At 36.5% G+C, this 114,072-nt stretch overlaps 6 protein-coding genes across 6 annotated transcripts in view; 2 read left to right on the plus strand and 4 right to left on the minus strand.

The window, feature by feature from the left end:
* The window catches only part of LOC131793323 (tyrosine-protein kinase Tec-like), a 28,997-nt gene extending 20,601 nt beyond the window's left edge, over positions 1-8,396 (plus strand). Inside the window, exons 16-21 of the mRNA XM_059110723.2 lie at positions 3,762-3,889; positions 4,279-4,343; positions 5,238-5,356; positions 5,804-5,880; positions 6,554-6,634; positions 7,362-8,396. Coding sequence (XP_058966706.1) covers positions 3,762-3,889; positions 4,279-4,343; positions 5,238-5,356; positions 5,804-5,880; positions 6,554-6,634; positions 7,362-7,448 — 557 coding nt within the window. The 3' untranslated portion in view covers positions 7,449-8,396. The remainder of the gene's footprint in view (positions 1-3,761; positions 3,890-4,278; positions 4,344-5,237; positions 5,357-5,803; positions 5,881-6,553; positions 6,635-7,361) is intronic.
* A 24,613-nt stretch (positions 8,397-33,009) lies between these two features.
* LOC131793361 (arfaptin-2) lies at positions 33,010-38,224 on the minus strand. The gene is made up of 3 exons (XM_059110773.2): positions 37,273-38,224; positions 35,902-36,593; positions 33,010-34,765 (listed from the first exon to the last, which is right to left on the minus strand). Exons 1-3 carry the CDS (start codon positions 37,520-37,522, stop codon positions 34,613-34,615), a joined length of 1,095 nt encoding a protein of 364 aa, XP_058966756.1. The 5' UTR covers positions 37,523-38,224; the 3' UTR covers positions 33,010-34,612.
* Positions 38,225-39,723: 1,499 nt separating this feature from the next.
* LOC131793359 (uncharacterized) lies at positions 39,724-44,383 on the minus strand. Its single transcript, XM_059110771.2, has 2 exons — positions 43,650-44,383; positions 39,724-41,579 (listed from the first exon to the last, which is right to left on the minus strand). Exons 1-2 carry the CDS (start codon positions 44,169-44,171, stop codon positions 40,821-40,823), a joined length of 1,281 nt encoding a protein of 426 aa, XP_058966754.2. The 5' UTR covers positions 44,172-44,383; the 3' UTR covers positions 39,724-40,820.
* A 3,169-nt stretch (positions 44,384-47,552) lies between these two features.
* Positions 47,553-66,142, minus strand: LOC131793358 (heat shock protein 75 kDa, mitochondrial). Its single transcript, XM_059110770.2, has 15 exons — positions 65,954-66,142; positions 64,058-64,146; positions 63,857-63,917; positions 61,479-61,561; positions 59,651-60,042; positions 57,812-57,921; positions 57,504-57,577; positions 55,407-55,454; positions 54,356-54,927; positions 53,467-53,524; positions 52,827-52,983; positions 51,995-52,077; positions 50,895-51,055; positions 48,652-48,724; positions 47,553-48,298 (listed from the first exon to the last, which is right to left on the minus strand). The coding sequence occupies exons 1-15, from the start codon at positions 66,126-66,128 to the stop codon at positions 48,176-48,178; spliced, it is 2,259 nt and encodes a 752-aa protein (XP_058966753.2). The 5' UTR covers positions 66,129-66,142; the 3' UTR covers positions 47,553-48,175.
* Positions 66,143-66,338: 196 nt separating this feature from the next.
* LOC131793360 (phosphoglycerate kinase-like) lies at positions 66,339-76,572 on the plus strand. The gene is made up of 14 exons (XM_066161338.1): positions 66,339-66,522; positions 66,645-66,695; positions 67,163-67,315; positions 68,246-68,313; positions 69,313-69,389; positions 71,374-71,473; positions 71,956-72,079; positions 72,337-72,451; positions 72,862-72,996; positions 73,621-73,665; positions 74,796-74,872; positions 75,541-75,641; positions 75,893-75,991; positions 76,082-76,572. The coding sequence occupies exons 1-14, from the start codon at positions 66,458-66,460 to the stop codon at positions 76,120-76,122; spliced, it is 1,251 nt and encodes a 416-aa protein (XP_066017435.1). The 5' UTR covers positions 66,339-66,457; the 3' UTR covers positions 76,123-76,572.
* Positions 76,573-76,622: 50 nt separating this feature from the next.
* Positions 76,623-112,075, minus strand: LOC131793356 (plexin-A4). The gene is made up of 41 exons (XM_059110769.2): positions 111,888-112,075; positions 105,742-106,909; positions 105,067-105,264; positions 103,904-104,029; positions 103,412-103,512; positions 102,914-103,040; positions 102,069-102,222; positions 101,425-101,521; positions 100,328-100,439; positions 99,805-99,921; positions 98,755-98,856; positions 98,067-98,160; positions 96,494-96,681; positions 96,046-96,197; positions 95,762-95,864; positions 95,235-95,377; positions 94,717-94,905; positions 94,364-94,469; positions 93,820-94,035; positions 92,749-92,832; positions 91,929-92,003; positions 91,057-91,300; positions 90,629-90,771; positions 90,134-90,258; positions 89,823-89,882; positions 89,406-89,480; positions 88,000-88,066; positions 87,029-87,169; positions 86,741-86,851; positions 86,112-86,157; positions 85,574-85,677; positions 85,212-85,278; positions 84,808-84,920; positions 84,338-84,433; positions 82,748-82,917; positions 81,951-82,053; positions 80,918-80,962; positions 80,750-80,814; positions 80,362-80,437; positions 79,507-79,581; positions 76,623-78,730 (listed from the first exon to the last, which is right to left on the minus strand). Exons 2-41 carry the CDS (start codon positions 106,882-106,884, stop codon positions 78,647-78,649), a joined length of 5,637 nt encoding a protein of 1,878 aa, XP_058966752.2. The 5' UTR covers positions 106,885-106,909; positions 111,888-112,075; the 3' UTR covers positions 76,623-78,646.
* Between the last annotated feature and the right edge of the window lie 1,997 nt (positions 112,076-114,072).

Consider the following 114,072-nt stretch of genomic DNA (forward strand, 5'->3'; position numbering starts at 1 on the left):
GAGATTTAATATCAGATCAAGCGCCAATTCTTAACACACCTTCCAGTAATCCCACTAGAGCACCTGTTCCGGGCATCGCTCTTGGCGTTGGATGAAGGATAGGGTCACAAAGATATCGTGCATTCTGGCAGGGTTATCGAGCCATGCTCAAGGAAAATCTCGTAAGGCTGATCGTAGAATAAGCAAGGCATTTTGGACAACAGTTTTCTAGCTTACCCTTTCTTCAGGTTTTTTTAAAATATTATATTGAGGAAGTTTTACGAGATTTTTCAAAGCGCCTGTCTAATTAAACTGCCAAGATGGCACGGCGCATTGTTCCCAGATTTTCTTTTACTTTGTGGCTTACTTGCAGAGACTCTGTGGCAGCTTTCTTACAGAGGCTGTGCTAAGGAAGATAAATAGGCAGTTGCCTCAAAGAATAACGTCTTACTAACCAAGCACGAGGGTCGTACTGAGGATTATTAGCCCGAAATCGAAGCTTTAAGGAGCAAGCTTTGCGAAATTCGTGCAGACACGACCAAGGGCCAATATTCCCTAGTACAGCTCGCGCAAGCGATGTTAGTAAGTATTTTATTACATGGCACTGGGGCAACCTTTATTTTAAATTTGCCGGCTTTCCTGAACAGAAACACATGGCTTATGACCACTTCCGTGTGGGAACGGTACGTATAGCAAAGTCCCGGCCAAGTAAGAACTAATTAGAACGCTCGGATTTACCTCAGGACTCGCCTGCCATACAGCAAGTTGTTTTAATTTTCAAGCTCGAGGTATTATGATTTAAAGTTAATTTTGTCTGTGCGCCTTTTTTGTTTGAAAATATATATCCTTGCAACTTTGTACCTCCTGCTTGCGTTTTTCTGTCAGAAATTAATTTTAAAGAAAGAGTCACTCATAATGGCAAGTTTGCCCTTTTTTTTATATGGTTGTGGATGTTAACTCAATCGAATTAGTTTAGCTTAGCTTACTAATTTTTCAAATTTTGACGTGCAAAAAATGTTAAATCGGTGTCAGTGGCGTTATACACTGATTAATTCGCAGCTTTAACATCCCGGGCAACCCACAGGCTTTTGGCTGTTGTCCGTTGAACCTGGGTAGAGTAGGAAATTTGAACCAAAAGTGTCAAGTCCTTCCAATGGAATACTGGTAGTTTATCTTTTAACATGGAGGTACTTAAAGCAAATGGCTCAGAAGATAGCGTCTACAAGGTCTACGTTTTGAAGCTTTGATAGTTGAATCAATAGTTGGTCAACAATTAGAAAGTCATGGTCACTGATCTTGCCTTTTACAAAAGGTGTGGCAATCAAATGATATTCTCCATGGGAAGATGACTCTACCGGCTGAGAGTTAAAATTTTGGCCATGGTTAACCTCATTCAGATCCACTGAAATCTGACACTTTGGCAGGGAATTTGATCATAATTTTGGCGCAGAGCGATAGGAACCAATCTTCAAAGGTTAAAATACTTGGGGCTGGGGGTGGGCGGATGCTGAAACTTTGAATTGATCAACATTATTGATTTCCTAACTGAACACGGTGCTAACTACTAAACTTTGCCGGGAATTTTGGATTTAAAATGGTGCCTAATTGGATTATGTTGTGACGCAAATGACGATGTTGCGATTTTCACAAAGTTCAGCCTGGCTTTTAGGTGCGGCAATGAAAAACCCTAAACTAATTTTTATATCCTCGAAAACAGAACTATTTCCTCTCATCATATGCTGAGCCTGATCCGATTCTGAGTTATACCTCACAAGGAAAATGTTAATTGAAAATTTTCTACGAAATGCGATTTTTTTTTTGTATTTTTAAATATTCGTGATTTCAGAAGCGTTCCGAGAGCTCCCGTTGTTGACTTAAACCACTTCTAATCCCTCCGATTCATGTTTATCAACTTGATACGGCTTGCTTTACTTTGTGCTTTTCACGAGCAAAGTTCATTTGCGACTACTCGGGGCACTGATTTCTTTATGGTTACTAACACTCGTTTTAGTTTTCGCAAATTCTGGAGTATAAAGAAGCAAGTCTGAGAAAAAAAAACCTTCCCATGTTTGTATGTTCACTTTATGGCATCCTAACTGAAATATGAGGCTAGTCATTTTTCAGTCCATGTGCCACCTCTCACAGTCTTGAAAAAAAGGCGCCCATAACAATTCCCCGCTGTCTAGCTTCGTGCTCTTTTGTGTTACAACTCCCAGCTGTCTAGCTTCGTTCTCTTTTGTGTTACAACTCCCAGCTGTCTCGCTTCGTGCTCCTTTGTGTTACAATTCCCAGCTGTCTAGCTTCGTGTTCCTTTGTGTTACAACTCCCAGCTGTCTCGCTTCGTGCTCCTTTGTGTTACAACTCCCAGCTGTCTAGCTTCGTGCTCCTTTGTGTTACAACTCCCAGCTGTCTCGCTTCGTGCTCCTTTGTGTTACAACAGTAACTGTGATTTCTTGCTAACAGTACTTTGATGATTCTAAAATTACTATAAAAAGTAGTAGAAAGTGATGAAAAGACGATCTATCCAGCCTCAATTAACACTGGCCTCTTCACTTATGTATCTTGACTTGGAAAAAATTGGTGGTTTACGTTTTTTTCAATGATCCTTATGCTGGTAATTTGAAAAAGAAAACATTAAAACAGTTAACGAAAATTTGTGGCTGCATCTCAGTTATGAGATATATAACTCACTTCAATCTTCTTGTAAAAAGTAGGGTCTCAGGGTTAGGGTTTGGGGTTTTGATGATTGTACTTTTTTGCAAGGTTTTGGGAAGTCAATGAGGTTATTTTATGCCATTTTGTCTGGTAAGATGTCCACATAAAAGGGCCTAAATTGCCTCTTTCAACAGTGACTCCTTTGAATTTGATTTAAGCATGAAAATTCAATCTCAAATTCAAAACACGTGTAGATTCAGGGCTCCTGATTGGGATGGTTATTTTGACGTTGTTGTGATTGTTTTACACTTGGGTTGTTCCCCCATTTAGTAATTATACAGTACATGCAGCTGGTGTAACTTCAAGGGTGAATTGTTTTTTTTAAGGGTTTGTCTCCACGTAGTGGGAAAAGGGCTGTCACTAAGGGAAATGGGCTGAACATTTTCCTGGCTATTACGTGTTGGAGTCCAGGCTATTTTGCTTTGGGTTAGTTACAGGACTATAACTTAAGAAAGTAAAAAAACATCAAATATCTAAACTGTAAACAAAAATTTATATTTTACTAACCAAAATTCTTAATCACCTTTCTAAGAGTGATTTTGCAATTCCTGAGGCTTTGACTGGAAATGCACTTTATTAGGGTATCTGATTCAAAGAATTCTAAAACATTTTTCAGCAGAAATCAATTGTATTTTGTTTGTCTGCCTTCAGTGTTCTGTCATAATGAAATAATGACATTGTCAAAAACTTCTCAGTGTCAATGCTGTACAAGAATAGGAATAGTAGTTGCTTAAGACTAAACCCCCAGCCCTGCCTCTTCCCTTCCCTGTCCCAAATTGTTTGGAACTAGAAACATTTTGTACCCAGCTTACTATTTTCATTTCCCTGCCTACTTGAAAAATTAGTGACAGCTCTAGAGGGGCAATACTGCTTTGGCCACCTGCCTTTCACTGCTTTATCAATTTTACAATATGTCATACTCATCCAGAAGAGGTGGAGAACGCTTCTTTCTTTCAAGATCAAAGTGATCTTGAACTCAACATTCAGCAAGTTGCAAAAGCATTGTTTTGATGTTTTGTTGAATCAAGATGTAAGAAAGTCGTCCTTGTTTTCTTTTGTTCCTTCAGGGTGTCTTTTGCACTACTTGCGGCACAAGTATAGTAGCCTTCAGCCTCCTCAAATGACAGAAATGGTACGTCAAGTGGCATCAGCCATGATGTATCTGGAAAGTAGAAACTTCATTCACAGAGATTTAGTAAGTACCTTCTCTGTTAACATTGTGGAAAGTTTTTTTCATTAAATATTAGAAAGTTTCAATTGGCGTTGCAGGACTTTGATTAATTTGATTTAAGGACTCATTTTCATTTGAATGGCCAAATTACTTTTCAAGAATTGTATCACAGGAGCCCTGTACTTTTCTTTTTATTGTTTTTCTCTTTCGATTTTTAAAATCATATCATGTAACAAAAGCTCTTATAGTTGATGTCGGCTGTGAAGAAAATGTAGAATATGGGCTTGTGTCTGCTTATTACCGTTTATGTACACTTACTATCACATCTACTTAATACAGGTTTCAATCCGGTTAAAAATGTATACATATTTGAATTTATTATATGAATACTGAGAAGTATTGTTGTTTATTAGGCAGCAAGGAACTGTCTTATAGGAGATAACGACATCGTGAAAGTTGCTGATTTTGGTTTAGCAAGGTAACTGGCCTTGCCTTTGGTGTTGAAATTCTCAGGGGCCCATAAAGTAAACATTGTTAGAAGTTTTTATCATATCACCCGTGCGGCCCTGCACGCGTTAGTCCATAGAAAATCATAGTGAAAGCTGTCGTGTGTAGGGCCGGACGGGTTGACGTGGTCCGGTCAGGAAAAAGCCGTCCGGCCCTGCACACAACGATCTTTCCGCAAAAAACTTAAATGAACCAAAAAAGGAAACAATAAAAAATCTCGTTTATCGATGAATTATGTGCTTTTATTATTCTGATTCAGAAAGTCAAAGGAAAAAGGTTTTTTTTGTTAATTGTAGAATCTTTTTCGTAGTAGTCCCGCAAACGCCCGTCTGTCGCCTACTATCTTGGTCGAAACCAAATTTTCGAAATTTTCAACATGTAGTTGTCATGTAATAAAAGTAGCCAACTTAAGGTAATCTTGACTTTAAAAGGAACATGTTTTTATTATGTCCTTAAGGATACGTCATCGAATGCAAACACTTATGTAAACATCTTTTAGTTTTATGCCTACCTCCAACCAAAGACGGTTATGTTAACTATTGCAGAAATCTTTTGTTACCGGAAAAATTGTAATTTAGACCCTACAACGTTTACTCAATTATCAGTAATGAACCTCTTGAACCTCATACCATGTGGGACAGAAAAATTATACAGTGGTTAATTGAAAGTAATCATAATAAAATTAACTATGCTAGGTTTAGGATATGTTCTCTAGCCGCCCCATGTTATCCTCTGAAGCTTGATTACTTAGTTGAGTGTAACACCTAAATTTACCCGAGAGTATTCAAGTACGTCAGTCCTTGGTTTTATTTGTCCATGAGCATTGATTTTTTTTATTTAGTGATGTTACGTTGGTAATTCACAGATACGTTATTGATGATGAATACACAGCATCAGAGGGGACAAAATTTCCAATAAAGTGGGCATCACCAGAGGTCATTCTTTACACCAAGTTCAGTAGTAAATCAGACATATGGGCTTTTGGTAAGTGTATATCTCCGAAACTGGTGCTCCATCTGTTTACTCATTATTTCTTCATTCATTAAAATCTATTCATTCATTCGTGAAAAGCTTAGAGTGTGCACTGCTGAAACTACACTGAGAAGCTTCAAAATAAAATAGCTGGTAATTCCACTTAAGTTTGAAAGTTTCCTGTTTGCAAAAATTTTGAAAACAGGTTTTTGCCTTCGCAAATAACGGACGGGTGGGGAAAACTTTGATAAACTTTTTCTGGGAAAGGCTTTCCGGGGGGCACTCGCTGGCTGCGGGAAGGTCGGGATCTATTACGGCTGTCGACTATCCTTAAGACAATGACTAACAGCAACAAAGTTGGCTCCAACGTAGATTTATTCTGTAAGCACCACTAAGCAGACTGGCAGACTGGTTATTGTAAAGTTTGTCCCTAAATGTGCTTGAATAATTTATTGCAAGGCATCCTAACATGGGAAATATATACCGCGGGAAAACAGCCCTACCCTTCCGTCAGTAACACAGATGTAGTTCAAAAGGTTTGTACCTGATTTTCTATGTTATTTCATAATCAGCCTAAGCTGAACGGAACTCCATCTGTTCAAACATATTTGTGTATTTAATGATCAAGTGGGAGGACCGGACGGGAAAACATTAGAGATCATGATGAATGCATTGTGTACAGGTCCTTACGTCATGACAAAGCGGAACTTCTTTCTTTTAGCTCGCATTTCTCAGCTTTTTACGGTTCTGCTTGCGTTATCGTGTACAGCCCTATAAAGTATAGGGATTTTTCAATAGAAGCTTGAAAGGGGAGGGAGGGATGGGGGGACCGCACAAGCGCACAAGTTATTTGATAAAGTTGATAACCAAATTTTTTTAAGGTGCTTTTGGTGTATGACAATGGTGACTCCGCTTGTGAACAAAGCGTGGAAATGTCCCTCCTGTTAGCATGTCAGTATTTTGTGTTGAGTCAGACCCAAATTTACAAGAGAAACAATCTTTCAGGAACCGCCAAATCCATACCCTAATCCATACAAAGAGGACGTTCGTTGCATTTTTTTCTTCAAGTGCTTAAAAAGTGTCCAGATGGTAATCTTTCATTAAATGTGTTTCGTTATATTACTCCCCATTTGGTAAAATGTGTCGTGAATTAGAGAACTTCACCTTCCGATTTGAAGTACTTTAATTTGTGGTTGAATTTCTTTCTAGGTCATTAATGGTTATCGTCTGCAGAAACCCCATAGGTGTCCTGATGAGATGTACAAAATAGTAGAACGATGCTGGAACGCGGTACAGTCTCCTCGTTATTCTTTTTAACCTCTACACCCCACTTTTCATCACTTCAAGAACTGATATACCATCAACGGGATGTTTTATTACATAGTAGTACTTAACAGCAAAGTTTTCTTTATCAACTGTTATTACTCCGCTGTCACTCCATTTTATCATATTAGGGCACTGAAACGCACAAAATATATACGCCTTGTTTGATGGTTTAACATTTAATTCGTCCGGACTTTTTGCATGTTGCGTGGTGTCTTTCCAAGCCACGTAAGCGCCAGGAAAAATCGTAGAAATGAGTAAAATGTCCGCTCGTATCAGATGTTAAATTATCTAATAAAGGATTTGATACTCCACTATTATTTAATTTTCTTTTATTATAACTTTTTGTTTGCGAAATACTTCCTACGGTCTCATCTTTCCGATCGCACAAAGCATGCGCGAAAGACGAAAACAAAACAAACGAAACCGTAAGAGTTGTATTTGTTATCGACTACAAAATCTGATAACCCTACCTTACGATTCCAAGCCTAAAAGACGAAAGAAAAATCACCAAGTTTGGATCGTTTAGTGCGGATTATTTTGTTGCTCAGCTTTCCATCCGTATTTTCGCCCTGTTCTACAGTGTAATACTGTAGCATATTCGCGCGTTCTTATGCCCTAATATGGTAAACTGGCGTAGTAATGGAATTATAATAATGCTGTAGCTTACTTGAAATGTTACTTTATATCATAGGAACCAGAGCAGAGACCTTCCTTTGGAGCAGTATACAAAAACATTGTAGACTTTGTGGGGGAAGATTACGATGAAACTGTTGACTGAGGTAGAACCTTGGCGATTTAAGAAATTAATGGCACTAATGCTAAGTGGAAATTATCAAATTTAAAGGGAGAACAGAGTAGTAGTACGACTCTGTCAAGTGTTCTTGATAAGTGACCTGAGGTGAAATCTAAGAGTCAGGTTTTGTATTGAACTAGTAGGTATCTATGTATCAAATCCCAACAAACTTTCCTTTCGAATATATGATGTTTACTCAGTTTTTTCACTTTGATCGAAGTTATGTTTTACCCCTCAGTTATACTGTTTTGTTGCGATTAAAATAAATTGAAATACATACATATATATATATATTTACATATATATGATATGATACATATGTAGTTTTTAAAAATGGAGAATTTAAACTCGAGTTTCAGTCATTAAGTTATCGTCAGATTGAAGTTTTCTTAGCGAGCAGAATTGTACGTGAAAGTTTCAAATTTCAAATTCAGTTGCGGTTTGAAAACAAGCAGTTACAATAACGCTCATGAGAGAAACAACATTAATTAGTTTGCAGTTCCTAACTTTCCCAGTGTTTCTGTCACGAGTTCCTCATAATGTGAACAAATTCTTTGTAGAAAACGTTTCCAACTGAGATGGGATGATAATTTTAAAAAAGGAGAATAATGCGCAGAAGGTTTTTTATCTTTTTTTTTGTAATGTCAAATGATTTTTATACAGAATAATTTTAGACGAGTCACTAGACGGTAGGATTTTGAGGAATCATTCCCTCTGGGAATTTTTGTATTTTGGAGAAGGAAACTTCCGATGAAATTCTTGAAATTAAACAATTAGTATGTGTTCCGCATAACCTCTTTCAATTCAATAGTTGTGAAGAGACCTACGCCAGTTACTGACGAAGAGAACGTGGCTGAGTTGGGTAACCAAACATAATTATTGTTTAATAATTTAGACCGATTTTGAAATAAAAAAGAATTTTTTAATGCTTTACACTTCTGGAGATTTTGATTATTTAACAATGATGATCAAATGGTTAGTGCCTCATGTGAAACTCACATAAAGATATCCCTAATTACTACAAAGGCACATTTAGGTTACTGTAGGTCTTTAGGGGTGTGTGCCAGAAAATCGTTCGCATTCGCGTTGCTTTTATCAGAACCTCTGATAACCTTGAGTACATATTACCGTAAAGCTGATAAAATTCACGATTAAGTCAGTTCGAGTGAGTAGCTGCAGGTGGAGAGGTCCACATTGAAAACAAAATTTTATTAATAGGAAGCGTGTGTGACCATACATTCAATTTTTTTCCCCTGAGTTTCTCGCATTTTCGCACTATTCAGGAATAATCGTATTCGTATTTTCTAATCAGCCTATCGCTGACCCGGCCAGTCACAAATCCCTTACCCGACTATTCCCTGAAATGAGCTCCACTCCTATTCCATTATCACAAATAATTATTTAGAAAAAGATTTGGGTCGATGTTAAGGACATGCAAAATTAACCAGGGTTGATAACTTGAATTACCTACCTTCGGGTACGCACGCACAACCCGATAAACGGAGCAGTGTCACACTATTAATTCACTCAGAGTTTGCGAATCCATTCAAATATGAAGCTAGAGTTTTTAAGCCCATAACGATTTACAAGCTACCACACCATCAAAGCAGTTTCATGGCGTTTATCCGAAACAGAGGCTTCGGACTCTTAAGGCTCCAAACAAGACTAACCAGTTGAAATTCGTAGAAAATGCCCATGTTTCTATAATTACGTGGTCATATGAGGAAGTGTGGTCCATCCGACCCGAAGGGAAAGAGCAGAGACGTAGGGGAAAGCAGCAGCGAAGCGAGAAACCAGTATCGATCTACCGGTGATCCCAAAAAAAACAAACGTGACTATGACTATGACTATGACTATGACTATGACTATGACTATGACTATGACTATGACTATGACTATGACTATGACTATGACTATGACTATGACTATGACTATGACTATGACTATGACTATGACTATGACTATGACTATGACTATGACTATGACTATGACTATGACTATGACTATGACTATGACTATGACTATGACTATGACTATGACTATGACTATGACTATGACTATACTGTCATGAAGCATATATCATCTGATATGTACCTCTTGTCAGTGTTTGCTGCGAAAGCGACCTTATTTATAATCTGAGTGAACATTTCATTCTTTTTCGAGTTATACAGTTCATCTAACGAAGTTGAACTTCTGTCCAGAAAGTATTCTTGACGTCTTTGAAACGAGGTGAGTCACCTGCATGTGAACTGCCATAAGATTCTCATCGAAGATTTTGGTGACCGATTGCCTGTTCTGTCTGATAAATCTCGTGACCACTTTATTCCGTATATTCTCCATTGTCTTTCCAAATACTGAGATGCCTTTCATAAGCCTGTAGAAGTCTTTTTCAAAATCTGATTTGGCACCAGTTCTGAGTTTTGTGTTCAAGTCGATGTAAGGTTTTAACCGGGCATATGGTTTGAGCTTGAATTCTCGATGAATCATATTAAACTTCATCCCAAAATGTGTGTAATTCTTCAAGTTTCTCGAGTGAAGCACACACTTCTCTTTAAAATGAAAGTTCGGGATGAGCTTTTCAACTCTGTCAGTAATCAATCTCTTAGGAGCTAATAGATAGTCATTGTGAAGACTAGATGAAGATGGTCAGGATATTCAAGATCAACTTCAAGCATAAATCCAACGTCCGAGTCAGGATCTGCAAAGTCTTCCCAATTCTCAAGTTCTGCGGGAGCATCCATCCATTCGAGATAAAGAGGTCGAAAGTTTTTACTCATTCTCTATCAGTGCAGATCCTTTGCATCGAGATACGTGATGAAAGTGCTTTCTTGCTCAGGGTTGAAGTCTTTCATATACTTAGTATTCGCCTTTGCATGTCTCTTTGAAATCATTGAAACTCCTCTTGGATTCTTTTTTCAAACATCACAATCCCCATGTCAGGGTCTGTTAGAAGATAGAGAAATACTCCCGTCTTCTTAAGAGCTATGTCCTAAGCCAAACTGATGCTGTGAAATACCATGCTAAATAGAGCTTTTAGTTTTTCATGCAAACCTTTCTGAAGGTTTGAAAAACATCTGCGAGGGTAAGAACATCAGTCTTGGCGTGCCATCGTTTGCATCCAAATTTCTTCCAAACCTCTTGAGCGTGTTTGTAGTCTTCGTCAGTGATGTGTTCATTATTAAGCTTTGAAAAGAACTCTTCCTTTGGTGGCAAGTGTGTGGCTTCCATCTTCTTGAGTGAATCAAATTAATCATATGGAAACACTCCTTTCCTCGACATCTTATTTATATTATCAATGTACTTGTTGAGGTGACAAATGTCATCTTTGTGGAGATTAGAAACGAGGGTGGCGGAGAGATGGCTGCATGAATCTGAGGCTGTCAAATTTCACATATCAATCGACTTCACTTCTCCATCTTTTCCAATCTTACTAAATCTGTCAACAACTATCTTTGTAAAAGATATGTAGTTTTCTTCAGTTTTCGCTATGCAGAAATATGTCACTTTGTGGTTTTGACGCTTCTTGTCCACTAGTTTTTTAACTATTCCGATATCGAACCCGATGGTTTTCTTGATTTCATCTAAACAACCTTTCAGAAGTTCGTCTTTTCTTTCTTCAACGTCGTCTTTATGTATTACGAGACCATCAAAAACAAGGCTTGCTATCTTACGTTATTTTTCTCAAGACATTTGCACATGATAAGTGATTGATTTTGAAGATCACACATGATGTGATTCACAACTGATCCTCTTATATTATGATAATTCTCTCCCTTTGTTTCCTTCGCCTTTGAAACTAACTAATTTTTCTCATCTCTCTCGTGTATTTGATGAACCAATCGGGATCAGTTTTCTTCTCCACTCTCTGTCTTCCATTTACTAATGCTTATAGTTCTTTCTTTGCATCTCTTTCCTCATTCGAAAATTCTCCATAAATGATTTCAGCATCTCTTCGTGATTCTCTAGGTAATCATTCAACATCGGAGCCAACAATCGTGGATTTCCTTGTTTCTTGTGAAATTGTGTCTCACCTTCCTTCTTACTCCTTGAAGTGATGAACAATCAGAAAAACATCTTCTTTTCCTCTTTTTTGTTTGTGACTGTGTGTTCTCCTTTTTCATTGAGCCCTCCAAGATATAGTTTTGATCTTGTTATTTCTCCTCCATAATCCTAAACTTTTACCTATCAAAGTTTTTTAATTCTCAACGATGTATTGAGCTTTTCTTTGTCTACTTTCTCTGGTAATCTAATTTTTCTCTCCTCAGGTTTTCTCGATCCCAACTCCTGTTCGATATCATAATGTTCGCCAAGTTTCTTGATGTGAGCATTATAACTCAACAGGTTATGAAAGATGACAGGAATTGTTATGGGCCTTGAATTTTTAGATCACAACGGTTGTGGGCCGCAGCTGGCAATCTTTCGACTCGACGGCGACTCTCAAAGCAAATTTCGTAACGGGCGCTTTACGAAGGTCTGCTTCGTTACCGGATGTCTTCACGCAATCTACGTGCGAGTATTTTGCTCATAAAAAACAAGATTAAAGTCTTCGTTTGATAGATGTTATGCCTGAATCATCTTCGTTGCCGGCCAACAACAGTCATGGCAGGAATGACTCCAACTTAAAGCATAGTACTTTCGAGAGAAAGGACGAGATGGTGCCTCTAACTGAGAAAGAAATTAGGAGTCTAACCATTCCCGCACTGAAAGACGAACTTGCTAAAAGGAATTTATCAAAAAAGGGAAACAAACAAACTTTGGTCTCCCGATTGAAGTCATCTTTTCAAAGTACCCGCCAGAAAAAGAGTGCAGTTTCTGATCAAACGGATACTTCGCTACTGTATAAGGCAAGAGACGAAACCAACAACTTAGAGAACTGCCCATGCTTACCACTTCTATTAGATTTACAGAATGAAGTGAAAGAGCTAATTCTTCGCGGCAAATTTTGCCTAACCTGACTTTTAATTGTCAGCTGACAAAGCTTCAAGATGAGAACAACGCCTTAAAACAGAGACTTCACGACGTGGAAGACCCCTACTACTCTTTACAGTGGGGGGGGACAGGGGGGTCAGAGTCTCCCGCTACCCGTACCACGTTCTCCCGCCTCCCGTACTTTTGTGCCCCTTTGCCTCCCGACTCCCGCCCTTCATTGTGTTGCTCCCGTCTTCAGGTTAATCAAGAGGATCAGAGACCTGGGTTTAACTTTCAAACTGTGCCGAAACTTAACATTCTTTTTCATTTCCTGGCCTTTGTTTGGCAGGGGGATCGTTGGTTCCCGATGAAATTTACTACAGGTCAGTTTTCTTAATTAAACTAAGTCTCACTAACCGGGTTATCACAGTTTGACCGTCGCTTCTGACATCTCGTTATAGAGACGAAAGTTTCAGTTCACTGTTTAAAGTAATAGCTATTACTATTTCAAAATCAAATTTTAAAAAAAACAAGAGGCAGACGTAATGTTTAGAGTTTGCTTCTCCTGTATCCGTGCTTGCTTTCCCTTTTTGACGTAAGTAACTAGTCGTAGCGAGTACATCAATTGTTGAACCGTTTGCATTTTGAGCGTTCAGTTTAAGTGCTGGTGAAGCATGATTGAACATTCTTGTTCGACTGATTATCAGATTTGTTCGATAGGTTGAAATCTTCTTTAAACCTCTGCAGAAAGTTTTAAGGTTAGAAGAAGTCTTCCATGCCGCGCCGGGAAGACCACACTGAACTCTTCCAACTCCAAATTTTGATTAGAGCCTCTTCTTCCGCCGAGTCAAGATAACTTCTCGATTTTCTTCAGTTTCATCTGTTTTCAAATCACATTCGCCTTGACAGTCTGAAAGCATCTTGCGAATGTTTCTTCAGAGAGTTCGAAGCGTCAGTTTAATAATCGAGTGAAAATTGGGGCTGACAAGCCTACACGACTTCGTAGTACGTCAAATTTTCTGTATACTTGTTGCAAGTGTTAAAGGCTCACACGGCTCCAAAGGATGTCGGTTTTCTTGCCTTCGTTATAATTTTGCTCTCACGAGTATGTCTTTGAGTGGACGCCCCTTTCTGTATGATACTTTAAGTCGTTCCAGAGCGGGCGCTGTCTGGTATCGAGAGGTTGAAATCTTTTTTAAACTCCTGCAGAGAATTTTAATGTTAGAAGAAGTCTTCTATGCGCCGGGAAGGCTGCCCTGACCTCTTCCGTCCCCCAAATTTTGGTTATATATTTTCGTCCAAAGCAATGCCCAGAAACAAAAAGAGAGAGCGTCAATTGCCAGTTGGGGGAAAGATGTCAGCCCGTAATTCTACTGACATTGCGCCTCAAAGAATAATAACGAGCGGACCACTCTCATCGTTGGTGACTCCATAATAAAGAATGTTCAGGGAATGAAACTAGCCTAGACTGTGGGACATCGGGTTGTTGTCAAGCCGTTCCCTGGAGCCACAATTGGCGACATGCGTTCGCATGTTGTTCCTACAATTGATAAGTCTCTTGACCAAATTTGTCGACATGTGGGCACCAACGATCTGAAATCATCTACACCGAGTGATGTGGTAGATGCTATTATAGACTTGGCCAGAGGGGTTGAGAATGCTTACGAGTCTCAAATAGTTATATCTGAACTAACTGCAAGGAATGATGATTACTGCGACGCCGTCAAAGCGGTAAACAAACGTCTAAAACAATTTTGCCAACAAAATAACTGAAACTCATCAGCCATGCTAACATCAGTTCAAAAGGACTTAACAAAGGTGAACTGCACTTAAACAGGGAAGGTAACAAACTATTGCAAAAGAACTTTGTAAATTTTATGAGATCTGATTGATTTCTAATTCCATGAATGTCGATTATCCTCTAGTTTCTCAAACGTTGCCAGACTTTTCACACAACGAAGCTGACTCAGGTAGTTCGGTTCCTTCCAATATGTCTAAATTTTCTACCAGCTAAACGTGGTTTCAAAATGGCCTTTTTGAACATTAACAGTCTCGTCAAACATGTTGACGAACTTAGGGTCTTTCTTGCTGAGTTTTCATTTGATATTCTGGCAATTAATGAAACCAAACTTGACGAATCCATAAAAAGTTCCAAACTCAATATACCATGCCATGAATTTATCCGTCGTGACAGAAATAGACATGGTGGAGGGGTAGGTTTTTACATTAAGTCTTCTAATTCTTATATAGTGCACTCCGGTCTAAACGTGATTAATCTTGAAAATTTAACTATAAGAAATTCGTACACCAAACTCTAAGCCATTTCTAGTAGCGACATGATACGGACCTCCCTGTTCTCCAACCGATTCAGTTATTTTCGAGTAACGAGTCATTTATGGGCAAATTAGATTCTCTCGACCTAGAGTACTATTTGTTAGGTGGCTTAAATTGTAATTTGGTCTCTCCAACACCTGATGCAAACACTCATCGTTTACTCGAGATTTCGGATTTATATGGCCTCAAACAACTGATAAATGAACCGACGCGTATTACAGAATCCTCATCTACACTAATTGATTTGATCTATACAAATTATGCAGACAGGGTATGCTTTTCTGGTGTCTCCCATATTGCCATCAGCGATCATAGCCTTGTCTATGTTTACCGGAAAATGTCTTCTGATTTGCCATCTAAGGGACACTCTTCCATCTCTTACAGAAACTTTCGAAATTTGAAATCTCTCAACAAGACTGATCGTTCAATGAATCAGAAGATCCAAATTTGGCATAGTCTAACTGGAAAAAAAATTTGTGCGCGTCGTTAACTCTCATGCTCCTTTTCGAACTAGACGTATTAAATTGAACAAAACACCCTAGTTTAATTCAGCCTCGAAGAAACGTATGCGCTGTCGCGATGCTGCTAAAAGGAAAGCGATAAAAACAACTAAAGAATCTTCAAGACTGGGGGAATTACAGAAAGCTCCGAAACCGAATCAAGAATAAAGTGAAAGCCACTCAATCCAAGGGAAGTGCTCGAAGGACTTGGAAGACTATAAACAACCACATGTCTCGTCGTCAGAACAATCAGATTGTAGAAGATGTGAAAGTATATGACATCTCTATCTGTAACTCTAACGAGATTTCCAACGCCTTTAACGAACACTTTTCAACTATTGGGCCCAGGCTAGCCCGTGAAATTCCCTTAACTTCGACCGAGGAGTCTATTTATTTAGAAAATATTACTGAAAATTACAACAAAGTTTGTTTTCGTTCAACAACTACCAGTGATGTCTTTACCCATCTAAAAAGATTGTCAAAAACTAAAGCTACAGGACTAGATAATATCTCTGCTAGGTTGATTCGTGATTGTGCTGATGTTATTTCATGCCCGCTATCTATTTAATAAACCCCAGATGTCTGGCATATTTCCTGACGACTGGAAATGTGCCAGAGTGACTCCGTTGTTTAAACAGGGCGAGTCATCTGACTTAAACAACTACCGACCTATCTCAGTCATTTCCGTAGTCGCCAAAGTGTTCGGGAGGATTGTTTACGATCAGTTATACAACCTCTTAAATAGTGAAGAAATCATCTCTAAACAACAATCTGGTTACCGGTCTCTGCACTCAACTGTTACTGCACTTCTAGAAGCCACTGACAGTTGGGCGTTTAATATCGATCGTGGCTACGTCAATGCCGTAGTGTTTCTAGACTTAAAAAAGGCATTCAACACTGTTGATCATGAGATATTACTAACCAAAATGAATCGGTGTGGAATTCAAGGTAAAACTCTTGATTGGTTTAAATCGTATTTGACAAATCATACACAACAGTGTTCAGTTAACGGTTGTCTCCCTGACTTCACCACTCTTAAATGTGGTGTGCCACAGGGAACGATCCTTTGTCCTCTTTTATTTCTAATTTATGTTAACGATTTGCCTAACTGTCTTTCGTTCAGCATACCCATATTACACCCACATTACTTATGCTGGTTCTGATTTGCATTTGATTCAGTCTAGTCTATCTCACGACCTTGAAAAGCTGAGCAAATGGCTTGTGTCTAACAGACTTACCTTGAACGCTACAAAAACTGAATTTATGTTGACCAGCTCAAGGCAAAGATTAAGTACTCTATCTGATACACTCGAACTCTCCATTAATAATATTCCGATTGAACAAGTTTCCTCTGTGAAATCACTTGGAATATATATCGATGGAGATTTAACACGACAGTCCCATTTTGATAAACTGTATAAAAAGATCGCTTCTGCCATAAAGCGAGTTAAGCCATTTGTGCCTCAATCCACCCTACTCAATATACACAACTCACTAGTTCAATCTCACTTTGATTACTGCAGCCCAGTCTGGGGTAATTGTGGCAAAACATTATCTAACAAGCTACAAAAACTACAAAACCGCGCTGCACGAGTAATATGACATAGATGTCGATTCTTTGTTTCACAAACTCAGCTGGAAAGACTTGAAATCTAAACGTCAAATTCAGAACGCCTGAATGGTTTTCAAGTCTCTAAACGGGCTGGTTCCCGAATATCTCACGTCTAAATTTATAAAGCGAAATGAATCAAACTATTCTCTGAGGGACTCGGTAAGCAAACTTGTTGTCCCCTTTCCAAGAACTAATTACTCGCACTTACTCCAAAGAGGTCGAGGTTTTCTTTCCAAATTTTGAATTCGAACTTCTTTTGCTTCTCAGTGTCGCTCGATGAAGATGTATCTGATCTTGTAGTCAACATCCACGAGCTCGGGTAATTCCTGCAGTTCTCTCCTCGTGAGGACTCGGTAGTTCTTTATATTCCTTTCCACTGCAATCACAAGAAACATATAACGACTTATCTTGCTCTCAACATTGGAGTTTCTCTTCTCTTATTCGACTATTTTTAACAGTAATTTAAAAAAAATTACATATCTTTAAAAATGAAGGAAACATTTTTTGTCAGCGAAGAAAACTGCAGAAAGATATACGAGATGATTTTTGGTGAAAATGTTCGGAAAGGGAGACCGTCGTGGTTGAGGAATCACGATACTGTACTGGTTTTATCGAACTTGATGGCGGATTTTGTAAAAGTTTGGGACTAGCATTTGAATATAACGAAATTTTTAATATACGAATCCATTTAACAAATCAAGATGAGAATTCGAACAACAGAGAAAGAGAGACGAGATGAAGAGTGAGAAGTGTAAGATGTATGGGGTGACTCTGATAAGAATGAATGAGTTGCCAGTAATCGGATTTCTTTGCTATGCGCAAAGGGCTCTGGGATCGGAACGAGACAAACGACGCAAATTGCTACAATGAAACGTACGGCGAAAAGTTGTTTTGGTGTTCAAAAAAACGATTTTTTGATAGAATTCAGCGCTTTTTTGCAGCCGTTTTATCAGAAAAGGATTAAACCAATGGTGATACGTGAGGAGTGTAGGTTTTTGTTAAAACAACCACGAAATATGTGTTAATATCTACCGATAAAGTTCCCTCCTTGCGGTTGGGGTCATTGTGAAATCGACATCTCGTAATGGTCTTGATATATCTGGAAATTAAGTAATAATCGCGGGTATACAACCCATTCAAGCTTTTTCAGCTGTAAACAAGTGTGTAAAGTCTACTTTTGGCTCATTTCTAAGCTCGTTAACACAAATATTATTGGAAATATGCCTCGTGGGGATTGCTGTGCTGTGTGGGCTTATAACAACGATTGTAGGTACCTAGAAAAGCAAAATATTCTTCCTCTTGTTGGAATATTGAGATTGGCCCCACCAAGAGTAAGAGGATCAAGTCGTGTGGCGTCACTAAGAACTCATGCTCAAAGAAACATTTTGAAAGTCAAGCAATTTAGGATTCTTTCAGGAGTTATTTGCTAAAGAGACTAGCCAGAAGGCTCATTTTGATTCAATTGATTATTGATTAGTTTAATAATTTCAGAACGATCCTAGATACGAACATAGTTTGTCTTTATTTTTATTGGTTTTGTAGTGGGACCTTTCAGCGTCACCACGCGCATATAAAAGCAAGTTTAGCGTCTTTGTAATCAGTTCTTCGTAAGTTTTTGAGAAGTCTTAGTGAACTTTCGTCTTTTCGTCTCTTAAACCTTTGGCACAATGTATAAGTAGCTTTGTAACTTTTTTTTTCTTAGTTTAGTTTTCCAGCATTGGGCGAAAGTATACAAACAGATATTTTGTTGTATTGCCGTATTTTCAATTGATTCGAGATTTAAAGGCCGAATTGTATCTGATGCAAGTGAACACCCACCCACCAATTTCTTGTAATTTTTTTCTTGTAATAAGAAAAATGGGCAACCAGCCCCCAAATTCTTGTAATTTTTGTATCGATTAACGTAGTTTGTGTTGGTTCATTTGTATTGTTCATTTTAATCTCGATATCGGCGTTAAGACCCAGCTTTTAACACGCGATTTTGATTATGTATTTCGCAACATCTCATCAGATTAATGAAACTTCGTTGTACTATTGTTTCCTTTTACGATCGATTGCTTGATTGATTGATTGATTGTGGATTGATTGTGATTTTGATCGTTGATTGTGGTGCGTGGTTGATTACTTGCAAGATTAAAGATTGGTGTAAACGGTCAACTTTGGTCTGTCATTCTTTAATCTCGATCTGTAAAATAGCCCCCAAACACCTCGTTAACCTCGTCTTGGAGCGACACTCCTTGGAATCTTGTGAATTAGATTTTCTGTTCGCCGCAAGCGCACATTATTCCTCTTTTGTTGTTTGTGCTTCCTTAACTAATTTTTGTCGAAGAAGCGTACGGTAAGGAACACACTGTAGAAGCAAAAACTTCTATTTACTGAGTTCGGTGATATTTTTGACTTTGGGATAACTGTCCTGTGTGAAAATTGTCCCTAGCTAAGGGTTCAATTAGGAAAGAAGGAACTATTTGCTGACAGTACAAAACTTGTAAACTATTGCTACAACAGTTTCCCCAAATTTATCATTAAAATTAATTGTGATAATAAATATCCCTTTACTTATATATGTAGCAAAATCGCACGTCAAGTTTTTAAACATGAAACTGCCATGCCAGTCTGAACTTGGAAATAATGTGGATAATATGTGTCAAGAAAGAAATTCCCATTATTTTCATCTTTTTTTCCACCAACATTTGGTTGCAGCAAAAGAATGTTAAGGTCAAGGTCCTTCCCTTTAAATGGACATTTTATTTCTGCTACTGTAGGGTCACAACACTGGCATTTTCTAATGCCATCCACACTATCCTATCCAAGAATAACTGCTTACTAATATAACTACTACTAATAATGCTACTAAAATTTTTTCATCATAGTTTGGGGAAAATGGTAAAAAAATCAGGAATACCAGAACAGGGATCAATTTTTCTAAGTTTCTTTGCAAAATCAATTTTTTCTATGTGAGTTGTTTCCTTCCTACCGTTCATGGGATTAGTAGATGTAGCTAAATTTAGCTGTTTCACAGAAGAGTTTGTTTTGTTTGGCACTGGTAGCTTCTGGAGATTGATTTGGCTTTTTCACAGTTGTTTTAGAGCGCGAAGACAATATTTTTTAATTAAAGAAGATCTCTTTCTCTGAACAACACAACAGGCCGAATGGGAGTTTCATCGATTTTAAGAGAAATGCTGATTGGATATTGATAAAAGGAGGTCGCTAAATGGTTGAATTCCTGGTTTTCCCAAGAGCAGTCGATGACTGGGTCGTTATATGGATATTTCTAGTAGGCCGTTTCTTCACCCGAATCATCGATCCAATGTACCCAAAAAAATTGCTGCTGCCTACGCTGATGCTCTGGCAGCAATAAATCCTTCCAGGTTGTAAATGAACGCATCAGTGCGTGAATAGGGTACAAAGTACTTTCCATGCTATTGCTTGTTTATTTTTAATATTTTTTCAGATTTTCACTTTCAAATGCTCTCTGGAGAGGGACCAAAAGACTGTTAGAATAAAGAAAGGAGAGAAAATGGAAAGATATGGAAAAAAGCAGTGGCTCGCAAGAAGAGGCTCGAAGCTCGCAAAAAGCGGCTCCGGCTCGCAGGCTCGCACATTAGTTAAACTCTGAAACAAACGTCACAAACCCATCCTTCTTTCAAACCACCTATGATTATAGCTACAGAATCCAAGCAACCTGGTCAAGAACTGAGAAATCTCGTTCTCAAGTTCCCTCTGAGAATCACAGATCTTCTTCAATCTGAAATTCTCCACTTACATCATTGGAAGAGAAGGCCAAAGTGGTGGAGCATTTTGGAGTACATTTTCAGCGGATAGTTTATTTATTTTCAAATTATTTCGATTTCAAACCTCATTGAGAAATCACTGAAATGGATGATCTCACGGTGTCGTCAGTCACGAAAATTTTTATGTCTGGGATTTGATTCCTGCTTGTTTTTCCGCAACATTGGACATGTTGGAGAATAGTTGGAGAATAAGTTGCTGCTTTTAAAGGTTTTCCTCTAATGCCAAAACATCCCCAAACAATTGTAGGCTAACCATTGAAAAGGTTTTCGTCCTTTTCCAAAAGATGGAAAATTATTTATTATGTACCTGTTGAATGAAGTCAATCGTATGTTTCTTCAAATTACGATTAATCCTCATTAATGAAAAAAGATCTCGATCAGGGTGAATCCTCAGTTTTAAAGGATTCGGCATTCTGATAATTCCAATCGATTAATTTTTTTACCTTTCAATTTTCTTGTATCCAATATATTTTCAAGAGCTTTCGCAAGACTTTCAATATTGTAATTTCCAGCTGGAATTTCTTCAACACTTTCATGTTGTGTATTAGGAAAAGTGATTTGTCCATCTCTCTATAAGTTATACGTAAATTACAGAATGAGTAATTCAGTCACCTGATGAATTGGAAACTTTCGAAGGATTCTTTGCGAGCTGTGAAATGATATGCGTCAACAACCACTGTATGTACAATCATTTTTAATCATTCATAATAAAACGTTTACTTGGCTAAGATAAGATGACGCGAGGAGAATTGCTGACAAAGCGAGAGAGAGAGAGGGAGAGAGAGTCTGGAATAATTTCAAAGCGAGATATCTCAACGGGGATTTGAGCAAATGCGGTGCACAAGTGAATTTCAATGAAAAAGACAAGCACTGGCTGAAGTATATTTCACGCACGATAATGGAGTTCAGTCGAGTTTCGAGATCCGACAGAAGACATTGGGGCAGTGATATAAAGAATGCATTGAGAGTAGGTAGTTTTCCTATTGAAGATACCCAGAACCGGGAGATTAAGCATGGTGAGAATGAGGTATCGGCAGTTTCATTTCATGAGGGTGCCAATTTTTTCCGAAGATCCTTGAATGAAGAGGTAAAAAGTTTCATACTCCAATGCAATACTTCAAAGCAAAGTTCAGAGAGACGTTCACAAAAAAGAAAATTGAGCACGTCCCCGTGCAGAATCAAAGAGATGGCCTTCGGGGCCTGATAGGAGATGCTGGCCTCAAAAGCTCAATTTCGTATTCTGGTGTGTTACGAGTGAATGTGGAATCTCTCGCGAAACATTCGAACTTGTTGATGATTCAAAGATGAAATGTTTTTGATGTTTCACATCTATTTCACAGTTAGAGGGATTGTCTTTGAAATGGGAGGAATACAGAATGAATCGGCTCCTCCATGCGATCCAACGTTCAGTAAGATAGATAATAATTATGACATGCCATCGTTCAAATGAAGCTCTGCAGAACTTGGAATTTCACCGAGCAAGGACTTCCCTTTCAAAGAAGGAAATGATCACACCTTCGGTCAGTTTTCATTTCTGTGACTAATGCGAGACCGATAGCAACTTCAAACTCATATCCTGGAGGCGGAAACAAGTTCAGTGATGAAGGTGGATTACCCAATAAAGGCGATCCGGTGCATGTGCATCCTTTGGGATGAGAGGCTCAACATCTTTGTACCAGCTAGTAACATCGAGAACTGTCCATGCATACTTATAGACTTTCCTTCCTCTTGGAAGTCTGTCACGAGGAAGGAAAAGAAGATCAGCTTGGTGAAATACATTTGGAGATTCAACATCAAAAGTCGGTCTCAGAATTTGCTTCGGAGCTGGCAAGTATATCTGCTAGATGGCTTGCTTCATCAGCAATAGCTTTGTAACATCTTCAAATACTCCAGCCTCTTGAACCAATTCCTTCACACCAGCCAATCCTTTCCAACAGCCTTTCGGATAGTGGCAGATTCTTGAAAGTTTTATTTCCATTTTTATAATGGATTCATAAGAAGCAACCAATGTAAATCCAACGTAAATTATCTCAGCTTGTTTTTGTTGAACACTCGGTTTGCAAAAGTCTGAAAATTGTAGCTCAACTCCCAAATTTAATTCATCTTGGAAAACTCTGCTGTAAAGTTTCAAAGCATAGTAGGTATCAGTGAAACTCTGACCCCATTGCTCAATGCTCCTGTATATCGTCGCCATCCAATTGAGAAGCTTTGTTCACTTATCTTGATACTTCTCTTATGCCGCCTGGTACTTCTCCATAGTGAGATTGTAACACTTCTCCTCTTAATCCGCTTTGCTCCGATCTCCAGTGAGGTTATCCGATCAATCCGCCACCACAACAAACTCGCCACCGCAAAATTCGCCACCGTTGAAAATCAAATTGCCACTGGTGGCAATTTAACTTTTTCTTTATGTGTAGTCGTATGAAACTAAATGAAAGCTAATATTGTATATTATGAAAGAGGAAAGGGTCTCAGAAGTTATATGTGGCCTCTCAATTATCGAACGTTGATCGTTAAGTGAAGTAAAACTTGTTAGCATCATTAAGATTATGATCCGTTTGCGTAAAGCAAAACCAGAGTGACATTCGCCCAGTGATATTCGCTTGGTGATTTTCGCCGACGTCTATTAAATCGTATGAAAGTTACATCAAATAGAGGCAAAGAAGTAGTAGTATATTGCGACAAAGAGCAAGTACAAATAAACATCGCTTTTCGCAAATTGATCGTAATCCTCGTAATATCAACAAGTTTTATTCCGTAATTGAGAGGCTACACATAACTTCTGAGTCCCTTTCCCTTTCGCAATGTACTATTACATCTTAGCTTTCATCTAATGTGAATTTCACACGACACACTATGCTCAACGAGAAAGTCAAATCGCCATCGGTGGCAATTTGACTTTCAGTGATGGTGAGTTTGTTGTAGTGGCGACTTAAACGTAAACCACTGTGATATATTTTTCGAGATTCTACCAACAAATGTAGTTGCATTAATGATCGCTTCACCAACCATGATTGCTAAGCTCGCCGTTTTATTTATTACTATTGTAAATACACTACTGGAGTCTTTTCTTTACTTCCTTATTTCAACTTCGCTTCTCCGATGACGGTAAGAAAGTCTTCTATCGGCCTTTCTTCTTCTCTTTCTCGTTCTCGTTGAATCCTGTCTTCTATATCACCATACCATTTTACGTTTACCATTTTTGATATCATCACAAAATTTTATTGTCGTCAAGATATTGTTTTGTCGCAGGAGAAGCTGCGATAGTCAGTGTGAACCTCACACAGTTCGTGACACTGGAACTCAGATCAGAAGTAATTAACTCTTTGATCACCTTATGATCCATCCATATCCAGTTGCAATCCCTGTTATCATTGCGGCATCGGTCACCGTTTTCGTGAGTTTAATGTCAGACATTTTATTAAAGATAACAATTTTCAATCTATTGGACTTATTCCTGGGCTTGGTCTCCAACTAACAGGGACATGAACTGCATCTTTCACCTGATCGGTCTTCGAATGAGTACAAAGTTTTTGAGGTTCTGCTGGTGAATTATTTTAAAAGACATTTATCACCTCTTCCTTTTTGAAATAAAGTCCAACCAGCGAGTGAGTGTGAATGATGTTTCAACTTTCTTCATGGTTCCTTGCTACATCGAACAGCCACAACTCTGCCGCGTGGGTTTCGCTTCTTCTTTTCTTTTCTCAAGTTTCTTTTGTGTTCGACAAGTTTTCTTCCAGCTGCAACCCTCCCAGGGCCTTTGCTTGATTTCGTCTTCTCATCAGTTGAAGTCAGCTGTTGTGCTGGTGGTACTTCCCCACTCTTGTGTTGTACATCATCCATTTTATGGTTTGATAAATAATTTTAGAGTTCATACTAAAATTCTTATCAAGTTCTTATCAAGTTCTTACCCAAGTTCTTACTGAAGTCCTTTCTCAAGTACTTGTCAAGTTTTTATCAAGTTCGTATCAAGTTCTTTTCCAAGCTCTTCCTCAAGTTCCTACTCAAATACTTGTCAAGTTGTTATCAAGTTCTTCAAGTGGATTAAACTGACCATATTCATTATTCTTGATAGTGAGAAGAACAGCACCTGCGATTGCCATTTACTTTCCATATCTCAGGCTCAATGCACCCGCACAAATACCGTCGAGTGCTCTCTTAACCTTGAAGTTTTCATTCAAATCCTACAGAACTTTTCCTTCATCAACAGGGAGAAAATGAGCCGATGCCTTGCATGAAAGCTGAAGAAATGTATCTTAAGTCTCTCGACTTAATCTTGCGTGCGATCTTGCCCGATCATTTCCCTCGCTTTTCCACTTGAAACGAGAACAGTGAGCTGTTCTCGATGATCTGAATCACTTGAGGGTTCAGCCTCGAGAAAGTTCAGAACATTATTAACAGCGTCTTTTTCAGTGTCAGTTATCTCCGTTTTAGAGAAGAAATAGGAATATTTTCGTTGAATTTCAAGATCAATGTGAATACAGACGTGAATACATCTCACTCTTGAGCAAACTCTTCTTTTCGTTATTCGTCAACTCACCTGCATAACTCTCGAAGATAACCTCATCCTTTGCTGATGGTGTATAGAAGAGAACTAATGAAGCGATTTTTCTCTGAATGCCTTCGCAATTCTCTTTATCTGCTGTGTAAGGACTTAAATGCCGGTTCCTTTGTGTCCTGCGCTGATACTAGATTCACGAGTTCATTCATTTGTCTACTTTTTTACATCTCTCGAAGTAGCGCAGTCATCGAGAATGATCCGTGTACTCGTTACCTCATGCACATAACTAATGGAATTGAGCCAATCATCGATCTGATCTTGGAGTGCAGTCACTCAGAAGAAGTCCTTATCATTTTCTTCGAAACCATCATACGTCTTAAAAGCTAAGTTTCTCGTTTGTCTCACGATGTAGTCACGTGTGATGTAAATCGCGACGTTTCGACTGCATACTGCTAGTCTCCTTCAGGCGATGAAGTCGACTGGTCATGTGTGATCTTATAAAGCATGATTCTCTGCTGTGATTAGTTGTTTTTCAACCGCTCTGATTGGGGCATTTCGATCCTTGCTGTTCACTCAGTGATTTGCTCCCTCGGCGGTGCGCTGTCGCTGTCGTGGGCATCCACGCTTCTGGAATTTCTATTCCACTATCCCTGTTGATGTTGTTAGGGTGAAGCCTTATATGAATTGCCTCTTTGACCCTGCGCGTGTAGTAATAAGGGTCACGGTCGATAAACTTTACTTCGTTCCAGAGTGGCTTGTGTCTGGTGTTGTGGGCATGCTCTGAAACGGCTGAGGTCTCGGTACGGGTGAGTCGAATGTCTTGATCATGCTCCTTAATTCTGTCTAACATAGGTCTTCCAGTCTCTCCGATGTACACCTTGCTGCATTCACATGGAATCCTGTAAAATACGCCATCTTGTTTAGCCGGGTCAACAGCATCTTTTGGTCGTCTCCGACTTGAAAACAGCGCGTAAATCTACTTTTTATCTAGAGATATGGAGCTTTTTTGTCTTCAAAGACTAGATACAATGGTTAATACACTTATTCAGCTCTCATGTCAAGCATTGGCTCATTTTCTCCCTGTTGATGAAGGAAAACTTCTGAATAACTCGAACAATAACTTCATGGTCAAGAGAGAACTCCGAATGATTGCCGGTGGACTGAGTCTGAAGTAAGGAAAGTACATGGAAATCGCAAGTGCTGCTCTTCTCACTATCAAAAATGTTGAAGTACTCTTCAAATCGCCTTCGGTCAATAATTAGGAAATAGATAGTATTTGTGAAAAACTGAATAAAAACTTGAATAAGAACTTAAATGAGAACTTTTGTAAAAACTTGAATGAGAAATAGAAGTAATGTATCAACAAATAAAATGAGCGGTAAAGAATCTTAGACTGAAGAAGCGCCGGCTCAAAAGGCGACTTCAATGGATAAAAATAAGGCAAAACCAAATAAAGACCCAGGGGGTGTCGCAGCTGGCAAAAAACTTACTGAACACAACAGAGGAATGAGAAAGGAAAAAAAATATGAAAGGAGATTTAAAACAATCCAAAGGAATGCAACCAGAACCAGAACCGAAACCAGCACCATCATCATCGTCTCTGTCACTCACTCAAATTCCCTCAGTAGCAAGTGTCGTTCTCTCAGTGGCTGGACTGTACTATAAAAGAAAAGAGTTGATGGCTCTCGTTGAAAAAAAGGACAAATTCAAGAAACTGGTAAAGATATATAAAACAAAAAGATCGTCAATCTTGCCAATCCAATTGACCACCAAGACGCAGTGACCAAGAAGTATGTTGACGAAAAAACAGAAACAATTGATTTATTCTATTTTTTTTTTCAAAATATGCCCCCAGAAGTCTCTTCGTTGAGACATTCGTCTAGGAAAAAGCAACGTGCAGGTATCACACAGACCATAACTCAAACAGTGAAATATATTATCAAAATAATTTTGTGTCCCTGCTTTCGATCAATTAGGATTCAAAATCAAAACAGATGGCTCTCGAAATCGGCAAATGAAAAATTGAGATACTCTTTGATTGGAAGTGGAATCTGGTGGATTTCTCTGCCAAGAAAAACAGATTTTTAACGATTGGTGGAGCAAAAGCAGAGAGACAAGATTTTGGATTTATCACATCGATGGTGAAGGAGGAGGAAGGTTTCCAAACCAATAGACATTGATCTAAAAATGTCGATTGAGCTGTCATTAGGTGAAAGAAAATGAAAACGATTAAAGCGTCAATGCTTCTTCTTTCTGGTTCAATGGTGAAAAACTTTTCAAGTGTTCTGTAACACCTGCAATAGAGGCAGAATTCGTGTGGGAAAGTTACACAAAAATAGTTCGAGATCGTTTTCATGAAGGACTGACCTCAGACTGTCACACTCTTCTCCCTTACAAAGACGTAATTTTGACAGAAGAACAAATCAAGGCACACCACGACTTTTTTGGGAGAAGATACAACACTGACATTTGAAAATCTTCACACAAACAATCAACACCCTTTTAACGACGCCGATTGCGCGACAAGAGGATCGTTCAAGATGATAATATTCACATCCTCTTCAGAACTCATGAGTGAGACGTTGTGAAGATGGTGTTAATATTATTCACCTGTGAAAAATTTAAGTTGCCTTTTAAATCAAGGTTGATTCAACATGCTCAAAAACTGGTTGATTTGAGATTAAATTCACTAGTTGCCTTTCAAATCAAGGTTGACTTGAAATCAACCGTGATTTCCAGGTTAAAATTCACGATTGCCTTTGAAATCAAGGTTGTCTCCAAAATAAGTCAGAAACCCCAATTTCTAACCACAGATTGAAGTAGCTATTTGCACACACCTTTCTATTCAATCACCTCAACTTTATTATAAATATGTATAAACCAGCCTTGTCAGTTGCAGTTTGGTTGCCTGTTACCCCGATCAAGAAGTCACTGTCGAAATTACTTCTTATATTGACAAAGTTCTCTCAAGATCACATGCCTTTACCGCTACCCTCTGACATTACTGCAATATTGCCTGAGTGGGATCCAAAGTAACCAATACGTACTCGCTTTGTTAGAGAATTCAGTTCATATTACAAATCCAGATGTTAAAGAGTGACTGATAAACCAGCAAAAACTAAATGAAATTGAGTTTTGTCATGAGTTTCATGTCCCTGTAGCTACAGGGACATGACAAACTCAATTTCATTTAGTTTTTGCTGGTTTATTAGTCACTCTTTAACATCTGGGTTTGTACTATTAATTGAATTCCCCAACAACGCGAGCACTTATTGGTTACTTTGGGTCCCACTCAGACAACATTGCAGTAATGTCAGAGGGTAGCGGTGAAGTTACCTGCAAATCTTGAACGATCGCTGTTCCACGTGAACAGAGTGTGACTGAGATTTGGCCTTGTCACTCTGCGTTCTTATGCGCTTACATGTTAATTTTCAATAAATGCTCGATTTATTTGACATGGCGTCCTCTTTGTCTTCTTTGCGCTACGTAACAAATCCCTTGGCGATTGATACTTCGGGAAACCGATAATTTTGTTTCCTTTGACTGCTTTGGGACCTGCACAATGTGTCTTGATATGGTTTTGACTTCGCTGAGAGACCTTTCGCACCTTTACTTTTAGAATTTGTGCAATACACTTTGTCTGCTCAGTTGGGATGTGCACAATTTTATTTTTGCTCCTCCGCTAGTTGTTTCTTTCTCTGAGGGAACCATTTACTTTCATTAACTAGCAATGCTCGTCGTAAAATACTTTGCCAACTTGAAAGTAAAGCCTGCAGCAGAACTTTCATAATAATTCCCAGCTTGGAAAGATTTACATCTGACTATGACTTTTTCTTCCGTCCACCCTTCACCACCCTGAAGCCAACATCCCTGCTAACTAGATCTTCGACCTAAAAAATGGAAAAAGCATCAAGAAAATACAAATCAAAACAGCAAAGTTGAGTTGCCCACTATAAGTTTAATTCACTACTATTTCTAACAATACATATTCCTGAAACATACAAATGTTTACATCCTTTTAGTCATTTAATAGAAGTAAATTTTACTAAAGCCAGAAGTCACCGATGCTGCTTTTAAAAAGGCATCTTCAATAAAATATGCCATGGCCAAACCTTACTGTTAGGAAATGGTTGACTCATCTGAAATCCATGATCAGTCTTGAACGGGAAATCAAATTGTATCTGAATAAGCCCAATGTGACCCTTGTTTGAAGCATACGAAGGTGTTTATGAAGGCATTTATTCATCAAAAATGCTATTCAGGCTTCCCCTGTCCGTGGTAGCATGACATGCCATTAAAAAAATAAAATATCCTGGGATGGAAGAAGCAACCTTCTACAAGGACAAAGGAATTCTACAAATAAAACTTTTCCGGGATTCACATAAGAAACCCAGTATAACTAGTAACATGCATGTGAATCATGGATCATGCTTCTACGGTGGTCTACAGGGGACAGCTGCAAACAAATGCATATTGGTGCAAACAAATATATGTGGATGTAAACAAATGTGGGGGTAGAGTCTACCTTGGCATAAAGTGCTCAATGCTGTGGTAGCAGAGCTGAGTATATATAAGTGAAAGAATCTAAGAGGACGCATCGATTCTCTGTTACTCTGAGTTTCGCGCCTAAGCGCTCGTCAGACAGAACTTTTTATATATTGATGCAAAAATAAGCGTTCGTAAGACAGAACTTTTCATATATTGATGCAAAAATAATAAAGCATTAGGTAAAATTAATAAATGTTGCTGCAAATTAGTAAAAGCTCCGTCAAATAAAAGTAAACATTTCGGCAAATTAATAAATGCTGCAAACAAATAAATTTTATTGCTTCAAACAAATAAAAGTTGCTGCAAAGAAGTTGAAGTTGCTGCAAACAGAAACTAAGAATCTCTGCGCGCGCAGCAATCGGGAGAGACTGGCACTGGTAGTTCAATGTCCAGAATGGCTCAGAATGGCTCAAAATGGCGGGAATAGCGATGCTGACTAGCGACTAAATATAGGAATGGCTCTGATCTGTGATTTGATGATAAAAATAGTATAAGTTAATAAGTTATATCTTAACTCCTTGCTCGTGAGTATTGATAACCGCGTGTCTCGAAGCGGAACAATGAAATATCAATGTGAAAACACCGATGTGTCAAACAAGAAATGGCTACTTACATAACGAAGAGAAGGCAGAGTCTATCTTGTTCAGCGAGGTCGTTCAGCGATATTCCGGCGATGAAAAAGTTATCCGCTGCCAAGCTCCGCTGACAAAACTCATTTAGTCAGTTTAGGCGGACGACCAGAGAATGGAGCCATTCCTGTATTTCACTACTGACAGGAATGGCTTCAACTCATGCGTATATTAATTTTTTTTCGTTCTGGCTGATTAATTTATACAATGATAAAAAGTGAAAGAGCGATTCATTAGGTTCTTCTTATGTTGAAGTCAACGGTGCTTGCAAACGAAACCTTCTTTTATTAATACAGGGCCATGTAGCTTCTAAGTTTTAAAATAATGCAGCAACCGAATGTCACGTTTGGAAAATCACGCAATGTTGCGTGACCCTGAGACCGATGTTTTTAATTTACGATATGTCCTGCTGGAGAAATATGGCTTGGCCGCAATCGAGGGAGTTTTTTTCGTGGAGAACTGATTTTCTAGGCAATTGTTCACATGAAGGACAAATCCATTCATCGGGCTCTTCATCTGTTTTTGCACAACACCTAAAGGAAGAAAGTCGCGGATTAATTTTGCTTGGTAATTTCTAACAACTCACTAAACCTAAAAAAGGAAAAAAAAAAAAAAAAAAAACTTACTAGTCAAAACAGTGGCAATAGCTCTCGCACTGAATCATGTCAAAGTACCTTGACTGTTTGCAGGGATAGCACAACCAATCTTCGAACAGTTTTCGCCTATATAACAAGAAAGAGTAAAATGATTTTATAAAACTTGTTCTAAAATTAATGAAGGCTGTTCATCACATGACGCTGTACTGAAACGAGTATATCTCGTTTGCTATTGTATCACACTACTGTTTTAGACAAGGTATTTATACCACTTAAATTTAAGAAAGAATGAGTAGAACATAAATCATATTTTCTGTAAAGTACACGAGCCATCTTAACCTCATTTGCCAACTGCTTTCCAGGCATCATCTGTAAAAAGCCTCTTCAATTTTTCAAATTTGAAAATTTCCAGCTAAAACCGTGGCTCCCAAAATACATCTCTCACCTTGCCTAAAATTCCTTATGGTCATTGACCCCGCAATAGCCGTCAACAATGGCTTATAAATATAGACGTTTAGTGTTAACTTGTAAAACTCTATGAAGAAGTGTACGACACTTAGACGAAATGCGTCAGAGAATAAAGAAATTTTAAAACTACTGTTCGCACAGCGCTGCTCACTAGTTAAGTTTTAAATTTTTTAAAAATTGTTTTAAAAATTGTTTTAAAAATTGTTTTAAAAATTATCAAAAAAAAAAAAAAAAAAACGTTTGAGTCGGAGCTATCCCTGTCAGCTGGACCAGTAAGTGTTAAGATCTACTTCTTAGTGAGTGCATGATACTTACTGTCATCCTAGAGAAGATAGCTAAAGCCAAAAACTTGCAGAATTTTTATTTCTTGATTTACTTATTTGCTCCCTCAGAAACATCCCTAGGATTCCAACCCAAGATTCAAGAACCTAAGGGATCTTTTCCAACGTTTGCCTCTCTCAGACATTGTTGATGTATGGAAAGAAGGAAAGGAATCAATAAATGAATGTGCTAACATTCTCTTGAACAAAGTGAAGTCAACATCTGATGTCCAACAACTGCTTGATATTGTATGGAGAAATTCTCTCTTGGTCACTTGTGGGAGTTAAAGGGTTAAGGTACACCAGTGTTACTGCTGAAAATGGTGGATTAGAAGAAACAATATGGGAGAGGGATGAGGGACTTGAACTCTTAAGAGGTTGTTCACTCTAGAAGTATGAGCACATGCTACAAACACTGATTCAAAAGTACAATGCTCATTTGTTAAATTTGCTTGTCTGTTTGATGGGCATATGAAAAACAAGTTCACCACTAGGAAAAGATATTTTTGTTGGATTATTATCTCTCAAGTAAAGATTCAATTTGATACACTGGTTTTCCTAAACCTGGGAAACAAACTGTTTACAGGTGCCAAATGAAAACTAAGGAATGCAACAGAATCAGGGTGGACAATGTGTACCTCACATCTTTTTCTTGGGTTTTTGAAAATCATTCTGACAGATAACAAATGTACTTTCAGACATTTCCACTTCATTATGTCAAGCATTGGATCAAGGTTGTCCTAGGTGAATAAAATATTGGAACAAATCAAAAGCTTCTTTTACATTGGTTGGATAATTCTTGTTCGCTATAACATATTCAAAATATTCTGCATATTCTTCTGTATGTTGTGGAAGTTCACAATACTGATCCATTTCATCTACTCGAGCTTGTGTTACAGGTATGAGACAATCAGTAGCTGACGAATTATCACTAATCTCAGATTTCGGCTCGTCTACTTTTTCATTAAGCTCTTTACCACAAGAATAACAAAAGTTCGCGGGTATGGAGAGAAGTTCTGCAGTGCAATGGGTACAAAACATCTTTACTTCTGCTTGTGAGTACTGCATCGCCACTCCTTCTTATATTAAACAACTCGTGCCAGTCCCTTCCGATTGCTGCGCGCGCAGAGGTTTTCAGTTTTTGTTTGCAGCAACTTTTACTTGTTTGGAGCAATAACATTTTTTTTTTTGCAGCATTTATTAATTTGCCGTAATGTTTGTTCTTATTTGTTGGAGCTTTTATTAATTTGCAGCAACATTTATTAATTTTACGCAATGTTTTATTATTTTTGCATCAATATATATTTGTTTGCAGCTGTCCCCTGTATGCTTCTTTTAATAATATCTAACAACTGTTAGACAGTATTCAGTCAGCTTGAGAATAATACTTATTTTGGTAGAAGTAATGACGAGTATCAGAGTACCTGCTTTTTCTTTCATTTTACATTTTTCTTCATTAAAAACAACTACTCTCAAAAGTTCCATTTTAAGATTAGTGCTTCAAAATTAATATCACCTTGCACCAGGGTTATCATAAAAAGACATGTGATCCTTGACCAACTGAGTGTGCACATCTTTGTAATCACCTGAGCAAGTACACTAATTTCGTATATACTAAAACAGTGAATAAAATTGCAGGCTTGCTCAGGTTCTACTCAAACTTCAAATATCTTGTTATTCACCTCCAAGCAACATGCCCAGGATTTGCACCTAAATATGTTGTAATAATTACAGAAACATTCTGCAATATTATCCCACTGTTTTGGTATCTACAAAAACAACTCTTCACCTCAGTGTTGGTGGCTAGTGATGGATTTTTACCATGCTGCTATAAAATTAAGTGAATAGTTGTTAAATATCTTATGCATTGTGTAGAGTTGAATACACCCTTCCTATCACTAAAGAAAAGAATATCAGATATAAAAGTAGTAACATACTGTTTAAGAGTGGAAATTGCCATCTCTAGGAGACTTGCTTATCCTTATTATGTATTAACTTTAAAATGAATGTCACAATTGTTGTTAGTCACTTATTACTAAGTCTGAGTGCTTATTGGTCAGCCTGAAAGTGAATTTACTTTTCATGGACAAATATCCTTGTCTCCTGCTTAGGCTAAAGAAACAATTGTGGTCTGAGAGTCAGTAGCTAGTTCAAATGATACTCTGGTCACACCAGTTCTAGATGGCTTTCAAGTCATACTTTTATTTGGTTCCATCTAACACAATACCACAAGTTAAATTTTAATCTACCCTACCACTAATAACACTTTGCTTTATCTTTGGAATTACAATCTCGATTAATCAGCTTGACTTACCATTTGACTGTCATGAAGAAAGGATAAAACAATATTTACCAAGTAGCATAAAATTTCTCAAGAGTCATATTTTGAAGGATTTGCAATTCGTTGCATTTTTCTTACAAACATTTGCCATTCCAGAGAGCTGAAATGTCTTCTGGGAGCTCATTCTTACAGCATTCTGATTGACATGCAGGAGATTGCAAAGCCTAGCTGACAAGACAACTATACAGAAGATTATTCATTCATTGATATTTTGAATCCATATGACCCTCAATATTATGAATCTGAAGTGACAAATTATTTTCTTGAGAACTTTCTTGTTTAACTGAGAAGAGCAAATTGATGCAATTTTTTCCTGCTGGAATTTGATGTATTTTTGTGTACGGAGGACAATCCAAGGAAGTACTGTAAATTTAAATCAAAACATTTTCATACTACATAGTAATCAAAATTCTTCTTTCCATTTCATACTACATAGTAATCAAAATTCTTCTTTCCATTTTATATTGTAGTTTTGTTTCTTTCTACATCAACAAAATTTAGCCAAACAAAAATTCCAAACATCCTTTCAGTTTCAAGTACGCCTGCAGCTTACTGAGTCTTTGATTAACAGTCCCAGATGACAAATGTTTCCACAACAACATCAGTGTTCCAAAAAAGATGGCTGTTTGCCCTCATTGTTTTTTATTTTAATGTGGAATTCCTTTATACAGTTATCCAATGCTTGCTTGTTTCCAGCAAAATAAGCACTAATTGCATTTTGAAAAAGCAACAATTGCTTGTGCATCACCTTCACCTGTGGATGCAGGAAAAGCAAGTAAATCAGTGGTGAATATAAATCCTATTTATAAAAGTAAATACAATACAAATTATTACTACTTAAACCAACTCTTTGATAATCAAAATTACACCTTAAGAACCCTTTCAGTATTGATTACACCATTGCTACAATCACATTGCCAACAAGATATTGGCAAACATTTGTATTTGTAGCAGACAACATCCAAAAATTAACACTTAAAATCAAACAACCTTTCATCTTCACTCCTCAAAGTTGCCTCCAGAATTTACTAGGCTCATTATAATATTGGGAGCGAAATTCATCTACACATAATCAGTCAATAAGTTGATATTACATGTACATACAACTATCAATAAATGATTCTGAGTTTAGTGAAAAAGCAAGTTGTTAGTTCTGATTCTTCAACTTATTAGCTTAAGTAGTATAGTTGTACTGCTCAACTGGTTCAACTAGCCAATAGTCTGTGACTGTTGTAAAAAAAACTAGATACTGGATTACTAAGCTCCCCTCTGACATATCTATTTACTGCATTTTGAGCCCCAGGAATTTACAGAAAGAGAAATTATGCCAGAGTGCAAATGAAGTTTAATTAAAGAAACCCAAACAATAGTGTTTTCACATGACATCATGGCATCCATATTGGTATTCCAACACAATGGAAAATCTGCTATACTTTTGTTCCAAATTAGTCCTGTGGGAGTTGAACTCTTTTTAAAACAAATTCTCTCTCTTCTCTATTAGGCTCTATTAGGTGTATTCAATACAGGTGTGGTGCATGATGTGAACACTCAGATTCAGCTTTTTTTCCAGCCCCATGTGACTTTGTAGTAAAGCTGCTCACCTTCACATGTTAAAATACAGTGTCAAATTTTTCTCCTCATATTTAACACTGTATCACAATTTTCACAATACTCCTATTCCTTTTGCAGTTCAAGAGGAATTTGCTTAATAAGTTCAATAGTCAATAAGCTGAGTAATTGAAGGAAGACCAAAAGTTTACTGGCACTTGGCCCATTTACAAGGATGAACCCCGAACATTTCCTAAATTATAATTGAAATCTTGCATGTAGCTAAAGCAATTGCCTTAACATTGTACATAATAGCTGATGTATTAGATGTATTTTCAGTACCTTGTTTTCCTCCAGAAATCTTAGTTTGATTGCTAAATCCCCACGTAGTCTGTCAAATTTCTCTTTTTGAACATCAAACTGTTGCTTTGCCTCTTCAGCTTTCAGAGCTGTCCCTGCTGTTCTTGGTCCAGCTTGGGTGGATTCTAGGTCTGTCCTGTAAGCATCATATTCTATTCTAGCAGATTCATAAGCTTTCACTGTCATGATGGAGTCTTCCATGGTCTTATGCACCAGAGTTGTCAAATTTGATGTAAAAAAATTTAGTGCTCCAAGAAGAACTTCCCCATTTTTGACAAGTGATCTCTGAGATTCAGCATTATAGTTGAATTCATCTTGGAGCTCAGGTGACTTCATCCCTAAATCTGCAAAGGCATCAGCAAGACTTCTTTGACTTTGCACCATATTTTGGAAATGGTTTGTCATCTGTTTTGCTAGTTTTAGAACATTGACATACTTAACTTGGGTTTCCTTTAACAAAAGAATCTGTCCTTCAAGTTCGGTATCTACAGTCTTTGTGCCTTTACCAAATCTCTCAGAAAGATACTGCCTAGTATACTTGTATGTTGAAATACTCCATTTCTTTAAGTGATCTATTTTCTGAGCAGTGCCTGGTCGAATGACAGCTTGAGACGAAGGATGACCATTTTGATAAGTTTCTGCTGGTGTCTGCCATGGGGGCAATGAAGAAGGCCCTATTGAATTCAAGAAAGATAAGCAATTTGTGATAAACCTATCTTACATATAGATGTCCAAACTCATTATTACAATATAACAGTTTTACAACTAAAAGTACCATGTACAGCAATGATTTATCTATTGCTGCATACAAAATTGAACACAAAGGTGCGTCAAGAAGAGGCGACGTCAAACAAATTCCTGAGGATTGCTGATTTAAGATCCAAACTACTGACTACTACTCTGCTAAATTTTTCACCAATAGGCAATGGAAAAATGTCACTTTTACTATAGTAAGCGACTTGGCAAAATCAGTTCTTTAGTTCTCTCCTCTCGATGCTTCTTCTAGTCAGAGGTTTTCAGAGACTCGAGGCAATTTGAATTTCCTTGACTTATTTAGTCTGCCAACCCGGTATTATGAAGGCAAAGTGTCTCGTTTTGATATTCTGACCTTTTTATCCGCTGGTTTGCGTATAAGATGTTAAATGTCACGGTTCGATGGGCCTTCAACACACTTAAGCTAACATAAGCTTACAGAGGTAGAAAACTTAGTAGACTTCATCTTTCACATTGGGTACATTCAATTGAGGATATTATCATACGCGTGGAAACAAAAAAACTCTGACAAAATTGAAAAGTCGTTGCGTTTTTCCATCAAAATTTATTTTGTTCAGTAAATCGTGGTTATTTTCTTACCGGAACTTTCCATTTCTAATCTGGGTGACTCACTATTATCGTCGACCGTCAGTTGAACCGTACGTTCTGATGTGTCTTGTAAATCGGTAGCTACTTTTAACATTTCGTCCATGCCTGGAAAATGTCGTGGATCATCTTCTTCAAAATCAATCCGTGTGGTTGCACTGGTACCAATAGCGCCAGAAATCATATCTTCGTTCAAGTCAGTTTCACGGATCCCGTCCACAACCGCTTCGTGGTTGTCCGCCATGTTGCTGCGATGATGAGATACTTGCTGACGTGACTTGTCTTATACGGGAACTTCAAATTGTGGTTAGCCCATTGTAAAGATCTGATTGGCTATGGGAGCTGGAGGATGGGCTCCATGTTGCCCGCCTGAGGCCCGCTCGGGATTGTCTGCAGAAAAAATAATCACAATCTACCTTTGACCAGCCTGTGACCGGTTTGACTTCGCCATAGCCTCTAATAACGAAAGAACTTAACATCTTTGTGCTTTCATTTTTCGTCGAACAACCAACTGGGATACACAAAACCATGGCAAGCCTCCTCTCGAGATTCAGCCTATGATGACACTTCGAGGGACACCAACATTGTGAAAAGGAACATTTGAAAAGGACCAAGTCATGTAGGTGAAAACCGAAAATATAACAAAACAGGAGAGAACACTTGGTCCTATTCTTAGCTGCAAGGAAATACTTTTCTAGGAGTTATATGGAACTGACAGAGACAACTTGTTTAACAAAAAAGAGCTTCGTAAGCAAGACAGCTCTATCCTCTCTTGATCCTACGTTAGTTATCAGTTTCATTCAAAAATGGATCAGATCAGGGTGAAACTGTAACGAGAAATCAGACGTTAATCACTATCAAGAATTTAAGGGTTGAAAGAGCAGAGGTACGAGCCTTCGCTCTAACAAAGGGCTGACCCTTGAAATGTCAACCTTGGAAACTTTTTACGGTTGCCAATTTATATTATCAACTCAGCTGATAATTAAAACCACATCATCCAGAGGTACAAGCAGTTTCCAATTGCAAAGTGTTCCTTACAATGTGCACCAGGACATGCAAAGTAATACAAGAAACTATTTGATTATGAATTTTTTATGCCAGTGGGTGGGCTGGTAAGATCCACAAGAAAGCGAAACAAATTTACGACCCCTTTTAAAGCGAAATATAGGAGAGGGAAAAATATAGCTATAAAACTGAAAACAATGGATAAAGGACCGAGTAGCATGGAGTGGAGTCCAATTCGGTCTCTAATTGTGTCAATATCAAAATGCTCAAATTCGAGAGGTTCTGAACAGCTCTTCCTTTGTAATAGTACTAGGACTGAGTGGAGTGCTCTACCTGAGGAGTGATCTCAAATTGGCCGAGTGCATAGCGCGATGCTGATTTGAAATTATGAGCTCGATCTATACTTAACTGTACGACACGAAGTCCGAACGTCTCCTTCAAGAGATCAACTGCTTACAAGGTCTTCAAAGAGTGTGATTCTAGCTTAGCTTTCACCTGGCCTACTTTTTTTCCTTTCATTTTTTTCATGGACTGAAAATCGTGTAAATGTTTCAACAGAGGGGGAAGAGGCACTCTGTATGAAGTACTACCACTCGTATCGCAGACGAGGCCACAAGACGACTATCACCTTTGCACTCGCGAGGTGAAAGGGATTATTGATTTCAAAATTTACTTACTCAATATGCACATAATTTCCACAGGCATAATTGCCTAAGATTACAAAACAATGCAACGAACAAGTCAGCCCTACTACACCTGAGTGTAGTAGGGCTATCTAAAGGGCCATCTTAAGGGTGTGACCATGGATGACACTGACGAAAGATCCCGCTTGCATGTACACATTATCCCGGGAAATAGTGAATGGCTCCGAATCACCACCACCGAACCTCAACGCGTGGGAAGAGAATGGGACCCGATAGCCACTTACACGAAGCTAGGTTGGACTATCACCTTGCCTGGTAAAGAAATTGACACCACCAACATGCTTCTCAATTAAACGTCAAGTGTAGACTACGAAGAACTCTGTACACTAGACTTGCTTGGGTTAGCAGATCCATCTACAGGAGATCAAGCGGTTGTCTAAAAGAGTTCAAGGAAAAACAGCTGCAGAGAAGCGACCAGGGATGATACGAGACAGGACTTTCGTGGAAAGGGAACCACCGACTTGGCCAGAAGATGTAACCACAACCGCGACTGCGTAATCACTGGCTGAGGCAAAGACGGTATGCAAGATTTTAAAGCAAGTCACAAACCAGGAGGCGGACGAATTTGATGCAGTATTTCACAAGTATTTTCTCTAGCCCGTCTCACAAATTGGTGGATGGGTCTAAAGGTTCTTCAAAATTAGACGTCCACCCCGTGAAAGAAAATCAGGACCACCAATCACTGAAGAACTGAACAACCAAAGAAGAGTTTTTAAGAAGATGGCTCCACAGGAAGGAGAAAAGTCAGAAAAATTTTAATAAGATCGAATGCAGCTCAACTTGTAATTAAACGAACACCAACTACGAGGAGTAATTTCACTTCCAATTAAATCGACACGAGAGAATCATGTTGAATCTTATCGGAGACAAATAAAAATTGAGAAGTTTGTGGAAACGGCTTCAGTTGGCATTTGCAACAACACTTTCATTTTGAACATGTCTATTTTTCATCTTGCCCTTCAAAATTTCCTAAGACTAGAAGCTGAAAGCTTACGGTTTAGGTAATCCTTAAACTAAGATAGCCTTTAAGATAACTTTTAACCCATTACTATTCTCTTTTTTGGTGTAATTCTCTCTTGTTTAATGTTGTATGGAACTCATGCACAAATTATTTCAAAGCACCCTCTTAAAGTTGATTGTGTCCAAAATATAGCTGGTTTAACTGATAACTTATTATCACTGTTTTTCTATTTTCCTATGTCAGTCTATGTCAGATATTTCTTCTAAACATTCATCATATCTACTAGGGCTCTGACCCTACATTACAAGCTTAAGAAAGAGGAATAGTCTTAGAAAAGGATTTAAGTTCCCCCTTCTACCAACCTGCCATCATAATCAGCAAAGAATCATAGACATTAACCACTCTCTCCCACTAAACTCCTGGAGTAGTCCCTCCAGTGGCCAAAATTTCTTTTCTCCCTCTAAAATTCGTTTTTGTCCTCCTCCAAAAACATGCGCATGTTCACAGGACTTGTACTAAAGAACCCATGGGGGGTTCTGTACTGTAATGGGTTTTTGACTCATTGATACCCCCTAAGATTGATATCCTTTGCTTCTCTCATAACTTGATATTGCTAGTGACTCATACATAATTGAAAGGACAAATAACATTCTCTAACCCTATAAGTCCCAGAAGTGATTAACATGTTCAGGTAATGAGAACACTCAAACTTATCACGTAGAAATGATCTTGATCTAACACCACATTCTTGTAATTAATTTTCAAGGAAATGTGCTGCAGCTAGATGAGGAGAATTAACAATCTGATCCTGTGAGTTAAGTGGTTTAAGTATAACATTCAAACCTGCTAATGGCAATACATGCAGACTTAAGTTAGCCAGTCCTATCCACAAGGGCTTTCATGAAATAACTGGTAGCACTTCCACCAGCCATTCCAAGTGTCATGCTTAACACACTTAGGTATCCAACAGTTTCCTTAGCTCTTCCTGGTACTTCAGATGAAGAGTAAGAGATTAGGGATGTTGTCAGATGACCAGTTGATAGACCAAGTACTGCAACAAAAGTTGCCATCCAGGCAGGCCTTGTACTCATACTGTGAGGGGGTACACTAAGACAGATGCCAGCAATAATAAAGAAACGAACAAGAGTAGATAGCCATGCCCACCAAATAGAATACATGTAATACAAAGCCAATGGCCCTCGGCCAATAACATCACCAACATTGTATACTAAAATTAACAACACAGGGAACCAACCATTACCAAGGAAGTCTGTTGCCATGGCAGCCACTGATGGTATCACAACATACTGTTGGGCAGTTACTAATGTAAGCAAAAAACAGTGGCAGAAGACATGTTTATAGCGCAACACTCTCAGTGCTTCACCTGTAAAGAATGCAAAACGTTGAAAAGGATGTTTCCAGTCAGTGTCAAGACCACTTCTTGGAGCTTGGGAGTAGTAACGTTGAAATGCATCACCTCCAATGAGATGAAAGTAAACAGCTACCACTACCAAAGTAAATATGGCTGCTGTCCCAAAGTAGTAATAGCTTGACACATGAAGATTTTTGGTAGCAGTCTTTGTCAAAACTCTTAAAGATGTCATAAGGAAGCCACATAAGCCTACACCAAGCTGTGGAGATAATAAAAGAAGAAAATATTATACAACATTTCAGAAAAACTTACATTTATTTAAAAGTTCTCTGTGATATTCATTACAAATATTTAATTTTTGTTTAGAATAATGAGGGCACATCATAACAGTTCCTATTTTAATATCTTAATAATTTAATACCTACCCATTTATAAATCATTACAATTGTGCCACAGAAATTGTGAAATGTACAAACAAAACGATCAGTGTAAAGGTTCCTATGTGAAGAAAGTAGACCAGCCCACACAAAAATAAATTGTATTTTAATCTGAGGGCTCAGTGAGCCAACTTGCATAATTATCAGCAGAATAAAACTGTTTTACATTACAGGGTAAGTAAGTGTTATCAATTGAGTTGCAAACACAAACTGGCCACTGTGAAGAGTTTAAAAGCTGATGTTTCGAGCATTAGCCCTTCATCAGAGCCATTCAATTGCTAAATTACCTTAATTTGGGCTAATTTTCCCCAATTCTGTCATTATGTTTTCAAATGAATGGTGAATAGCTTTGGTGTTTCTTTCCCTTCAAATGAAGTCTAACAGGCTCATCAGAGTGTTAAATTACAAACTCCAGTTTTTTCATATGGTAAATATTTCCCAGTAAGGTTTAACCCCACAACAAACTGGGGTTGATAGGTCTGATAACAGAAACTACCTTGACTGTGTGAAACTAAGGTTGTCAATCTAGGCCAGGTTGTTCAAAGCATTAAGATAACCTAAGGATAGTGTGAAATCTAATTTCAGATCTAAAAGCTTTAAAAGAAAATTCAGTCAAATTCTTCTTGTCTAGAATATGACTATTTGATGCTTTAAAAAGAACGCTGAAAATTAAAATGAAAAGGCTTTTGAGTAAAGGAATAAAGAGACCCAGATTAAAATTTAACCCTGGGTTAGCACTAATCGGCCCTCAAACAACTGGGCCCTTGTTGTGCCAGGTTTATCCTTGATTTGAACATTACTTGATTTGATTTGCCTCTGGTTTGGTGTTGTAACATATTGAAAGGAAACAGTACTCCATGAACAATCAAGCAATCATTACATATAAACCCTCACACCTCTATGCTTGCTGCTCAAAATTTTGAAAAGTGATATTTGTATATCAAGTTGTATTATCTATGTCCAAATTAAATATGTATATCCAAATTGCAGTATGTATATCCAATTGCCTAAATACAGGAATGTCCAGAATATCAAGATGCATATCCACGTCCTTTTTTTTAAAATTTTTTTAAAAATTAATTAATTTTTTATCATAATAAAAAATGGAATCTAACATTTGGAGTTAAATAAGTATTTTATAATGTTATAATATATGGTATGTCTTGCACTACCCCACAATGTCTGTGTCAGTGTGTACTGTCTTTTTTTAATGGTTAGTGACAATTGTTTCATGGATAGTTGTAATTTAAATATTTAAGTAATGCAGCTCCTTGCCTTTGTTGGACACAGCAGGAAATCAAACAATAAAGGAAAAACTATTGATTGCCAGTAAAATGAACCTATTTTAGAGTTACCATGAACAGCTAAATTTTTAAACATATTTCAGGTATCAAGTTTGTTAACGCTACAAAGGTGCCTGTCATACGACTTAGGGTATTCCTATGCCATGCAGTTTAAGGTATTCTGTCATTCCATCATTCTGTGAAATAGGGTTGCGTATGAATGACTTCTCACTTCTCGGATAACTCTCAACAGAGAATCGAAGAAAGAATCAATGTTGGGAACCATTGAGCCGCCCTGAATGCGAGTCAAGTCACGAACAGTTACATGACGTAGTTTCCTCAAACTTTATATCTATATCGTAAAAGTTGCATGTTTACATCGGACCATGTGCAAGTACGCAACAAAGGGTTGGACATATGGAGATATATCTTAATATTCTACACATTCATATATCTAGGGAATTGTATATAAACGTATGTTGCAATTTGGACCCAAATACTTAATTTGAACATAGATACGGCTTCTCAATATAAAATAAAGATATCACTTCAAAATTTTGACCCTATATGACCAGCATACTCCCCTTCACTTTCCACGAGATAACTTACCATTAGTCCGTGGGTGTATATTGGTGGCAGAGCGTGAGTAGTAAGACCAAATAAAGTAGACTGGCACACGGCATCTGCCAAGCCAAGAATACCTGCTAGAAACAGAACGGACCAGTAATGGCTCTTAAGACATGTTGACCCACATAACTCCAGCTGATCAAGAAAAATGAAGCCCAACATGCATATGACTACGACTGAAAATCCACTGACAATCCTCCATTTGAAACTAGCTGCGCGACCCCACACCAAGTTAACGAAACAACCACAGAACAGCAGCGGATTGTAGATCGCGTTCATTGCAAATTCTGGTTGCTTGTGAGGAAAAATGTCATCGAAGTAATCAACAGCGGCGAAAATCACAAATATAGGAAGAACCGAGCCGATTCCAAACAAAATAAACTGTAAATACATGCCAACGTTTTTCCTCGTCAACATATCCACCAAGGGCTTGACTTTGTTCCGACAATGGAGTTCAGAATCGTCGCCTATAAACTGTTCACACTCGGCTTCTTGGTCCGCCATCGTTGGATTCTACGAGAGATTTTCTCCCTTGCCTTAAAAGATTTTAAACAAGGACTTTCAACATCCGAAATCTACACAAAATTCTTTAATTTCGACGCATATAAACATAGAGTTCAGTCAAGAATTTAACCACTGAATTCAACGATGTTAGCCGGTGCTCAGACTGGAAGTAACCCTTCGTCCATCTGGTCGTATCATGACCCTGACGGCTTCTAGGGTTTGGAGGCATATTGCATTTCAAGTGTTCTGATTGGTTCACTCAACTTCGGTTCTCAGCTCATGTTACGAGTCACCTTATATGGACATGCATTGCGACCAGTGTTGGCAGCAGAAAATTGTTGCTGAAAATATTCAAACGTTCAGGATTTCAGGAAATTTATTAAGACATTGTTTCCAAATACTCTTGCTGAATACGAGATTGAACATCCAATGCACGCTCATGGTATAATTGTTAACTAAAACAGTAGATAGCATTGAAGGCGTGCTCTGATTGGCAAGTTCTATACTTAAGATATATACTATATCTAAGTATAAATGTGGGGGTAGAGTCTACCTTGGCATAAAGTGCTCAATGTTGTGGTAGCAGAGCTGAGTATATATAAGTGAAAGAATCAGAGAGGATGCATTGATTCTCTGTTACTCAGAGTTTTGCGCCTAAGTGCTCATCAGACAGAACTCTGACTGTCTGACGAACGCTTAGGCGCGAAACTCTGAGTAACAGAGAATTGATGTGTCCTCTTTGATTCTTTCACCTATATCTAAGTATATATATGTATATATATATATATATATATATATACACACTCACAAAATAGGCTGCTAAGGTTCATTAACTTGAGATGTTACTCTATTGTTGGTGTTCCTCTTATACATCCATTCATCCACTCAATAGAGTAACACCCTAAGTTAACAAACCTTAGCAGTCTGTTGTATAAATTTAACTAGCCTTAGTTTGCATAACTTCGCACTAAGGAAGCCCAAACTAGCAAAACGTTTACTACCAAAGTATATAATATTTGTGCCTTTTGAAGTCTACCAACTTAGGCATGGTACCACACTTCAATTCATATACATATGTCTGAAGATTACGTAAGCATGAAACTCAGAGTCACAGCAAAAAATTAAGTCTTATTGATTAGTTCAACCTTCAGATATACCATGCTCTGCAAACACATTGAGCTCTATACCACAAGGATAGACTATAACCAATTGCTCTGACGAAGGGCTAATGCTCCAAACGTCAGCTTCTTTACCCTTTAAGGTGGTTAATTTACGTTTTCAACGCAGTTGTTAACACTAAATTGAAAGGCTCAGAGCAAGAACGACCCCTTGATTTTTTGGCCATTTTTGAAAGTGTTCAGAAGTAGTTGAATTTTGGCATGTGGACTTAGTTTTACTCGATATACACTGTTTTGATTTTTTTTTCGCTGGTTTGCGCTTCGTTTTCGAGAAATAACGTATGCAAAAAACCTTGAATTTCGTAGCGGCTTTCATTGAATGAAGCCGAAACAAAAGAAGCCTTTTGTTTCATCAAAACAATACAGCCCCCGAGAACTTGCATATTCATAACAAGCTTAAAGAAAGAGCATTTTTTTTGTTTTGAGTTTAAAACACCGTTTAGCAAACGTAAAATATCCTTGAATAAACTCGCGCTACGGCAGAATTGAAGACAAAACCAAAGATACGTTGACATAGCCAAAAGTTTATACGAAAACGCCCCTGTCGAACGCTTACGCGAAGGAGTGCCGCCGGTTTATTTAACGATAAAATTTACAACGTGTAGTCGAATGTTCTCGTAGCACAGTCGGTTAGGCATTGGACTCACAGTCGGACGGTTGGTACAGCTCTCTTTTTAACAAATGTCTTTTTTTTCGCTCACCCTTTTTTTTCCTTCTCTTTTTCAACTCGGGAAGAGGTAGGCCATTTTTGAGAGTTTGATACGTTGACATAGCCAAAAGTTTATACGAAAACACTCCTGTCGAACGCTAACGTGAAGGACTGCCGCAGTTTTATTTAACGATAAAAGTTGAGTCTTGTTATTGAATGTTCATGTAGCAAAGTCGGTTAGGCACTGGACTCGCAGTCAGGCGATCGGCAAGGTTTTTTGAAGAAATGTCTTTTTTTTCCTTCTCTTTTTCAACTCGGGAAAAGGCAAAGCCATTTTGAGAGTTAGATACGTTGACATCGCCAAAAGTTTATACGAAAACGCCCCTGTCGAACGCTAACGTGAAGGACCGCAGTTTTATTTCACGATAAAATTTGAACTGTGTAGCTAACTGTCTAGCTCAGTCGGTTAGGCACCGAACTCGCAGTCAGACGGACGGGTTTAAGTTATTTTTTTAAAAAAATGCCTTTTTTTCGCTCACTCTTTCTTATGAAAATGTTGCAATTTTTTCTTTTTTTTTGAACTCTCAAAATAGCTTTGCCTTTTCCCGAGTTGAAGAAGAAAAGAAAATTATATATGTATGTATATATATATGTATGTATATATATATATATATATATATATATATATATATATATATATGTATATGTATATAAATATTATGAGAGGAAAAAAGGACGCAACTACATTTCCCGACAAGCCTGTTTCGTGAATCGCTTCACTCTTCAGGGAATTAAACCCCTGAAGAGTGAAGCGATTCACGAAACAGGCTTGTCGGGAAATGTAGTTGCGTCCTTTTTTCCTCTCATAATATTTATTCTGCTCTGCTTCAACATATATATGTATATATATATATACATACATATATATATACATATATGGACAAATGTATGTCTCTATAAGTATATATACAAAGACAATCATTCCCCTTAGTGGTGGTGAAAGTGGTTGATATTGATTGGGCCACTTGGCTGATTGGCATGTGCATTTTTCATGTTACATGAGTACAAAGTTGTGACACAAGTGCAAATTACAAATTGCACACCCTGTCAAAAAGTCAGCTGTCTATTTTCTGTAATACTTTTTTGATGTAAATTATTTGTAAATTAGAACAATTTCTCATCCAATTTTGTGTAAATAAGCCAAAAAATCTTATTCATGCTTAAAAATTCTACCTATTGTGACATTGTGCAAATACCTCCAGCAGCTGGAGAATCCAGCAAATTACTACCAAAAAATGGATTGACAAGAAAGTCATTAATTCACTAGTGAAGATTTATTCCAAGTTGCATGCAAAATCGTGTGATTACCTTGCAAATTTGCACCCCACCCCGTTAATTTACCATTATGAGTGCTGTGTTATTTTGGAACATCCTTTGTGACATCAATATTTTTTAGGAAGGAAAATGCCCTAAGTTTTTGAGACAGCTTGGGTTTATAACAGGTAAGGGACTGTTTGCACAATGCCAAAACTGTCTAGAAGTAACCACAGGTAGTTTCATGTAAAGTAAATCACTTTAATCACGAAAATGTATCTTAAGGACCGATTTTGCTACAGTATGCAGCTGTCATTAAAACTTTTAGTTCCACAAAAACTATTGAATTCATTGACATTACACATTTTATTGATGTTAAGTGAGGTACTCATATTTGACATGTATATCAGTCCTCCAATCAACTAAGTAAATGTATGAATGAGCTATTCTTTACAACTCAGTAACAGGTTATCAGTGTTTGCTCTGTATCTATTCTCAATATTTCTCAGAAAAAAAAAGACATTTAACACTAATACTACATTTAATAAAAGATCACGAGGGCAACAACGAAGTTCATAAACTCCTGATGAAATCACCATTGCTCTGATACAAGAACTGAACACATGACTCTTAACTAAGACACACCTATACATAAAAAATCCTGACCTAGATATATTTCATTAGCATTAAATACCATATTTTTGTAATAGGATTTTGCAATTTGTCTGCATCATATCTTCCTGGTTGTTAGGCATACTGCAGGGTAGTTTTTCTCCTGATCAGATCCCATTCTGGATCCTGGCACACTGGAGACAATGTGCCAGCTATGCTGTGATCAGATCAGGTGTAATAAAAGTGGATGGTCACTCAGGTTTTGCAGTTCCATGAGCTGAGTCAAGCACTTGAGCTAATAGAGAGTTCAGTCTGCTCACCATGCTCCTTGGGTCATCAAGTAGTCCTGCAGATATCATTGCATTGTCCAACAGCTGCAAGAAAACATTCAACTGATTACAATACCATAAATAGTAGTGTTACTTTCATCATGCATATGGAGCAAGACTATGTCCTTGCTGGTCACTTCACTTTCCAAATTTTCCGTATCAGTTTTTTGAGTCATCAACAATATCTTTAGACTAGCCTGCAAGCAGGCCCTCAGTATTAGCGCTTTGGCATGAGCAACAAGCAATGCAAGCTGACAAGAAGTCTGTAAGGGGTCTAGCACTCATTATTAGTGCCAGATGCCTGGCAAAACTCTAATAATGAGGGCCTGTTTGCAGGCTAATTTTTTTTACCAACAACAGAAATAAACACCACAATAACAGGATAGAGCCCCACCCACCTGATGAACAACCATAACAGCTAGATCTAAATTCACTGACCGAACTTCTTGCAGTTGTTTGATTAATTCATGGCTGCAGGACAAAATATTTTAGAGAATCACAGCAATGGGTGACACTAGATAAGTTGAGCAATATAACACAATAAAATCATGTTCATACAAAACATCAGTATCTTTACTTTGTTCCTCTGTTTTTAAATTATAAAGGATAGGAAGCCTCACAAGTGCTAGAGACCTTTTGAAACAGTTCTTCCGGTATCCAGTCAACTCGCCGACGGACCAACTCGCCGACGGACCAACTCGCCGACGGACCAACTCGCCGACGGACCAACTCGCCGACGCCAACTCGCCGACGTATAAAATCGAGTAGAGACGTCGGCGAGTTGGTCCTCAATCCAATACAACTTATTAGAAGTTAAACATACAGAAAAGTAAACGATATTTAGTAAAAAAAAAACACTGGTGAACATTTGTGAACATCAAACAGAAGCTTGAACATTGGTGAACATCACCAATGACTATAACAACTTAAGACGCAAACGAGTTATTGTGCGACAACAACACCGTAAAGACTCATCATGTCAATCGCTCAGATTTTTTAAAGAAAACTTGGCTTTCTAGATCTTTAGTAAAAAGCAATTCTTTCTATTTGCAACAAAGTTTATAAAGATATCAAGGCGAATAAAGTGAAGTAAACATCGCCAATGACTATATCCGCTTCAGACGCGAACGAGATAATTATTGTGTGACAACAACACCGTTTGTGCGTTGACTTTTTACCAAGCGACTTGACTTAAATAAATAAGACCGATTGACATGAGATCCTTATAAACTTTGTTGCAAATAAAAAGAACTGCTTTTTACTAAAGATCTTGTCTAGAAAGCCAAGTTTTCTTGAAAAAATCTGAGCGATTGACATGATGAGTCTTTACGGTGTTGTTGTCACACAATAACTTGTTCGCGTCTAAAGCGGATATAGTCATTGGCGATGTTTACTTTACTTTATTCGCCTTCAGATCCCTTTAAACTTTGTTGCAAATAAAAAGAATTGATTTTTACTAAAGATCTTGTCTAGAAAGCCAAGTTTTCTTAAAAAATCTGACCGATTATCATGATGAGTCTTTACAGTGTTGTTGTCACACAATAACTCGTTCGCGTCTGTAGCAGTTAGAGTCATTGGTGATGTTTACTTCGCTTTATTCGCCTTGAGATCCTTATGAACTTTGTTGCAAACAGAAAGAATTGCTTATTACTAAAGATCTTGTCTAGAGAGCCAAGTTTTCTTTAAAAAATCTGAGCGATTGACATGATGAGTCTTTACGGCGTTGTTGTCGCACAATTTATCTCGTTCGCGTCTTAAGCTGTTATAGTCATTGGTGATGTTCACCAATGTTCACCAATGTTTAAGCTTCTGTCTGATGTTCACCAATGTTCACCAGTGTTTTTTACTAAATATCGTTTACTTTTCTGTATGTTTAACTTCTAATAAGTTGTATTGGATTGAGGACCAACTCGCCGACGTCTCTACTCGATTTTATACGTCGGCGAGTTGGCGTCGGCGAGTTGGTCCGTCGGCGAGTTGACCGTAATTCGTTCTTCCAGTAACCCTTTTTTTCGTTAGCTCAATATTGTTTTCCAGAATTGAAAATAACAGTTTTAAATAAGCTAACAAACAGCTTTGTGTGCTAATCAAAATTTTGATCAAAGTAATTAACGAGCACACTATGTAAGGAGGATGCTATAGTAAAAATGGTATGTTGAAGCCAGAGAATGAAACCATGCCTCAATTTAAAAGTATTTCCTCTGCCATGGCTTGTAAGTGGGAGCTAAAATCATCAAAAAAGGTGGCAGCCTAAGTCAAATTTTTAGCCCATTTGAAGACTTTTTTCATAGGGGTAATGGAACTATTAAGGATCTCAAACCACAGTAGGTGGTAACTTTATTAATGTCCTTTCTTGTGGCAGAAGAAAAAAGTTATTTGATTACATATACTGGAGAGCAATTCTCATGGGAAATAGACATGGTCAACATCACTGGCACATTTTGTGGCTTCGTCAAAACGCATTTTATAGTCAACACTTTGAAATCAGTGCCACTATCATAACTTTATCATAACTTTGTATCACCTCATTTGAATAACGATTTGACATATATGATGTGAAGACAACTTTAATCAAGTGTAGGAAGTCACATATATGGGCACACATACAGGTAAAGGTATCAACTTTGGCTTAGTTACACACCTAGGATTTATCTCCAATGTGGGTTGAAAAAAGTGGTACTTGGTATTGTCAATATCCTGGTGTTGCTGTGCTCTCATAACTTTGAGCCAATGTTTAGCTGCCACCATGTCAGGCACGGTGACCATCACAGGATGACTGGTCTTACTAAGATGTTTGGATACCTGTCCGTGCATTAAACACACCTGATTAACACCTTGAATGAAAGTGATAACTTCTTATCAACAAAATAATCAAGGATGAAAGAAAATGGAACTGCATTGTGTTCTCCCATCCATTTACATTATGCTGACACACCCTCATGAAGAAAAGGGTTGGTGAAATTTTGAAACTCACAGTTATTTTTTGGCTCAAGCAACAAAAAGCACAAAATACCTAGCTTTTCATGAAGAGGCAGAATGATTTAAAATGCACAAATGTGTAATTTTAGTTGAGACATGTGTTAAATTATTAATATTAATAACTTATTTAGTGAATCAGTTGTTGAATTCTTACTTCAGCTTCTACATAAGACTGATATAGCGTGAAAGTGCTTGAGTTATGAATCTAAAATGTTGTATAATTTAACCCCTTGCCCTATGTGGCAGTGCCTACACAAATTTACCCTCCATCATCAGGTAAGTAAGTACTTGTTCTTGACAAAAACATCCTTACCCCTCCACAGAAGCGTGTTATAATGCTCATTTAATCCAGTACTGATAATTTCAAATTTTGCACTGAGATGTTTGGCTTAGAGTTGATACTTTAAACTTTTTTTCTCTTAACAAAAGAGCATAATCCCCTAAAACAAACAAAAAGACCATAAAAGATGCCTTCTTAAGCCCTATTATTAGACCAGAATCAAACCCAAAGTTTGGTATGGTTGGTGACAGCAAGTGACCTTTTGACAATTTAAGTAAAGTGCTCTAAACTTCTACTAGCTGGTATTAAGCAATTCAATCTTATTATCGCATAGCATTATAAAAAAAAGCTTATGCAGGGACCTCTTCACTTTTCACAATCTCTTAAGAATGTTGTCATTTTGGTTGATTTAAGGGCTGCTTTACTAAAGCACCTTCTATAATTTCAAAACAATGACTTAGGCCACATTAAAAAATTCAAACCTTAACTACAGGGACTTTTTCCTTTCCCAAGATTATACTGATCCAGTCTGCCAAGTCTTTAGATTGCTCATCTGATAGAGAATCTGGAGAAAAGATTATATCCATGTAACTAGTCAGATAATAACCATTGGCTAATTTTAAAGCAGAGCTCTCCCAACTGACTGTCGGAAGTGTATGCCTCTCTTATGATTAAAGGGGAATAACAAATATTCTTAGTAACCCAAGTTATATCTGAACATCAAAACTTCCATTCAATTTGAAAATCCATGCATCAAATTTATAATCACCACACACTTGTTGAATACAACCACACACAATGTCAGAGTTTGAAAATCTCTACAATCACATTCATTTAGCAATATGTTATTATGGTAACAGTTAACTATTTAATTCAGTCTTCCCATAACAGTGCAACTTTTAAAGACTAAGCTTAGTAAATTGTATTTTTGATACCATTTACATTGAAGCAGTGAACCTTGAAGGTAAAGTTGTTGGCAAAGCTGATAAGTGTGTTTGGTGAAGTCACTTCTCAATTTGACACTTGGCTATGGGAGAACATATTAAAACACAGACAATAAACAATTTTGTGACAATTTTGAATTTTTTAATCCAGTTGTGTCACAAAATCCACTGTCCTGTGTCTACTGTCTATCGTCTGTGTCTTAGCACATGTGGGATGTAGGTCTGAATTGACTTATACATGTGTAAAACTATTGTCTATAGGTGTGATATCCATTCTACTTTATGATATGAAAGAAGCATTTGAAAATTAGCTGAGAGCTTTATGATACCAGAATTGAGCCAGTCACACTAAGTTGGTTGAAATACAAACCAGATGTGTTGTCTGCATCAATTGTGTCAGTTGATATTGACGATTTTACTTCTCTATCAACTGAAAAGTAATTCTCTGCAGCTATGATTTTCTTCCCATGAAATTCACTAAGGTAATGCAAAGTTACATCATCTTGTTCATTATAGGTAAACAATACCTAACAGGAAAACATAATAACAGTCATTGTGTTGTGTTAGCTCACCAAATACTCAAGCCACACCACAAAAATGGATATATGTTAACAAATATTTTGTTAATTATAAGATACAATACCACCTCATACAAAAAACCAACAACAGCAACAACTCAAATTTTTAAAATTTATAATTACATGAGAACAGAGAAGCCACAAAAAAGAAAAATGCAAAGACACTTGCTAGTTACTCATAAAAAGGTGGGAATTTCAAGAGCATTGTTGTATAGAAATATACATAATGGCTTTGCTGCAGAGATACCACATCAGTAAAATTCTACCATGTGCAAGACCTACAGTATTGCCATGAAAACATTGCAAGACAAGGTCACACCTCCTCAGGCATAGTAAAAGGTTGTTACATTATGTAGAAAAAAAGTGGGATACATTGGGAAAAAACATACCTAGTAAAAGTGTATGTGCATGTTAACGCATCATAAAACCCACCTCAACGTCATCCTTTTTAAGCGCTTCATAGTATGGGGATGTCTCTGCAAGCTCACGACTGAAAATTAGGAAAACAATGATGACAACTACTATGATATGAAAAAATTGAATACTTCATCCTTATTACTAAAGTTACATGCAAACTCTTTTAATGGAATGTTAAATGAATTTGACATATTCCAAAAATCACTGAGGTGCAGTCTCACAAACAAAGACAATGCTATCTATATCATGGCCTGGAAATCCAGTAAAGAAATGATGCCGTAAAGTTTGGATCAGGTTTGTTATAATGTTTACAATCAGTCATGGTAAGTTTCCAAAGTGTTTGTGTCCTGTATGATCATGAACTGGTTTCATTCATTAGCAACAGAATCAAAAAATGAATGCTTGAAAACAAAAAAATGCCTATTAACAACTAATAATACAAATAGTGATATGATGTGACTCTACATGAAAAGCTCTCTGCATGACATTCTTTATCGCACTTTGCTATGGTGTCCAATTAAATTAACAATTAAGTGGTTTCAAAATCAAAGTAAGCTAATTGAAGTAAAATTTTGTAAACCCCATACTGCTAATGACCATGCCAAAAGTAACAGTGAGATTACTGTAGCAGAGAACCATAATTACCAAATAAGTTAATCAATAAACTTGTAAAATTATTTCTATAAGACTATGAACAAAAATATACCAGATGAAAGTGTTGATTGAGCTTGGCTTAGCATTAAATTTACAACAGGCACCATTAAGACCACTTTACCATTCCAAAGGGACTCAATACAGGCACCAATATCAATGCAGTTTTATTACAGTCAATTTTTGTTTTGTTTTCAATATACAAAGAGGTAAAAAAAGGTTGCAGTGTTTAGATGGAATTGGATCACCTTACCTTGGGGCACACAAGTAGTATATATATTGCTGGGTTTGTTTCATGCGTGATACATATAGAGAAAGTGAGGTTAACTCTCCAGCCTTTTCCTGTGATGATTCAAATAACAAAAGCTTGGCTATGTCTTGTTTTTCATCTTCATTGTTACTGCTCACTATTCCCTCACGAAAGAAAGTACCACAATCCTTGAAAAAGTTTTCAAACTTCACTCTGTCCTTCTTTTGTTGCTGCTGAAGAAACTTGACAATACGAGATTGTAAAACTTGGCTGAGTTTTGTAATAAGAGCACTATCTTGGAGAAGTTCTCTACTGAGGTTAAGTGGTATATCTTCACTATCAACCACTCCCTTTACAAACCGCAACCAGTTTGGCAAAACCCCCTGTGCCTTGGATTGAATAAGAACCTTTCGACTGTACAGAGATACACCATATTCTGTATTAGCCATTGTGAACAGCTGTGGAACAGTTTCCGGAATGTAAAATATACTACGAATATTCAAAGGAGCATCTGTCTTGTAGTGGAGCGTGTATCTTGGCCTATCGTGACTCTTGGCAATAAACTGATAAAACTCCTGTAAACAGAAATTTTGTGCTTTACACAAACTACTTAACAATATAAAACTATTCATTGCTTGCAATGACTATGTGCAACATCCTTTGCAGAAAGTAATGTAGGAAAAAGGGGTTGTAAGCAAAAGATGTAAAAATGTAAAAATCATAATAAAAAGTTGAAACTTTTGCAAATTTTTGTAGATCTACAATACTCTGATCACAAATCATGAATGGGTGAGATCAAATTGATGTTGTTCTTGATTTATGTACTTATTCTGGGAAGTAAACTGCATATCATGTGATCTGGCTGTAAGAGAGACATATACTACATTCTTTTCACTAAATGAAGATAGAGTGAGTTTTCTAATTTTGCTGACTGCGACAGCTACATAACTAAATTTAATTTAGAAGTTGCAATCAGAATTTGGGAGCCCATTCTATTTGACACATTTAACAATAAATCATCAAGTGAATGTAAAATGTCATTTCTTTTACAAACCTCATGTTCTTGAGAGCTTATAGCATTTGGATCCAACATCCACAAAGGCTGAAGAAGAGAAAACAGAAAAAATATAGCAAATCAACTCAATATACTTTTTTATTACCTCAAGGATGGGATACATAGATGACAGCACTCTTAGGAAGTGATTCAAATGCCATCATGTATGAATAGCCTTTTACTGAAATATGGGTTCATGCTCACACAACCCACCATAAATGGAAGTAAATTTTATTATTAATAAGAAAAAGTGATTACAATTACAACTAAGCGTGCCAGAGACTTGGTGATACCTTTATATTTAATCAAAAGCTTCTTGGAACCACCTCACTGTATCTTAATTACTCAATTATCTGGTGAGAACATCACCTTCCAATAAATTAAAGCTTTAGCTGTGGCACTAAAAGTGAACCATGGGTCTAATAGCAACTGACAGAAAATGAGGTTTCAAGATACATGTACACCTACATGTACCTAACAATACATGTACACATGCACATAAAATTTAAGCACACTCATTGACTGAAAACAAGTCAATCCAAAACAGTGCAGAAAGTTAAATTTGAGTGCAGGAAGTTAAAAATTAAATTGATTGAATTGATTACTAAGTTGCAAAAGCACAACAAAAAAATGGCAGACAGGTGAGTAGAAAGTAGTGACTTTTAATTCAGAGTTCATGGGAGAAAACACCTAACAAAGGAAAAACTGGCAAGAAGTCTGCCTTCTACAGACAGACATGAGGGTATGAGCTGGAGGCCCTGACTTTGATTCCACATTTGGTATGAAAGATGTGGAAGGTTATGAGTGTGATAGCTTTTGTGCGATGGTTACTGCTGTTGACCGACACCCAACAGAGAAAGAATACAAACGCTCAATCATTCTTGAGAAAGGTTTTAAAAGTTGGCAGCAAATTCTTAAGGAAAAAGCTAGACTACTGTATTTACTCGTGTATAAGTCGATCTTTTAGGACCAAAAACTCAGCCCAAAAAAAACCCTCGACTTAAACACGAGTCATACACAAAGACCTGGCCCAAGCAGCCCAAGAAATTAGCGTAGCAATTGCCTGAAGTCCGCAAGGAAAATCGAGATTATAAAACCAGTACGAATTGTGTTCGAGTTTCGTCACTTTTCAGCGCATTCTTCGTCCACAAAAAGAGTTTGAAATAATATATTTTGAGTGGCTTAACACAAAGCTACTAGAACTGATTTATACTGCGTCTTTGGGTTGTAGAACAGACATTTTTTCTCACAGCTTTGCAGTTGTTTGCAGTACTGAACTTTTGATTTCTTCGAATGATTCCAGTAGCTTAGTAACCTGGCAAATGTCGTTGTCTCGCGCGGTCTTGCTTGTTGCGCGCGATCCTTCGAAGCTATTCGGTGTTCCTTCGGTTTACTTAATAATCTCCTTTCAAACTCAACATTAAGATAAAGGTTTGTTAAAATGCAAGAAGATTTCATTTTCAATGTGGTTTACAAAATATGGTAAAATACTTCTCCGATAAATCGAAGTGTTCGTGTGTGCTTAAATCGTGGTGATATAAATAATTGCTGATAAACTTCAAAGAACTTGGTTACATTTTGCTCTGCAGTTTTTTAATTCCCCGTGTTTTCAATACATTCCCAGAAATGAGAGATTAACTTTTGGGAAATTTCTATCTGTCTGAATTTTACTTCTTTGACTAGAAATGATGAAAAACCCGATTTTTTAACTTAAAAATGGGGGTCGACTTATACACGAGTTCGACTTGTACACGAGTAAATACCGTACTCCAGCAACAAGGCAAAGGTAAGCAGTGTAACTGGTGAGCCATGGCATGAAATAGAGACAACTAAAAGGAAAACAGCTCTAGTCATATTTTCCTGGTATATTAATCACTAGGAATTGCATGATTTCGAGTGCAATTTGGGATAAATCAGCATCCCTCACAAGCTCGTGCAATATGGTTAGTCTTTGGAAAATCTACTCATGCTGATTTATCTCAAATTGCATTCTAAATAATGTGATTACCTCTACATATTACATCCCTTACTATCATAAACGAAAAAATAGAGTTACTAAAACAAAATGAAAGAAAAAACCAAATAATTTCAACATACCTGAATTGTATTGATGCATGTGCCATCCAAATATATAGGGAAACCCACAAAGTTGCTATACTTTTTTATAATATCTGTGAGAGGAAATGATAAGCATTGATATATACAATATCCTGTGCATGAATTTTGTGCATGGTCATAGATTTCAAATTTGGCATATCATTTGACTGCTGTGCTGCAACTAACAACAAAAAACACCTTTTTTGTATTATTTTAAAACTATTTTTAACATCATAAGCGCCTCATGCTTTTTTCAAGAATGTCATTAAAAACAAGATTGCTCACCGTGAAGAGTTTAGCACACCAACCTTCAACTGTTGTTTTGATTGAAAACTTTTTAAAATCATCCTTGAGATGCATGACCACTTTTGTGCCTCGAGTTACATTCCCTGCCTCAGCAATCTCAAATGAACCAGACCTGAAAACTCAAATAACGAATTGTTACATATGTTTTCACATAAACTGGACTAATGAATAAGTTGCCAGTAACTGGATCCTAGTGTTTGTGCAAAGATTTTTGGGATTGCCACAGGGGAAAACATTGCAAGTTGTTAGATGGAAGTATGGAGTGAAAGTTGCCTGAAAGTCATCCTGCCCAAAGTCATTTTGCCCCCAAAAAAGGCAAGTTGCCCAAGCAAACAAATACTTAAAAGATCAGATAAGCAAAAATATTTCATTAGCTTAAGAAGATTATGCATTGGATAAAATTTCAACAAGAAGACCACTAAAAGCTTTCTCCCACTTGACACATGGACCTATCCGTACCAATTATTTGGTTAAGTTTATTTTTTGGTTAGGAGTTAGTTCACTGAAGGATCACTTTAGGATTTATCTCACTAGTTTTGCAATTAGTTTGTTAGGGGTAGTTGTCGCTAGTTAAACACTTTTCTACTATGCTATCATAGGTTGAATTACAGAAATACTGTTTATGTTGGTTACATCTGTCTCCCTTAAAATGTTTTTCAATTAGAGTTCTTGGGGACCTTGAACATTTGTGTTTAAAGAGAAATTTAAAGGTTTGATTGAAGGATTAATAACAAAAGTAAATACACCAAAAAGGTTTTTAAATTGATTGGTACCTTCAGCACTTTCTAAAAAGTGCCACTTTGGGTGTTTACAAGTGTTAAAATAAAATTTGGGTAACTTGACTAAAATTTTGGATGACACGACATCAGGTGAAATGACTTCCGGGCGACTTGACCATAAACCATATCATAATAATATTTAATGCTCAAGCACACCATGTATTATCAAGCCAAGAATAAAGATAGAAGTAGACTTCTGTAAATAAAACTGACAGATGTAAACAAAACTGAAAAGGCTTTACTGAGTTATTTCTTGGCCATTTATAGCTAATATTTCTACGCTGTAGATCATTACAAAATGTCAATTTCACCATAACACTTGCTAGATATAGCTAGATTTTATTAAATTTTTCAAGGTTTTGGAAAAAAAAAAACCTTGTGCTTCCCTCCCATCAACATTACCCAAATCCATTTCTGATAAAACAGATATCTCACCAAATTCGTTTTCTTGGATGTCAAAACTACCTTTTACTATCCTTCTTTTAAGCAAGTTGAAATGTTTGCCCCATGGCGATCCCAGAAATCTTTGCAGAAACACAAGGATCTGATTACTGGCAACTCATTCATTAAAAGCTTGGTGTGTTTTATCCTATTTACATGAATATATACAAGGTTTCATGCCACATCCATTCTTAATCTCTTTACAAGAGACTCTTTAACATTTTCCATACATGAAACAATTGGGAATGACTTAAATTTCACAATGATTTTGTTTAATTCCCAAAGAAAGAAATAGTCAAAAGAAAGGTGTATTTAATTAAAAAAATCTGTTTAACTTGACAGCATTATTGTGCAATACACAATAATTATACCTTTTGCATCAACAGAATAAACTTAGTGAAGCAGTAGGTAACTACTTCTGAATCATTGTACATGGTCCAATGGAGACAAACAAAGGGAGAAAAATGATTAATAGGATAAGTGATAAAATGATTAAAAGGGTTGAAGTCCCATGCAATTTTTGACATATCAGTTAAATCTAATGGATGGGAAAATATGACTACAGAAATGGAATTTGATTGAGAGCAAAAATTGGAGTGTCTATCATTAATATTTTGTTACCCATTGGAAGTCCATAAGAATCCTTTACTGTCAGGAGAAAAAGAACGAGTGAACACATCAACTCTGTCAGCCACCATGAATGAAGAATAGAAGCCCACACCAAACTGTCCAATGATGCTTTTTCCCCGTGTATCTCCTTGTCCCAGTTTACCCAGTTCCTCAAGGAAAGCTTTGGATCCAGACCTAGCAATAGTACCCAAATTATCTAACAATTCTTCTTTTGTCATTCCTATGCCATGATCCTGGATTGTCAGAGTTCTTTTATCTTGATCTGTTGCAATGTTTATTTCAAGAGGAAGTTCATTTTCCAATACACCTTTTCCAGTCAAGAACTGGTATTGCAGTTTTTCCAGTGCATCAGATGCATTGGAAATCATTTCACGAATAAAAACCTATGGTGAATAAAAATTGCTATGAATATAGTTTATGATCAATTAAGAGAACATAGGCAAATGATGCTCAGGTAAGGTGTGAGCCTTTTTTTAAGGAGGGTAAAGGTGTTTGTGTAATGGTCACTGTTACATCTTTGTCCTGTGTCAATGACAGAAGGCAGAGCAAGACATGAAAGCACTCCACCAGGTTAAGAAATACAGTAAATGGTTTGAACCCGGGGGTAGCATGTAATAGTGTAGTTTGATGTCGTGTATGAGTCGTTTGTACAACGAAGACTTCATTCAACATAACACTCACAGACCTACTACTACTACCGAAGCTAACGACAACACAACTATGACTACAGCCACTATACCATACATAAAGGGCATATCTGAGAACATCTCACACATCCTACAACCATTCAATATACGCATCACTCACAAACCTATTACCACACTACATCAGTTACTGACTAACATCAAAGACAGAGACGAACCGAGGAACAGACAAGGAGCAGTATATAAGATCAATTGCTCCAACCGCCACGCCTCCTGCATCAGTGAGACTGGCAGAAACCTCACAACTAGACTGACTGAACACAAATGAGTGACGAGGAAAGGCGATGTCAACAATCACATTGCTGAACATCACCGACTTACGAACCACACTATTGACTGGGACTCTGCGCAATGCCTAACCTACAGCACCAACTACCTTCAATGACTGACCCTGGAAAGCTGGTTTACTAACTTGGAACAGACTCCCCTCAACAGGTGTCAACCACTACCAGCACCATACAAACGACTCATCCACAACATTAACATTACAAACGAACCGAACAGAATGACCTAACTTCACTAACGGATCCAAACCGACCAATCACGACTGACCTACGCCACTTGAGTCTTAAAGCCAATAACATCACAGCAAAACTGACCAATCAGTGTACACAAACCGGACTAAGTACATTCGACTGACAACAACCTTTCACTTGACTCTGATGATGACTTCTGCTCAGGTTGTCGAAACGTCAGTCACCACTACTGACAACAGTCCTTCTAAGGACTACACTCACCCGGACAATCAAACTACACTATTACAGGTTAAGAAAGTAAGTTACTTATAATTTATAACCTAACATCATTGCTAGAATTTTAATCCTTGAGTAAACAGTATCCAAATGTGCCTAGGGTAAATTTATCATTTCCTCTATTAAGATTATCAAATTGCAGAGAGCGAACAAAATATATATCATTTTGTAAATTGTGTAAATCTTGTGTCAGGAAGGTTTCAGTGTATTAGTTTAAGTACCATACATGTACATTTGTACATTTGTACAATTATCTCTTCCATAATTTTAATTATGAAGAGCATGATTTGTAAAAGTTGTTAAAAATAAATTTGTAACAGTTGGTAATTTTCATGTAAAAGAGTGTTGTTTCTCTACACACACCTCTTTCTCTGAATAGAGTGTCTTGGCTACAATATCCAATAACTGTCTGGTTTCTGCTTGAAAGTCATGCCTTTGGGTTTCACCTAGACATGAAAACATACAATTTTTTTTTTATTAAATTTAATTTAGTAGTTCCATATGCTAAAAACTTTCCACAAAACTGTATATGTGCCTGCTCTGAGAAGAACCAGTTTTTGTTTTGATTCTGTTTGATCAAGCAATTAACGACTAAACATTTTAGCCTCTGCTACAAAACTTATGAAAGAAAAACTGGCTTACAAGCAATAATAAGTTTATTTAGTTATTTACTTAATCAATATTTAAACATGAACATCACATTTAGCATAGCTAGTTTAAAGAGAGCCCTGCAAAAACAAAATTTGACAATACAAAGTTACGCATAAAATTGACAGACAAAAGTAAAACTCATTAGAGAAAATACATACAAAGTCTACATAACTAATTAAATCTGTTTAAAAAACCGCTTACACTCAGTTTTAAAAGTTTTAAGGCTTTCCAGCAATCTTATTGCTTTGGGCAGATTATTAAAAGTGCACCCACCATTATATCTAAAACTGCCTTGATATTTAGTGCTTTTGGCCAAAGGAAGACGAATCAAATCCCAGTGCCTGGTATTATATTTCTTAGCTTGAGTAAAATCACTCAATAGGTAGGAAGGTGCTAAGCCGTTCATAGATTTGACAACCAGCATGCATTTAAGATAGTCTCTATGAGACTGAAGGCTAGGCCAACCAAGAATACAAACAATATCTGTTTCACTCACAGCCCTATTTAAGATAATACTAGCCGTACACCCATTAAGCTTATCAAGATACCCTTTAGATATAGTCCCAGAACTATCCCATACAACTGAGCAATAGTCAAAAAGGGGGAGTATCATTGTGTTGTACAAAATGATACAGGATGACTGAGGCAAGATCTTTCGTGCTCTACGCAACATTCCTAATATAGACGAAAGTAAAGAAGCGTATCATCAACATATTGCTCAACATTAGAATATCTAACAACATGGGATATGTCATTAATATACATTATAAAGAGAAGGGGCCCTAAAGCCCCAAAGTCCTGGAGGACTCCAAAATCAACTTTTTGAGGATCTGAAACTATCCCATTAACACAAACACTTTGAGAACAATTGGTTAAGTATGAGAAAAACCATTGTCTGGCAAAGGTAGAAAAACCAAAGGACTGCACTAATTTATCTAAAAGAAGGTAGTGGTTGAGTGTCAAAAGCCTTGCTAAGATCTAAAAATACTAGTCCAGTCAACAATCCTTTTTCGATATTCTGTAAAAGGGTGTTAGTTACATGGGTCAAGCAGGTTGAAGTGCTGTGGAGAGGGCAAAAGCCAGACTGTGAAGGAGACAGCAAGTTGTTGAGCTGTAGATGGTCATAAACCATTTTGTGTATCCCTCTTTCAAGGATCTTGGAGAATACAGGCAGAACAGATATGGGTCTATAGTTAGACAGATCACTTTTACTTCCAGCCTTATGTATGGGTGTTACAAGGGTGTGCTTCCATTCATCTGATACATAGCCTTCACGTAAAGATCTGTTCATAAGCAAGGTAAGGGGCTCAGATATTGCATCTGAACCATCCTTTTGAAGTCATGCTGGTAATCCTGGGATGCCTGTTGATTTTTTCACTTTTAGAGACTTTAATTGCTTTTTAACAAACTCTGGTTCCTTCTGAGAGAGCTTGAACGATGGTGGCAAACTTGTTTGAACTGGGATGTTTTGGGATATTTTAAAGTGATTTCATATCTTCAGCCATTTATGGATGGAACAGGTTTTCAAAAAAGGTTTCTCAAATATCACTCTTCATGTTAAATTAATCAGTTCTATAAATAATACTGGACATATGTACAATACCCAGCCAATGCACCAATGACAGAATTTAAAACTGAGTCAAATTTAACTTGAGTTGATTTGTAGGTTGAGATCCAGATCAGCCTATTGGTCCATGTGGGTAACTCAAAATAAAAGTAAGAGCATGCTGAATTTTATTAGCAAGGATCAAGAAATACCACATATATCAACAAGGACCACTGAAATGCAACATTTACATGCTTAGTTTTATTTTCTCTAAAACGAGTCAGATAACAAATCAATACTAAACTATGTCTTCTTATATGGAAGCACCCATACATGTATATTCTTCCAGGCTTGTAACTATTTTTGCACGCTGAGAACCATCTAGTACATAACATGAACATTTCTTGGTCTATGACACTACAAGTAATATATATAATGCATCTGTTTTACAAAGAATTTAACCAAACAATTCAGTTATCTCTGTGAATAAATTATTACTCCTAAATTTTTACTATCCATTATTTATGATATAGTTTCAACTTACCAATAATTCTTTCATTTTCCCTTATAACATGTACAGTATCACCTTCTTCAAAATCTTCTTCCTTAGATTAAAAAAATATGATTTTGTAATGATGATTCATAATTCAGTTCACAATCTATAATACAAAACCTGAATTAAATAATAGTGTTATATAATACCATGAAAAATGCTAAACCATACATTGATATTGTTTTTTAGCACCTTTGAAAAATTATCTTTATCAGTAGGATTTTCTGAAAAAGCTCTGCAGGAAATCTTTGGGTAGAGCCTCACATGGGGACCTCTAAACCCTAGAAAGACAATAAAAATAACAAACACTGAACAATAACAAATTTCCCTTTTCTTAAGGTTCCCTTATGCGAAAAACACTGGGTACATGGAATTATCCTTACAACAGACACTAAATGGCTGCCTGTGTAGATATAGTGTATAAAATTATTCTTCATCATGAAGAGGGCTAAGACAACATGAATGACTTCATATTTACTTGAAGTTTCACTTCCTCTGACTTCTTTTAAAGATATTGTCCGACTCAAAGTAGAATTCTCAGACTTTTCCCTGATTTCGAAGAATTTTATTTTTCCCCGACTTTTTCCTGACCTGTGGTAATTATGGTGATGCTTCTGTCAACAAAGGCAAGTAATTGAAAGTGGCATAACTGTGTTCAAGTTAAAAAATACATACAGTGTTCTACTGTCTTTTGAGCAAATTTGTTCAGGGAATGAAAGTGACACAAATGTTTTTTTGGGAAAGTTTTTCTTGTGTGTGAGGTTGATTGTATACATTTTTAATAGTGTATATGTTAGCTGCAGAAATTTTCTTTAGTATCCAAGACATAAAAATATTAGCATGAGATCATATTGGAACAATTATATGTGTACTAACATGGCTACTTCCCTAAACAAAAAAAAAAGTAGTGGGACCAGAAGAAAAAACAAACACTTTTGACACACCATTGCAGGAAATAACTATTGGCATACAAATGCAAAAACCTTTTCTTTTGAAATATTAAGGGTTCTTAAGTAACATCTAAATTATTAGACATAGGGAAGTATAACATTGGTTTATCCACCAAATACCTGTCTGATAAAAAAAGTCTCTCTGGATTGTTAGCTCTTACTTCCAGAGAAATACAGTTATCTATATTATTTTATATGTTGTTGTTCAAACTTTTCCTTGGCCTACAGGTTTTCAAACAGGTTTTCTTTGATCTTTATTCTCTACATATTTTTCATTATTACCAGATTAGAATAGTTTGAAATTTGCACATAAAAAATATGAAATAAAAGATCAAAGAGTTTAGAGTGATTGACCATATCATAAAAAATCACTAGCCTAAAACCATTAATTAAAAAGCAGAGTTCTTGAGCAACCTTCATCTAAACAAATTTGTTTGACCAGCAGAATTTGCAGAACATCCTAAGGCTCTAGAGGCCTGAGCAATTCATTTCATTGAAAAAATTATTGTGTCAATCACGATTTTCAAGGTCATTGACTCTTGCATTCCTTTTTTGGTTTGGAATATATTACATTACCCCCTTTCATTCTCACATCTCATAAGTAAATCTCCCTTCTGTTTGCCATACAATTTTAATGTTAGCCAAGAGAAATTGTTCTTGAATCAATCATCAATCCCCTATTGACATGTTTCTTTTCTTTCATTACTTATTGCTTAATGTTGGACTGACATTGTTAGGAAAATTCTGTCTTGGTCACTCATAGGAGTTAAAAGGTAAGAAATACTTGAAATGAGTAAAAACGCCAAAATTTCTACTTTTTTATGGTCACTATTCTTAGAGAATTTTTACTAGTTTCCCTCTGATTTAATGATGGCTAAATTGTTATTCTGGAAAAAAAAATTTTGATGATTGCTCTAAATTCAATATCCTGCATCTGAAGTGATACCCATGCCACAATCTCGAAATTGCATGTTTAAAACTTTGTAGTACCTTTGCTATTCTCTTATTCACTAAATGAGGCTCGAATTATACTGTAAGCTTACTCATCTCATCATCAATTTGTCGATTAGTAAACCGATGACGGAAAGGGGGAAGGAAAAACCCCAAACACGTGCAAATGAGTACTCATCCACCTTACCTACACAATTTTGTGATTGAACGAGCTGCAATCTGTGCTTCGGACGTTTGTTGGCAATCAGATTGCTATTTCGCGGACATGTTTTGTGGAGATATCTAAAATTGAGCAAATAGAGCGGTAAATAACGAGCAGAAATGCGATTCACGTTATTTACGAAGCTAAAGGCAGCCTCCATTTCTGCTTTGGATCAAGTCGTGGACAGTTCGTTTAGATCTACATGAAGTATCAAGTGAGAGAGGGAGAGAAAGAGGGAGAGTGGGGGAGGGAGAGACCTTGTGTCATACCACTGGGTAGGTCGTAAACAATCATCATCATTTCTGCTTTGGATCAAGTCGTGGACGTCTACATGAAGTATCAAGTGAGAGAGGGAGAGAAAGAGGGAGAGTGGGGGAGGGAGAGACCTTGTGTCATACCACTGGTAGGTCGTAAACAATCATCATCAGAAGGTGATCACAAGATTTTTTTCAATCTCTTCCCCTTCTGTTTTAAGTTGTCCAAAAAATCATGATGTCTCTTGAAAAATTGAGTATTCGCTCAGTGGATTTCAAGGGAAAGCGTGTTTTGATGAGGTAAGCTATCTGAGTAGTGCCATGTTGCCAGTACCCACTATATTGTATGTTCCTGAGTTCAGTGCAAGAGTGTAATATTGCTGTCCCCGGTTAAAATACTCACAAACTCTTTTATTTTACAGAGTGGACTTCAATGTACCCTTAAAAGACAAGGATATCACGAACAACCAACGGTATGAGAGATCGTGCACTGACTCATGAACTGAATGCAAAGTGTAATTAACGAGCACCCCCCCCCCCCCCCACCCCATCATTACATATTAAGTATACAGTGCGATCAAAGACGCGTAAGAAACCCTGTTAATCTAACATAATTTTTGGAAATCGAGGCTTTGTGATCATTTTTGTAAGTTAAGTTAACGTGATATCTTCCACCTTTCTAGCTCAATCTGTGGAGAGTCGAGTTAGAGGGCGGTGGAAGGGAAGGGTACCGGTAAAGTTTCCGCACAGGTACCGGTAAAGTTTCCGTACAGCCCCATACTATTGTCAAAGCAAATCTGTTCTCCCAATGGAATTATATTGTTTTTTTTTATTGTTTTCTCTAGTCGAGAACTGAATGCATAATGTAGTATGGGGCTGTGCGGAAATTTTACCAGGGTACCTTTCATATGAGTCAACGAGATTTTTGTTATTCTTCAAGTATTGTGGCTGCTTTGCCCTCCATCCAACATTGCTTGGAGCATGAAGCTAAGAGTGTAGTATTGATGAGTCACCTGGGACGTCCTGATGGTAAAAGAGAAGGAAAGTATTCCTTAGCCCCTGTTGCTGATGAACTGAAGAAACTGTTGAACAAGTATGTAAACGCTATATTTAGAGCATGCTAATTTACGATTTTTAGTAATCATTAAATGGAATTTTAGTCTGAGTCATGAACACAGAACAAAAAATTTGGGAATGCAGTGATAAAGGTATCTGTAGGTGATAAACTGAAACAATAGATACTAAAATTAACCAAAACATTACAGCAAAAGGCTGAATTCTGTTTATAGTGACAATAAAATATCTTAATATATATGTAGGCTAATCTCATGATGAAACTCTTCCTGCAACATTCAGTCTTGCAAGGAGTGGGAACAAACTTTTACAAATTCCCAAGCAAATTGTGGCAAATATGTTTCAAGCAAGGAGAAGCTTGTGGAATCTATGCTGTGAATCAGCAGTAACCTTGTCAAACATTCTGAAATTTGTCATCGCTTTTCTCCATTGAAAAAGAGTACATAGAACAGATTGACTAAGGGAGGCTATTGATTATTGACTAAGGATTGAATGTATATGTGTAACATAAAACAGCATTAGCTCATGTGGCTACAGTCTTCACTAACTCCTCTATGTGTACATCCCACTTAAGATCACAACTAAATTGTTGTCACTAATCACAAACCAAAAAGGATTTGAAGTCTATGATAATATTGTCAGTATCACATGATATTAGTGGTATAGTGTGAATGAATATTATGCATTGTGTTTAAATATTTTCTTTGGCTTTAGAGTAATTTTTATTTTTCTTTATCTTGTGATCCTTATCAGCCTCTGGCACCAAGGTGATTAAAGATCAAACTGGCTTGAAAATTTTTTTTATCTCATAAAATTTAAATATAAAAAATACACTTTGTTATATGTGTCTGGTATGTGTAATTCTCCTGAAGAAAACAAGGTAATGCAATAATTAACTGAGAAATTTGATACTGATGATAAATATTATTGAGTGATGTATTTTTTTTAGAGATGTGAAGTTTCTGTCAGACTGTGTGGGACCAGTGGTGGAAAAAGCCTGTGAAAACCCTAGTCCTGGTATTATTTAACTTTCTCTTGACTTTTAGTTATTAGATGATTGTAGTTTTGCCATGTATTATAATCATCTTATATAATAGCATCGTTTTTTGTCTGTTTGTGTATTATTATGATGGTTTAAATGAAGTAAAAAATTTAGGGCTGAATAGCTGGCTGTAGCAAAATAGCGAGGGAGTCATGAAATGGAACTAGTGAATTGATTAATTTACTAACATGACCGTATTTATATGTATTTTGGGTGAATAAACACTTTTCCTTATGCTTGAAGGGTGTAGTGTGCACGAAAATGCTCCTTTATTTGATTTACAAATCTTAAGTAACTGTGGGTCATTGTGTGGTGCCTCTTTTTTTCAGTGCTTTCAATAAGAGCTGGCACTTGCCAGAGCTCCAGTGGGTATTCTGTTGTGAATTCCTTGGTATGCTTTAGAAGCTTTCAAGCAAACTTATGAAGTGAGACCTAAAACACCTCAAGATTTTCTTGAGTTCTTTCAGTCCACTTTTACCTTCACATACAAATTTTAATAAAATTGGTTTACATTGTCTTATACATTCCAGCACAAATTTCTAGTGAAAAGAAATTTTGATTTTCCATAAACATACTGACTCAAATTTCAGTAACCTTGTGTCCTTTCAGAGGACTTTTGTGTGAAACTCAAGGAGCAGATTTGCAAGTCAGCTAATGGAAGATTTTGATTGGAAATAAAATCATCAGCTAAACAATTGTTACAAAGGAGACAAATACTTAATGATCATCTACAGAAGTTTGACATGAAAAACTTAGTTTGAAGCCAGTCTATTGTGAATGGAGGTATTGGGATGACAAAAGGGAAATTTTTTTTTACATTATTATCTGGCGAGTGCTTTATTGAGGTAGCCACCTTCTTCAAATCTTATATAAAGCACTGTTTTTACAGACCAATTTTATATTTTCCAGTCCTTTACTAATCTTACTTGTGTATATTTAGTTTTTGTGATCAGATCTGGTCCTACCTTTATTAGGTTCAGTGATTTTGTTGGAAAACTTACGTTTTCATGTGGAGGAAGAAGGCAAAGGTGTTGATAGTGAGGGAAAGAAGGTATATCAATGTACTACAATTGAAAAAGATAATGACTGAAAATTGTGTTATCTCTGTATTTACATTATTGATATCAAAACCGATGTTATTGTTCATTGTGATGGTAAGTCATGATAAACTGTTTTCTTGTTTGACTCACAGTTTGTGGTCGCTTAAGATGTAGGTTGCGACATTTTGACTGCTTACTGCTAGTCTTCATCAGGTGATGGGGTGGACTGCTCGCAGGTTACCATTTGTATCATGGCGATCTAATGCCATTACCAGATTGTGATCCCCATTGTTCCAGTGAGTTCTGGTTTTCCAGCTTCAGGAATTTCAATTCCACTATCCCTGTTGATATTATCAGGTTGAAGTCTTTTGTGGATAGCTTCCTTGACTCTTCTGGTGTAACAATGTAAGTCTCAATCAGTAACTTTACTTCATTCCAAATCAGGTGGTGGCTGGTCTTGTGGGCTTGCTCAGAAACAGGGGTGGTCTGGGTACATGCTAAACATCTATCCGTCTCCTGTTCTTTCAGCAAAATTCAATCCTTTCTTTGAGGTATTTGAAAAACAAGCAGTAGAATCTGCAACACAGAAACCCAAGATCTAGAACCACTACATTGATGACACCTTCACCATCCTGGATTGCAGTTATGTTGACTGTTTCTTACAGTATCTAAACAGTCAACAACCTACCATCCAAGTCACCTTGAAAACTGAGAAAGACAACAAGATCACCTTTCTCTACATGTCAGTTATGAGGAAACCAGACAGATGCCTGACCACCAGTGTCCACAAAAAATTCACTCACACTTTTCAGCACTTAGCATATGATTCACACCATCCTCAATCAGTAAAGCGCAGTATTGTTAAGTGTTTGTCTGACCAGGGGAAGCATCTCATGACAAAACCATCAATCATCTCTTGGAATCAGTTCTTGTTTCCAATGGTTATCCCTCTTCCTTTGTACAGAAGGTTACGAAGACAAGAAACTCCTCCCCAAGCAGAGACCCTGTGATGCTGTTCAAGTTTACAGTGGTTTTGCCCTTTGTAAAAGGTGTATCAGAGCCTTTTTGCCCTTGCCTGCAGCAACAAGGCATCTGTGCAGTATTCAAATCTGACATGACACTTAGATCACATTTGGTACAGCCAAAGGACACTGTCAATCTAGCTAGACAGGACAGCATGTTTTACAGAATTCCCTGTGAGTGCAGTAAAATCTATGTTGGTGAAACAGGAAGACCTATGCAAGAGAGGATGAAAAAACATGAGAGGGATATACTTTTAGCCTGTACCCAGACCTCTACCATTTGTGAGCATGCCATCAAGAATGGCCACCATCCACTTTGGAACAAAGTGAAATTTATTGATCGAGACTTGCACTGGTACACCACAAGGAAGCTATCCACGCAAGACTTTACCTCAATAACAGTAACAAGGACAACGGAATTGAAATTCCTGAAGCGTGGATACCAACAATCAAGGAACATGGCAGGAGACTGGTACCACAGCAAACCACCAAGAAAACAACTTGGAGTCAGATCTCTCAGAAAACCAGAACTCACTGGAACAATGGGGATCAAAATCCACCAATTGCATCAAATTGTCATGATACAAATGGTAACACATGAGCAGTCAACCCCATTGCCTGATGAAGACTAGCAATAAGCAGTCAAAATGTTATGATCTACATCTCAAGTGACTACATTGTGAGACAAACGATTAAACAGATTATTATCATTGGCATTGTTTTTTAATTGATTTTATGCTATGACATAAATTATATTATGACCAACTTATGACTGATTTTTTCAAGGTCAGCGAGACTACACAATTATGAAGACCATGATATTTTATTACATTATAATGATTATGGTGCAAGTTGGGTGATATAATTGATACACACAGAAAGTGGCTGTTGGTTAAACACTTGCCAAAACAAACGGAATGAAGAGTGGATTTTATAAGTGAAGTAGTAACTGTATCTTTGGCCACAATGTTAGGTTAAAGCAAGCCCAGAGTCAGTGAAAGCATTTCGTGAATCCTTAGCAAAGCTTGGAGACATTTACATTAATGATGCTTTTGGCACAGCTCACAGAGCCCACAGTTAAGTTGTGCTGTATTTGTGTTTACTTTGAAATCCATCTTGTCTATGTCAAACAATTCATAACTTCAGGAAGACTATAATTTTATGAAAAGAAAATATTTAATGCAAAAAATTCTGCCCTTTGACCTGAAATTGCTTGAGATAACATGCAGGTCAACCCTTAAACTCAAATCAGTGACCAATAGAGAATTTTCCTCAAAACAATATCAATATAAAAACAATACCATGCATACAAGTGGTGAGAATAAAGAAAAACATCAATTTGGGGATTGTTAGTGGATCCAAAACCAAATTCTCCGAACTAACATGATTAAAAGAATCGTATGGTAGACAGTTATGAGAATTACCTGTAGTAACAAGATCTTGGGAGTTAATAGGTTAAAGACATTTGTACTAAGGATGTGATTATCAAGTTTATTAATTTAAACTAGATACTCTACGTAGCAAGGTTACTAATCTAAATTCTTTAATTTTATCAACAGTTCTATGGTGGGGGTTGATCATACTGTCAAGGCTGCAGGATTTCTGATGGAAAAAGAGTTATTCTACTTCTCTAAAGCTTTGGAAAAACCTGATAGACCATTTCTGGCCATATTAGGAGGGTGGGTACTCTTGCCATCATTAAACTTAGTTACTCTTTTTCTGAATGGCCTCTTCTTGAAAAAATAACTTTCAGGTTCCCCTCTTTGTCAAGTGTGAAAGTATTATGCTGCCATTATCACCATATAGATTACATCTTTCCTGTATTTGCCATTAATTGCTATATCCAGGGATGATTTGAAGGGCAAGAAGGTGTGAATAATGAGGAAAATTCATTAGATCTCTATTTATGAATTAAACAGTAACAAATTTTTTTCAGAGCAAAAGTTGCTGACAAGATTCAGCTCATTGAAAACTTACTGAAAATAGTAAATGAGATGATCATTGGAGGTGGAATGGCATATACCTTCACTAAAGTACTTAGTAACATGGAGGTATGAAAAATAAAGCTTCCCTAAGCTCTCTCTCTTTCTTCAGTTCCTACAATGGTGTATTCTGGAAAAAAATGTGAACATAATAATTTTGAGTTACAGTATGTAGAAAATGATACTTTGTAACAATGGAGAAATTTTTCACTTTTCACTGATAAAAATACGTAATCATGAAAAAACTCACTCTTTCCACCTGTCCCCATCACTAGGTGAAATTATTTCTAATGCATTGCAAGAAAGGAGGTTGAATTTGAGGTGAATCACACTAATGATACAGTGGTCATAATAACAAGAATTACCTGAATTTCTGTCTGCAGTCAAATTATGAGGTTTGCAAAAATTTGTGAGGGAAATGGTTGGTTTGAAAATGACAATATAAGGCTATGACCTAATGTATGTAACTTTTTTCTTAGATTGGCAAGTCTCTTTTTGATGAAGAAGGTTCAAAAATAGTTCTTGACCTCTTTAGAAAGGCCAACGAACAAGGAGTGACCCTCCATTTGCCTGTTGACTTTGTTACAGCCAGCAAATTTGCAGAGGATGCAGAGGCAAGTTATTTATTTAGAAGTTCTGCCACAACCTTGTCCATTTAGATTTTCAGTTTTGGGTTAAGCCTTTTTTATGTAAGTTATGAATGACTGAGCCACAATGATTTTCCCAGTGATACTCTTTTGTGTTATACACCTGGAGAGTGTTCTTTGTATGTGAGAGTTCTTGGCATTTCTTATGTTTTTACTGAGTTTTTTAGGTTAAAATGTGCATTTCAAATGGGTTGCTCCTGCCAACAGAAAAATTAAAAAGCATGCTCTGAAAAACCTTTATTTTACAATGTGGAAGCAATAGTCCTTTTCACAGTTGTATATTTAGTTGCCAAGCCTTTGACTTAGAGTGAGGCTAAAGGTGACCTTGTTGTGATAGAGACCAGTATCTAGTGAGCTTGATAAGAAAGTAATTTGCATTTCAAAAGCAGCAAGGTTTGTATCATAACAAGGTCAACCTTAGCCTCACTCCTATTCAAAGACTTGGCAACCAAGCACACAACTGTAAAGTGAACTATTTAATGCAATGAATGACTCCATTAAATTAAATAATTCATCTCAAAAGTCTAGCTTTGAATACCCCCAATTTCATAAGAAATTGTCCTCATAAATTTTGTTTCCACTATTACACAGGTTGGGAGTGCCACTCTAGAATCAGGAATCCCAGCAGATTGGATGGTAGTTAAAATGATTGGTTCATACGTCAGCATGCATTTACACCCTGTATGGGGATATGAAGCACACAGGAATTTTTGAGAGCACAAAAGAAGAGTCATAGAACTCTAGCTTCTTGAGTGCTCTCAAAACTTCCCAAATCACAGTGCACATTTGGCAATCAGATTTCAAAGGCAATTTGCACATCTGCCTGGTTTACCAAACAACTGCATACTCAAATGCAAGGCTAAAATGACCCGTGCAAAAGGTTTGAAATGCTTGAATTGCTGTTTACTCAAATTCACAACCAGAAAATTGCAAAGCATTGTGTTGAAATTTCTGAACATTTTCCGATTTTAAGCTAACTCTTTTGTTGCACAATACTTTAGGGCACAACTTATCTTCACTTAAAAATAATATATTTGGTCCCAAAAGATGATCTGAAATTGGCAAAGCTCAACTTTTCTCAGCAAATTCAGTTTTCATTTTCCACCCCTAATTTGTATCATGTCTGGGAATTGTAAAGCTCTCTCTATCACCTCTAAGGCTTACAGCACCATTGCTTTCCATGGCAAGTATCCTTTTTATTAAGTACTTCAAAAATTGTATCTCAATCGGATGGAACAAAAAAACCATTTTGAAATTCCCAAAACTCATGGCCAAACTCAGGTTGGCAAGTCTGCAGTTGAATTTCAGTCTCAAGGCATTTGTTTGCTGAGGCTCAGCTACTGAATTTGGGTTCTTGAAGTTGCTACCTATGATGTAAGTAATTATTTTTAAGGACAATTCAAGTTGACATGTCTTTACACTGACTGGGGTTTGCTGATTAGTTTGTTCCATAATCTCCATTTATATGAAAGATTTGGTACTAATTATTACCTGTGATCATACAAATATACCTCCTTATGCATGGTGGAATGGTATAATTATTAATTTTTCGGGGGGATGTAGACTTTAAGGGCATACATTTTATCTTGTACAATCTTAATTCCATGAAACTGTAAGGGTTGAGCACTGTTTGTAACTACAGTAGTTTAAATAAACATCCTTCCCCTCCAAGATATAAAGGATTGAAAATAATCTTGGAATAGAGGGTGAACATTTTCTGAAATTTGTTGTATTTAATTCTTATTATGAATTATGTGATTCATTAGGGATTAGACATTGGTCCAGAAAGTGTCAAGGCATTTAAAAAAGTTATAGAAGGAGCAAAAACTATTGTGTGGAATGGGTAGGTGCACAATTAATTGATTTTTTCCCTTGGTTATATAGATCTCATCTGTGCTATTGAACAGTTACATGTATATTGATTGTGATAATCCAGCTGACTTGTACCCCTAGGAGGAGTAAGTTTATCTAACTTGTTACTCTCAATCATAACACCCTTTTGTCCCAAACAAGAAAAAATGTTTGCATAGAAATAACTAATGAACACAGCTGGTAACCAAATGCAGTTTGTGTGCAGTAGTCTGATGTCTTTCTGATACTAAGCAGCATACAAAAGAAGGATGCAAACAACTGATTTATTTAAGCTTTCTTTAATTTGGATGTATTTTTCCTAGAGTTATTTTGTCATGTGTGGTTATTAGCTGTTAAAGGCTGTTTAGCCTCATGACGATGTCTTCATTTAATGCTGAAGTTAAAAATTAGAAATTAGGCTGTCAACATGCATTCACACACCATTGATAAAGTCACAAGTGGGGTGGCCACCAATTTTGGTGCATTTTAACCCAGATTTGCTGGATTAATGGCTGCAGCCTTTTGTAAGTTATTTCACAGACAGATAATTCACTAACTGGCTCAAAAAAAATCCCTAGTTTGTATCATTGAACACATCAGTGTGAACTATTTGGCTAATACTCATGTCATTGTATCATTCTTCAACTTTCTGCATTGCAGTCCAATGGGTGTATTTGAAATGGCCAAATTTGAGGCAGGGACAAAAGGTCTTATGGATGCAGTTGTTGAAGCAACAAAGGCTGGAAAGACGACCATAATTGGTAAAAAATCCATCAACATTGTGCAAAAGGATACCAGGAATATGTCAGTGGTGTTCTCTACTTAGCCATGAGACAATGTCTCTAGAATATGTTGCTACCCTAACCAGCAGTTAGCAATAATTACTCAAAAGAAAACTTCTTGGTTCTTGATGGTACCTGTGATAGAGCATGCTGTCTAAGCTCAGGATTAGGTCATTGGAGAAGACAACAGACTGATGATATTTTTTTGTTATCTTCAATTTTGTTGTTAGGTGGAGGGGATACAGCCACTTGCTGTGCCAAATATGGTACTGAGGATCTTGTAAGCCATGTCAGCACTGGGGGAGGTGCATCACTTGAACTCCTAGAAGGTAACACCACCTTGTTTTTTTACTTTTTATTAATATTTTGTAATGTAGCAAGGTGATGTTCTGTTGTTGATGTCTTGTTCCTATTTGAAGGTAAAACCCTCCCAGGAGTTGCTGCTTTGTCAAACGCATGACTAAGGATCAGTCATCTCTGAGATTGTAATATGATTAGTAGCTTGCATTTAGTACATATTTGGGAGTTCAGTTTCACAGCTGGCAAAATTAGTTATTAATAAGAGGATAAATCCCAATTACTCTACATGCATAAGTCAAATAAAAATCTTTTAGGGAATGTTTACAGTGTAGTTGGTGTATATACACATACACTTCATCCAAAATTTGAGTGTTATTGTCAAGTGATACTGCTGATTGTTGTAGCACTATGAGTGATTTGCTGAGAGAAAATAAATACTGACAAACAAACAACAGTGGGTGTTGAGGATTTTGTCTAATAGCAGGTTGTATGTATCCGATTTCATAGCAGTTTGTAATCACCTGAAGCAATAACAATGATATGACCATGTGGTGGATGACCATATACTAGCAACTGTAGTAGTAATAAAAGTTTCATAAGTAACTTCTCAGCAGTCTGGTTTCTAGTTTCTTTTCTTAAAAAATAACCAACTCTCACTTGAAAAAAAACAAAACACTTTATTAACATTTTTATCATATTAGAAACTGCTTGTACAATTTTAAGTTACACTTTGGTGAAAATAAAGTCACTCTATCCTTAACACAAAAGTTTATAAGCCTGACAATAATTAAGTCCCATCGGTGGCCAGTATTTTAGCAAATCTTAACTAGAATATACAAAAATCTTTTAGTTTCTCACTTGAAGGTATTGACATTAATATAAACAATAAGATCAATGTTTATTTCCTCCTTACCATATGGAGTGCTATCTTACTGAAAAGGAGGAAATTCAACACTATGTGCAGATATATCTACAATCTGCATAACTACCAATGGCAACTTATCCTTGACCATTAAGGAAAGAACACTTTGTGTACAGCAAGGAAAGTTCAAATGCTTGCCAAACAAGAAGTAGCTCATGAAAAATACTGACACAATATTTCCCCTCATAATTCTACTTAGGGGATAGTAACAAGACTCTGTTTTACTAGACAACTCTTTCAACAACCTGTGTCAATTTTCTTGCACCCTGTGATACAAGTAACAGAATAAATTTTTAATGCAGCAACTACTGAATTTACCTCCCAATGTATAGAAAATTGTTGTCATATTCTGTCAGTTGTTAAGGGAGCCTGTGCATGTACACTTTCACTTCTTGCTGTTGCACCAGAAGAAGTCCATAAATACTCCTTTGGTTGTTTTCAGTACCTCACTTAATCTAAGTTCCTTTAAACAGGTTCCTTGCCCAATAATAAAACTTCTACAAATTGCAAACAACATAGCTTGGGCTTGAAATATATGGTAATTACTGTATGACCCCATAGAGCTGAAACACCACCAATAGTTTAGTGGTAAATAACTATTCAGTAAATAAATACTACACACAAATTGTGTAATAAATTACTTATTATCCAACTGCCTTATCTTATCATTTCTTATGCATGATTTGCAAAAATGTCCCCTATTTCTCCCTTTAAACAACTCACCCAAGTATAGCTAAACCTGTTAAACAGGTTATTTTTTACACTGCAGAACAACCAACTGTCCAAATGGCCTTGCAATATTGCAAGGTTTTTGAGCTCAATCCGTGCACTATTTGCATGCTACTTAATGCAGTTGGATAGTAAATGGTGTTACATATGTACAAATAGATGAAAGGGTGAACTTAACAAACATGATTTCCTGCCATTAATGTTAACTTCTATTCAGTGATGAAGGTAATTCATCCAGTTAGTATCTACCTGATTACCTATTTTAGAATAGGATCCTCTTGACCCATAGATTGCTTTACATTCAAGGAAAAGTATACTCTGGGAGTCATTTAATCTTCTTCACCATAAAAAAGTTCTCAAACTGCCAGTGTCCTTAGGCAAAATAGCAACCAGTTTGAAAACCTATTCTTTTACTTTTCAGAATCTCAAACCATGCAAAAGAGTAGATTTTCATTAATTCTTTTACTTGTGGAAATACCAATTACAGGGTTTCTGGAGCCTACTTCTTTAGGAAAAGGGGAAAAAAGCTAGAAACAAATTATTTTTAAGTGCAGGTTTATACTGTCATTTGGTTTCATCAGCAGAGTCGATAATCTAAAATGCTTATGTTTTGCTGGGTACCTTCAGTTGGTTTTGAGAGTTGAAATGCTCTAACATCCATTCATTTCTCCTTTTTTTAATGTCTTACTGTATTTGCTGTATGTGGCTAAAAGAATGTCCCTCTTAAGACTGTCAAAAGTATTCATATCAACATTTAAGTGTGATCATTTCAACAAAAAACAACTCCTGTTATGGTGTACACCAGGAATGAAAAAAGGGACTTGTGACCCTCAATCCCTACCATTCTCATTAGTTAAGTTGCTTCGCAATTGCTTTATATTTTTCATTTTCTCTTCCCTTTTTATCCTGCATGTTAGACTTTTCAGTTCATCAAGTACCAGTAACCAATTAATATGTGACTTATTAAAACAATTATACCATGAATTATGTCATATATGACCAGAGCTAACAGCTAATATCATAATTATTTCTGTTAGTCATCTGAGATTGTAGCAATAACATGCTCAAGCTTGGAAGCCAGGGGTGATAACTCAGACTCTTCTAAAGCATCTTGCAGCTACAGAGGAATAAACAGTATTTTTCAAATTTTTACCCAAGTAACCAATATTAAAAAATAAATGATGTAAACTTTGAATTAAAGTTAAGAAGAATGATAACTGCTTATTAAATGGTTCATTTTTAATAGATTGGCATCAAGGCATTGTTGGCTCATGATGACTAAAGCTAGCTTTGAAATAAAAAAAACAGTAAAACTAAATAAATTTGCCACTATTGATTTTCACAGTTTACATTTCAACCTATGCAGTATCAGGAAGCTGTTTCTACAAAATAGGCCATTTTACAGTTATGTACTTAGTTGCCAAGCCTTTGATTTGGAGTGAGGCTGAAGGTGACCTTGTTGTGATAGAGACCTGTATCTAGTTAGCATGATAACAAAGTAATTTGCATTTGAAAAGCAGCAAGGTTTGTATCATCACAAGGTCACCCTTAGCCTCATTCCTGTTCAAAGGCTTGGCAACCACGCACACAACTGTAAAATGGACTATTAAGAGGTAGAGGAGCTGGAAGCAAATCTTTTTGAAACTTATACAGCTCAAAAATGGCAAATTTTCCCATTACCCTGTTTACCTTACAGTTGCACCAACTAAAAACATAATAAGTGATACCCCTCTCCTCTTGCTTTGTTTAAGAGCAAGACCTGTGTGCCACACAAAAGCTATCCCATGATGCTAGTGATAGTTCAGAGCCTGTTTTGACAATCACAACATATTTTGTTCATATAGGGGTCTTCACTCTACAGTTTATACCAAGTTTGGAATGTGTTTGTATTACCTGATCTTGATACTTTCTGACATAATCATACAATTCCTGGAGGGCACTGTCACCATCAAACTCTTGACTATGTTCCTTTGAAAGTAACAGTAACATACTAATTAATATTCAACAAAGCAGCAGTATGAGGGTATTCAACCCAGAAGCCCCCATTTGGTGCAAAACTATTTTTGTATGTTTGAGTATGATGTCCTGATGACATAACCAATTCCTCAAAGCTCAAAATTTACTGAGCTTTGCTCTCAGAAAACTTGTCAAAAGACAAATATCCAATTAAATATAGATATACACACATATATACATGAATATATTGAGATGAAAGTATAGTCAATAGTGAGTAATTTTAATAAAATCCCCTGATGAGTGAGTGATTTTAATATGAAAGTAGAGCAAATAGAGAGTAATTTTAATAAAATCCCCTGATGAGTGAGTAATCACAAAACAGGCTTGTACTAATGAAAGTATAGTCTCTGTTTTTTTCCCCTATCTCAATATATATTGCGCTCTGCTTCTACCTATCAAGCATTGCACAACAGAAAAATCAAAACTGACTTCCTACATATATATATATATTGCAGCTTTAGAGTTAAATTGGGGAAAGCAAATATAAAAATATGAACTTAACATTGAAAGTTTGTGTCAAATTTTGATGGCCATATAATAGTTTTCATGCTTCACAATTGTTTAATCAGATTTGTAGGGTAGTTAATATAATTTGATATAGGCCATACATGGTACAGATGTCTTTGAAATTTGTTCCATCAGGAGTCAATATATAAAGCATGAATCCAAACTCTCAGAGGGTATCTACTAAACAGGGCTACTTGTGAATAGCTTTTATGCCAGCAACCTTACCATGGAGAAATCACTAAAGAACTTTGATAACTCTTGAGGTGTTGGGGCAGGTGATGCTTGTATATCAGAATAAAACCTGTAATATAAGATTAAAACACATTTTTTGAAGTTTCTAGGATAAGACTGGTTGCAAGCTTTGCTGGATACTTAGTCCCCAAAAAAGTAATAAATAACTAATTAATTTAATATGAAAGTCCCCCTTCTTGAGTAAAACCTTCTAATACAATAGATGCCTTCCCTAACCCAAAAATTTCAAAAGCATGGCAAATATAATTTAGTATTATGATTTTGATATTCAAACCAAGACACAGTACTAAGAAAAAATGTTTTTTAAAAGAACTCACTTTAAATGTCAAGAAATTCTTTCTGTGACACATTGGTGACTTACCTCTCAACATCTTGGCGATATCCTGGAATTTCTCTTGCATAGAGCAGTTTATTTGATGGTGAATCCTGCATACAGTAATGACAAACAATATATAATATTGACGTGATATTGATTAATGATCTGGATTTTACATCAAGGCTAAGTTTAACTTAAAAGGTTATAGTTTACCTTTCCCAGGACATGCTCAGACACAGAACAGGAATCCATGAACAACTTAAAAGACAAAAAAATGCATTAAAACATGTATCAGTATCCATTTCTGTACAATTGTCGAGTTATCTATGGTCCTTAATGACATTATGAAAGAATGATAAATTCAAGCTGGGACATTACATGGTTTGCACAATGCTTTTTGGGATGTTTTGCACATTGAGACCCAGGCACGCTAGACAAATTTTTGTTTATTTTGCAAAAAAAATCTGTTATCAGTTCAGGGAGACAAGTGCACCCAGTGATTTTTTATCCTACCAAATTTTGGTGAGCTCTAACAATCTTTAAAGGAGCCATCATCCTGCCTAGAAGCAGGATAAAGTTTTGCCAGGCCTGAAATCTCATAGATTTTCCCATTTATAAGCCACAATTTGAAGGATCAAATCAATCAGGAAAATTTTATCTTGCTTTCTAAATGGCAGTTGGAATGCTACTTGACAACCAATAATCAGAATTCAACAATTATGGCTCCCAAGTTTATATTTAAGCTGAATCCCCAGCAGGTCCAAATACTGCTCAGTTTTGTATATTCCTGTGATTGACATTTGGTGGTTAACAAATATTTTGCTGTTTCCAGTGTGCCTGTGATTGACAAATTGAAAATTCAGCAGAGATAAATTTCAATGTCGAGATTTTATGTGGAACAAAATAAATTTTGCCAGCCTAGTGCATTCAGGCCCTGTACCTCTATGGTTAGGCTTGAATAACTTGGAAAAGTTTCAATTTTCCTTTTCTAAGTTACAACAAGTTCACCCACCATATGTTTAACCATTAAATTACCAACAAGCATATGGGTTGATGGTAAGTTGATTGCGCCCTGCTGGTCACCACTCCTCATCAACCAGATGGTTTGATGGTAAATACAATAACCCCTGCCAGTCAGCAGTCATTACCAACAAAATGGTCAATCAATAAGTACATTGACCCCTTTTGGTCAGTAGTCATTAGACTAAGTACATTGTATCTGCATTCCATAACATAAAGATCTTACCTGTGCAACAACAGACAAGCAGGAGTCAACAATGGCAGACTTGCAAACATCAAATATGAAGTTTGGATTCTTAATTATATTTATCCAGAACCTCAATGGCAAACTGAAAGAGAAAGGAAAAATATGAAGATTTGAGCTTAACCTAGCAATAAAATTTTGCTTTATAATTACTCTGACCATGCAATGCATACTTGGGGCTCAAGGCACTATAGCAAACATCTAAATTTGGAAGTTTAACCCAAAAGTAAGAGACATTTTAAGTACCGGTAAGTGGCAATTAAAATAAAGCTGTTTACATGAATGTCACTGTCCATTTTCTTCAGTGATGATGTCAAGGAGACAATGAAGAAAATGCCCACACCTCTATTTGACCAACCAATACAATTTGCTGACTTAGTTCTTTTAAAGTACTAGAATGTGGAGAAGAGATGGATTCTGGTTTGTTGCTTGTAAAGGAAAATTCTAAAAGTTACCCTTGTTTATGGTCATCATGAGCATTTGCTCCTTCTACATATGCAGTATGGACAAGGAACCATGGCAAGGAAAATGGAGTGCTCAAACTTACTTTTTCAGTGCTCCTCAAGGAAATTTATCCAAAATTGTCTTAATTTCTAGTTCATTGACAATTTTATGAATAATTTACTAAAAATATCTTATAATCTAAACTAAATATTGCACAAGTAACACTACCTTGTAACAGTTCAACAATGGTTCCTTTCTCATAGACTCTGATTTGCTTGTCTAATTGGAGGTCTTCAAAATGCCTAAAGTTTGTTATTATATGCACATGTAAGTACCTGTTGTTTTTCCATGTATGTAAGACTTCAGGATCTGATAGGTTGAGTTCTCTAGCTTGTGTATCGAGAAGGTCAAACAGAAACTTGACAGCTGGAGGTAAGCTGCAGCCACGGCGATACTTCATGAAAACAGTGTGAAAAAGCCGATCTACAAACTGCTGAAGTGTACCCTGCACAAAAAGAGAGGGTAATTGTGAAGAAGAGCTCCCCAAAAAACCTGTCGGCCGACTGTCGGCCGACTGTCGGCCGACAGTTGACCGACAGTCGGCCGACAGTCTACCGACAGGTTAAGAAAAAAGAAAAATTGTGTAAAAAACGAACAGTTAACGTGACATAACAATCCGTAATGGTGATGTATGACTCGACAGACTTCACCTACTTACCGATCGACGGCAAAGTTGGTAGTATGTAAAGAAACGTTTCTTCCAAAATGTTATCAGATGCGTATAGGATATATCACTTGCGTAATTTACAACACACCAGTCAATCTAAGAGTCGCATAGGAAGATAATTTAATCGAAAACTCGGCCAAAAACTCTGAAAACCATAAGCTACGTATCAATACAAACACTTTCGTTCAAATCGCCCAACAATGCAACGCGGCCTCTTATGGTATGTTAAGTATGTATGTATGTATTTGTTGCTAGCATCATAATCTATCTTGCAGGTTTGGGATGAATTGCTATTTCCAATTTCAAGTTTAATAAATGATACAACTGTGAATCTTTTTACTCGTTATGTTAAGTAATAAAATACTATACGTAACAATTCGATAATTAGACTTGGATGCGTGATGCGATAATTGATTTAGGCGCGCGCCGCTAATCTAATGTTGAACAATACACATGTTGGTTCTGTCGGTTCAAGACTTTTTTTTATTTGGTGGCTCCTAAAGGAGCCGTTTGTTTGTAAAACTAAGTAAACTTAGTTTGGTGGGCAGAACTCTGCGATGGCTTCGAGCAAGTTGTCAAACGGATTGTAATTGAAAGTCAATTGTCAACGTATATGTTTGATGTCGTTTTCAAGCGAAAACCGAGAGAAAACATTAAGGTTTGTGTTAACGTTTCACGGACAAGCTACCGACAAGCTACCGACAGGTTACCGACACATTACCAACAGTCGGCTGACTGTCGGCCAACTGTCGGCCGACTGTCGGCCGACAGGTAGCCTATATTTCAGGCAAAACCTGTCGGCCGTCTGTCGGCCGACAGTCGGCCGACAGACGGCCGACAGACGGCCAACTGTCGGCCGACTGTCGGCCGACTGTCGGCCGACTGTCGGCCGTCTGTCGGCTGACTGTCGGCCGACAGGTTTTTTGGGGAGCTCTTCTTCACAATTACCAAAGAGAGTAACTGTGAACCACACAGTATCCTGTGTTAAGCAAGCCTTAACACTAAAAGTGACTCCCAATGAAGTCTGGTAGAAATTCAGAGAAAATTGATTTCAGGTTATGAATTAGCTTAAAGGATTCTTTTAATTAATTCTATGTAAAAGGAATTAAAAACCCCTGTCAATAGTAAATTGATGACAGAAGTCATCTGGAGCAGGTTTCCACAGTTAGCATGATATGTACTAAGTGGTAGAGATTACCTTTGTCATCAACAGTCTAGTTAGATAAATCTCTGACAAGAACTTGCTGTTATGATCATCTTCTGCCCTTTCAGTAGGGTAATCCATTTGTTTAACCTGTGCCATACAAAGAAAAGAAGCCAGACTACAAATCTTACAAAAGTATAAAGAGGAATGATTTTTACTTCTAACTCAATAATAAACTTGTAGGTTTTTTACACTAAAATCAATCATTTTCATTTTTTTAGATGCATTTTCTTTAAAAAGACCAATCAAAAGTTCTAAATGAAGCTTATAAATGTTAAGTCACCACAGAATGAGTCAAGAAAATCTCAATGTTAAGTGCAATGCAAAGAAAATTGTGGTATTTACAGAGATCATTCATCTTTAAATCATTCCATCTCATTTATATACCCACAGAAAAAGTGTCTCGTCAGTTAAGGAGAGCATAACTTCAACATCAACTTTCAACTTAAAAAAAGAGCCCATACCAAATGCCACAGCTTGCCACCCTCATCTGGTCCGTCTGTATTCATAGCTGCCAAAGGGCTGTAACTTCCAGCAGGACTGAAGTTAACTCGTAGTATATTCTTTTTGTTTAACTCTTTGTGGAAAAGAAGCAATTATCATTATCAATCATCAATTTACTGTGAGATATGAGTCACTGTGTTGTGTTAGCAGGCAAGAGAATAAAATGCTGTCACATAACTTCTCTACAACCAGGTAGGAGTTGATCTGAAATTGACAGACATTACATCCAAGGGGAGTTATAATACTCTCATTTGCTTCTTGCCATAGAAAATAAGATAAAGTCTACCAGGTTAAACCACTTGGCTCATGTTCAGAAACACAATTTAAGAACTGCAGCATTATACTGGAAATACAATTCTCTCACCAGAGTCTGTTGAGCTGCAAAAGTATCTTTGTCCAGTGACAAGCTTCAGCGTAGCACCATCTGTCACCTATAGTTGATAGCAAGTATGATGTGCTTATAGGATACATTTCTTCTTGTAAATGGATTCTTCTTTCAAGAAGTTCTAACTCCCCAAAGAGTCAGGTCAATACCTAAAGGGCTTTAAATCACTCTATATTTTTATAGTTAGCACAATTATTGCCAGCCCATAGAAAGCCACAAATTAAATCAAATTGTAGCCACAGCTATATTCAAAGTTAACAGATGGACAAACAGAAGTGCTGAGAAGTTCTTGCAGCAGCCACCATACTTTAAGTGTCCACTTCAAAGCCATAGCTTATTACCTCATAGTCTTTAAGTGTATTAATCTTCCTCCATTCTCCTTCAATTAATGACTTAGAATCATCATTCCGCAAAGATATAACCCTTCCAGAACTCTGCTCCCATTCTATGAATATTAAAGGAACTAATGATTAATTTTAGAAACTAGGAAATTCTTGATTGTGACTATATGAAAATCATATATGTAAACTGCTGCTGAAGTAGTGTTCATTACCGCAGTTCATATATATGATTTTCATGTGTTTTCAGTCATTTACTCATCACTTCACGGGTTTATCACAAACCAACATGATGACCACCTCCCAGCTGGCTTGTTAGCTTAGTTGTTTGAGCACTGCACCATTATTGCAGGGGTCATGCGTTTAAGTTCTGCGCTGGCCTAAATTTATTTCAGGCCTTATTTTCACTGCTGCCTGAGTAGTGTTCATTACTGTGAAGATCCCTTTCATATTGAAGGAAATTCTTGTTAACCAAAGAAAGACAGAGTGAGCTTTATTCCTACCTTAACAATCAAAAACAAAAGTTTCATAAAATTCTCACCAAGCTGATAATCATCTTTATCTGGACGACTTGAATATGGGGAATTCTGTAATGAGAGGATTTCCAGTCAATAAATCACAACGATGTATAGTAACAAAATAACTTACCAAAACAGAAATTATTCCAAAAACAAATTTACCAAAATGTGGTTTGAACAGTTAAGTATTGTAAATGATCAAAACCAAATTGGCAGTCACTAAAGGCTGAAAGTTTTCATGTAACAGTACATAGTATGGACATTTAAACAAGGAAAAGAAGACTTCTGTATTATTTTTTGGATTATAAGGCATGCAAAGTATATATTTGGAATCTTGTGATTATCATGTGACAGATATCAAGATGTAATCATCTTAGGAAAGTTGGTTGTTATCCGTGAGAAAATGGAAGGAACAAAGAAAAATACTGGGCAAAAATATATGGAATTGAATCAGTACTTCAATGGCTCATCATGTGTGGCCTTCAAGTGAATATTGTACACATGACACCAGCTGTCACTTAAACAAGATGCAAACTTACTTGCCGGGCTATTTAGGACAAGGATTTGAAGCCCATCTCAAATATCTCAAATAGATAATATTGCCTCAAAAAAAAAACAAACAAACAAAAAAAACAAAAAAAAAAACTCAAACCTTGAATAAGACATCCAAGATCTTCTCTTTTGCCTGAGTGATGGTGTCACAATCCAACATTGAAACTGTCACAGGCTGATTGCTTTCATAGGTAACTGTAACATTTAGAGGCTAACAGCAAAAGAAACCAATGAACACAGTCAAGCAATTAACAAAAACATAGCAGAACTTCAGAAATCGAAGTATTATGATCCCAAGAAAATATATATATATATATATATATATAGGCTGTTTATAATCCTGTTTTTTAAATCATCTTTTTTAAGGAAAACTGGTCAAATAATCTACCTTAAAGTCCACAGCTTGTCTGAGAAGTTTGTCTTCACTAAGTGAATATCTAGCCTCCCCAGTTACTGCATCCACAGGTCCCTTCTCAGATTGTTGTTTAAGTGCTTTAAACAACATGAATAATGGCTCTCCAGCATCATTCTACAAAGCAAAATGTTATCTTAGAAACAGTACACTACATATCATACACACTACTCATAAAACAAGGGCTTCCATGGATAAAAATTAAGTATACGTATAGTGCAGTAAAATATACATAAAACTTTACACCACTTCTAAACAAGCCTGACATGTACTTTTTGTGCTTCTCAGTACATTCTACCTTTTCCATATGAAGAGCTTATATAAGTTTGCTACACTGTCTGCCATACATTTCTCACCATTTCAACTTTAAGACCTTTTAATTAGTTCAATCAATATGCCCTAGCAGATACTTTTATTTTTTCTAATCAGGTTTCTGTCTGATGGAGTATTGATATCGTAATTGAAAGAGAAACTATTTACTGGGGGAAAAGTCAACTTGTTTAAATACCAAATATTCTATAAATTCAAACTTGATCAGTTAACAGCTATTTTTGTACACAGTAAACCCACATGACATTTTAGTAATGAGCAGGTTCTTTGAGACATTCAATATAATTTTAATTATAAAACTTTAAGTAGCAGCAAGCTATGTCAAAAACAGGCTTACCAGAAAAAAAAAAAAAGCTTTGCCTATTCCCTCCACCATTTAATTAGGCTCAAGCCAGTGCCTGAGATACACTCCATACTAACAAACTCCTTGATCTGATCTTGACTATAGGTAAATAAATTTTAACTATTTTGACTATTCATTCTCTTCCTCCCATTGCTATCACAAAAAAGATTCTCAAGTACAAAAAAAAATAACTAATAACCTATTTATCAAAACTGTAATTAAAATTCCCTTCATCAGTAGGGTCAGCAAATGGTTTGAGATCTGGGTTACCTACCTTGAGGAAATCATACATACAGAAGGCCAACCAGTTTGTTAGCATCTTTTCTGCTACAGACTCAGTTCTGGAAGGGATATCAGTTTTAGACATTTCATCAGAACAAATTCTTTAGGCAGTGCTTTCAATAAGATTTGAAGTAGGTGGTTACCTTGGTAAAGCACTGCCTGAAAATAATATGAAAAACAATTTCCCCTTGGTTAGCCCATTAATACCATTCAGAATAAACTAGCCTCAAACAGATTTTTGGTGTTAAAATTTGGTAAATGATCATTAATTATTAGTCTCCTTTGTAACAAACCCACAGTTGGAGTTCATACAAAAAAAACTTTGTAAGGACATATGGTTACTGGTTACCAAAATTTGAGTCACTATGTTCTTGGACACTCAAAATCTTTTTTTGTGGAAAATGATGAGATAATATCAATCATATTTATCATAACTTGTCTATTAAGGTAAAAGTCAACTGAAAGAACTCCAAAAAGTTTCGAGGTGTTTGCTTGAAAGCTTTCAAAATGTCACAGATCCAGAATGACAATAACTATCCAACATAGCAAAATACTAAACAATTTCAGCTGGCAGTCTACAAAAACAATACAAGATAATATCCTGTGTGTATCAAATTTTGGTATGCACATGTTCTCAAAGATGCTACAATCCAAATCTTACTCAAGCATGGCTGAGCCAGATTCTTATGTTTTCCATTTGTACATCACTCTTTCACTCACAGTTGCTTAAAGTATTTACATTGCAACACCATGATCTTTGTCAATATTTATTTGATAAAAGATTAGAAGCTAAGGGTTCAATGGCTGTTTTCCTTCAGCCTTGGTTAAGCATTTTTTATGCAAACTTAATATCTCTGCAAAAATATTGTCAATTTGATTTACATGAGCTATGGACAAGCACGCTATTTTAACAACTTTGGTTTCAAGTTTATTCACCTACTAGCAGATGAGAAGAATTACTTTCGTTTTACTTTTCTAAAATTATTTGATGATTTCAGTTCTGCACAAAGTTGTTTGAGAACTTTTATAAATAAAACACAATAACAACACTGAAAACCTTCTTACCAAAAGAACCTAGAATGTTAAAACAGGTGGTAATTACATTAAATTTAGCGTAAAACTTCGATGAAAGGGACAATTTAAACACAAAAGGATGCCCAACTCATTGGGCCGAGATTGGGGTATATTGCAAAAGAAGCAAAATCAATTAGGGGATTTTAAAGCTTCTCAGTGAAAAAGGTAAAAAAAGGTAAGATCGGTACTTGATTATCAGTGACAAATTACTATCACAGATCCCAGCATAGGGTCACTTAACAACTAAATCAAATATAATTCACACAAACATGTAGAAGCTCTACTATCATTTAAATGGCAAATGATCAATTGTGACTAACTTACCTCCTTAGTAGCAGCTTTGGATGACTCTTTGCTACTGACTTGCGTATCAACTCACAAAGTAACTCCTTTAATATGCTGGCAAGAAGGACAGACACGTTGTTCAAAGCAATATCCATACCTGAGCAGCACCTGTGCTTTTTCATTTTGAACCCATTAGTTTTACTTCATACAAGCAAGGCTTTCCAAAATTTTGGGTTTTAGACCCCTAGTCCCCCCACCCCCGCTGAGAAATTTTTCAGTGATCATACATGTGATAGGAGTGAAGGTTTTTCTCCGATCAAAGAATCCAACATTTAACACACAACATTTTTTTTGTTTGGCTTGCAGCTCAGGAACATTATAGGACTAAAAATTTATACCCTAAATAGAGCATCCCCCCCTGCCACCATGAAAAACAAGCAAATATGAATTACTTACTCAGTAGCATATTCCATCTTGGCTTGCAGAGCAACCATCAACAAAGATGCAACATTGCACCTGCAAGGGATAAATAATTGTAATTTCATTAACTATAAGAACCATCTCATTTATCATTTATCTCTTTATATTAAGAAATATTGTTAATAATGAATGAAAAGATTCAACATAATAATTGTCCAAATGAATCTTAATTCCATTTACCTGTTCCTTCACCTGGAACCTGCCCCCTTCCCCAACCACACCTTAGAGGAACTAAAAATTTAAAAACTTCCTACTTCAACACAGTAATATCTGAGAGCACAACCAACCTGTCTTTCATCTGAAAGGTATTTTGTGACTCCAAGGTGCGTATGAATACCAGAAGAAATTTTTTATTGTAGATAAGTTGGGAGAATTGTCGCAGTCCTTTCTCCCAGTTTTCTGTAAGAGTGCCCTTTGAAACATAAGAAAAAAAGTTCACATGAATATCAAAACATCCATCAACACACACCTCTTCACAACCACCCCACACTGTCATCCCACCACCATGATTTGAGCTCTTAACCCTTTCACTCCTAGGAGTGAGCAAGACAATATCAATACAAGTAGTAAAGTACACTATCAAACAAGGGATATTGACAGCCCCTAATCTTAAGTCTGAGACTTCCAGGAAAATTCTCCTTTCTTACCCTAAATTATTCTTCTCATCGACCACAAAACTTAGATGGAGCCTAGTTTCACTCTAATGAATACCTTTTTATAATAAGGCTCAGATTTGTGTTAGATATAGCATTCCAGGTTTTCCAATTCTTTAAAGTGTTTACCTTGTGCTTGTGAAGCACAGGGTGATCACCTAAACCAGGGAACAACACATGCAATGCATACATGCGGAAATCTAAAAATGGCATTCCTGAATTAGATAAGTCACTGGTCAAATCTGTCACATCAGTCTGAAGTTCAGCAAAAGCTAAAATAAGACAAAATAATTAGAATTAAAATTTTATAATAACAACTGTAAGATAAAATAGTGGTACTATATCTTCTACAGTACAGAACACAAGCAGAATATTTCTTCTTTCTGAATCTTACTACACAATCCCACATGGGAAGGTGCCATTACACAGGTTATACATGTATTATCCAATATTGTTACAGCCAGAATACATCACCTAACAGAAATACATTACCATTAGGCAAAGTTTTATCTTCTCTATCAGTACACCCCTTAATTTCACTCCAACTCCTTGCTCACCTTCCCTGCACTCTCGAGCAACTTTGGACTCCAAATTATTCATCTGCACCTCAAGGTTTTTAATAGCTTTTGACTTTTTACGACGAGAATGGCGATTCCAGCAAAGAATAATGACAACAATGATGAAAATGAGAAGAACTCCACCACCCACTCCAATCCAAACTTCATTAGGAATAACTTTGCTCTCCTCCTCTTTAAAGTACTCAAGATTACCCAAAGGAAAATTAAGATTACCAACCACAACCTAAGCCAAACAAAACAAAAATTAAATAAAGCACTTAGCAACACTTAATACATTATCATGATGGTTAAACTGTGCATAAGATCAATAACAGAGCTTCAGACCTACAGGATTTTAGTTAAGGAGGATAGAGGGAAAAGATAAAATCAGATTCCAGACTGTAGCACTTCTTTGAAAGGCCAACTGACTGAAAAGGTTTCTACAACACTTAGCTAACTAGATGTAGAACATGATGTCTTTCAGGGTTTACTGTTACAATGTACATTTCCCAACAAAAAATATACAGCAAGACAAACTCTGAAGCACTAATGAATTTGTAGTTTTATTAACTAAAGTAATAAGCAAATGTTTTGCACTTTTACCCTTTGTCAGAGTGAATAATGCACTTGAGTCTAACTGTTTTTACAAGGTCCCATCACATAGACAAACAAGTGTTTTTGATGGGAACTGGTACAACTTTGATGAAAGCCAGAAAAATTTTGTCAAACCAAGAGAGAAAACTGTATTTGTTTTTTCTTTATTTTGGATGTAGGCAGAAGGTTTAGCACTAAATGCTTACTTAATGTAATTGACCCAGTTCTTCTGGAACATAACTAACATTATCAAAGGAAGCTTACTGACATACATTTACCTTAACAGAATACAGTCCATCAGATGCTTGTGGGGAATGGCTCTCTTCAGAAGGCACACGGCAAACCAGCTGGGTCTGCAAAGTACAAGAAAAATAATAATAATTAATAGTGGGTTCATTGTCAAAATTGTTTGTTTAGGTGTTATTTGATTTTTGTGATAACTTGTACTTTCGTCAGTCGCCAGCATCTTTTGTTACTTCACACAGGAAAAACACACAATACGAAATGTAATGATCGATTTTGTCCTCAATCTCACGCCATAACAGAAAAAGCTTTTGAACATCTGTAAACTCCGAGCGCGTTTTCAAGTTCAAGGATTGTAAATTACAATTTTATGAAAAACGAAGGTTGTTCTGTTATTTCAGTGTGAATCCTTGCATACCTGCCAGTGCCAGTCGCTGATGCCACATGTTGAAATTAAAACGAAAAAAAAAAACTCTTTTAAGATTATTATTGGCTTCTTTTTCACCCCACCTCTATTCTTAGCAACAAAGGTTGCTATTTCATTTGTTTACTGCTCGCCAAAAACTATCAAATGCACTCAAAAGCCTAAAATCAAAAAAAAGTTTACAGGAATCGAGCAAGCAAGTGTGCAAGCGAGTGCCATTCTCCACATCGTATCTACAACTCACTCTTGCGCATGCATGTAATTCACGAGTTAAAAATGGTTCCATTTGATATATCCATGGAGTTGAACAATTTTAACTTTAAATTTGGTGCTGTATAATGTGTGATAAGGTGAGAGTAGAACACTGAGTATAAATAAACACAAGTCCTAAAGTAATACATAGGGGAATAAAAACCTGATAAATAATGCACCTTGTCAACACTTGTTATTTTGCAGGGTAATCTTCCAACAGTCACAAAGATCTGTTCTCTTAGTTTGTCTTGCAAATTTTTACCCTAGTGAAAAGAGTGATACATTGTAAGAGTGATATAGCATAACTAATTAAGTGTCAACAAAAGCTTTCTCATTGAGGTCTATTCCTACCATTTATAAATATACACATCGATTTTGTACAGCATAAAGTTCTACAGGTTGAAAGCAGAATTTAAAAGCACAGAAAGAATCATTATCTTTTACCAAGACCTCACAGGTGAAAAGGTTATTTTGTGGAGTTTAAAATCAGAGAACACTATGTAAATTAGGTTTTATAAATTGCCAACACTCAACTCTTAGTATGAGAATCCTATGGATGCAGTATCTTCTCTGATAATTTTTATCTCATGTACCATCAGTGGCAAAGGGGTTTAACAACTGTCTCATACAGCTTTCTAATCACAAATCTTTGGCTATTCACCCTTCTCCAAGCTAAAATACTTATATACTGACAGTTAGAATGTCAGAAATAAATGACAAGTTACAAGAACTGCAAATATATGATTTCATGGTTCAGATGCATCTATAACAACAAATTGTAACTTGTAAATGTTATTTATTGGCAGTGAAAGCATAATATACAGAGCTTACTGAAATTTCAAACAATTTTAAATCAACTTTAATGAATGACTAAGAAGACTATCACAGTCATTATATTGCTGAATAGCACTAAAGAATCATAACCATATGTTGAGAGTCTAGATACATAATGACATTTTTGCGAGGGTAATTTGTTATTATCAACTGAGTTGATAGGGTAAATTGGCCACTGTAACAGGTTTCAAAGCTGACCTTTTAGAGCATTAACCCTTTGTCAGAGTGAATGATGAAGGGCTAACACTCAAAATGTCTGATTTGAAACTCTTTCCAATACCCACTTTATGTTATCAACTCAGTTAATAATACAAAATTACCCTGTTATACTCTCCCACTGAAGCAGCACCACTGACAGTTTCTTTAGAAACTTACCCCTTTTATATATTTTTATGAACTGTGTTTGTAACTCGTACCTCAAGTATAAGGTTTTCTGTCTTCAGTACATGGAGATCATCTTTAAAACGCTTAAAAAACAGATCTGGAATCATTGTTAAACTTGTGTGGTTTGAGCGCAAAGGTATACCAGCGTCCATTAAAAACTGAACCTGCACTTTTGACACATTTCCACCAAAATTTGGTACTTTTGGACTTTGACAAGTGATAAGTGTGCTTCTTATTGATTCACAATCCTATAAATAATGAAATTTAGCACATAAGAGATTTTATTAAGATTTCCTCAAATGTCCTGCTTGAACACTGATGTTTCTTACTTTAAGGAGAAATGGGCCAACCAACAGTGATTGGTGGAACAAGTTGAAGTCAAGATAACAATCTATGCAGGTCAGCCTCCTTAAAAACACATTGACATGTACTAATGCCTTGAAATTCCACATTAAGTCTAGCTGTAAAAAAGTTGAAAAAGGTGTGCCTAAACCCTATCTTTGTGGGTCTGAGTTAAGTATAAAATAATACATTTGTATGAGACACCAACTGAAAATCAAGTTTAGGAGCTTTTACCTGAATCAATTTAGTAGTTCCATTGGGTGAAAAATATGTGAGATACATTCTTGGTTTCTGAATGGTGTCCAAATAGGTGCCAGTGATACGTAACATCAGACCTCCACTATAAGTAGAAAAGATTTGGAATTCAGCACTTCTTGAAAGAGATGCTTGAATTGCATGCTTTGGGTTTGGTCTTGAAGATCAAAGAAAAAGGAGAAGACATGGCCCAACAATGCATGATACTGTGGCCAACATATGAAGTAAATTTTACCACAGAAATGATGTAAGTATGAACTGAGTATACTCAAAAGTGGTTTTATTCAAAAAGTAAGTAATAGGTGATCTTTCTCTGCCACATGAAAACTTACCCAAAAAAAACTTCATCTGGCTCAATAGATGTAACTGTAGGATCAGGAGTAAATACAAATATTCCCCTTGGACTGGTTGGAGTAAAACCATCAAATGACACTGTGACACCTGTACTTGCATTTACTGCACTTCTTTTTCTTCGACTAAATGTACTGCTAACTGTACATGATACGCTGTCATTGGTCACCCTATTGACATGGACCATTTCAGTCAAAGTTAATTTAATTAAAACTTTTTTTAATACACTATCATAAAATTATGTCTCTGTTTACAACTACTTTGGTAAAATTGTAAGTTTTTCCATTTTATAAGGCACACACTTATGCTTAAAATTAAATCTTAATTTATTAGGTATTCAAATTAATGACTTTAAACCCCAAAGTCACACACAGTAAGGTTGGGAGGCCTATACTTTAAATATCTAAAAATAAACTATTCAATTCTGTGCAAACAAAAAACTTGAAAAACTGAACAATTGTTCTTACAATGTTCCTAAAAGTGAATGGAAGAAACTTACTTATCTCTGTCAACAACACACTTTCGGCCAGCAACTGTAGCTGTAATGTGTCTGCCAGTATTCATTTTCAGACCAGTGATTTTTACAGTCGTGCCTCCAGATCTGGGACCCTTCTTGGGATTAAAATCCATTGGCTCTGGGATCTACAGGTGAATGGAAACATTTCTTATACATGAAAAAGCAATTAAGAATAGCCCATACATGTAAAGCAGTACAAAAGTAAGAACATGCAACTAAGCATGTATGTAAAAACATGCAACTAAACATAAACATCTATATTGACAAAATCGGACACTTATTTCAGGGATTTCAAGTCACCAATGCCAGCTCTTAACCCAGCTACACATTTTTCATAGGTTTCTACAATAAGTAGAGATAACTTGTCGACAAGGCAAGATTGTGTGCACTTAAAAATTTTGATACTTTGAAAATTGAAAGCAGTACATTGACTGTGTTCCATTTTGTTGAAAAGCAGGCAGGAAGTGGCTAGAGCACAAAAGAAAAACCAGTATTTTCTTCCAACATACCTGATAGGAAAAAAGCTGATTTGATTCTCCTTTGATTTTACTGACTGTCACAGAAACTGCACCACTCAAAGGTCCAATACTATTTGAAGTGTTACAGAAAATACTGCAAAAAGAAAATAAGCATAAAGCATTCAAGCAAAGTCAACATTATTTCTTTTAATCAAAACAAATATTGAATAATGCCAGGTGTTATGAGGCATGTTGAGTGTCCAAAAGACTACAAGGCACATGATAGTTTCAGAAACAAGATTTGTTTAGTTTGAATAGACATTTCAGTTATTTACCTTTTGGAGGGTTGATATTTAGTTTCATCAGGATAACATTTAATGTCTGCCACCTGAACAAAGTCTTTTATGTCATTAAACGTTTTTCCCAGGTCAGATCCATGAATTTCAATCTCTGTTCCCCCAGTCACTGGACCAGTTAATGGCCATACCTAAAAACATGTTACAAAAAGTACAGCAGAACCCATTACAGCATTTCTCTATGAAATCAAAGAAAAGGTCCCCATGAAATGGTGATAAGAAAGAAAAACAAAATATGACAGAAAGATTTTGCTTCTGCTCATAATAATTGTTTTTTACCCAATTACATTGCTTCCTACTAAACAAAGAAACCCAAAAAAATATTCTACACGACATTTATGGAATTCAACAAAAGATACAAGATAAAAGAAAAATCACATTGATTCAGATGGTAGAAGTTAAGATAAAATTAAATTAAATGTTATACCTTGGATATTTTGGGTCTTGTAAGGCACAGTGATGTAGGTGGAATCCATGCTCCTGTATCTCCACAAGCTTTTTGTACAACACACTTTGGGACACCAAAGTTGCACCACCCACATTGAAAATTTTTATCATTTTCCACGTGACAGCTGCTACAGTCTTTTATGGATACCCAACACTTGTACAGATACACTAAATAGAAAATATAGATATACTTTATAATTATGTTCAGCAATTGATCTAACTGTCAAAATCTTTTAAGTGCTTAACATAATTTGCACCAAAGGTAAACAAAACTTTGAAGTTGCATATTTAGTAGAGAGAATTAGAAGCGGTACATGCAAGTTCTTTGCTGAATACAAATCAATTAAAACAAGAACACTTTTTGAGGTGGTCCCCATCTACACTTTTTTCGGTATTGATCAGTCCTGGGCTTAAATTCTCTCCTTTTAGCACACACTTGGTTTCCATCTTGTTTGCATTTAATGATGCATTTATTTCATAAAAAAGCAAATTAAGTAAGTCAAAGGATTATCTTACAAATGAACAACTTTTTAAACTTTTACTCAGCTTCAAGAAACAGGTTTCACAATACACACTTTTAAATTGGTTTCAAGAATTTAAACAAGTAAACAAACAAATAACTTTCAGCTTTCTTAGTTCAATTGAAGTGTTTATCCAAATTTACAGTTTGCTTTGAGAAACCTATCACATATAGCTCCCAAAGACAAAATTCAAAAGCTATCCTAATTTCAAACATTACACATTGATTATTGTAAGAATGGTTAGAGCATGGTGTGATACAGAATCAAAAGCAGCCAATGTACAGAAATAGTAGAATAGCAACCTTTCACCAAAATACATGAGAGAACAATTATCATGGTTCTCCATCACTTCCCCTTTATGAATTTGAAGTACTGTAGATAACTTTAAAAGTTAAGATGGTATTGCATTTTGCAAAATTAGCAGATGAACGTAACAAAGACTGTAAGTTTTGAAAACTTGAAAGTGAAGTACTTCCCACATTTTAAGTAACTTGAAATTTAATGGTAATTATTTTTAACTATTATATTGCAAGTACCATGTGCTGTACATGAATGTCATTTCAAATAATAACCCGGATCAATTAATACAATTATTCTTTTAAATGAACATTTAATTGTTTGTCTCACAGAGTATGAGTCAGGCTAATCAATCATGTACTAATTGCAACTTTTCAACTGCTACGCTGCTAGTCCTCATCACACAACAAGGAAAAAAAATTGCTTATTTGTAGCACCTTGGTTGTCATTGGTGGGTTTTTTGTGCACTGTCATTTGTGCATTTTGATCCTCATTCCTATTCTAAGTATTACATGTTATTCCCTCAAAAGTCTGCTCTGCTACTGATTGCCTGTTATGGTTTCTGATCATGGACATCCACACTTCAGGAATTTCAATTCCATTATCTTTATTGAAATTATTAGGATGAAGTTCAGAGAACAATATCTAATACTCAGAAAAACACAGTCACTCAATAAATTATTCCTGACATGCATTCCACACCAAATTAAAAAAATGCAGCTTTACAAGCAGTACCTTTGAAAGTATTTGGTGTGTGCAGGACATCTGAATTCCTGAAGATCACTTCCAATTTCACCTCCTGTTTCTTGTTGGATGCACTGTACTTATACTTAAAAATAAAAAATAGGTTTAACTGGGTGTCTTTTTATTTCTTCTGCTGATTCTTTAAAAAAAATGCTTGAAAGACTAAAAGAAATCAGAGTGGCTGCCAGCCTCAGAACTTGGAAAATGAATTATGCTGGGCTCAGATGTCAAGGCCACTGAACTGACTTGAGTTGGTATTTTCAAACTTTTGGATAAAGAAATTCATGTTTTATCCATAAGGTCCACTTGCCAAAGCACATTCTCAACAGTAACATGCTCTGCAAACTTTCAAAATGAAAAGCACTCCTCCTCTTGACTGAGGATTGATCCCTAATGGTAGCAAGTCTTTAATTTCCTTTCTTTCTCTTTTTTTATAACCTTCTTCTTCAAAGAAATGTTTTTTCTACCACTTCACCCAGAATTTACATGTACCAGTAATCATTTAAAAATTTATTGCATGGCAATCGGCACTCAAGTAATTTAGGGTAAGAAACCAGTTATTGAAGTGCAATGAAGTAAAGGTTTTTTTAATTCCAAAATACAGTTCATAGATTTTGACTTTTAAGCAATTTGAATTTACTATTAGATACAATTTAACAACTTTAATAGCTATACATACTTCCATAGGAGAGCACACCAACTCTGTATCACTAATTCGTTTGGCATCTGATGTCTTCCTTGATCCATCAACTGTTACAACACATTTGTAAGAGGCACCATCCTATCCACAGAAATCAAAAAGAAAATTATCAGGCAAAGAGTGATATGGTCAGTCATTCCACAAACATCAGTTTTATAGTCGCACTCAACCCACAGATGTTTAACACACCAGTATTTACAAACTTACATTCTGCAAACAATGGTTTATAATTCAGTCACAGTCAACCCACAAACATTTATGAGTAAAGCCACAGTCAACCCACACAAAGCAATTTTATAGTCAAATTCAACCTGCAAATAGTAATTGAGTCAACATGTCACCAGCCTACCCACAAACACCCCTAGATATATTGAAGTTAAAGTCAACCCACCAGCTAAAATATTTAACTATAACCACAATAAACCAACAAGTAGTTACAAAGTCACCATGAAAACAAACAGTTTATAAAAGATCACCAAAAGTCAAGTTTAAACGCACACTTTTTTGGTGTTAACCTAATCTTGCATACTGTAAAATTATTCTTAGCATTGGTAACAGTACTGAATGGAGTCCAATTTGGCCTGATTATACAAATAATTGACAAAATGAGATGACCTTGAAGTGGGAGTTCAATTTGTTAATCTCAAGTGTGATTGAAGACAGAATTGGATGACAAGAAATCCTGTTACCAAGAAAATGGCAAAATAAAAGACAAACTAGCCTTCAGTTAAACATTTTCATACAAAAAAAAAAAAACAACAGATAACTCACTGAAATGTGTGAAAACAGCATGCACATATGACACACACTGTCTAATTAAATAATTACCATCCAAGTGCAAGCATGACGCCTGCACTGTCCTATTCTGCTAAAATCAGGCTGGTTATAACCAATAAAGTTTGATTATTTTGCTATAGTTTTGATTAAGCCACAAATAAGAGCTTTTAAGAACCACTCATAATTGAGCATTTGGCATAATTAACTATTTACAATTTATAGTGTCAAGTGTCATGCATACTACAACACCACCTTTTCCAGAGGAAGATTTTTAGCAGGCACAGTAAAGTTGGTATTGACTTGTGCAGGAACAAGAACTGGCTTGTCAGCTATTATTTGGGGGCAACCATTTGAATCAGCAACACGATCCTATAGACAGCACAACATGTTTGTAAATTGACAACCACAATTTACATGTAATTACAGCAAGCAGGTACAACCATTACACTATGTTGTTTGGTAATTCAATTGCACAATTCTCAATTTAAAGACTTTTTGTCAAAACATAACTGTAAGAGAACATTGATAGATGATGGAAGCCAACTAAATTACTGAACAGTTGCCACTACTCTCCCAACCAAGGCTGTCTCTTTCCTCTTTCCTCCATATCCCCTATTTTTGTCGAAGAGGAATGGGTAACTACAAAGAAAAGTATAATTGTCGCACCAATACTACAAATTTTCCCAAAAATTTATTTGAGGAACAGTACCGAGACCATGTAAGACATGTTTCTTGCTCTGGTCAGGTTAATACACTGTGAAGTATTGACAGATACCTGTAGAGGCATTATAAATTCCCCAGGACAGTCCACATTCCCATTGCTGGTGCATATCCCACGATATGTGCACCATTTGCATGTGTAATTTCCTTCTGCACAATTTATGCACCTAAATCAGATGAAATTGTAGTTCAATAACAACACTTTCATGTGCATAATGTACACAAGAGAAGCCAAAATTTTATTCGGTGTATGGAATGCACAAGCAAATAAGGTAAAAAATTGTTGAGATAATAACCCCAGCATTCAGGCATCAGGAAAATTTGAACAACACAATCTGTCAATATTATTATAATATTGCCCATTATAAATGCATTTGGCACTGACTCCTCCAGATGGATGTGAAATTTATTACTTCTAGGATTAAATATATTTTATGAACATGTACCAACTGAAAGACTACTAGTCTAACTAATAACATAAGGACACTCAGTAGCTTACTTAATTGCTTGAATGAAGCCAAAGAAAAAATTCATGTAGTGGCAATCATGCTGGCACATACAATTTTATAAAGATTTATTCATAAGATGGAAGTTAGCACACAGGGAGATCATGCGTGTCAAAGGCAAAACAGAGCACTCACCAGCAGTTGTACAAACCAGTTAAAATATGCATAACACTTGAAGAGGAGAAAACTTAAAAATGAACTCACTAAATAATTCTTAAATCCTTAGATAGACCCAACCCGCAAATGTTCAGAAACTCCTTGTACAAAATTCCTGCAGCTACTACAGTATATATTTTCATTTCAGAGTACAAACAACTAAAAGCACCAACAGTTCAATTTCTTGCTGTAAAGTTCTTGGCCAAAGAAGTGAAATCAACCTCTGTAGATGCATGTAAGGCTGTGAGTCTAGTGTCAATACTGAGTAGCGCTTTGAAAAATACACCGTGTATTACTACCACTTCCATTTTTTTCCTTATTACCTTATTACACAACATAAATGCTGGCATGTGCATTTTTCATTGTTTTATGTCTCATATTGTTGATGAAATCAATATGGAAAAACATATTACCTTGTTATGCATAATAAGCTAGAACATGAAAAAGAATGATCCTGAAATAGGCAGTATATGTTGGAAAACATACTCACCCCTTAATTGCAGGACAGCTGTAAAACGCTAGCTTTTCAACAAGGAATTCCAGCTGGGACTCAGTGGAGAAGAGGGCAAGATCTACGAATACATCACCTTGTGGTAAAGAACAATATGTTGTTTACTGCCAAATCTACACAGAATTGCGTAGGAATAGATTAAACAATTAGCTTACACAAATCTTCCTCAGTCGAGAGTACTAAGAGTAAAGGGAATATTTACTAAGAGTAAAGGGAATATTTGTTTCCACCAAGCAAACAAGTCAATTATTTTTAAAAATATTATTTTCATAATTACTAACTCTGTCACTAAATGTTTTTCCCTTGATTTGGCTGTAATTAGCAAGAGGAAAATACTGTTAAGCAAGCAGGATATACTTTTCCTTGGCTTGCTTTGAGCAGTTTAAAATTTACACTTATTATCTCCTTTCTCCTATGAGTGAAGACAGAAAAGTTAAAACAACAGACTTAAAAATGTATGTCATTGACATGTTTGAGCAATAATATAGATTAAAATTGGAGGAACTCTGACCAATTGTTTGGTTTAAAAATGGGATTCTCTTAAGAATTGGTTGGCTCAGGTTGGGAGTAGTGAGTTGTTTTGCCATGAATCAATTATTTTAAAGCATATAATAAATATATACCGTTATCACTTGTAATGCTTGGCAAATCTTTCTCAGGTGGTGTTCGACATTTCAGTTCATTTCCTGGGCCCACAGTTGTTGTGCTATGTTCTTTACCATGTACAAAACACTTCAATCCTGCTAATGATGGTACATTGGATACCCTTATGGTCAGCTGATTAAGCAAATAACAAGACATTTCAATTTTATTCACATTTATCATTGGATGAATGATGGTTTGCAGAAATTATGGCAAGTAAGCACAATTGATAATTTTGAGAAGTTTTGAAGTTGATTATATGTCTAAATCACTGTTCAATGCGAAGCATGTGACCAGGCATCCCAGACAATGATGATTGTAAGTGTGGATTATATAAAAATGTGGTTATTTTCTTTCCTCTTCCTGAGAAACTCAATAAAAGTGCTATTCAGAAGTCCAGGGAATATGGGATGGCTCTTCAGCCAAGAATACAGGCAAGACCTTTCATTTCATCATTAGGTCATAAAATAAGATTGAAGGCTTGAATAAGTGCCTAGTGAAAAGCTCTATGAAGAAAGTGTCATGAGTTGAGTTGTGCTATTCTTGTCCATGTTAACTGAGTTATATGCATATACATTTACAGCAGCCAAACAAATGTCTGTCTTAGTTTTAAATGTTGAACTACATTGTACACATATGAGACAAAGACACTTTACAAATGTTCTCATTCATGAATGAAAATTAATCCAATACTACATGTTTTAAAAAGTAATCTTTGTCTGAATCATAACTTGAAAAAACACATTGTGAATTAAAAATCACCAAACATTGATACAGCACCCTCTTATAATAATTATAAAAGAACTGTGAAAGTTGTTTCACACACTTCAATACTTGGACCATAGGGAACTTGTTTAGGGCTGATAGAAGCAAATGCTGGACAGTTAGATGAGTTCGTCACATATCGCAATGGATGTGCATCAGAGCTAGGGCAGCTAGTCTTCTGAGAACATCTTCAAAAGAACAACAGATGACAAGTTTTTGTGAAAACAGGGAACTCATCAAATTTTCCAATTTTCAAATTCATATTTTCATTGCAATATCCTATACAAGGATAAGTGTACCATCCATCCCCAATATAGATTCTTATCAGTTTCCTATTTACAACACAGGCAGCACATCTGTAACCCCTATGCCCTTCCAAACTTGCAGTGCAACTAATTAATGCAAGTTTATGAACTGCAGGTCAAAAAGTATGTCTATTTAAGAGAGAAACCAAAAAGAAACATTGAAAATTGCAGTAATAACACAAGTTTTCAACCTCATTCTAGATACATGCAAACAATACAAGTTTTCAACCTCCCTCAAGATACATGCAAATTACCTCTTATAAAATGTACACCAACCACAGAATGGGTTATTTGGTTTTGTGCACTTATCACAAGATTTTGAAGCATCGCAGTCTTCAACAGGTAATTGTGTCACCTTCAGTAAAATAAAATTTAATTCACAGAATCAATATCATTACCGGCCTTGTAAGAGGTACTTCAAGTACTTGATCAATTATGTGCTGCATCATTTTGAACAAGAAAAGTAAGGATGTTTTTGGAAAAATTTTACCAATTACATATGAAGCAAAGTCAGACATGTGGATCAGGCTTATTGGATGGCTACAAATTAAATATGAAGCAGAAAACAGTGTTCACCATTTCTAAACACCCACTCTAATTCTTTAAAAATATGTACATAAAAGTTTCACAAGATTTCTGAAAATAATATTTGACATCTTTCATATTACACATTGATTTCTATAAGGGACATTTGCATCCATGGTTACAAAATGCAGACAAACACATAGTATTTAGCAACACTGTACCTTGTGTTTACTAAGGATGTACAAGTGTTGCTGGTCACTGGTTACTATGATCTGACGCACTTCATCAGAGCTGATTTTCAACTCACTGTAAGGTTCCACTTCCTGTTGTCCATCTTCCACAGACAACTTTTGAGTAAATGTAACAAAGCAATATCAAATTTTTCATTCTTAAGCTCAGCAGTGTCTTCTAAATTCCATAACAACAATTATATCTATAACAGTTACTGTTTGTAAAGGAAGCCTTCACTTGTGGAACAAGTTTCCATTCAATTGATGAAAATTTGTCAAATTGACTGATCAGAAAATTAAGAAATAGAACCACAAAGTATAAAAAATGGAAAAAAACACAAGAAATACTGGGCATATCACTGTAAGGTGCAATAGGGTTGTGATAGTGTAGTCTGGTTGTCTAGGTGAGTGTATTCCTAAAATGGACTGTTGTGGATAGTGGTGACTGATGACAGAATAGTTGTTGTCTGTCAAATGTTCAAAGTCTGGTTTGTATAAAATGACTTGCCATTTTTACCATGAGGCTTTTGGTTGTAAGACTCAAGCAGAGTGACCATTGTGATTGATCATTTTTGATCAGTCGTTAATGTCACTGTCATGAACAAGTCCTTTGTATTATGCCAGCACAATTTGACTATTTTAGTCAGTAGTAGCAATGAGTGTCAATAGCCTCATCTTCTTGAGTGTCAGTAGGTTACTGTTGAGTTTGGGTTGAAGTGCAGGAGTCAGGTCACCCTTAAATTCTGCATAGGTTTGTTTGTTGTTGACTAGTGCATTCATTTTGTTGTGATAGTCAGTTCTGTCCATGCCAACAGTAACTAATCCTTTGTTGGCTGGTAGTATAGCCATGTCCTTGTTGTTTTTGGTCATTACAGTGCATTTTGTTTGTCTATAAGCAAGTTGCTGCCATGCAGTGAACATGATTGAATAGTGGAAGCAATTCTTCTTCTGATGATGAATAAGTGGCTCTCTTTGAATAAGTCCTCATGATAAACTGCCCCTCCCCCTCCACCTTAACATGGCAATTATTGTAAAATCCTTGAAGAATTTCTCTATCAAATGCAGAGACAGCTTTGCTGTTGCTTTTTAAATCCACCTTATAAAGAAGCTTGTTTTCTACAGTGTAATTTATTATTGACAATAAACTTCATTACCTTAAGAAGCTGACCATCATGGGTTCCCACAAAAATAACTGTATGATTGTAATATGGCATTGCAGCAACAGCAGTTAGCATTCCTTTCTCATATTGCATCACAGGTCTTTTAGTCAAAGGAGTTTTTCCACGAAATGGATGATAGCCAAATAAAATGCTAGTTGGACAGAAATTCTCGCTTATTCTTGGATTTGATTTCTATCAAAAATTAGAATAAAAACAATTTCAAACAGAGGCTCATACTGGTCTCTTGATCTTGAATTTTTGTGAATGCAGTTAAATCTAGTGTTATTGATTCACTTAACATGTGTTCAGGACAAATGAAAAAACAAAATGAGTAAGACTTGGTTCACCTCTAGAGCAAGAAAGTTTTACAATTGAGCAAAAAGCACGACAGGGCTTTGAAGCATTACAATAACTGTTACTCACCTTATGTATTATGTAATATGAAATTAGAATACCCATTTACCTTATCTACAATAAAGATTTATAACCCATTAAGGAAAAGGACAAATTCATGTGTTCCAGTGTAGGGGGGATCAGTTGATTTCCCCTTCTTAGTCTCTGTCACACACTAAAAAATAACATGACTCATGAAGAATTCCTTCATCTGGAATATGTGTAAATTTCTATAACCTACTTTCTAATTGATAAATTATGGCACCCATTATTTACCTCATCGTCACATTTTCTAACTTTACCACCGGCCCATGGAAGACCAATCTCTTCATCATTAGCATTATTCACACAGTTCTGTAGGTTAGACACCAGAGTTGCCTTGATTTCTTTTACTGAATATGTACAGACTGCAGAGTATTGTGAAGGTCCACTCCAACCTTTGTCAACCTTGAAAAAAGTAACAACTAGCACATCTGTAAATGCATCAACTGCAAGGCCATCACCAGCTTTTGTAAGATAAGCTGACTGTGCTATGTTGAAGGATGTTCCATTTGACCCTTTGCAGTCAAGTGGCAATTCCATGTATGATGAATAGACTTCATCCTCTTGGCAGAGGCGAACTATAAATGTCTTGAATTTTGATTGATTGGTTGAACATCCATCTTTACAGTCCTTTGTAAATGATTCAACAGTCTGCTGCACAGACACAAAGTAATTGAAAATACCTGCTGAAAATGCATAAATAAATTTTGCATGATATACTACATTTTCTCTGTACTGAAGATAGCTATTAGCTGCGATAGCATCCTTAGCAGGATCAAAGAGGCGATTCAAATCATCAATTATACGGGTTGATACAGCTGGGGTAATATACTGCAAATCTGAAGATGTAAAGTATTCCTTGTCCCAAGAAGTTGCAACATAAAGTGCACGTGTTCCTGAACGTTTCCCAGCTGGTGTTATCAATGCTGCTGCTTGTAAGGGTGTTCTAGACACCACATAAACTGTCCCATTTGTTTGTAATTTTAATGAGTCTAAACTTCGTATCTGACAAACTCCATGATTGAAGCTACCACAGACTATTAGATGTCTTTTACTACTGTCTATCAGCAGTAGTTTGTTTATATTTGTTGTAACCTTTCCAGCACAAGTTTGGCCAAAGTCATGATAACAATCTACAAAGTCCAGATTGGGCCCAGTCACTTGTCTTTCGAGTGCTACTAAATTTTCTGATGCTTTCAACAGCACATTATCACCTCCAATGAAGATATTTTTTGTGACATTGTCAAAAGCCATGTTATTAAGCACTTCAGATACTGGTAAATCTTTCCTGTTGAGATTTGCCACTGCATACTTAGTGGCAATAAAAAGGAGAACTGAAATGTGAAAAATCCATATGCTGTATTTTACCATGGCCATTGGAAACAAATGTTTGGGCCAGTATCTAAAAAGAGAGAAGAATGGGATTAACTGTTGACCTGGACATGACCTACATTCTGTAACTTTCCTCAAAAGCAGAAAAATGTTGACCACCTGAACTAGATTCTACAAGGCAAAACAAACATAACCAGACTAACAAAAACTGAGTTAAACACTTCTTTTTACAGGATGTGTGTAACATTTCCCGAGATATAAACCCCATTTTGAATCATTCATATATTAGATACAGTGTGACTCATAATGGAATGTTTCAGTTAACAAAACAGTTGTCCATTTAATGTGGTCACCAGTCTGCATGTACCTTACACAGAGTAAAAAAGAAACAATTTCTACAGCTTCAATAATTCAAATAACTAATTAAAATTTTAATACAAGTAAATCCATCCAGATTATCAATTTCCTCCAGATGCTTTTCTACACTCAGTAAGTGATCTTTTTTTTTTTCTGCTTTGTTTTTCAAAAATTGAATAGTGATGCTTGTAGTTGTAATTCCCAACTTATTGGCTCCCATTTGAATCTCTTGTCGTGTGCATCACAATATTATCATGGAATTGATTGTAAGTAATCTGAACTAATTTCATCATTTATCATGGAACTGTTTAATTTCCATGATCCATTTTTGAATGCTTGATTTTGATATTTAGTAAAAAAATACTGGTGAACATTGGTGAACATCAAACAGAAGCTTAAACATTGGTGAACATCACCAATGACTATAACAGCTTAAGACGCAAACGAGTTATCTTGTTCGCGTCTGAAGCTGTTAGAGTCATTGGTGATGTTTACTTCGCTTTATTCGCCTTGAGATCCTTATAAACTTTGTTGCAAATAAAAAGAATTGCTTTTTACTAAAGATCTTGTCTAGAAAGCTAAGTTTTCTTTAAAAAATTTGAGCAATTGACATGATGAGTCTTTACGGTATTGTTGTTGCACAATCACTTGTTCGCGTCTGAAGCACATATAGTCATTGCCGATGCTTACTTTGCTTTATTTGCCTTGAGATCCTTATAAACTTTGTTGCAAATAAATAGAATTCCTTTTTATTAAAGATCATGTCTAGAAAGCCAAGTTTTCTTTAAAAAATCTGAGTGATTGACATAATGAGTCTTTACAGTGTTGTTGTCACACAATAACTCGTTTGTGTCTTAAGCTGTTATAGTCATTGGTGATGTTCACCAATGTTCACCAATGTTTAAGCTTCTGTTTGATGTTTACCAATGTTCACCATTGTTTTTTTTACTAAATATCGTTTACTTTTCTGTATGTTTAACTTCTAATAAGTTGTACTGGACTGAGGACCAACTTGGCGACGTCTCTACTTGATTTTATATGTTGGCGAGTTGGTGTCGGCGAGTTGACCATAATTCGATTTTAATTGCCTTATTCTTTAACAACTGCACTCATTACAAATTGTAAAAGTGGCTTTTCTACTAGGAAAAATCCAGTCTTGATGTAAGTCTCAGAGTTCTGGATTCATATGCATAGAATTTTTTTTGGCTTTCTGTTTCTCATAAAGTTCATTAGATCCCATTCACTTATTAGCAACTTGATTTGCTTGCAATACTTTGGCAACCTCCATTGAATGCTACCTTTCTCATGTCTTGATTCAAGACCTACAATCAATTCCCCACCCACAACAAAGTTGCTACCACTCACTTTTGAAAGTCAAGGTGGTACTTAAATTTTGTATACATCATTGTTGAAATTGTTGAGGTTGGAGAATGTATAGAGGATATTGAGAGGCTGCTTAAGATGATTCCTTAGTTTAGCACCATGCATTCTGTATTGCACCTGAAAATCACATAATCTGGGGAATGAGTGTTCACAAATTCTGAGAACATGGTATTGTTTTCCAATCCATGGACCAAGTAAAGAGCTACAATGGTCTACAGCTGTTGAACAAGCACGATGACCTATAGTTTTCATTGTAACATTTTGGTATACAATTTATCCCCTTTAAATTGAGGAGATAAACTAAAAAATTCTTTAAATGAAAAAAATAATACAGCAAGAAGTGTTCAAGAAGCCCTTTACTCAAGGATGCAAATTATGACATGGAAAGAGACAACTTGAGGAAGGTTTTGAGACAATGTTGTTTGAATTTGTGTGATTTTCCCACAAATTCTATCAAATTGTTCCATACACAGGAGACTTTCTACCTATCAAGTTTTTTCCAATTGTTACTTTAAAAGCCCTTGCCTGAAATGATGTGCAAGATTAGTGCCAGTAATGGCATAAATGGGGTAAGTTTGGCCCGTTGTATCTCTTGAACAAGCACAGTGACCTATCTCTTTTATTTTAATTTTAGAAACAGACATTGATAAGGAACATTTAAGGAAGGTTTAAAAAAATTGTTTGATAACTTTATATTTCTGAGGAATCACCTGAATGGTCAAGAGTTACAGATAAAGATTTAGATATATGAAAATTCACATATTTGCACTGCGGTGGAAAGATGAAATTAGAAGATCCTCGCAGCTAAGAACACTACTGAAACTAGTAGTTGTAAGTAGGACCTGAAAAAAATTTCAGGCCCGTACGGGATATGAACCCATGACCTCTGCGATACCGGTGCAGCGCTCTACCAATTGAGCTAACAAGCCAACTGGGAGCTGGTCAATGAACGTACGGGCCTGAAATTTTTTTCAGGTCCTACTTACAACTACTAGTTTCAGTAGTGTTCTTAGCTGCGAGGATCTTCTAATTTCATCTTTCCACCGCAGTGCAAATATGTGAATTTTCATATATCTAAATCTTCATTCACTCGGATGTTTATTTGTACCCAATTCATTGACCAGCTCCCAGTTGGCTTGTTAGCTCAATTGGTAGAGCGCTGCACCGGTATCGCAGAGGTCATGGGTTCATATCCCGTACGGGCCTGAAATTTTTTTCAGGTCCTACTTACAACTACTAGTTTCAGTAGTGTTCTTAGCTGCGAGGATCTTCTAATTTCAAGTTACAGATAAGTTCTCCATTGTGTCCTAATATAAGATACTTTCTACCTATCAAGTTCTTTCAATCATTACTTTAGATACCCTTGCTTCCAGCTGCAGCAAAATATATTGTGAACTGTTGAAATGGCGTGAGAGATTGGTGCTATTAAAGGCGTAAATGGGGTAAGTTTGGCCTTTTGTATCCCTTGAACAAGTACAAGCACCTAAGTGACCTATCCTTTTGGATGCAGTTAAATGCAATTTAACAGAGTTAACAACAAAGAGCATCAGTGTTTTCTAGTCAGTGGTTTTCGCACATGCACAGGAATTCTCATGAGCTTTGCGTTGGAGACATTCTTGTGTGTACTTTGAGCATGTTCTTTTAGCATTGCAAGGAGTGGCAGCTCTTTGTCCAGGCAGTTTCTAGTCTTGCTTGTTTGTTTTTTATCTCAAAAGGCTTAAGAGTTATTAAATCAGTTGTTTGTTTTCCGTGGCAGTCAACTACCTTCATTCATATGGATCAGCTTTCAGGGCCTTTTTAACAAATAACAGTGCAGCCGCTGTGCTGGAATCATTAGAACTACTTTCTTCCATCTTGTCCTCTGCTGATTCTCCTCCTTCCTCAACAGAGACCCCCATTGCCTTGGGGTTTCATGTGAGGCAGCTCTTCGTCCAGGCAATTTTTCCCCACCCATTCCCTCCCTCCTTCCACTGTCTACTCAGTGTGACAGGTGCCTGTTCCCCTATCCTGTGTAGGTGCTCATGGCTGGGGCTGGCTGCCACTAGTGAATTCAGAATTCAGACACCCAACCTCCAATTAGCGATGCAGTTGTTAATTGTATTTTTGAAACAGACATTGATTGGGAACATTTAAGGAAGGTTTAAAAAAATTGCTTCATAACTTTATATTTCTGAGGAATCACCTTATTGGTCAAGAGTAATGGTCAGTTAAGTTCTGCTATGTGTGTCCTAATATAAGCTTTATATTGATACATTAATACTTGTGGAGTTTGTAAGAGTAAGGTAAGTGCTATTTGAAAAGTAGATTTTTCCTCTCTATTCACTTTTCAAATAGATTCATCTCTTTGTTACATTTCTTAGAGAAGATAAAATTAGCATTTTTGGTTTTTTGCATACATGAATAAAATAAAATAACTAAAATATGTAAAACACAAACTCCACCAAGGAGTAAAAGGTTGTTTGGATCACATCTGGATGTTACTCAGTGCAAAAAACATTCCAATCCTCTTTAAATGCTTGATGTAGTTTCAGATCATTCTTAGTCTCACAGCAGTAGAGACAAAGTTGATTCAAACTCAACAGTTTGAAAATAACAGAAAAAATATTTGAGCAGATATGATACATAATGCAATACAGGTGCTGCTCACGAGGCTGTCTCTTTAAGTAATCAAATTGTGCGATGCATGTGTTGCTTATCACAAGAGGAGGATCAGATTACAAATACATTGTACACAGACATCTGCGATTGTGTTTGAAGCTCCACCATTAGAACAAAAAAAGAAGTTTCCTGTTTGCCATCAGCACCTCTTGAGGAAAAAATAAGCTCACACGACAAAGCGCTGAGGCTATCGTAGCGATAAGCAGCAGGTGTAGGCAATGATCAATAACCACAACCTTCGCAAAGCGTTTTTCTCGACCTTCACACTTACCACACATTCTACATAATACCAGCGATCGACCTCTTTCGCAAGGAGTTAAGTTTCAATTGTTAATATCATAAAAACTCGATCTGCTTCAAATGACCAAAGAAACCAAGCTTTGACTTTCTTGACCAAGAGTTTTTTCAACAAACAGTTACAAAATGAAACCTTACAATTACAACGACGCTAAGGTATAATATGTACAGGGACCAATCGATACGAATTAAGTTTAGCATGGACCTAACATTCTCTGTAACAGTTCCACTTTCAGGCAAACCCGGAATTGCTGGAATATTCTATGGAAAATCTTAGACGGACATACTTCAAGTAGCAAAAGGTCGGTGTGATTCGTAGGACTTTAAGATTGGTTATTGTGTAGTAAGCTTACCTGAATCACAAATACAGATCGAATCCTTTTCTTGTATACTTCTAAAGCCAAGGACGTGAAAGAGAAAATTTCGTGCTTCCTAGAAAACGGACAACCCGGCAAACACAGATTTTCTGTTTGTGGAATTTTGAAAATATTTGAGAGAAGTGAGACAAGCGAGCCTTGCCCAAATCAATAACGCCCGCGAACATTTGTCTAAAACTGCGCATGTACTTCATGTAAAGCTTATTTTAAGAAGCGTCGGCCTCGTCCCAGTCTCTCCTAGATAATTTACTTTTCGTCAATGCGTCCCACGTTACACATATTGGACAACTGTTGTTTCTCTGATAAAAATTAATATTTTATTGCCAGACTTGCCACTACACTTTCGAAGAGGCCATTCACTTTACGAATCTTCTTCTATACAAGATTTTTACTTATTATTCGCAAATTTACAGGAAGATATTGCGTTCCGTTTGAAAAAGACTTAATGAGGACTCTAAGCATGTCTGATTATCTCCACTCTGCCCCTGATTGTCTCATGATTTGTTGTCTGACCTACGTAAGTCATTTAAAGTTTTTCCCCCGAACTGCCATCCTTATGACCAGCTCCAAGCTTCTGAGCTATCAGGAAAACATGGCGGAATCTTGCATAATGAGTTAAACTAGCACATACGAAGACTCTACTCAAAAAATGGGGTTTCACAGAATTGTGAACCGTGAAATTTTTTTTCAATGAGTCACTCGTGAGTTCTGAGGAGGGTGTGAATATTATCATCTTGAACGATCCTCTTTTGGTCGTTCGCTGAAAGGACAATCTGGTTAAATGTTTGTGTCAACATTTTCAAATACCAACATTGTATCTTCTCGCAAAGAAAAGTCGCGGTGAGCTTTGAATTGTTCTTCAGTCAAAATTGTGTCTTTATAAAAGAGAAGTTATCTCTGCTTTCAAGCTCATTGTTGACGATGTTGAGCTGAGCATCGGAGAGGATGAAGATGTGGTATTTCACATTTCCTGAAACCGCTGCTTTCCTGTTAATTGCGAGCTGCACGCCTTCTTTCGTATCCCCCCTTTTCAATCCACTTCCACGAAGATTATTGTCTCTCGTACTCCTGAGATCGATCGAAAAAGTGTAAAAGCGCGCCCTTCAAATTATTTTTCCTACGTTATCATATACTGAAGCCCTGACAGTATATGATAACCAGAGCCAACCCTAATTTCAAGGTTAACTTCATGAGTTGCCTTTGAAATCAAGGTTGATTTCAGAAAGTGCCAAAAACCCCATTTTATAGCCATTGGCGATAATTTCCGACGTTTCAATTGTCAGTGAAGATCTATATTTCCTATGGTAAAAATCCCCGTTAAATTAATCATTCGCAACAACACTATTATTTGGCCATCTCAGAATAACAATAACAATGGCAATAGCGATAACAGTGACACTTAAAAAGGGGAATGAACAAGACTCTGTTAAGATCTTGAAACAAAGTACCCTGGACAAGAAAATTACGAATTTGGTTACACCCTAATAATTTTTTGTTGACGTTACCGAAACCCATAAGAAAACAGTCAGAAATTCGAACGAAAGTTTTGCACAAGGAGACTGTTTTGGAATAAACTCGCGTTCTCATTAAAATCGTGAAAAAGACAGGAAAGCATACGCAGCAAACTGGTTCTTGCGCTCTGCCTAAGCAATGTTTCTACTCCTGCCTTTTTATGACTGAGTTATTTTAACTTAAAATACATGCATGCATGACCTTGTATTCACTTTACTATCTTGGATAGGAGACAAGAAATTGGATGCACAAATACCAAATCTCGTTGCAGAACTTTAATTCAATACTTTGCTTGTTGCACTTTTTGGACGTTGGATTTTTCCAATCACATGAACCGTGGGATACAAGGGCTCACTCTTTGATAAGAACAGCCAGTCAAACCTACGATTTCAGAGTATCTGCGGGCAACTAAAAAAATAGTTTTCCTTCATGCTAAAGCCAGAAATTTCGCCGAATTTGGATCGAGAAAATGGGTCCATATTAGCAAACGGAGGTGACAGACATACCTTTGAGCCCCGTGAATCTCCCCAATATTTTCCCTCAATATGAAGTGCTCGGCAACTTTTATTGTCCCGGTAGCTTTCGAGATTCAACTCTGTTCCACTCCAGAAGCAGAGGCTCAGTTAAATTATCAGCCAAAATCTATCCC

Source organism: Pocillopora verrucosa, chromosome 14 (genome assembly GCF_036669915.1).
Source record: "Pocillopora verrucosa isolate sample1 chromosome 14, ASM3666991v2, whole genome shotgun sequence".
NCBI classification, from domain to species: domain Eukaryota; kingdom Metazoa; phylum Cnidaria; class Anthozoa; order Scleractinia; family Pocilloporidae; genus Pocillopora; species Pocillopora verrucosa.

Excerpts from the sequence above, each read along its gene's own strand:
- LOC131793361 (XM_059110773.2), bottom strand. The coding sequence starts at position 37,522 with ATGGCGGACAACCACGAAGCGGTTGTGGACGGGATCCGTGAAACTGAC. Across the intron at positions 36,594-37,272 it reads ATTAGAAATGGAAAGTTCCG|GGCCTTCTTCATTGCCCCCA; the intron begins GTAAGAAAATAA and ends TGAATTCAATAG. Across the intron at positions 34,766-35,901 it reads GATTTCTGGAGGAAAACAAG|GTGAAGGTGATGCACAAGCA; the intron begins GTACTGAAAATA and ends CTGCATCCACAG.
- LOC131793356 (XM_059110769.2), bottom strand. The coding sequence starts at position 106,884 with ATGGCCATGGTAAAATACAGCATATGGATTTTTCACATTTCAGTTCTC. Across the intron at positions 102,223-102,913 it reads CCTATGGTCCAAGTATTGAA|CTGACCATAAGGGTATCCAA; the intron begins GTGTGTGAAACA and ends TTGCTTAATCAG. Across the intron at positions 89,481-89,822 it reads AAGATGGAATATGCTACTGA|CATATTAAAGGAGTTACTTT; the intron begins GTAAGTAATTCA and ends CCTTCTTGCCAG.
- LOC131793359 (XM_059110771.2), bottom strand. The coding sequence starts at position 44,171 with ATGGCGGACCAAGAAGCCGAGTGTGAACAGTTTATAGGCGACGATTCT. Across the intron at positions 41,580-43,649 it reads TATACACCCACGGACTAATG|CTTGGTGTAGGCTTATGTGG; the intron begins GTAAGTTATCTC and ends TTATCTCCACAG.
- LOC131793360 (XM_066161338.1), top strand. The coding sequence starts at position 66,458 with ATGATGTCTCTTGAAAAATTGAGTATTCGCTCAGTGGATTTCAAGGGA. Across the intron at positions 71,474-71,955 it reads TGGCACAGCTCACAGAGCCC|ACAGTTCTATGGTGGGGGTT; the intron begins ACAGTTAAGTTG and ends TTAATTTTATCA. Across the intron at positions 75,992-76,081 it reads ATCACTTGAACTCCTAGAAG|GTAAAACCCTCCCAGGAGTT; the intron begins GTAACACCACCT and ends TCCTATTTGAAG.
- LOC131793358 (XM_059110770.2), bottom strand. The coding sequence starts at position 66,128 with ATGGAGGCTGCCTTTAGCTTCGTAAATAACGTGAATCGCATTTCTGCT. Across the intron at positions 60,043-61,478 it reads CACTCTATTCAGAGAAAGAG|GTTTTTATTCGTGAAATGAT; the intron begins GTGTGTGTAGAG and ends TATTCACCATAG. Across the intron at positions 55,455-57,503 it reads CATGCATCAATACAATTCAG|CCTTTGTGGATGTTGGATCC; the intron begins GTATGTTGAAAT and ends TCTCTTCTTCAG.